At 49.0% G+C, this 126856-nt stretch overlaps 4 protein-coding genes across 4 annotated transcripts; all 4 read left to right on the top strand.

Moving 5' to 3' along the window:
* The first annotated feature begins 8945 nt into the window (after nucleotides 1–8945).
* On the top strand, nucleotides 8946–13115 carry LOC119564219 (IgGFc-binding protein-like). Its single transcript, XM_037883492.2, has 6 exons — nucleotides 8946–8988; nucleotides 9165–9343; nucleotides 11216–11789; nucleotides 12043–12236; nucleotides 12840–12981; nucleotides 13096–13115. Exons 1-6 carry the CDS (start codon nucleotides 8946–8948, stop codon nucleotides 13113–13115), a joined length of 1152 nt encoding a protein of 383 aa, XP_037739420.2.
* Nucleotides 13116–25213: 12098 nt separating this feature from the next.
* Nucleotides 25214–32795, top strand: LOC122463788 (IgGFc-binding protein-like). Its single transcript, XM_043535586.1, has 6 exons — nucleotides 25214–25232; nucleotides 26964–27559; nucleotides 29436–30009; nucleotides 30262–30455; nucleotides 31576–31717; nucleotides 32392–32795. The coding sequence occupies exons 1-6, from the start codon at nucleotides 25214–25216 to the stop codon at nucleotides 32793–32795; spliced, it is 1929 nt and encodes a 642-aa protein (XP_043391521.1).
* Nucleotides 32796–34897: 2102 nt separating this feature from the next.
* LOC119564218 (IgGFc-binding protein-like) lies at nucleotides 34898–48678 on the top strand. The gene is made up of 8 exons (XM_037883491.2): nucleotides 34898–35366; nucleotides 40442–41019; nucleotides 41512–42082; nucleotides 42805–43400; nucleotides 45219–45792; nucleotides 46019–46212; nucleotides 47460–47601; nucleotides 48275–48678. The coding sequence occupies exons 1-8, from the start codon at nucleotides 34898–34900 to the stop codon at nucleotides 48676–48678; spliced, it is 3528 nt and encodes a 1175-aa protein (XP_037739419.2).
* A 1479-nt stretch (nucleotides 48679–50157) lies between these two features.
* Nucleotides 50158–125000, top strand: LOC102946739 (IgGFc-binding protein). Its single transcript, XM_043535585.1, has 31 exons — nucleotides 50158–50731; nucleotides 51623–51676; nucleotides 54585–55162; nucleotides 55655–56225; nucleotides 56948–57543; nucleotides 59363–59936; nucleotides 60164–60357; nucleotides 61605–61746; nucleotides 62420–62760; nucleotides 64306–64879; nucleotides 65791–65844; nucleotides 69264–69841; nucleotides 70334–70904; nucleotides 71631–72226; nucleotides 76907–77480; nucleotides 77716–77909; nucleotides 78352–78493; nucleotides 80381–80709; nucleotides 81446–82022; nucleotides 100799–101127; nucleotides 102324–102978; nucleotides 104102–104430; nucleotides 110221–110794; nucleotides 111912–112510; nucleotides 114553–115117; nucleotides 116201–116796; nucleotides 117357–117927; nucleotides 118121–118320; nucleotides 120067–120441; nucleotides 122732–123018; nucleotides 124699–125000. The coding sequence occupies exons 1-30, from the start codon at nucleotides 50158–50160 to the stop codon at nucleotides 123002–123004; spliced, it is 12879 nt and encodes a 4292-aa protein (XP_043391520.1). The 3' UTR covers nucleotides 123005–123018; nucleotides 124699–125000.
* The last annotated feature ends 1856 nt before the right edge of the window (nucleotides 125001–126856 follow it).

The raw sequence follows: 126856 nt of genomic DNA, 5'->3' as shown, positions 1-126856 counted from the left end.
TCTTGTGTCTTACTTACAACACTCCTGCTAATGCATCCCAGAATGGTGTTAGCTCATTTTGCTACAGTGGAGCAGTTTGCAGTTGTCCTTATTGAATTTCATCCTATTTACCTCATACCATACCAGTTTGTCCAGATCATTTTGAATTATAATCCTATCCTCCAAAGCATTTTCAACCCCTCCCAGCCTGGTATTGTCCGTAAACTTTATAAGTGTACTCTCTATGCCATTATCTAAATCATTGATGAAGATATTGAACAGAACTGGACCCAGAACTGATCCCTGTGGGACCCCACTCGTTATGCCCTTCCAGCATGACTGTGAACCATTGATAATTACACTCTGGGAATGGTTTTCTGACCAGTAATGCACCCTCCTTATCGTAGCTCCATCTAGGTTGTGTTTCCCTAGTTTGTCTATGAGAAGATCATGCTAGACAGTATCAAAAGCCTTACTAAAGTCAAGATATACCACATCTGCTGCTTCCCGGCTATCCACAAGGCTTGTTATCCTGTCAAAGAAAGCAATCAGACAGCCTTTAGACAGCGAAATAATGTTATGACACAATATGCACATTCACACACCTCACCACACAGCTCTGGGTTTAGCACTGCCAGAAATATTATAAATAGTTGTTTTCAGTTCCATTGCAATATTTCCCTTTTTCCAAACATCCCCTTAGCCCAGTGAGGTGGTCCTGATGAACGACTGCCAGCAAAGCTGCACCTGCATTCCCACCCGAGGGGTGACCTGCGAAGCCCATAGCTGCTCCATAGGAAAAACCTGCCAGATCAGAGGCGGTGTCATGGACTGCATCAGCCAAGGTAAAGGACAGTCACTGATTACAACATGCCTGAGGGGTGATTGCACAAGCAGTGAGTAAAGTAGTTGTGATTATGTCTTCTCACCCTTTTCACTTTCTCTTCCCCTTTATTTAACAATGAACCCTGAGCCATAATATTACACAATTTCGACTTGAAAGATGAAAAGCCTTGTGGGGTCAGAGTGTCTGCTGTGTCCTGCTTCTGGCATACACAGCAGCAGTAGGGTGGGCAACTGTCAGGGAGCTGATTAAAACCTGGGGGCTGCTCAAAATGGAGCCTATTGACTATAGCACCACAGGGCCATCAGTCAGCTGGGCACTGTCAGAGCCCATCACATCCCAAGCACTCTCCTTTGCTTGCTCAGTGCTGCCCACAACAAGCCTCTCTGAATTGCACCACCTCTGCTGGGCATTGCTGGGAGGGAGACACAGGAGACCACTTTGCTGGCTCTACACCAGGAAAGGTCACACCCACACAGGGATTTCCCCAGCAGGGGACTTCTGAGAGATTTGTGAAGGGTGCATGGGAGTAAACAGATAGAAAGATAGATAGACCAATCGATCATTCGGTTCATTTCACAAACAGGCTATACTAAGAAGTAGGATTCCAAGAACACTAAATTTCATCTAAAGCCCCCTTTCTGCTTTCATATATAACTGGTTAGTCTGGTGTTTCTTGTCTTTCTATTGTCTTTCCCCACTAGATATTCCAAAGCCATCCTGCAGTGTGATCCGCTGCAGAGAAGGAACTATTTGCAAGATGATAAATGGGCAGCCAGAGTGTGTGCCAGTCTCTCGGGGCACATGCTGGGCCGGAGGACACTTTCATTACCACACCTTCGATGGACGGGTGTATGATTTCCACGGCACCTGCAACTACATGGTGGCTAAGACCTGCAGGGATGACTCCGTCCTGTCCTCCTTCCATGTCTTCGCCAAAAGCGAGAACAGTGGGAACACACAGGTTTTCTACATTGCGTCGGTGACTGTCCAGGTGGATGGAGTCACTGTCACAGCAGCCAGGGCTGAGGTCGGCTTTGTGTGGGTGAGTGCTTGGCACACACGTCACCTTGCTCCTATGCTCACCCTGTAGGCTTTACTAAATAGAGGGCAGGAAACTGCACTCCCGACCTCCACGTAGAATTGCAAGCTAGACAAAATCTGGTGTGGTCAGTACATAGATAGGCTACCTTGAAAAAAAGACCCCAAGATGTTGCAGTGGGTATTATTATTGATTTAGTAGGAGCTCTGCCACTGTATCTGTGCTGTCACCCACATACCAGCACTTTGATAGGGGGCGCTGTACTATTTAGATGTGTAGGTGTCTCAGTAGCAGACCTTTCTCCTGAGTTAATATTAAGCCCAATGCCCAGCAGGGCACTGGTGAGAGTTCTGTGGTAGGGAGTGGTCTGGATACCAAGTACAGAGCACTCTCCCCTTGCAGTTAGTGCTGACCCCAATGTCCATCATGGCGCTAGCAGGTGCTGTGTGGCAGGGAGTGGTGTGGGGGGGTCAGTCGGGGGTGCTGTCCCGTCAGAGTCGCACTGATCCCAATCTGGCGCTAGAGGGTGCTGTGCTGAGGGGAGCAGGTTGGGTGGCTTAGTATAAGGAGCTGTCAGCTCTGTCACAAGCACATAGGATCTACACACCAGATAAAGTGTAGATGTGAACATTTGGTCATTACATATCCCACAGCATGTCATGCAGGAGCAGGGCAAATCCCAGCTCCACTGTGTCCATCCTTCCGCAAATTCCCCAGCAGTTTCTAATGTAACAGGGATTCCTCTGAGAGCCCACCTGAGGAGAATCCCCACTATTGGATCCAGGAGGACATGCCTGAGCTCTAACCTATGGGGAAACTCTGAGGCACATCTAGGCAGCTCAGGGCCTTTGAACTACAGAGCCATCTCCAACCTGAGGTACCTCAGGAGCCCCGGAACATTGTAGTCAGCTCCTAGAGACCTCTCGTCCCTCAGGTGATGCTGCTAACAGCTGTCACCAATGCAGCCCCCTCTTTCAGTGGAGCCGCTCCTTAACAGCTCTATCCAATGCAGTCCCTGTCATTTACAGCAGCTGCCAGCAATTCTTATTACCAGCCCTTTCATCTACAATGGGCTATACTGAAATCACGGGTCCAATACAGGAATTGTTTGGAAAAATTCCAGTCAATAGTAATGGAACCACCTCATAATTTTCAATGAATCTGGACCCAAATCTGAACCAAATTATAGCATCATACTAGATAGAGCTGGCTGAAAAAAGTTAATTCCATTTGGGAGAGGATTTCAGTCATTTGAAAATTAGCTTCATTCCAATATGGAATGAAAACCAAAAATTACTAAATTTTCTGGGAAAGGGAATGGAGTCCTGGCTCCAGATCAGTCTTTGAAATCTGTTTGGTTTCCATCAAAAAGTCATAGAAAAGGAACTATCTCCTGAAAATATATGGATTTTGAAGAATAGGCAAATACTAGTGAAAAACTGTGTCTGAGAAGAGGTCACTTTGTAAATGAAAGACCCTGTGCACTCGATTCTGACCTTTGCCCTTTCTTTCTCACTGGGAAGGTGAATAACACCAGGGCCCACTTACCCATCTCCCTGAACAATGGGACCCTTCGGCTCTATCAGAGCGGCACCTCCCTCGTCCTCCGCACCGACTTCAACCTCAGGGTGTCCTATGACTGGAACAACTACCTGAGGGTCACCGTCCCTAATGACTTCTCCGACAGCCTGTGCGGCCTGTGTGGCAACTATAATGGGGACCCCTCCGATGACTTCCAGACCCCAGACGGGGACCTGGCTCCCAGTGTCGCCGCCCTGGGGAAAAGCTGGGCAGTGGAAGATGAGGATCAGTTTTGCTGGCACGATTGCATTGGAGGTTGCAGGCCCTGTGCCGCCAGCATAGCCAGAAAGTACAAGGAAGAGGCCTCGTGCGGCCTGATAGCCAAGGTCTCAGATGGGCCCTTCAGCCAGTGCCACACCAAGGTGGATCCTACAGTCTACTTGGACAACTGCGTGTACGATCTGTGCCACAGCGACGGCTACAGGAAGGCCCTGTGTGAGGCCCTGAAGGCCTATGCGGACGCCTGCCAGCTGGAGGGGGTCAGGATTGGGGAATGGAGGCAGCTGGCCAGATGCCGTGAGTACAGATTTGTATGCCAAGGTCTATGGTCCGCTGGTTAGACCGGGGAGCCTGGGGCTCAGCACTCTTGAGTTCTAGCCCTGGTGTTGGGAGTAAGGTTGCCTACTTTCTAATCACAGAAAACTGAACACCCTTGCCCCGCCTCCTGCCCTGCCCCTTCTCCGAGGCCCCGCCCTCTGCTCACTCCATTCCCCCCACCAATGTCACTTGCTCTCCCCAACCCATGCTCACTCGCTCATTTTCACCAGCATGGGGCAGGGGTTTGGAGTGCAGGAAGGGGAGGGGGTAAGGGCTCCAGGGTGGAGCCAGAAATTAAGTTTTCAGGGTGCGGACGGGGGCTCTGGGCTGAGGCAGGGGGTTGGGGTGCAGGAGGGGGCTCGGGCTGGAGCAGGGAGTGTGGGTGTGGGATGGAGTGCAGGGTGCAGGCTCTGGGAGGGAGTTTGGGTGAGGGAGGGGGCTCAGGGCTGGGGCATGGGGTTGTGGCACGGGAGGGGATGCAGGGTGCAGGCTCTGGGTGGTGCTTACCTCAGGCAGCTACTTGAATCGAAAAGGGACCCTGGCAGCTCTGGTCAGCACCACTGACCGAACCGTTAAAATTCTGATTGGTGGCACAGTGGGGCTGGCAGGCTCTCTACCTGGCTCCATATGGCTCCTGGAAAGCAGCGATATGTCCCTCCTGCTCGGAGGCGGCCAGCTCTGCACGCTGCTCCTGTCCCCAGGTGCTGCCCCCATAGCTCCCATTTGCCATTCCTGGCTAGTGGGGGCTATGGAGCCGGCACTCAGGGTGGGGACATTGCATGGAGCCCCCATGGCCGCCCCTGAGCCAGAGGGACAGCTGCTTCCCAGGATCCGCATGGAGCCGGGTAGAGAGCCTGCCAGCCCCACTGTGCCAGCAATCGGAGTTTTAACGGGTCAGTCAGCGGTTTTGACTGGAGACACCAGGGTCCCTTTTCCACTGGGTGTTCTGGTCGAAAACCAGGCACCCGGAAACCCTATTTGGGAGGGAGTGTGATCAAGTGATTTGGGACTGAGCAGTGATTGGGAAATCAGAGCTCCTGGATTCTGTTGTACCTACAGTACTTGTCTGTCCATGGTATTGCTAAGGTGCCTGTCCAGTTTTGTGTGTAGATTTGCCCTAAGTTATGTGATGTACAGCCACAGCAGTAACTGCATCGGTTTTACATGTCCGCCCTCTGCTCCGTGTGTCGGCGGAGCACGTCCTCATCAGGAGCGCTTGCAGCAATTTAACTGTCAGTGTGGGGCATTGTGGGATGGCTTCTGAAAGGCAGCAACAGTCGACGTAATCACTGCACTGTCTACATCTACATCAACCTAACTAAATCGACCTAAGCGCTATGCGCTATGCCTTTTGCAGAGGTGGAGTTATTAAGTCAGTGTAGTAGGGGAGTTACAGAGGTGGGAGCTACATTTTAGTGTAGACTCCAACAGAATTAGGTTGACATAAGCTGCCCTTCATGCATCTAACTCGGTAGCGTAGACCAGGTCTCCATCTGAGCTCTTTGGTCAGACTCCAGGTGAGAGCCCCAACTCCTGCCAGCAGCCAACCCTTATTTCCCCACATCACATTTCCCAGTCCTTTCTTCTCGAGCTGGGGGATTTTTGCTCCACCTCCCTGCTGAGAGGCAGAGAAATCCATCCACCTCGGAGTCGTTTATTGCTAGGTGTCAATGTCCTTGTGACTGCATTTGCCATTATCTTCTGGATTCTCCACTGATATGGGGTCCCTCTCAGCCAGTCCTTTTTAACGACCCATCCAGCTGAGACAGCTCGGCGACATTCGTACCGATGTTTCTTACATGTCTACACTAGCAAGCTTAGAGCAGCACAGCTGCACCGATGCCCCTGTGCCGCTGTAAGATCGCTCGTGGAGCTGCGTTGTGCTGATGGGAGAGCTCTCCCACCAACGGAATAAAACCAGCTCAACGAGTGGCGGTAGCTTCGTTGGCAGGAGAGCATCACCCGCCAACATAGCGCTCTGCACACAAGTGCTTATGCCAGCAAAACTTGTGTTGCTCGGGGGGGGTGTTGTTTTTCACACCCCTGAGTGACAAAAGTTTTGCTGACATAAGTGCTCGTGTAGACATGGCCTTAGCGTGCCCTGGGAGCAAACAGTCATTTTGGACACACTGGGTAACACAGAAGGCATATGGGAAAACTGAGGCACACACAGAGGTTATAAAAATAGTACACACAATCCCCCCTTCATCACAGCCTGTCACTTTGAGTATCTAACGTCGACTGATAACACATGGATGGTTGAGGTGAAATGATGCCAGTTTTTAAGTGACTCTTCCTACTATGGGCCTGATCCTGTAAGGGGCTAAGCACCTTCTACAACATACTGAGCACCCTCAGTCAGTGTTGAGGTCACTGGGATTTGAGGGCTCTCAGAGCCCCACAAGATACGTCCCTTTCTGTCTATTTTGAATATTGCTTTTGCGTGGAGAGGGTTTGCTGCTAAATCTGTGGGTCCTTCACTCCCCAGCCATGGAGTGCCCGCTGGAGAACAGCCAGTACCAGCTCTGTGGAACAGCCTGCCCAGCCACGTGTGCGGACCAGTCAGCCCCCAGCAGCTGCCAAGACCCCTGTGTGGAAAGCTGCCAGTGCAAGGATGGTTTTGTGCTGAGCCAGGGCAAATGCATCCCCAAGGGCAGCTGTGGGTGCCTGTTTGAGGGGCGTCCCTATGCCCCCAATGAGAGTTTCTGGGTTGAGGAAGCATGTGGGACACGGTGCATGTGCAATGCAGCCACTAGACAGGTCGAATGCGCGGCCGCTACATGCAAACACTCGGAGAGGTGTGGGCTAGTGAACAGCGTACGGGGCTGTTACCCCTCCAGCTACGCCACCTGCTCTGTGACAAGGAATCTGCACTATTCCACCTTTGATGGACAGAGATATGACTTCCAAGGCACCTGCCGCTACCAGCTCACGGCCCTGTGCAAGAAGGCGGAGGGACTGGTGGACTTTGAAGTCTACTTCCAGGAAAGCAATACTGCTCCTGTGCAGATCAAGGTCTATGAGACCGACATCAGGGTCAGCAATCAATTCCCTGGGGAAATCATGGTGAGTTTCAGAAATCACATCTAGTCTCTAAAACATTTCTAGAAAGTCGCCTGTGAAATCAGAAGTCGGTTGCAGAAAGTGAATGGAAGGATTTTAGAAAACAGATAAAATATTAACTGGATTCTGATGTGAATGGACAGCGAGTGGAGAAGCTAGAGGGTTGGGGTGATGTGGTTACACTTCATCTGTGTGAGAAGGTGTCAATAGCACCCAGCATATGTGGAAATTTGGAGAGGTGGGGCTCACAGAGGAGGGAACAGCAATAGCCAATGTAAGAGAAAAGGAAAGTCTGGTTGGAGGATCCTTCCTAGTCTGTAGAGCAGGGATTCAGGCAGGCTGTAGAGGAGGGAGCAGGTCAACCTGGATGAAGATTTCAGCAGCAGTAGATGGGCCAGAGCTCTGTGCTGGAGCCAGAGGTTCCACCACGAGCGAGCAAAGTTTCATATCCCATATGTCTTGCTTTTACAGGTGAACAGTTTCCTGATTACCCTTCCCTTCAACCTCGATGATAACAAAATCACTATGTATAGAAAGGGCTGGGCCACAGTGATCCAGACAGACTTTGGTCTCACCGTTACCTATGCTGGGTGGTCAGGACGTACCACGATCACTCTGCCAGTCACCTACGCAGGAGCTGTGTGTGGTCTGTGTGGCAACTTCAACAGGGACAGGGAGGACGACATGCTTATGAGGGATGGCACACTGGCACCAAGCCCCATCAGCTTTGGCCAGAGCTGGAAGGTGAGAGACCTCCCAGGATGCTCTGCAGTAACGATACCCCCATGTGCAAGCGTAGAGGCTATTGAAAAACAACAACGAGGTAGCAGAGGACAGTGTGGGATGATCCTAGACAAGAGTGGCCCTTTCAGAGGATGTCACAGCAAAGTGGACCCCCATGGATACTTCGTAGACTGCGTGTACGGCTATTGCGTCCTCAGTGGGAGGGAGAGTAACGTCTGCCAGGCAGTTGCTGGCTATTCTGAGGCATGTCAGGAAGCTGGAGCTATGGTGCGTCCCTGGAGGACTACGAAATTCTGCTGTGAGTCCCCTGTGTTCACCGCTGCCTGCCCCTTGGGGGATCGTTAATTCTTGTTGGCTGGTAGATGTGGATCTAAACACTGCAGAACATTTTTAACAGACAATGGTTTCTCTCAGCAGGCAGCTGCACCCTAACCCAGGGTGCAGCTGCCAAGGCCACTACGAGTGCTGAACCCACAGCACTAGGGAAACACTGCTAGGAATGTAGTGTGCTCTCCATGGCCAGTCCAGTCCTTGCCTTCCCTTCTGAGATTGGGACATAATCAGAGCTGGGACTCAGGGTGGCTACTAACTGGGATGTTTGTCCATTAGAAACTGGGCTGGGAACCCACCAACTCATCTCACACAAGCCATCAGTTGGGCTTTTAACTGCTACTGACCCTGATTCAAAACAAAAAGCGAGTAGTGAAACCATGAAACAATAAACCAAATTAGAAGCTTCATCGTAGGAGAGAGATTGTCTGTATCCCATCTCCTGGCCTCTGTGAGGCAACCAGTTCATCAGACCTGGGAACCCATAACAGATGGTGCCTTTCGTTAATTAACCAAACAAAGGAAATAGAAAATTAGGAGCTTAAATGAAATTGCATCTTTTAGTAACAGTTCCTTTTTACACATTGCTAATGCACGATGTGAGCTAACTCTTTGTTCTAATTACAGCTCCGTCCTGTCCCCCGAACAGTCACTATGAATTCTGCAGCAGCAGCTGCGATCTGACATGCAGCAACCTCTATGCCCCGGTGCAATGCACGACCCAGTGTAAGGAAGGCTGCGTGTGTGACGAGGGCTTTGTTCTCAGTGGCGACAGCTGTGTCCCCATTTCCCAGTGCGGATGCCTCCACTGGGGACTTTACTACCATGCCGGGGAGACCTTCCACCCGAGTGGTTCATGCGAGGAGCAGTGCGTGTGTCTGGCTGGTGGGGAGGTTGTGTGTAAGGCATTCTCCTGCAGCACTGGTGAGCAATGCAGGGTGGTGAACGGTGTCCAGAAATGCCACCCATTTGGATCTGCGACCTGTTCTGCCTCTGGCCATCCCCACTACCTCTCTTTCGACGGGCTCCCCTTTGACTTCCAAGGCACCTGCACCTACATCCTGGCCAAGACCTGCACCGATGCCAGTCATCTTACACCATTCTCTATCAGCATAGAGAAAGAAGATTGGGGAACAAGGAACGTGTCTGTGGCCAAGCTGGTGTCCATTCAGGTGTATGGGATCACACTCACCCTGCTGCAGAACAAACAAGGGCTCATCATGGTAAGTCCTCCACATTCTCATGGACACAAATTTTATTCTATTCTACACAGGTTTGTTTGCAGTTTGGCCATCTCTCTAATGCCCCCTCGTGGCAAAGGTTGCACTGCAGGTAGTCTGCCTCAGCTTTCCCTCTTGGGCTCCTCAATAGCTCAGAAGACAAGCTGAATAACAACCGCCCTCCTTAAGGTCTGGATTATTAAATTATCAAACACGAAAAATAAAGTTTTCAAGTCCATCCATTTTTCTCCATACCAGGTCACTCTGAGTTCTTTCCTGTCTGCAGTCATGCTCCCCAAATTTCAGGTTTCCCTGCTGGAGTCTATTCACTCCCATCAGCCTCTTGATTCTCTTCTGTTCTCCCTGAGAACTCTCTCTGCAGGGCCAGCCTCCCATCTTCCTCCTGCTGCTCTTGTAGGGGAATCAGGTGATTCGTGCTCCTCAGGTGTGCCTCCTTAGTAATCAGGGTTGGCTGGCCCACTGGCCTTAAAGGACAAGCCACCCACTTACTAATTCTTATAACATGCACATCCATGTAGTATTTCAGCACTTTCCAGCAACACACTAAGTAACTTAACCAACTCTCTCATCCTATCTCCAGGAGGAGATGTGCGTGCAGGGGATAGTTTTGTATTGGATTTACTTTTAAAAGATATAAATGTGCATGCATATTGCCTTCTATATGTGTGTGTGTGTGTGTGTGTGTGTGTGTGTTTGAGACAACAGGTCAGAGAAATGCATCTTGCACTTGCGGCGGAAGTGGTGAGTTTTGTCAGGGTCCTTTGTTCCTGAGGATGTTAATTCCCGAGTCTCGAACTGGTCACCAGTAAAGCTCCATCTCCTGCACAGGTAAACTTTACCCTTATTTTCCCAGAAGAATGAAGTGGTCAGCTATGATCTTCATCTTGGAGGTTTAATTGATCTTTTAGGTACCCAGGGCCCAGGCCATTGAGCGCCTTGAAGATAAGGTCTGAGAACTTGAACTGGATTCAGTGTTCTCTTTGAAAGGCAGAAGAGGGAGCAGAGGACAGTTTTGATGTGTTCTATGTAGCCAGTGCTGGTGAGGAGACGCTTCTGTACCTGATAGAGATTCTGGAGTGCTGAAGGATTCATGGTATATCACATTACTGAAGTCCAGAAGAGAGGTGATGAAGGCATGAAATGATGCCAGATCATCATCCATCAGGATGGGACAAAGTCTCCTGGCCAACTGGAGATGGTAGGAAGTATTGCTCATGGATGCTGCTATGTCAGAGCTTCATTTGGGCAAACTGAGCATCTTCCTAGCTCAGCTCAATCTTCTTTGCCTCCCTTCTTGGTTTATACACCATGTTTCTCGGAATTAATGATTTGGGGAACTCTCTACACCTAATTCACATTTGTGCAAACATGGAATAAACGTCCTCCCCATTTTAACTCCATTGGCTCTGTGTTGAAGAATTTCTCCCATGATGCATTCCCCTGAGAAGTCTTCAGTCTAACTTGGGACAAATACAACATGTGGTAAATTGGTGGAGATAGGAGAAGAAGGCAAGGGGTGAAGGAATGAGGGTCTTTAGGGGAGAAGGGGAGATAGACAAGAAGTAGGAGAGTGTTCTATGTGCAGGAGCTTGCATGAAAAGGAGATGCAAGCCAAACATGGTTGGAGAAAACAGCAATGGTAAAGAGAGAGAACTGGGAGGGAGCTGAGGTGATGCAGAGAGGAGAGAAGAGATGTAGACTAGGGTGGCAATGTGAAGACCTTGGAAGGTGAGGACAAGTCATCCCAAAGTGAAATCTGGAGTCATTCTGATTTATGCCATGTGTCAGTGAAAGCAGAATCTTGTCTGTGTCCCTGCTTCCCCATGCTCACAGGGAATGTTCTCTCTCTTCCAGGTGAACGGGGTGTCCCACAACCTCCCAGTGATCGTGGCTGATGGGCAACTTAGAGCATATCAACATGGCACAAACATTCTGGTGCAAACCAACTTCGGCCTCACTGTGAGCTACGACCTGGTTTACCAGGCCAGGGTCACCATCCCAGGAAGCTATGAGGGCCAGACGTGCGGCCTGTGTGGGAACTACTATGGACGGGAAGACGAGGAGTTCCTGCTCCCCAGTGGCAGGACAGCCCCTGATGTGGTAGCATTTGGCTCTGCTTGGGAAGTCGAGATCCCAGGAGGATCCTGTACAGACAGATGTGCTGGAAACAGCTGTCCAGTTTGCGAAGAGAAGAAGAAGGACGTCTTCAAAGGGCGCAACTACTGTGGGCTGCTCACAGACCCTGACAGCCCCTTCGCGGCCTGCCACAGTGCGGTCAGCCCCAGCGTGTATCAGAACAACTGCCTGTATGATGTGTGCCTGGGAAACGGGGATGCACAGGTCCTGTGCCAGAGCATCCACAGCTACGTGACAGCCTGCCAAGAGGCTAAGGTCTTCATCCAGCCCTGGAGGAGCGCCTCCTTCTGCCGTAAGTGCACAGACAGTGTAGGAACTCTGGGACGCACTGGGGAAGGGAGGGGGTCAGTTTTACTGGGCATCTTGTTCCAGGCCTCTGGGCTTCTTCTGGAACTCTTCTGGGTGGGAGCCAACAATCTCATGTTCCCTTAGAAAGGTGCCCTGTACTTCTCCTCCCTGTCCTGCTCTCTTCTCTTTCATGTCTGTCCCTCTAGACCATGGTATGAGATCTTTCCATCCATCCTTTATTTCTCTCTCTATTTAAGCTGTGAGCTGCCCAGTCAACAGCCACTACGAGGTCTGCACTGACCTCTGCTCCACCACCTGCTCTGGAGACATCATGGACTGCCCAGAGACCTGTGCTGAAGGCTGCCAGTGTGACGAGGGCTTCTTCTTCGATGGCCAGGGCTGTGTGACTCCAGAGAGCTGTGGGTGCTTTGAGCGTGGAAGATACTACAAGGTACCGCCCCCTGCTGGAACATCTGGGTCTGATCTAATTTTTGCTCTGACCATATCTTAATCCCTACACTGGTCAAGAATATAGGATTTGCTATTCTGGATCAGAGCATTGGTCCATCCAGGCTGGCTTCCCTCTCTGCAAGTATCTAATGCTCAAAGTGCCAAAAAAGGCCAGAAGATTTATTACCCTGTGCCTGTGCCTGTTGTGGGGAAACTGAGGCACAGATAGGCACAGTGACTTGCTCAAGGCCACCTAGTGAGTGAGTAGAAGATGGGAGGTTAAAACCTAAGAATTGTTCCTGGCCTTAAGCCCAGTCCTCAGCCCATTAGACAGCCTTTCTCTCTAAAGGCAACAGGAAATAATATTATGACACAATGGACATTTTTATAGATACATAGATTCTAAGGCCAGAAGGGTCCATTGTGATCATCTAGTCTGCCCTCCTGTATAACACAGGCCAGAGAGCTGCCCCGATATCATTCTGAGAGCACATGTGTTAGAAAAAGACATCCACAGCTCTGGGTTTAGCGCTGTCAAAAATTATTTTAAATAATCATTTCCAGTTACATTCTGCTATTTTCTGTTTTCCAAACGTTCCATCAGCCCAATGAGACGGTCCTGATGAACGAGTGCCAGCAAAGCTGCACGTGTGTTCCTGCCCGAGGGGTGACCTGTAAAGCCCATGGCTGCTCCCGAGAAGAAATCTGCCAGATTAGAGATGGCGTCAGGGCCTGCGTCAGCAAAGGTACAGGACAGTCATTGTTTGAAACGTACCCTGAAGGGTTATTGTACAGGCAGCGAGTAAGTAGCTGTGGTTAAGTCTCCTCACCCTTCTCACTCTCTCTCCCCCTTCATTTAGCCTGGAACTTTGACCCATAATATTGCAGAATTTCGGCCGGAAAGATGGAAAGACTTGTTGGGTCTCTCCAGCAGAGCCGGGTGGGCAGCTGTCAGGGATCTGTGCACATTCCATGATTCTCTCTCTGGGAGCAGGCTGGGGGCTGCTATAAACAGAACACCCTGGCTACAGACCCATAGGGACCATCAGTCATCTGGGCAGTCTCAGAGCCCATCACCTCTCAGCCACTCTCCTTGTCTGCTCCACGCTAGAGGTCTGCTTGGGCCTAATTTTTGAGGAGCCCAAGCCCGAGAAGGTCAGGTCATTTCCCGACCCAGCCTGACTCTTCCAATGAAAGTGAATGTGCCATGGCCACCTCCCGCCCATGGGGTTGGCACAGCGGTGGCTATGTACCTGTTCCTGCCATCCGCCATCCCTGGCTGCAGTGTGTGCGCTCTGGGGCAGCTCCCTCACTCCACAGTATGCATAATGCAGCCAGGTGGCAGTGCTAGTAGGAGCTGGGCTTGCACCTACCTCCGCGCTCACCCCACAGGTAGGGTGGCCAACTGTCTCGTTTGTGAAAACTGGACACTGAGCATCGGAACCTCCCCTGCTCCACCTCTTCCCACAAGGCCCTTCCCCTTGCTCCACCTCTTTTCCCTCAAGGCCCTGTCCCCGTTCCTCTTTCCCCACCCACTGTCGCTCACTGCTCTCTCCACCCACAGGCAGAAGGAGAACGGCTAACTTGACCCAAGCCCAAGAGGGTCCCGTTGATTTCCTACTCAGCCTGACCCAGACCTGACACTTGTAGTCGGCTCCCATCAGGTTTGGGTTGCATTGCAGGGCTCTGCTCCATACTGCCTGTCACATGGCTCTCTGTGTTAACCACCAACATGAGAGGCTGTGGGGAGGGTGATATAGGAGGTGGCTCTGCTGGCTCAAAGACTGCTGTGGTCTCACCCATGCAGAGAGATTTCCCAGCAGAGGACTTGTGGGAATGTTTGGGAACTGTCCAAGGGAAATATGTATGGGGATGGATGGCTAGATAGATATATAGATAGATAGATCATTTGCTCCATTTCACAAACAGGCTAGATTAAGAAGTAGGATTACAATGACACTAAATATCATCCCAATTTTCACACCACCCTCAGCCCCCTCTCCGCTCTCATATATAACTGATTAGTCTGGTGTCTCTTGTCTTTCTATTGTCTTTCCCCACTAGTCATTCCAAAGCCATCCTGCAGTGTGGTCCGCTGCAGAGAAGGAACTATTTGCAAGATGATAAATAGGCAGCCAGAGTGTGTGCCAGTCTCTCAGGCCACATGCTGGGCTGGGGGTTACTTGCATTACCACACCTTCGATGGACGGGTGTATGATTTCCACGGCACCTGCAACTACACGGTGGCCAAGACCTGCAGGGATGACTCCATCCTGCCCTCCTTCCACGTCATAGCCGAGAGCGAGAACAGTGGGAACACACAGATCTTCTACATTGGGTCGGTGACTGTCCAGGTGGATGGAGTCACCATTACAGCAGCCAGGGCTGAGGTCGGCTTTGTGGGGGTAAGTGCTGGGCGTGGTCAGTACTTTGATAGGAAGCCTTTAAAACATTTACCCAAGCTGTTGCAGGGGGTAGAATTGTTTAAGTAGTAGATGGTGCTCTCCTCCTGAATTGGTGCTGTCCCTGAAGCCATGGCACTGTACTAGGGGGTGCTGTACTACGTTCAGATGTACAGGTATCCCAGTAGGGTGCACTCTCCCCTTGGAGTCAGTGCCGACCCCAGTTCCCATCATGGCAATACCAGGTGCTGTGTGTCATAGAATGGGGCAGGTGGCCAGCAGGGGGCACTGACTCAATTCCAAAGCTCTGTGCTTGGGGCTACTGTCAGCAACTGGGACGTGGGCGGTCAGACCTCCTGGCTGAAGCAGTGGCAGTCAGGGCTAGTAGGCAGATCTGGAGTCAGGAACCAGGAATCAGAGACAAGGGTCAAAACAACCTCCCCAGGAATTGCGTCACTCGCCAATGGCTCTATCTGACGCGGGCCCCGCCCTCGCAGGAGCCGCTCCCTAATGGCTCTATCCGATGCGGGCCGCTCTCCCACAGGAGCCACTCCCTAATGCGGCCCCCTCCCGGAGCTGCTCCTGAACAGCTCTAACCAATGCAGCCCTCTTCTCCGCAGGCGCTGCTCCCTGACAGCTCTAACTGACGCGCTCGGGTTGCCAGGCGTCCGGTTTTCAGTCTGAACACCTGGTCAAAAAGGGACCCTGGCGGCTCTGGTCAGCACAGCTGACTGGACTGCTAAAAGTCTGGTTGGCCGCAGAGGGGCAGGCAGGCACCGTGCCCAGGTCAGCACAGCTCCCGAGAAGCAGCTGGCATGTCCCTCCGGCTCCTACATGGAGGGACAGCTGGGGGGGGGTTCCGCGCACTGCCCCCGCCTGCAGGCGCTGCCCCGAGCACCAGCTCTGCAGCTCCCATTGGCCAGGAATCGTGGCCAATGGGAGCTGCAGGGGCAGCGCCTGTGGGTGGAGTCAGTGCATGGAGCCCCCTGGCCTGCAGGCAGGGGCAGCACACAGAGACCTGTGACATGCCTCCACTTCCCGGGTGTCACACAGAATTCCTCCATCCCTGGGAAATGCCAGGGCTGCCTGAGGTCAGCGCCGCCCAGAGCCTACACCCTGCAACCCCTCCTGCATCCCAAATCCCTAACCCAGGCCTGAGCCCCCCTCCCACACCCTGAACCCCTCATTTCTGGCCCCAGCCCAGAGCCCGTACCTCCTCCCACACTCCAACCTTCTGTCCCAGCCCAGAGCCCCCTCCCACATTCCAAACCCCTGGGCCCCGGCCTGGAGTCCCCTCCTGCACCACAAATCCCTCATCCCTGGTGTTACATTCTATACCTTGGGGGAGCGTCTTGTAACTCCCATATTCCTCATTTTCATATAATCGTGATCTTACATATAAAGCACGCCTTGTAAGGTGTCGAGGGAAAAGTTATGATCTGTTGAAAGTCATTTCTCTATCCACATATGTGTGTCATCAATACATGTGAACTTATGAGAATTGTGTTGTATGGTGGTCACTAAAACATGTTGTAAGTTGGGGAATCAGCCAGATATTAGCTCCCCAGAGACAACAGCAAGGAAAGTAACCAACATCCAGGCAGGGTGTCAAACAATCAACAGCCATTGTCCAGCAAGGGAGCTACACTGCAATGACTCACCTGCATGAGGCCACACCAGGGGAATTGCTCAGCCTTGCTTGGAGAGACTCAGCAATGCCCCCCAAACATGCCTGGACTTGTGCTCCCCAAACACATGGACTGAGGGTATAAAACAGAGTGGGCACACACTGGGCCCTTCTCCTGCCCCCACCTAGGCTGCATTCAGCTAAGACACTGAGAAGAAGACAAGACTCCAACAGAAGAGATTGGCCCAGGTTTAAGGAAAAACCTCTATATTAAGGACTGCAATGTGCAGTGGGATGAGAAAAACTGCTTAATCTAGATGTTGCCCAGTCTAATAGGGCTGAGAGTTTAGACTGCGTGCTTATATTTTATTTTATTTTGGTAACCACTCTGACTTTTTGCCGATCACTTTATATCACTTAAAATCTATCTTTGTAGTTAATAAATTTGTTTGTTTATTCTATCTGAAGCAGTGCATTTGGTTTGAAGCGTGTCAGAGACTCCCCTTGGGATAACAAGCCTGGTACATATCGATTTTTTTGTTAAATTGACGAACTCATATAAGCTTGCAGTGTCCAGTGGGCATAACTGGACACTGCAAGACGGAGGTTCCTAGGGTTGTGTCTGGGACCGGAGATATTGGCTAGTGTCATTCAGTTGCACAATCCAAGGAGCAGCTTGCATGCCAGAGGCTGTGCGTGAACAGCCCAGGAGTGGGGATTCTCACAGCAGAGCAGGGTAAGGCTGGCTCCCAGAGTCAAGGATTGGAGTGACCTAGGAGATCACTGGTCCGGATAACACCAGGGGAACGTCACACCTGAACCAACCCCAGAGCCCACACCCCCAGCCACAGCCTTCACCCGCTCCTGCACCCCAACCCCCGGTCCCAGTCTGATGAAAATGAGTCAGTGAGCAAGGATGGGAGAGAGCGAGCGACAGAGGGAGGGGGGATGGAGTGAGTGGGGGTGGGGCTTCTGAGGAGGGGTGAGGCCTCAGGGCAGGGAGCAGAACAAGGGTGTTCAGTTTTCTGCAATTAGAAAGTTGGCAACCCTAGACATGGCCCTCTCCCCTGCAGGAGCCTCTCCCTAATGGCTCTAGGTGACATAGCTCCCTCCCTGTAGCCACTTCCTAATGGCTCTAATTGATGCAGCCCCCTCGCCCTCAAAATTCCAACTTTTGAACTGTTTGCTCTGTCGTGGTCGTCATGCTGGTCCCAGTGTGTTAGAGAGACAAGGTGGGAGAGGTAATGTCTTTTATTGGTCCAACTTCTGTTGGTGAAAGGGACAAGTCATCCAGCTACCCAGAGCTCTTCTTCAGGTCTGGAAAGGGTACTCAGGGCTGGTCTATGCTAGAGAATTAGATCGACCCAGATATGTTGCTCAGGGGCACACAGGCACCAAATTTTGGTTCCCAGGGGTGCCCCAACCCCTCTACACCCCTTCCCCAAGCCCCCACCCCTGCCCTGCCTCTTCCTTCCCCCCTCTCCACCACTTTCCCCAAGCCCCTGCGCCCTCTGCACCCCTTCCCACCCCCATTGCTCCCCTTCCCCTCCCAGCACCTCCTGCACACCACGGAACAGCTGATGGCACCTGGCAGGAGGCGCTGGGAGGGAGGGGGAGGAGCTGATCCAAAGGGCTGCCAGTGCGTGCCCAGCCCACACTATTTGTTTTTCATGTGTGCTTCAGCCCTGGAGCACCCATGGAGTCGGCGCCTATTCGGGGGCGTGAAAAATCCATACTCCAAGCAATGTAATTAAGTCATCGTAAGGGCTTGTCTACACTTACAGAGCTGCACCAGTGCAGCTGCACAGCTGTAGCACCTAGTGAAGATGCTACCTAGGCCAACAGGACAGCTTCTCTTGTTGGCGTAGGTACTCCACGCAGTCTGCACGACAGTGCTAGGTCAGTGCAAAGCAGTTCACCTCGACCTAACTATGTAAGTGTCTACAGTAAAATTTCGCTCCTGCTACATCGACTTAACCTCCATGAGAGGTGTAGAGTCAATGTCGATGCAGTTAGGTCGACGCCATGTCAATGTAGATACTGCGTGGATTACATGGACTGTTACTGGCTTTCAGAAGCCATCTCACAATGCCCCACACTGACAGTACCATCGGTACAAGTGCTCCTGGTGAGGTTGCATATTGCACAGACGCAGGAGCAAAGAGTAGACATGCACAAGCGATGCAATCACTGAGGTGGCTTTATGCTGACGTAAATCAGGTCAACTTAATTTTGTAGTGTGGCCATGCCCTGACGGGTGGTGCCTATGTCAACAGGTGATGCCCGCCTGTCAACACAGCGCTCCCTGCACCAGGGGATAGGTCAGTATAACTGCGTTGCTCAGGGGTGTGGATTTTCCACAGCTGCAGCGTTCCAAATGTAGACGAGCCCAGAGTGTCATAGCTAAATACAAGGTGGAACAGATTGTTTAGCATAAGTGGTTAAACCCACTGGCATCATAGGACAAAAAGGGTGGGTTATTGAGTTACAGATTGCTGTAATAATCTATAACTCGTGTCTTTATTAAAACCATGACTTTTACTGTGCAGCAAAGTTAAGAATTTAGGATCCTAGTCTCGACTTTTGAAAGTGTGGTTCCATTATTAAACAACTTTCAAAATATTGAAATCCTCCAAAAAGAATTACATTTCTCCACCCAGCTCTATTTAATATGATGTTTTAAAGTAATTCTGGTTCAGATTTGGGTCAAGGTTCATTGAGAGGGGAGGGATAGCTCAGATGTTTGAGCATTGGCCGGCTAAACCCAAGGTTGTGAGTTCAATCCTTGAGGGGGCCATTTAGGGATCTGGGGCAGAAATTGGGAATTGGTCCTGCTTTGAGCAGGGTGTTGGACTAGATGACCTCCTGAGATCCCTTCCATCCCTGATATTCTATGATTCTATGAGAGATTTGGCTCCAGGTTGCAATACTTGCTAATCTGAGTAGGGGCCACTTTGCAAATGACAGACTAGTGCACTCAATTGTGACCTTTGCCCTTTCTTTCTCAATGTGAAGCTGAATAACACCAGGGCCCACTTACCCATCTCCCTGAACAATGGGACCCTTCGGCTCTATCAGAGTGGCACCTCCCTCGTCCTCCGCACCGATTTCAACCTCAGCGTGTCCTATGACTGGAACAACCACCTGAGGGTCACTGTTCCCAGGGTCTTCTTGGACAGCCTGTGTGGCCTGTGTGGCAACTATAATGGGGACCCCTCCGATGACTTCCGGACCTCAGAAGGGGACCTGGCTCCCAGTGTCGCCGTCCTGGGGAAAAGCTGGGCAGTGGAAGATGAGGATCAGTTTTGCTGGCACGATTGCATTGGAGGTTGCAGGCCCTGTGCCACCAGCATAGCCAGAAAGTACAAGGAAGAGGCCTCGTGCGGCCTGATAACCAAGGTCTCAGATGGGCCCTTCAGCCAGTGCCACACCAAGGTGGATCCTACAGTCTACTTGGACAACTGCGTGTACGATCTGTGCCACAGCGACGGCTACAGGAAGGCCCTGTGTGAGGCCCTGAAGGCCTATGCGGATGCCTGCCAGCTGGAGGGGGTCAGGATTGGGGAATGGAGGCAGCTGGCCAGATGCCGTGAGTACAGATTTGTATGCCAAGGTCTATGGTCTGCTGGTTAGACCGGGGAGCCTGGGTTCTCAGCACTCTTGAGTTCTAGCCCTGGTGTTGGGAGGGGGCGTGATCGAGTGGTTTGGGATTGAGCAGTGATTGGGAAATCAGGACTCCTGGGTTCTGTTGTACCCACAGTACTTGTTTGTCCTTGGAATTGCTAAGGCGCCTGTCACTTGGAGTATCTAACGTCCACTGATAACACATGGATGGTTGGGGTAAAATGATGCCAGTTTTTAAGTCACTCTTCCTACCATGAACCTGATCCTGTAAGGTGCTAATCACCTCCGGCGGTGTGCTGAGCACCCTAACCTCCAGTTCAGGTCACTGGGATTTGAGGGCTCTCAGACCCCACAAGATACATTCCCCTCTGTCTATTTGAAATATTGCTTTTGCGTGGAGAGGGTTTGCTGCTAAATCTGTGGGTCCTTCACTCTCCAGCCATGGAGTGCCCCCTGGAGAACAGCCAGTACCAGCTCTGTGGAACAGCCTGCCCAGCCACATGTGTAGATCAGTCAGCCCCAAGCAGCTGCCAAGACCGCTGCGTGGAAAGCTGCCAGTGCAAGGATGGTTTTGTGCTGAGCCAGGGCAAATGCATCCCCAAGGGCGGCTGTGGGTGCCAGTTTGAGGGGCGCCCCTATGCCCCCAATGAGAGTTTCTGGGTCGATGAGGCATGTGGGACATGGTGCATGTGCAACGCAGCCACTAGAGAAGTCGAATGCGAGGCCGCTATATGCAAACACTCAGAGAGGTGCGGGCTAGTGAACGGCATACGAGGCTGTTACCCCTCCAGCTACGCCACCTGCTCTGTGACAAGGAATCTGCACTACACCACCTTTGATGGACAGAGATACGACTTCAAAGGCACTTGCTGGTACCAGCTCACAGCCCTGTGCAAGAAGGCGGAGGGACTGGTGGACTTTGAAATCTACTTCCGGGAGAACAGTACTACTTCTGTACAGATCAAGGTGTATCAGACCAACCTCAGGATCAGCAATCAATTCCCTGGGAAAGTGCTGGTGAGTTTCTTAAATTGTCTCTAATCTCTCTAAAACATTTGGGGAAAGTCACCTGTGTGATCCAGAAAAGTTGCAGACGGTGCATGGAAGGATTTTGAAATATAGGGTGAATTCTAACCACATTCTTCCATAAACACGGAGCCAATAGAGATATTTAAGGATTGGGGTGATGTGGTTACACTTCGGATGTGTGAGAAGGTGTCTGAATCATAGAATTCTAGGGCTGGAAAGTACCTCGAGAGGTCGTCTAGTGAAGTCCCCTGCACTTATGGCAGGATTAAGTGTTACTTAGACCATCCCTGACAGGTGTTTGTCTAACCTGCTCTTAAAAATCTCCAATGATGGAGATTCCACAACCTCCCGAGGCAATTTATTCCAGTGATTAATTACCCTGACAGTAAGGAAGTTTTTCTTAATGTCCAACCTAAACCTCCCTTGCTGCAGTTTAAGCCCATTGCTTTTTGTCCTATCCTCAGAGGTTAAGGAGAAATTTTTTTCACCCTCCTCCTTGTAACAACCTTTTATATACTTGAAAACTGTCATCATGTCCCCTCTCAGTCTTCTCTTCTCCAGACTAAAAGAACCCATTTTTTCAATCTTTCCTCATAGGTCATGTTTTCTAGACCTTTAATCATGTTTGTTGCTCTTCTCTGGACTTTCTCCAATTTGACCACATCTTTCCTGAAATGTGGCACCCAGAACTGGACAAAATACTCCAACTGAGTCCTAATCAGCACAGAGAAGAGCAGAAGAATTACTTCTTGTGCCTTGCTTACAACACTCCTGATAATACATCCCAGAGTGATGTTTGCTTTTTTTGCAACAGTGTTACACTGTTCAGTCATATTTAGCTTGTGATCCATTATGACCCCCAAATCCCTTTGTACAGTACTCCTTCCTAGGCAGTCATTTCCCATTTTCTATGTGTGCAACTGATTGTTCTTTCCTAGGTGGAACACTTTGCATTTGTTACTCCTGGGGAAATACTGCACATCTGCAGATGTGCAGAATTCATCTGTCTCACATAATTTTGTGTTTTCCCACATAAAAAACATTTTGCCACAGAAGTGCTGCACTTCTGCCTTTTGCCCACCAGAGGATGCTGTGGCACCAAAACAAATGTATTTTATGCGGGAAAATACTAAATTCTAAGCCCAGTGCTTCAGAATTGCCCCATGAGCAGCACCTTGCCCGTGGAGCCAATTTAGGACAGAGTGGGGCACACAGGGCTGCTGGGGCAGGTCACAGACTGGGGTTCAGAATGGGGGGGGGGAGAGATAGCTCAGTGGCTTGAGCATTGGTCTGCTAAACCCAGGGTCATGAGTTCAATCCTTGAGGGGGCGTTTTAGGGATCTGGGGCAAAAATTGGGGATTGGTCCTGCTTTGAGCAGGGGGTTGGACTAGATGACCTCCTGAGGTCCCTTCCAACCCTGATATTCTATGATTGTATGACTTGTGGGGGAGACAGACTGGAGCATGGGCTCAGGAGCTAGTTGAGTGACAGTGTTGAGCCTGGGGATGTGGGAGGAGGGCTGCAGAGACTCATGGGGATGAGGAGTGTGGGGACAGGGGCAGACGTGCCTGACTGAATGGGAGAGGCTTGGGGTCATCCAGGGTCTTCATGGGGGAGGCTTCCTAACAATCTCACCCCCCACAAAGAAAAACCTCCCACCAACACCCTCCCAGTTCACTCCTAGGCTCCTTCTCTCTCCCTGAGGTCCTCCGTTACCCCTGACTCCCCCAAGCCTTTGCATTGCTTCTGACAGGTACAGAAAATACAGTTCTGTATTGTAATTTAAGTGAATTACATAAAGTTCTGTATGAATATGCCTAGTAAGGAATCTATTTGTGAAAAAACAATTTACCAGAATCTTTTTTTTTGGTCTGTATTGCTACAGACGTACTTACTGTCAGATATTTTTAAATAAATTACCAAAATAATTGACAGAGTAGCAGCCGTGTTAGTCTGTATTCGCAAAAAGAAAAGGAGTACTTGTGGCACCTTAGAGACTAACAAATTTATTTGAACATAAGCTTTCGTGAGCTACAGCTCACTTCAAATAAATTTGTTAGTCTCTAAGGTGCCACAAGTACTCCTTTTCTTTTTGCAAAATAATTGAAACTGGCATGATTATATTGTATTATTTTGACAAATAAGATATGCAGAATTTTGCAGAATTTTCAACCATTGTGTGCAGAATTTTTAATTTTTTGGTGCACAGAATTCTCCCAGGAGTAATTTGTCCTTATTGAATTTCATCCTATTTACTTCAAACCATTTCTCCAGTTTGTCCAGATCATTTTGAATTTTAATCCTATCCTCCAAGGCACTTTCAATCCCTCCCAGCTTGGTATTGTCCACAAACTTTATAAGTGTACGTTCTATGCCATTATCTAAACCACTCATGAAGATATTGAGTAGAACCAGACCCAAAACTGATCCTTGCAGGATCTCTCTTGATATGCCCTTCCAGCTTGACTGTGATCCACTGATAACTATTCTCTGGGAACGGTTTTCCAATCAGTTATGCACCCACCTTATAGTAGCTCAATCTAGGCTGTATTTCCCTAGTTTTTTTTTATGAGAAGGTCATGTGAGACAGTATCAAAAGCCTTACTAAATTCAAGATATACCACATCTACCTCTTCCTTCCCATCCACAAGTGTCCACACTTTCACAGAGTGCTCTCATCCCCAATGGGGCACCTCCTTGTGGCCGCAACTTGGAATTAGCTCTGCCTTTCTGAAGCCCCTTCCTGTGAGTGCTCACTCTATGACACTCTCTCTCTACCCAGACACGATGATTCTCTCCTTGTGGCTTGGCCCTCCGGCTAGGTCACGGTAGTTTCTCCTTTCTGGGAGGTTTGTGTACCAAGTGTCACCAACTGTCCCAGGCAGTCTTCCAATTCACTGCCCCTCAATGGTGCCACATCCCCAGTGGCTGGTAAGGGAACATGGGCTCACCCTCATCTTTGGGTTCCAGCCCAGGGACCCTAAAACCAGCAGCTAAAGTCTACCCTGTCCCGTGCCTTGTTTCTGTTTCCTTGGATTGCTTCCTACATTGCCTCTATCAGTCTCCTTCTCTACCCTTCTCCGGGTATACCCTTCCCTCCTGGCCAAGTCCCCTCTCTCCCTAGCCTCAGAGAGTGACTGAAGACCTCCTCCCTGCAGTCCCCTTCTGCCCTCAGCTACCTTGTTTGTACCAGCCCACCTGTTCCTGTTCAGGTGAGCTTCAGCCTTTAGTTAGTTCTCATTGCTCCCTGGCTCCTCCTCCAGGTGCATCTTAGATGCTTAATTGGCCTGTCTAGCCACCTTAACCCTTTCAAGGGCAGGTGTGGGGTGAGCACTCCTTCACAGTGTCAATAGCATCCACCAGAGGTGTGAACCTGGAGCACTGGGGGACAGAGAGGAGGGAACTGCAATAGCTAATGCCAGGGGAAATACAAGTCTGTTAGAGCTTGGATTCAGGCAAGCTGTAGGGAAGGAAGCGGGCCGGACTGGATGAAGATTTGAACAGAGGTGGATTATTATTGTAATCATGGGCCAGAGCTCTGTGCTGGGGTGTGCTGGGGTGAGAGGTTCCACCACAGGCGAGCAATGTTTCATATCTCATGTGTCTTGCTTTAACAGGTGAACAGTTTTCTGACGAATCTTCCCTTCAACCTCATTGATAAGAAAATCACTGTGTATAGAAAGGGCTGGGCCACAGTGATCCAGACAGACTTTGGTCTCACTGTTACCTATGCCGGCTGGTCAGGACGCACCACGGTCACTCTGCCAGTCACCTACGCGGGAGCCGTGTGTGGTCTGTGTGGCAACTTCAACAGTGACAGGGAGGATGACATGCTCATGAGGGATGGCACGCTGGCACCAAGCCTAGTCAGCTTTGGCCAGAGCTGGAAGGTGGGCGACCTCCGGGGATGCTCTGCAGTAACGATACCCCCATGCGCAAGTGTAGAGGCTATTGAAAAACAACAACGAGGTAGCAGAGGGCAGTGTGGGCTCATCCTCCACAAGAGTGGCCCTTTCAGAGGATGTCACAGCAAAGTGGACCCCCATGGATACTTCGTAGATTGCGTGTACGGCTATTGCGTCCTCAGTGGGCGGGAGAGTAACGTCTGCCAGGCCCTTGCTGGCTATTCCGAGGCATGTCAGGAAGCTGGAGCTGTGGTGCATGCCTGGAGGACGACGAAATTCTGCTGTGAGTCCCCCGTGCTCATCGCTGCCCCTTGGGGATCCCTGTTCCAAGTTGGCTGGTAGACGTTGGTTTAAATGCTGAGCTCATCAAGTGACGTAGAACATTTCTTCATGGTCACAGGAGCCCAAAGTATGGGCACAGCACAGGCACTGGCCCTAGGAGCTGCCCCCTCACCGCGCCCCTATCCATGTGCTGCACCCCAGGCCAGAGAGGCGCTGTCCAGAGATAGAATCATAGAAGATCAGGGTTGGAAGAGACCTCAGGAGGTCATCTAGTCCAACCCCCGGCTCAAAGCAGGACCAACCCCAACTAAATCATCCCAGTCAGGGCTTTGTCAAGCTGGGCCTTAAAAACCTCTAAGGATGGAGATTCCACCACCTCCCTAGGAACCCATTCCAGTGCTTCACCACCCTCCTAGTGAAATAGTGTTTCCTAATATCCAACCTGTACCTCCCCCACTGCAACTTGAGACCTTGTTCTGTCATCTGCCACCACTGAGAACAGTCTAACTCCATCCTCTTTGAAACCCCCCTTCAGGAAGTTGAGGGCTGCTATCCAATCCCCCCAACTCTTCTCTTCTGCAGACTAAACAAGCCCAGTTCCCTCAGCCTCTTCTCGTAAGTCATGTGCCCAGCGTCCTAATCATTTTAGTTCAGCTGAACTTACTCCAATTTGTCCACATCTTCTCTGTAGTGGGGGGCCCAAACTGGATGCAATACTCCAGATGTGGCCTCACCAGTGCCAAATACAGGGGAATAATCACTTCCCTCGATCTGCTGGCAATGCTCCTACTAATGCAGCCCTGTATGCCGTTAGTCTTCTTGGCAACAAGCGCACACTGCTGACTCATATCCAGCTTCTCATCCACTGTAATCCCCAGGTCCTTTTCTGCAGAACTGCTGCTTAGCCAGTCGGTCCACCCTGTAACAGTGCATGGGATTATTCCATCCTAAGTGCAGGACTCTGCACTTGTCCTTGTTGGACCTCATCAGATTTCTTTTGGCCCAATCCTCCAATTTGTCTAGGTCACTCTGGATCCTTTCCCTACCCTCCAGCGTATCTATCTCTCCCCACAGCTTAGTGTCATCTGCGAACTTGCTGAGGGTGCAATTCATCCCATCATCCAGATCATTAATAAAGATGTTGTACAAAACTGGCCCCAGGACTGACCCCTGGGGCACTCAGCTTGATGCCGGCTGCCAACTAGACATGGAGCCATTGATCACTACCTGTTAAGCCCAACAATCTAGCCAGCTTTCTATCCACCTTATCGTCCATTCATCCAATCCATACTTTTTTTAACTTCCTTGCAAGACTACTGTGGGAGACCATATCAAAAGTTTTGCTAAAGATGTAGTGGTGCCCTTCATAACCCATCTAGTCCTTGGTTTATCTGCTGAGACTGGGATATAATTAGAGCTGGGACATGGTGGTGACTCACTAATTGAGATGTCTGTCCACTAGGAACAGGTCTGGAAACCCACCAACTCATCTCCCATAAACCGTCATCTGGGAATGAGTTTTAGGCACTACTGACCTGTATTCAAAACAAAAATCTAGTGGTGAAAATGTCTGCAGAACACTCCCAGGTCCATGGGCCCTCCACTCCCTACACCTTGACCTTGGTCCAAATTGGAAGGCTAGCTTTAGGAAAGAGATTACCTGTATCACACTGCCTGGTTTCTTTGGAGCAACCAGTTATCCAGACCTGGAACTGGATTACAGGTGGTGCCTTTTATTATTTAACCAAACCAAGGAAATAGAAAATTAGGAGCTTAAATGAAATTGCCTCTTCTAGTAACGTTCCTTTTTACACATTGCTAACACACTATGTGAGCTAACTCTTTGTTCTAATTACAGCTCCATCCTGTCCCCCGAACAGTCACTACGAATTCTGCAGCAGCAGCTGCGATCTGACATGCAGCAACCTCTATGCCCCGGTGCAATGCACGACCCAGTGTAAGGAAGGCTGCGTGTGTGACGAGGGCTTTGTTCTCAGTGGTGACCACTGCGTCCCCTTTTCCCAGTGTGGATGCCTCCACTGGGGACTTTACTACCAGGCCGGGGAGACCTTCCACCCAAGCGGTTCATGCGAGGAGCAGTGCGTGTGTCAGGCTGGTGGGGAAGTTGTATGTAAGGCTTTCTTCTGCGGCAATGGTGAGAAATGCGGGGTGGTGGACGGCATCCAGAAATGCCACCCATTTGGATTTGCAACCTGTTCTGCCTCTGGCCATCCCCACTACCTCTCTTTCGACGGGGTCCCCTTTGACTTCCAAGGCACCTGCACCTACATCCTGGCCAAGACCTGCGCTGATGCCAATCACCTCACACCATTCACTGTCAGTGTAGAGAAAGAAGACTGGGGCAGCGGAAACGTCTCCATGGCCAAGCTGGTATCCATCCAGGTGTATGGGATCACACTCACCCTGCTGCAGAACAAACAAGGGCTCATCATGGTAAGTCCTTCTCCAGATCTTCATTTAGATTGTTCTGAGTGTCCCTTTGTGGCCCGAGGTTTCTGCATGTGGCCTGCCTCAGCTTCCCCTCTTGGATTCCTCAACAACTCACAAAAGGCTTTTACAAGTCCAATAGCAACAGCCCTCCCAAGGGTCTCATTCAAATAGGAGTTTTCACATACAGCCAGTCACCGCCTTATCTGGTCATTCCCAGGCATTGCCTGACTGCCGTGTCACTCCCCTACTTTCAGGTTTCTCTGTGGGAGCCTACTCACTGCCAGCAGCCTCTCTATTCCCCTCTTTCTCTCTGACAATTCTCTCTGCTGGACCAGGAGCCTGGCTTCTTCCTGCTTCTCTTATATGGGATGCATATGATTCCTGCTCAGATGTGCCTACTTAGTAATAAGGGTTGGCTGGCCCCAGGCCCACTGAGGGGCAGGACTCCCTGCTACAAGGTTCATAAACCAGGGTCATCCACATGGTATTTAAGCCCCTCCCAGAAATACATTAAGCAACGTGACTAACATCTACCACGTTTGTTCTCTCGTCCTCTCCCCAGGAAAGATGTGTGTGCAGTGGGGTGTTTTGTTGTGGATTTTTTTATAATGATAAATGTATACGCATGTTGCCATATATATATGTTGGAGAAAGGTGGTCTAAGAACGTACCTTGCACTCGGAAAGGAGGGTGGCCAGGTTAGTGAGGGTCCTTACTTCCTGAGCGGGTTCATTCCCCAGACTTGGACCAAACTCCTAATAAAGCTTTGTCTCTGGCAGAGACAAAGGTTATCCTTATTGATGTGATTTCCATTGTGCCAATGGAAGAAAGATGTCAACCACAGTCTTCAACCTGGGGGTTTAATTCATCTTTTAGATAGCCTGGGCCCAGGTCATTGAGAGCCTTGGGATAAGGACTGAGAACTTGAACTGGATTCCTTGTTCTGTGGGAAGCCAGGGTAGGGAGTGGAGGACAGGTTTGATGTGTACAGCAGCCAGTGTTGCTGAGGAGGCATGCTGCAGAGTTGTGTAGCACTTGAATATTCCTAAGTGCTGAATGCTTCATGCCCGGGTATACCACCTTGCAATATAGTCCAGCAGGGAAGCGACAAAGCCGTGAATGGTTGAAGCCAGGTCATCTTCTGTTAGAATGGGATGGAGTCTCCTACCCAGCTAGAAATGGTAGAAAGTGCTACTCATGGATGGTGCTATGTCAAAGTTTCTCTTGGGTGAGATGAGCATCCTCCAGCTCAGCTCCATCTTTGCCTCCCTTGTTGGTTATACCCCTATTTATGAGTATTAATTATTTGGTGAACCCCATCCACATACCTCACATTTTGCAAACATGGGGTAAAATTCCTCCCCATTATATCTCTATTGGCCTCTGTGTTGAAGAATCTGTCCTATGGCATAGTCCCTGTGAAGCCTGCAGTCTAATTTGGGGCAAACTGAACACAATGCATAGGAAATTGTTTGAGATAGGAGAGGGAGGGGAAGGAAGGAGGTGTCACCAGGGAAGTGGGTTTTTAGGGGCCGGGGGTGGGAGATGGAGAAGAAGTAGGAGACTGTTCTGAGTCCAGCAGTTGGCATGAGAAGGAGCAGGCCAAACATGGGTTGAGGAGTTGGGGAAGATAGAGAGAGAGGATCAGGAGGGAGGGAGGTGCCTGGGAGATGAGATCAGAAATGTAGGCCAGGGTGACAATGTCAAGAGCTTGGAAGGTGAGGACAAACTATTGCAAAGTGAAAACGGGAGTCATGAGTCATTCTGGATTTAACCCATGGCGTCAGTGAGAACTGAATCTCAAAACTTGTCCAGAGCCCCTACCCACGATGCAGTGTCCATCCTACCTGCTCATAGGGGAATGTGCTGTCTTTTCCAGGTGGACGGGGTATCCCACAATCTCCCTGTGATAATGGTCAATGGGCAGCTCCGAGCATATCAACACGGCACTAATGTTCTGGTGGAAACTGACTTTGGCCTCACTGTGAGCTACGACCTGGTTTACCAGGCCAGAGTCACCATCCCAGGGACCTACCAGGGCCAGACGTGTGGCCTGTGTGGGAACTACAATGGACAGCAGGACGAGGAGTTCCTGCTCCCCAGTGGCAGGACAGCCCCTGATGTGGCAGCGTTTGGCTCTGCTTGGGAAGTCGAGATCCCAGGAGCATCCTGTACAGACAGATGTGCTGGAAACAGCTGTCCAGTTTGCGAAGAGAAGAAGAAGGATGTCTTCAAAGGGCGCAACTACTGTGGGCTGCTCACAGACCCCGACGGCCCCTTCGCGGCCTGCCATGGCGCGGTCAGCCCCAGCGTGTATCAGAGCAACTGTCTGTATGATGTGTGCCTGGGAAACGGGGATGCACAGGTCCTGTGCCAGAGCATCCACAGCTACGTGACAGCCTGCCAAGAGGCTAAGGTCTTCATCCAGCCCTGGAGGAGCACCTCCTTCTGCGGTAAATGCACTGACAGTGTAGGAGCTCTGGGACGCACTGGGGAAGGGAGGGGGTCAGTGTTACTGGGCATCTTGTTCCAGGCCTCTAGGCTTCTTCTGGAACTCTTCTGGGTGGGAGCCAACAATCTCATGTTCCCTTAGAAAGTGCCCTGTTCCTCTCCTCCCTGTCCTGCTGTCCTCTCCTTCATGTCTGTCCCTCTAGACCATGGTGTGAGATCTTTCCATCCATCCTTTATTTCTCTCTCTATTTAAGCTGTGAGCTGCCCGGTTAACAGCCACTACGAGGTCTGCGCTGACCTCTGTACCACCACCTGCTCTGGAGACATCCTAGACTGCCCAGAGACCTGTGCTGAAGGCTGCCAGTGTGACGAGGGCTTCCTCTTCGATGGCCAGGGCTGTGTGACTCTGCAGAGCTGTGGGTGCTTCGAGCATGGGAGATATTACAAGGTACCACTTCAAGCAGTCTGGGTCTGATCTAAATTGAAAAGCAAGAAGATTTGATTCCCTTTGTTTGTTGTGGGGAAACTGAGGCACAGAGAGGGGCTGCTCATTAGACAGCCTCTCTTTTTAATGTTAAGAGAAATAATATTATGAAACAATAGTTTTTCACACTCCTCACCACACAGCTCTGAGTTTAGCACTGCCAGAAATTATTATAAATAACCATTTCCAGTTATATTTCCAGTCAGCCTCACCTCAGTCCCTGGAAAAATCATGGAGCAGGTCCTCAAGGATTCAATTTTGAAGCACTTAGAGGAGAGGAAAGTGATCAGGAACAGTCAGCATGGATTCACCAAGGGGAAGTCATGCCTGACTAACCTAATTGACTTCTATGATGAGATAACTGGCTCTGTGGATAAGGGGAAAGCAGTGGACATGTTATTCCTTGACTTTAGCAAAGCTTTTGATACGGTCTCCCAGAGTATTCTTGCCAGCAAGTTAAAGAAGTATGGGCTGGAAGAATGGACTATTAGGTGGATAGAAAGCTGGCTAGATCATCAGGCTCAATGGGTAGTGATCAATGACTCCATGTCTAGTTGGCAGCCGGAATAAAGCGGAGTGTCCCAAGGGTTAGTCCTGGGGCTGGTTTTCTTCAGTATCTTCATTAATGATCTGAAGGATGGTGTGGATTGCACCCTCAGCAAGTTTGCAGATCACACTAAACTGGGAGGAGAGGTAGATATGCCGGAGGGTAGGGATAGGATACAGATTAGGGGGTTCCAAAGAGGATGGATCTAGACTGTTCTCAGTGGTAGCAGATTACAGAATGAGGAGTAATGGTCTTAAGTTGCAGTGGGGGAGGTTTAGTTTGGATATTAGGAAAAACTTTTTCACTAGGAGGGTGGTGAAGCACTGGAATTGGTTCCCTAGGGAGGTGGTGGAATCTCCTTCCTTTGAGGTTTTTAAGGTCAGGCTTGACAAAGACCTGACTGGGATGATTTAGTTGGGGATTAGGTCCTGCTTTGAGCAGGTGGTTGGACTAGATGACCTCCTGAGGTCCCTTCCAACCCTGATATTCTATCATTCTATGATTGCGTTATTTCCTCCTTCCCAAACATCCCATCAGCCCAGTGAGACAGTCCTGAGAAATGAGTGCCAGCAAAACTGCACTTGCGTTCCTGCCCGAGGGGTGACTTGCAAAGCTCACAGCTGCACCAGTGGAGAAAAATGCCAGATCAGAGACGGCGTCATGGACTGCATCAGCCAAGGTAAAGGAGAGTCACTGATTGAAACATGACCCGAGGGGTTATTGCACAAGGGGTGAGTAAAGTCATTTCAAATATGTCTCCTCACCCTTCTCACTTACTCTCTCTCTCCCCTTTTATTTAGCCTGGAACCCTGACCCGTAATATTACAGAATTTTGACTTGAAAGATGGAAACACTTGTTGGAAACACTCGTCTCTGCTGCATCCATCTTCTGATGTGCACAGCAGAGCCAAGTGGGCAGCTGTCAGGGAGCTGATCACACTCGTAGATCATCTCCCTGGCTGTAACCTAGGAGCTGCTCTTAATTGGAGCCCACTGGCTGTGGGGGCCATCAGTCAGCTGGGCACTGTCAGTGCCCATCACATCCCAGCCACAATCCTTTGCCTGATCGATGCTGGCAACATGCCCACAGGTGTTGAACCACCTGTGCCGCACATTGCGGGGAAGGAGACACAGGATCTGGTTTTGCTGTTGTCACACACATGCAGAGATTTCCTCAGCATGGGACTCGTGGGAGGTTTGTGAATGATGCAAAGGAAGTGTGTATGGGGATAGAGGAAGAGAGACAGAGGAGTGCATGGTGATAGATAGATATAACAATGTGTGTCGGGGGAGAGATAGACAGATATTACTGATAAGTCTGCTGTTTGTCTTTCTATTGTCTTTCCCCACTAGTTATTCCAAAGCCATCGTGCAGTGTGGTCCGCTGTAGGGAAGGAACTATTTGCAAGATGACAAATGAGCAGCCAAAGTGTGTGCCAGTCTCTCGGGGCACGTGCAGGGCCGGGGGATACTTTCATTACCGCACCTTCGATGGACGGGCGTATGATTTCCATGGCAACTGCACCTACACGGTGGCCAAGACCTGCAGGGATGCTTCCGGCCTGCCCTCCTTCCATGTCATGGCCAAGAGTGAGAACAGTGGGAACACACAGGTTTTCTACGTTGGGTCGGTGACTGTCCAGGTGGATGGAGTCACCGTCATAGCAGCCAGGGCTGAAGCCGGCTTTGTGTGGGTGAGTGCTGGGCGCGCACGTCCACCCTACTCCTATATCCACCCTGTAGGCTTTGCTAAATAGAGGGCAGGAAACTGCAGCCCCCATCACGGATGGGGCATGTTGTGCGTAGGACAGAGCAGGCAAAGGAGAGTGGCTGGGAGGTGATGGGCTCGGACAGTGCCCAGCTGGGCAATGCCCCCTATGGGTCCACAGCCAATGGGCTCCATTTAAAGCAGCCCCCAGGCTACGCCCAACATAGACAAGGCCCAGTGTGGTCAGTAGTTAGATAGGCTGCCTTTCCAATGAAGTAATCCAAGGCATTGCAGTGGGGAGTCTCGTTGACACCAACAGCCAGCAGGCACTGTGGTGAGCTGCAGGGAGCGGGGTGGGCGACCTGAAAGGGAACATTCTCCTAGCAAGTCATTGCTGACCCCAATGCCTATCTAGCAGGTGCTGTGTGGCAGGGAGTGATGTGGGGGGTCAGTCGAGGGCGCCCTCCCTCAGGGGCACAGCATGGCGCTACAGGGTGCTGTACTGAAGGGTTTGGGGTGCATGACTCGGTGTGGGGAGCTGTCAGCTCTGTCTCAAGCACATGGGACCTGCATGCCAGATAAAGTGTAGACCTGAGCATTTTGTCATTATCTATCCCCGGCGTATCATGCAGGATCAGGGCCAGTATTCCAGCTATTGTGGGCAAATCCCAGCTTTGCTAAGTCCATCCTACCACAAATTCCCCAGCAGTTTCTAATGTAACAGCGATACCTCTGAGACCCGACCTGAGGAGAATCCCCACTCCTGGATCTGGGAGGACGTTGCCTGAACTCTAAGATACGGGGAAAGTGAGGCACATATAGGCAGCTCAGGGCTCTGCCTACAGAGCCTGCTCCAACCTGACATACCTCAGGGGCCCTGGAACATTGCAGACAGCTCCTTGAGACCTCTTGCTCCTCAAGTGCTCCTCCTGAGGGCTCTCACCCATGCAGCACTGTCCCCACAAGAGCCGCTCCCTAATGGTTCTAACCAATGCAGCCCCCATCCCCGAGAGTAGCTCCCACTCATTCTTGTCCTCAGTTCTTTTGTCTAAAACAGGCTACACCACAATCATGGATATAATATTGGACCTGGTTGGAAAAATCCTATGAATAGCAATGGGGCCTGTCATAAACATAGAGATAAGGGTAACATAAAATCCCTCCTGGGAAGGTGTACTAAATCGCTTTACCTGTAAGGAGTTAAAAAGCTCAAATAACCTGGTTGGCAGCTGACCAAAAGGACCAATAAGGAAAGAAGGTACTTTCAAATCTGGGAGTGGGGGGAGGTTGTTTGTGCTCTCTTTTTTTGTTCCCTCTCCGGACGGAGAGAGAGACCGGGCACATAAAACATCTCCTGAAAAAGTACCTAAAATGATTCATCTAAGATTACAAAAATTGTAAGTAAGACAAGGAAATGCATTAAATTATCTTTTGTTTTAGCTTGTGAATTTTCCCTATGCTAAGAGGTAGTTTCATTCCTGTTTTGTAACTGTGAAGCAGAGTCAGAGGGGAATCCTCTGTATTTTAAATCTTTTTATTTACCCTGTAAAGTTACCTTCCATCCTGATTTTGCAGATGTGATTCTTTTACTTTTTTTTTTTATATATATAAATAAAATTCTTCTTCTAAGAAACTGATTGATTTCAGTGTCCTGGAGTCAAGGGGTCTGGTCTGTGCTCACATTACTAAGGCAACAGGTTGGTATTTATTTCTCAGTCCTCCCCAGGAAAGGGGCTGAAGGGGCTTGGGGGGATATTTTGGGGGGATAGGGATTCCAAGTGACCCTTTCCTGACTCCTTTGAACTCCTTGGAAAAGGAACAATCTTCTCAAACCCCTTTTGATGTTGATGAATTGGAAAATACTAGTGAAAAACTATATAAAACTCCTTGGAACTCCTTGGAAAAGGAACAATCTTCTCAAACCCCTTTTGATGTTGATGAATTGGAAAATACTAGTGAAAAACTATATCAGAGTAGAGCTCAGTAGATAAGTGACAGACCTGTGCACTCGATTGTGACCTTTGCCCTTTCTTTCTCACTGCAAAGGTGAATAACACCAGGGCCCACTTACCCATCTCCCTGAACAATGGGACCCTTTGGCTCTATCAGAGCGGCACCTCCCTCGTCCTCCGCACTGACTTCAACCTCAGCATGTCCTATGACTGGAACAACCACCTGAGGGTCACCGTCCCTAATGACTTCTCCGACAGCCTGTGCGGCCTGTGTGGCAACTATAATGGGGACCCCTCCGATGACTTCCGGACCTCAGAAGGGGACCTGGCTCCCAGTGTCGCCGTCCTGGGGAAAAGCTGGGCAGTGGAAGATGAGGATCAGTTTTGCTGGCACGATTGCATTGGAGGTTGCAGGCCCTGTGCCGCCAGCATAGCCAGAAAGTACAAGGAAGAGGCCTCGTGCGGCCTGATAGCCAAGGTCTCAGATGGGCCCTTCAGCCAGTGCCACACCAAGGTGGATCCTACAGTCTACTTGGACAACTGCGTGTATGATCTGTGCCACAACGACGGCTACAGGAAGGCCCTGTGTGAGGCCCTGAAGGCCTATGCGGACGCCTGCCAGCTGGAGGGGGTCAGGATTGGGGAATGGAGGCAGCTGGCCAGATGCCGTGAGTACAGATTTGTATGCCAAGGTCTATGGTCTGCTGGTTAGACCGGGAAGCCTGGGGCTCAGCACTCTTGAGTTCTAGCCCTGGTGTTGGGAGGGGGTGTGATCGAGTGGTTTGGGATTGAGCAGTGATTGGGAAATCAGGACTCTGGGTTCTATTGTACCCACAGTACTTGTTTGTCCTTGGAATTGCTAAGGTGCCTGTCACTTGGAGTGTCTAACGTCCACTGATAAAACATGGGAGCGGTGGTAGAATGGTTACAGTTTAAGTCACTGATAAAATCATAGATTCTAAGACAGTGGTTCTCAACCTATTTACCATTGTGGGCCGCATATGCAGCTCTCTCGGTGTTATATGTGCTGCATCCACACAATCTATATACTACCTGTATGGCTGAGAGGATGTCACATGGGCCACAGCGACCTGTGGACCTTGAGTTGAGAACCACTGTTCTAAGGTCCGAAGGGGCCATCATGTTAATCTAATCTGACCTCTTGCACGTTGCAGCCCACAGAACCTCGCCCACCCACTCCTGTAACCGACCCCTAACCTCTGGCTGAGTTACTGACATCCTCAAAACTTGATTTAAAGACTTCAAGTTACAGAATCTGCCATTTACACTGGTTTAAATCACCAAGTGACCTGTGGCTCAAGATGCAGCAGAAGGCAAATAATCCCTAGGGTCTCTGCAGTCTGACTGGGGGTGGAAATTCCTTCCTGACCTCAAATATGGCAATCAGCTGGACCCTGATCATGTGGGTGAGACACCTGGGAAAGAATTGTCTGTTGTAACTCAGAACCCTGCCCATCTAGTGTCCCATCCCTGGCTGTTGGAGATATTGCTGCTACCACTCACAGATCAGCTACATGCCATTGTGGGCAATCTCATCACACCATCGCTCCATAAACTTATCAAGCTCAGTCTGGAAGCCAGTAAGGTGTTTTGTCCTTATTGCTCCCCTTGGAATGCTGTTCCAGAACTTCACTCCTGTGATGGGAATCATCTAATTTCAAGGCTAAACTTGTTGATGACCAGTTGATGTCCATTTGTTTTTGTGTCAACATTGGCACTTAATTTAAGTAACTCCTCTCCCTCTCTGGTGTTTATCCCTTTTGTGTATTTATAGAGAGCAATCATATCTCCCTTCAGCCTTCTTTTGGTTAGGCAAAACAAGCCAAGCTCTTTGAGTCTTGTCTCATAAGGTAGGTTTTCCATTCCTTGGATCATCCTAGTCGCCCTTCTCTGCATGTGTTCTAGTTTGTATTAATTTTTCTTAAACATGGGAGACCAGAATGGCACACAGTATTCCAGATGAGGTCTCACCGGTGCCTTGTATAATGGTACTAACACTTCCCTGTCTCTACTGGCAATACCTCTCCTGATGCATCCTAGGACTGCATTAGCCTTTTTTTCCCCACAGCTGCATCACAGTGGTAGCTCTTAGCCATCCTGTGATCAACCAATACACCCAGGTCTTTCTCCTCTTCTGTCACTGCCAACTGATAGATCCCCAGCTTATAACAAAAGTTCTTGTTGTTAGTTCCTAAATGCATGACCGTGCACTTTGCACTATTAAATTTCATCCCATTTCTATTACTCCAGTTTTCAAGGTCATCCAGATCTTCTCGTATGATATTCCGGTCCTCCTCTGTATTGGTAATACCTCCCAACTCTTTGTCATCTGCAAATTTTGTTAGCACACTCCTACTTTTTATGCCAATGTCACTAATAAAAATGTTAAATAAGATTGATTCCAAGACCAATCCCTGAGGAACTCCACTATTAACCTTCCTCCAGCCTGACAATTCACTTTTCAATATGGCCTGTTGTAGTCTCTCCTTTAACCAGTTGCTTATCCACCTTAGAATTCTCATATTAATCCCCATCTTCTCCAATTTAACTAATAATTTCCCATGTGGACCTGTATCAAATGCCTTACTGAAATTCAGGTACGTAAGATCTACTGCATTTCCTTTATCTAAAAAATCAGTTATCTCCTCAAAGAAGGAGATCAGGTTGGTCGGGCATGATCTACATTTTGTAAAACCATGTATTTATCCCAATTACCATTTACCTCTGTTTCCTTAACTGCTTTCTCTTTCAAAGACCTGCATACAACTGAGGTCAAACTAACAGGCCTGTAGTTTCCTGGATCACTTTTCTCCCTTTCTTAAAAATAGGACCAATATTAGAAATTCTCCCCCAAGTTTACAGATTCATTAAAAATCCTTGCTATTGGGCTTGCAATTTCATGTGCCAGTTGCCTTAATATTCTTGGATGGAGATTATCCAGGCCCCATGATTTAGTCCCATTAAGCTCTTTGAGTTTGATTTCCACCTCAGATACCATAATTTCTACTGCCATATACTTGTTCACATTAGCTACCCTGCCACTACCCCTAAACTCGTCATTACTCTTACTAAAAACTGAGGCAAAGTATTCTTTTAGGTGTTGGGCCATACCTGGATTATCTTTAATCTCCACCCCATCCTCAGTGCTTAGTGGTCCCACTTTTGTGTCCAACTTTGGGCCCCCCAGTACAGACAGGATGTGGACAAATTGGAGAGAGTCCAGCAGAGGGCAATGAAAATGATCAGGGAGCTGGGGCACATGACTTACGAGGAGAGGCTGAGGGAAGTGAGCTTGTTTAGTCTGCAGAAGAGAACAGTGAGGGGGGATTTGATAGCAGCCTTTAACTACCTGAAGGGGGGTCCTAAAAAGGACGGAGCTCGGCTGTTCTCGGTGGTGGCAGATGACAGAACAGGGAGCAATGGTCTCAAGTTGCAGTGCGGGAGGTCTAGGTTGGATATTAGGAAACACTATTTCACTAGGAGGGTGGTGAAGCACTGGAATGGGTTCCTAGGGAGGTGGTGGAATCTCCATCCTTAGAGGTTTTTAAGGCCCGGCTTGACAAAGTCCTGGCTGGGATGATTTAGTTGGTGTTGGTCCTGCGTGGTGCAGGGCATTAGACTACATGACCTCCTGAGGTCTCTTTCAATCCTAATCTTCTATGATTCTATTATTCTTCTTTCCTTTTTATTTATATGGCTATAGAAAATTTTACTCTTGATTTTAATTTCCTTTGCAAGGTCCAACTTTGCTTGGCTTTTGGCAACTCTCACTTTATCCCTACACCTTCTGACCTTCAAGAGGTAGCTTTCCTTCCTGATCCTTCTTCCATTCCTTGTTGGCTTTCTGCTTTCTCTTAATCACCTGTTTGAGATGTTTACTCATCCAGCTTGGTCTGCAACCCTTCCCTATGGATTTTTCCCCCTTGCTTGGAATGCAGGCTTCAGATTGTTTCTGAAACTCCACATTCAATCCTTGAGGTCTTAAGTCCAGTCTACTTCCTGGATCCTAACTGATTCCCTTATTTTTTTTTTTTAAAGTTTGCCCTTTTGAAATCAAGGATCCTAGTTGCAGATCTATTTTTGTTTAAACTGAATTAGTTCATGATCACTTGAACCCAGGTTGTCCCCTACCACCAGTTCTTCTACAAGGTCCACACTATTCGCCAAATCTAAAATGCCATCACATCTTGTTGGTTCAGTGAGTATTTGGTGAAGAAATCTGTCAGCTATCCCATCCAGGAAAATCTGGGCCATACTGTTTTTGGTAGCATTTTTCCTCCAATCTATATCTGGGAAGTTAAAATCTCCTATAATCACACAATTCCCAATAGTATTTGTGACAAGTTTAGTCACAGAGATCACCTTGGGACTGTCACCTGATGTGCTGAAATTACTTCTGAGCCCATTTTCACTACCAGCTTGGGACTCCGTAACCCTGCCTTGTTGAGCCAGACACACTAGCCTGCTGCAACACAGACCCAGGGTCTGGGCCACGCCCCCAAAGCTGCACACTTTAACTAAAAACAGCTCAACAGGTTACCTGTCTCCAGCTCCCAATGGGATCCAAACCCCAAATAAATCTGTTTTACTCTGTATACAGCTTATACGGGGTAAATTTGTAAATTGGTCACCCTCTATATCACTGATAGAGAGATGCACAGCTGTTTGCTCCCCCGGGTATTAATCACTCACTCTGGGTTTATTAATAAACAAAAATGATTTTTATTAGGAATAAAAAGTAGGATTTAAGTGGTTTCAAGTAATAGACAGAACAAAGTAAGTGAAAAAGCGAAATAAAACAAAAAACGCAAGTCTAAGCCTAATACATTAAGAAACTGATTATCGGTAATATCTCACCCTCAAAGATGTTCCAGTAAGCTTCTTTCACTGACTACACTCCTTCCTAGTCTAGGCCCAATCCTTTCCACTGGTACAGTCTTTGTTAGATCCAGCAGACATCTCAGGTGGTAAGCAGGGGTTTTCTCATGACTGGTCCCCTTTATCCTGCTCCACCCCCGTTTATAGCTTTGGCACAAGGTGGGAATCTTTTGTCTCTCTGGGTCCCCACCCCTCCTTCTAAATGGAAAAGTCCAGATTTAAGATGGATTGCATTATCAGGTGACATGGTCACAAGTCACTGTAAGACCCCTAGTATCCATTCCCCATGGGCTGGCTCACAGGTACACAAGAAGGCTTTCAAGTAACTAAGTCCATTTACAACTGATTGTTTCTGGAGCACCCTTAATGGCCTCCACTTAATATATTTACCTCAGTGATACAAGTTTATAATTTTATTCTCCTAACTCCAGATATAGAAATAATACAGGCAAACAATTAGGATGAACATACTTAGTAGATTACAAGGTTATATTACAACCTAATGACACCATACAAAGGGCATTGAGCATATAGCCTATTCCAGATATGTCATATTCTTAAGCACACTTCCATAAAGCATATGGAGTGCAACATCACAGTGTTTATTTAATTAAACACATTAAAGAGATATCTATCCAATATCCACTCTTCTTAAAAATGGACGTGACCCTGCAAGGTGCTAAGCACCTCCTGCAACGTGCTGAGCGCCCTCTGTTCCTGTTGAGGTCACCAGAATTCAAGGGCTCTCAGAGCCCCACAAGATGCATCCCCCTCTGTCTATTTTAAATACTGTTTTTGCTTGGAGAGAATTTGCTGCTAAATCTGTGGGTCCTTCACTCCCCAGCCATGGAGTGCCCGCTGGAGAACAGCCAGTACCAGCTCTGTGGAACAGCCTGCCCAGCCACGTGTGTGGACCAGTCAGCCCCTAGCAGCTGCCAAGACCCCTGTGTGGAAAGCTGCCAGTGCAAGGACGGTTTTGTGCTGAGCCAGGGCAAATGCATCCCCAAGAGCAGCTGTGGGTGCCAGTTTGAAGGGCGCCCCTATGCCCCCAATGTGAGTTTCTGGGTCGATGAGGTATGTGGGATACGGTGCATGTGCAATGCAGCCACTAGACAAGTCGAATGCGTGGCCTCTACGTGCAAACACTCAGAGAGGTGCGGGCTAGTGAACGGCGTACGGGGCTGTTACCCCTCCAGCTACGCCACCTGCTCTGTGACAAGGAATCTGCACTACACCACCTTTGATGGACAGAGATACGACTTCCAAGGCACCTGCCGCTACCAGCTCACGGCCCTGTGCAAGAAGGCGGAGGGACTAGTGGACTTTGGAGTCTACTTCCAGGAGAACAATACCGCTCCTCTACAGATCAAGGTTTATCAGACCAACCTCAGGCTCAGCAATCAATTCCCTGGGAAAGTCCTGGTGAGTGTCTCAAATTATCTCTGGTCTCTCTAAAATATTTCTAGAAAGTCACCTGTGTCATCAACACAGGTTACAGACAGTGCATGGAAGGACTGTGAAATATAGAATGAATGGGAACTGGATTCTTCTATGAACAGGGAGCCGATGGAGATATTTAAGGATCGGGGTGCTGCCATTTCACTTGAGATGGGTCAGAAAGTGTCAGTAGCATCCAGCGTTTGTGGGAACCTGGGGAGCTGGGGCTCAGGTAGCACAGAGAGGAGGGAACTGCAATAGCCAAAGCCAGAAGTAATGAAAGTTTGGTTGGAGGATCCTGCCCAGTCTGGAGAGCTGAGACTGAGGCAGGTTGTAGGGAAGGGAGCAAGGCAGACTGGACAAAAGTTAAACAGAAGTGGATTTTTATTATAATTATGGGCTGGAGCTCTGTTCTGGAGTGAGAGGTTCCACCGTGAGCGAGCTATGTTTCATATATTGAATGATTTGCACTTACAGATGAATGGTTTCCTGATTAACCTTCCCTTCAACCTCAATGATAAGAAAACCACTGTGTATAGAAAGGGCTGGGCCACAGTGATCCAGACAGACTTTGGTCTCACCGTTACCTATGCTGGGTGGTCAGGACGCATCACGGTCACTCTGCCAGTCACCTACACGGGAGCCGTGTGTGGTCTGTGTGGCAACTTCAACAGGGACAGGGAGGAGAACTTGCTCATGAGGGATGGCACGCTGGCACCAAGCCCAGTCAGCTTTGGCCAGAGCTGGAAGGTGGGCGACCTCCGGGGATGCTCTGCAGTAACGATACCCCCATGCGCAAGTGTAGAGGCTATTGAAAAACAACAACGAGGTAGCAGAGGACAGTGTGGGATCATCCTAGACAAGAGTGGCCCCTTCAGAGGATGTCACAGCAAAGTGGACCCCCATGGATTCTTCATAGACTGCGTGTACGGCTATTGCATCCTCAGTGGGCAGGAGAGTAACGTCTGCCAGGCCGTTGCTGGCTATTCCGAGGCATGTCAGGAAGCTGGAGCTGTGGTGCATCCCTGGAGGACGACAAAGTTCTGCTGTGAGTCGCCTCTGTCCACTACTGATTGCCCCATGGGGCTTGTTAGTTTTTGTTGGCTGGTAGTTGTTGATCTAAATGCTCAGCTTATCCTGTTCTGCAGAATGTTTCAGTGACAAGGAAGCCCTCTCTCCAAACGATGGGTACAGTCATAGGAGCTGCCCCTCACCATGCCCTATCAATGTGCTGCACCCCAAGCCAGAGAGGCACTGTCTGGGGATGTAGTAGTTCCCTGCATGGTCCATCCAGTCCTTGGCTTCCCTGCTGAGACTGGAAATAATCAGAGCTGGGAGTCAGTGGAGTCTTAGTAATTGAGATGTCGGTCCATTAGGAACTGGTGTGGGAAGCCACCAACTCATCTCCCATAAGCCATCACCTGGGAAGGAGTTTTAGGCACTAGTGCCCTGGACTCAAAGCAAAAATCTAGTGGTGAAAAGTTCTACAGAACAATTCCAGGCCCATGAGCCCTCCACTCCCTACACCCTGATCTTGGACCAGATTAGAAGCCTAACCCTTGGAGAGAGATTGTCTATATCCCATTACCTGGTGTCTCTGGGGCACCCAGTCCCCAGACCTGGGACCGAATTAGAGAGGTTGCCTTTTATTAATTAACCAAACTGAGGAAATAGAAAATTAGGCACTTGAATGAAATTGCATGTTCTGTGATGGTTCATTGCACACATTGCTTAGGCACGATGTGAGCTAACTCTTTGTTCTAATTACAGCTCCATCCTGTCCCCCAAACAGTCACTACGAATTCTGCAGCAGCAGCTGCGATCTGACATGCAGCAACCTCTATGCCCCGGTGCAATGCACGACCCAGTGTAAGGAAGGCTGCGTGTGTGACGAGGGCTTTGTTCTCAGTGGTGACCACTGCGTCCCCTTTTCCCAGTGCGGATGCCTCCACTGGGGACTTTACTACCATGCCGGGGAGACCTTCCACCCGAGCGGTTCATGCGAGGAGCAGTGCGTGTGTCTGGCTGGTGGGGAGGTTGTGTGTAAGGCATTCTCCTGCGGCACTGGTGAGCAATGCAGGGTGGTGGACGGAGTCCAGAAATGCCACCCATTTGGATCTGCAACCTGTTCTGCCTCTGGCCATTCCCACTACCTCTCTTTCGATGGGGTCCCCTTTGACTTTCAAGGCACCTGCACCTACATCCTGGCCAAGACCTGCGCCGATGCCAGTCACCTTACACCATTCACTATCAGTGTAGAGAAAGAAGACTGGGGCAGCGGGAACATCTCCATGGCCAAGCTGGTATCCATCCAGGTGTATGGGATCACACTCACCCTGCTGCAGAACAAACAGGGGCTCATCATGGTAAGTCCTTCTCCAGATCTTCATTTAGATTGTTCTGTGTGTCCCTTGGTGGCCCGAGGTTTCTGCATGTGGCCTGCCACAGCTTCCCCTCTTGGACTCCTCAACAACTCACAAAAGGCTTTTACAAGTCCAATAGCAACAGCCCGCCCAAGGGTCTCATTCAAATTGGAGTTTTCACATACAGCCAGTCACTTCCTTATCTGGCCATTCCCAGGCATTGCCTGACTGCCGTCTCACTCCCCTACTTTCAGGTTTCTCTGTGGGAGCCTACTCACTGCCAGCAGCCTCTCTCTTCCCCTCTTTCTCTGTGACAACTCTCTCTGCTGGACCAGGAGCCTGGCTTCTTCCTGCTTCTCTTATATGGGATGCATATGATTCCTGCTCAGATGTGCCTACTTAGTAATAAGGGTTGGCTGGCCCCAGGCCCACTGAGGGGCAGGACACCCTGCTACAAGGTTCATATACCAGGCTCATCCACATGGTATTTAAGCCCCTCCCAGAAACACATTAAGCAACGTGACTAACATCTACCACATGTTTGTTCTCTCCTCCTCTCCCCAGGAAAGATGTGTGTGCAGTGGGGTGTTTTGTTGTGGATTTTTTTATAATGATAAATGTATACGCATGTTGCCATATATATATGTTGGAGAAAGGTGGTCTAAGAACGTACCTTGCACTTGGAAAGGAGGGTGGCCAGGTTAGTGAGGGTCCTTACTTCCTGAGCGGGTTCATTCCCCAGACTTGGACCAAACTCCTAATAAAGCTTTGTCTCTGGCAGAGACAAAGGTTATCCTTATTGATGTGATTTCCATTGTGCCAATGGAAGAAAGTTGTCAACCACAGTCTTCAACCTGGGGGTTTAATTCATCTTTTAGATAGCCTGGGCCCAGGCCATTGAGCGCTTGGGATAAGGACAGAGAACTTGAACTGGATTCCTTGTTCTATGGGAAGCCAGGGTAGGGAGTGGAGGACAGGTTTAATGTGTACAGCAGCCAGTGTTGCTGAGGAGGCATGCTGCAGAGTTGTGTAGCACTTGAATATTCCTAAGTGCTGAATGCTTCATGCCCGGGTATACCACCTTGCAATATAGTCCAGCAGGGAAGCGACAAAGCCGTGAACGGTTGAAGCCAGGTCATCTTCTGTTAGAATGGGATGGAGTCTCCTACCCAGCTAGAAATGGTAGAAAGTGCTACTCATGGATGGTGCTATGTCAAAGTTTCTCTCGGGTGAGATGAGCATCCTCCAGCTCAGCTCCATCTTTGCCTCCCTTGTTGGTTATACCCCTATTTATGAGTATTAATTATTTGGTGAACCCCATCCACATATCTGAAGAATCTGTCCCATGGCATAGTGTCCTGTGAAGCCTGCGGTCTAATTTGGGGCAAATTGAACACAATGCATAGGAAATTGTTTGAGATAGGAGAGGGAGGGGAAGGAAGGAGGCGTCACCAGGGAAGTGGGTTTTTAGGGGCCGAGGGTGGGAGATGGAGAAGAAGTAGGAGACTGTTCTGAGTCCAGCAGTTGGCATGAGAAGGAGCAGGCCAAACATGGGTTGAGGAGTTGGGGAAGATAGAGAGAGAGGATCAGGAGGGAGGGAGGTGCCTGGGAGATGAGATCAGAAATGTAGGCCAGGGTGACAATGTCAAGAGCTTGGAAGGTGAGGACAAACCATTGCAAAGTGAAATCGGGAGTCATGAGTCATTCTGGATTTAACCCATGGCGTCAGTGAGAACTGAATCTCAAAACTTGTCCATAGCCCCTACCCACGATGCAGTGTCCATCCTACCTGCTCATAGGGGAATGTGCTGTCTTTTCCAGGTGGACGGGGTATCCCACGATCTCCCCGTGATAATGGTCAATGGGCAGCTCCGAGCATATCAACACGGCACTAATGTCCTGGTGCAAACTGACTTTGGCCTCAGTGTGAGCTACGACTTGGTTTACCAGGCCAGAGTCACCATCCCAGGGACCTACCAGGGCCAGACGTGTGGCCTGTGCGGGAACTACAATGGACAGCAGGACGAGGAGTTCCTGCTCCCCAGTGGTAGGACAGTCCCTGATGTGGCAGCATTTGGCTCTGCTTGGGAAGTCGAGATCCCAGGAGCATCCTGTACAGACAGATGTCCTGGAAACAGCTGTCCAGTTTGCGAAGAGAAGAAGAAGGAGGTCTTCAAAGGGCGCAACTACTGTGAGCTGCTCACAGACCCCAACGGCCCCTTCGCGGCCTGCCACAGCGTGGTCAGCCCCAGCGTGTATCAGAGCAACTGTCTGTACGATGTGTGCCTGGGAAACGGGGATGCACAGGTCCTGTGCCAGAGCATCCACAGCTACGTGACGGCCTGCCAAGAGGCTAAGGTGTTCATCCAGCCCTGGAGGAGCGCCTCCTTCTGCGGTAAATGCATGGACAGTGTAGGAGCTCTGGATGCACTAAGCATCTTGTTCCAAGCCTCTGGGCTTCTTCTGGAACTCTTCTGGGTGGGAGCCAACAATCTCATGTTCCCTTAGAAAGGTGCCCTGTTCCTCTCCTCCCTGTCCTGCTGTCCTCTCCTTCATGTCTGTCCCTCTAGACCATGGTGTGAGATCTTTCCATCCATCCTTTATTTCTCTCTCTATTTAAGCTGTGAGCTGCCCGGTTAACAGCCACTACAAGGTCTGCGCTGACCTCTGTACCACCACCTGCTCTGGAGACATCCTAGACTGCCCAGAGACCTGTGCTGAAGGCTGCCAGTGTGACGAGGGCTTCCTCTTCGATGGCCAGGGCTGTGTGACTCTGCAGAGCTGTGGGTGCTTCGAGCATGGGAGATATTACAAGGTACCACCTCAAGCAGTCTGGGTCTGATCTAAATTTTTTTCTCACATATCTTAATCCCTACACTAGACAGGAATAGGGTTTGCTATAGTGGATCAGAGTATTGGCCTATCCAGGCTGGCATCCCTGCTCTGTTAATGCCGAAAGCACCAAGAAAATCAAGAAAATGTGATTCCCTTTGTCTGTTGTGGGGAAACTGAGGCACAGAGAGGGACTGCTCATTAGACAGCCTCTCTTTTTAATGTTAAGAGAAATAATATTATGAAACAATAGTTTTTCACACACCTCACCACACAGCTCTGAGTTTAGCACTGCCAGAAATTATTATAAATAACCATTTCCAGTTATATTTCCAGTCAGCCTCACCTCAGTCCCTGGAAAAAATATGGAGCAGGTCCTCAAGGATTCAATTTTGAAGCACTTAGAGGAGAGGAAAATGATCAGGAACAGGCCGCATGGATTCACCAAGGGGAAGTCATGCCTGACTAACCTAATTGCCTTCTATGATGATATAACTGGCTCTGTGGATAAGGGGAAAACAGTGGACATGTTATTCCTTGACTTTAGCAAAGCTTTTGATACGGTCTCCCAGAGTAGTCTTGCCAGCAAGTTAAAGAAGTATGGGCTGGATGAATGGACAATAAGGTGGATAGAAAGCTCGCTAGATCATCAGGCTCAATGGGTAGATCAATGACTCCATGTCTAGTTGGCAGCCGGAATAAAGCAGAGTGTCCCAAGGGTTAGTCCTGGGGCTGGTTTTCTTCAGTATCTTCATTAATGATCTGAAGGATGGTGTGGATTGCACCCTCAGCAAGTTTGCAGATGACACAAAACTGGAAGGAGAGGTAGATATGCTGGAGGGTAGGGATAGGATACAGAGGGCCCTAGACAAATTAGGGGGTTCCGAAGAGGATGGATCTAGACTGTTCTCAGTGGTAGCAGATGACAGAATGAGGAGTAATGGTCTCAAGTTGCAGTGGGGAAGGTTTAGTTTGGATATTAGGAAAAACTTTTTCACTAGGAGGGTGGTGAAGCACTGGAATGGATTCCCTAGGGAGGTGGTGGAATCTCCTTCCTTTGAGATTTTTAAGGTCCAGCTTGACAAAGCCCTGACTGGGATGCTTTAGTTGGGGATTAGGTCCTGCTTTGAGCAGGTGGTTGGACTAGATGACCTCCTGAGGTCCCTTCCAACTCTGATATTCTATCATTCTATGATTGCATTATTTCCTCCTTCCCAAACATCCCGTCAGCCCAGTGAGACAGTCCTGAGAAATGAGTGCCAGCAAAACTGCACTTGCGTTCCTGCCCGAGGGGTGACTTGCAAAGCTCACAGCTGCACCAGTGGAGAAAAATGCCAGATCAGAGACGGCGTCATGGACTGCATCAGCCAAGGTAAAGGAGAGTCACTGATTGAAACATGACCCGAGGGGTTATTGCACAAGGGGTGAGTAAAGTCATTTCAATTATGTCTCCTCACCCTTCTCATTCACTCTCTCTCTCCCCTTTTATTTAGCCTGGAACCCTGACCCGTAATATTACAGAATTTTGACTTGAAAGATGGAAACACTTGTTGGAAACACTCGTCTCTGCTGCATCCATCTTCTGATGTGCACAGCAGAGCCAAGTGGGCAGCTGTCAGGGAGCTGATCACACTCGTAGATCTTCTCCCTGGCTGTAGCCTAGGAGCTGCTCTTAATTGGAGCCCACTGGCTGTGGGGGCCATCAGTCAGCTGGACACTGTCAGTGCCCATCACATCCCAGCCACAATCCTTTGCCTGATCGATGCTGGCAACATGCCCATAGGTGTTGAACCACCTGTGCCGCACATTGCGGGGAAGGAGACACAGGATCTGGTTTTGCTGTTGTCACACACATGCAGAGATTTCCTCAGCATGGGACTCGTGGGAGGTTTGTGAATGATTCAAAGGAAGTGTGTAGAGGATAGATAGAGGAATAGAGACAGAGGAGTGCATGGTGATAGATATAACAATGTGTGTCGGGGGAGAGATAGACAGATACTACTGATTAGTCTGCTGTTTGTCTTTCTATTGTCTTTCCCCACTAGATATTCCAAAGCCATCGTGCAGTGTGGTCCGCTGTAGGGAAGGAACTATTTGCAAGATGATAAATGAGCAGCCAAAGTGTGTGCCAGTCTCTCGGGGCACGTGCAGGGCCGGGGGATACTTTCATTACCACACCTTCGATGGATGGGCGTATGATTTCCATGGCAACTGCACCTACACGGTGGCCAAGACCTGCAGGGATGCTTCCGGCCTGCCCTCCTTCCATGTCATGGTCAAGAGTGAGAACAGTGGGAACACACAGGTTTTCTACGTTGGGTCGGTGACTGTCCAGGTGGATGGAGTCACCGTCACAGCAGCCAGGGCTGAAGCCGGCTTTGTGTGGGTGAGTGCTGGGTGCGCACGTCCACCCTACTCCTATATCCACCCTGTAGGCTTTGCTAAATAGAGGGCAGGAAACTGCAGCTCCCACCACGGATGGGGCATGTTGTGCGTAGGACAGGCAAAGGAGAGTGGCTGGGAGGTGATGGGCTCGGACAGTGCCCAGCTGGGCAATGCCCCCTATGGGTCCACAGCCAGTGGGCTCCATTTAAAGCAGCCCCCAGGCTACGCCCAACATAGACAAGGCCCAGTGTGGTCAGTAGTTAGATAGGCTGCCTTTCCAATGAAGTAATCCAAGGCATTGCAGTGGGGAGTCTCGTTGACACCAATAGCCAGCAGGCACTGTGGTGAGCTGCAGGGAGCGGGGTGGGCGACCTAAAAGGGAACATTCTCCTAGCAAGTCAGGGCTGACCCCAATGCCTGTCATGGGGGGAGGTTGTTTGTGCTCTCTTTTTTGTTCCCTCTCCGGACGGAGAGAGAGACCGGGCACGTAAAACATCTCCTGAAAATGTACCTAAAATGATTCACCTAAGATTACAAAAATTGTAAGTAAGACAAGGAAATGCGTTAAATTATCTTTTGTTTTAGCTTGTGAATTTTCCCTATGCTAAGAGGTAGTTTCATTCCTGTTTTGTAACTGTAAAGCAGAGTCAGAGGAGAATCCTCTGTATTTTAAATCTTTTTATTTACCCTGTAAAGTTACCTTCCATCCTGATTTTGCAGGTGTGATTCTTTTACTTTTTTTTTATATATATATATAAATAAAATTCTTCTTCTAAGAACCTGATTGATTTCAGTGTCCTGAAGTCAAGGGATCGGGTCTATGCTCACATTACTAAGGCAACTGGTTGGTATTTATTTCTCAGTCCTTCCCAGGAAAGGGGGTGAAGGGGCTTGGGGGGATATTTTGGGGGGATAGGGCCCTTTCCTGACTTTTTGGGGAAATCACTTGGTGGTGGCAGCAATACCATCCAAGGACCAGGAAAGGAATTTGTGCCTTGGGGAAGTTTTTAACCTAAGATGGTAGCATATAAGCTTAGAGGGTCTTTCATGCGGGTCCCCACTTCTGTATCCCAGAGTTTAGAGAGGGGAGGGAACCCTGACAGGGCGAAATCACAATTTCCAGTGAATCTGGACACAAACTTTATCCAAATTTGGATTAAAACATCACATTAGATAGAGCTGGCCTGAGAAAGCTAATTCCACTGGCAGAAAGATTTCAATAGTTTGAAAATTAGCTTAATTCCAATATGGAACGAAACTCATAAATTACTACATTTTCTATGAAGACGAATGGAGCCCCAGCTCCAGGTCAGTCCGCCCGGCAGGCTGCCAAGGAGCCGGTGACAGGAAAAAGAGACAGGTTTTGAAATTGGCCTTGTTTCCATCAGAACTCCTTGGATAAGGAACAATCTTCTCAAACCCCTTTTGATGTTGATGAATTGGAAAATACTAGTGAAAAACTATATCAGAGTAGAGCTCAGTAGATAAGTGACAGACCTGTGCACTTGATTGTGACCTTTGCCCTTTCTTTCTCACTGCAAAGATGAATAACACCAGGGCCCACTTACCCATCTCCCTGAACAATGGGACCCTTTGGCTCTATCAGAGCGGCACCTCCCTCGTCCTCCGCACTGACTTCAACCTCAGCATGTCCTATGACTGGAACAACCACCTGAGGATCACCGTCCCCAATGACTTCTCCGACAGCCTGTGCGGCCTGTGTGGCAACTATAATGGGGACCCCTCCGATGACTTCCAGACCCCAGACGGGGACCTGGCTCCCAGTGTCGCCGCCCTGGGGAAAAGCTGGGCAGTGGAAGATGAGGATCAGTTTTGCTGGCACGATTGCATTGGAGGTTGCAGGCCCTGTGCCGCCAGCATAGCCAGAAAGTACAAGGAAGAGGCCTCGTGCGGCCTGATAGCCAAGGTCTCAGATGGGCCCTTCAGCCAGTGCCACACCAAGGTGGATCCTACAGTCTACTTGGACAACTGCGTGTACGATCTGTGCCACAGCGACGGCTACAGGAAGGCCCTGTGTGAGGCCCTGAAGGCCTATGTGGATGCCTGCCAGCTGGAGGGGGTCAGGATTGGGGAATGGAGGCAGCTGGCCAGATGCCGTGAGTACAGATTTGTATGCCACGGTCTATGGTCTGCTGGTTAGACCGGGAAGCCTGGGTTCTCAGCACTCTTGAGTTCTAGCCCTGGTGTTGGGAGGGGGCGTGATCGAGTGGTTTGGGACTGAGCAGTGATTGGGAAATCAGGACTCTGGGTTCTATTGTACCCACAGTACTTGTTTGTCCTTGGAATTGCTAAGGTGCCTGTCACCTGGAGTATATAACGTCCACTGATAACACATGGGAGCGGTGGTAGAATGGTTACAGTTTAAGTCACTGATAGAATCATAGATTCTAAGGCAGTGGTTCTCAACCTATTTACCATTGTGGGCCGCATATGCAGCTCTCTCGCTGTTATCTATATACTACCTGTATGGCTGAGAGGATGTCACATGGGCCACAGCGACCTGTGGACCTTGAGTTGAGAACCACTGCTCTAAGGTCCGAAGGTGCCATCATGTTAATCTAGTCTGACCTCTTGCACGTCTCATAAGGTAGGTTTTCCATTCCTTGGATCATCCTAGTCGCCCTTCTCTGCACCTGTTCTAGTTTGTATTAATTTTTCTTAAACATGGGAGACCCGAATGGCACACAGTATTCCAGATGAGGTCTCACCGGTGCCTTGTATAATGGTACTAACACTTCCCTGTCTCTACTGGCAATACCTCTCCTAATGCATCCTAGGACTGCATTAGCCGTTTTTTCCCCACAGCTGCATCACACTGGTGGCTCTTAGCCATCCTGTGATCAACCAATACACCCAGGTGTTTCTCCTCTTCTGTCACTTCCAACTGATAGATCCCCAGCTTATAACAAAAATCCTTGTTGTTAGTTCCTAAATGCATGACCGTGCACTTTGCACTATTAAATTTCATCCCATTTCTATTACTCCAGTTTTCAAGTTCATCCAGATCTTCTCGTATGACATTCCGGTCTTCCTCCGTATTGGTAATACCTCCCAACTCTGTGTCATCTGCAAATTTTGTTAGCACACTCCTACTTTTTGTGCCAATGTCACTAATAAAAATGTTAAATAAGATTGATCCCAAGACCAATCCCTGAGGAACTCCACTATTAACCTTCCTCCAGCCTGACAATTCACTTTTCAATATGGCCTGTTGTAGTCTCTCCTTTAACCAGTTGCTTATCCACCTTAGAATTCTCATATTAATCCCCATCTTCTCCAATTTAACTAATAATTTCCCATGTGGACCTGTATCAAATGCCTTACTGAAATTCAGGTACGTAAGATCTACTGCATTTCCTTTATCTAAAAAATCAGTTATCTCCTCAAAGAAGGAGATCAGGTTGGTCGGGCATGATCTACATTTTGTAAAACCATGTATTTATCCCAATTACCATTTACCTCTGTTTCCTTAACTGCTTTCTCTTTCAAAGACCTGCATACAACTGAGGTCAAACTAACAGGCCTGTAGTTTCCTGGATCACTTTTCTCCCTTTCTTAAAAATAGGACCAATATTAGAAATTCTCCCCCAAGTTTACAGATTCATTAAAAATCCTTGCTATTGGGCTTGCAATTTCATGTGCCAGTTGCCTTAATATTCTTGGATGGAGATTATCCAGGCCCCATGATTTAGTCCCATTAAGCTCTTTGAGTTTGATTTCCACCTCAGATACCATAATTTCTACTGCCATATACTTGTTCACATTAGCTACCCTGCCACTACCCCTAAACTCGTCATTACTCTTACTAAAAACTGAGGCAAAGTATTCTTTTAGGTGTTGGGCCATACCTGGATTATCTTTAATCTCCACCCCATCCTCAGTGCTTAGTGGTCCCACTTTTGTGTCCAACTTTGGGCCCCCCAGTACAGACAGGATGTGGACAAATTGGAGAGAGTCCAGCAGAGGGCAATGAAAATGATCAGGGAGCTGGGGCACATGACTTACGAGGAGAGGCTGAGGGAAGTGAGCTTGTTTAGTCTGCAGAAGAGAACAGTGAGGGGGGATTTGATAGCAGCCTTTAACTACCTGAAGGGGGGTCCTAAAAAGGACGGAGCTCGGCTGTTCTCGGTGGTGGCAGATGACAGAACAGGGAGCAATGGTCTCAAGTTGCAGTGCGGGAGGTCTAGGTTGGATATTAGGAAACACTATTTCACTAGGAGGGTGGTGAAGCACTGGAATGGGTTCCTAGGGAGGTGGTGGAATCTCCATCCTTAGAGGTTTTTAAGGCCCGGCTTGACAAAGTCCTGGCTGGGATGATTTAGTTGATGTTGGTCCTGCGTGGTGCAGGGCATTAGACTACATGACCTCCTGAGGTCTCTTTCAATCCTAATCTTCTATGATTCTATTATTCTTCTTTCCTTTTTATTTATATGGCTATAGAAAATTTTACTCTTGATTTTAATTTCCTTTGCAAGGTCCAACTTTGCTTGGCTTTTGGCAACTCTCACTTTATCCCTACACCTTCTGACCTTCAAGAGGTAGCTTTCCTTCCAATAGTATTTGTGACAAGTTTAGTCACAGAGATCACCTTGGGACTGTCACCTGATGTGCTGAAATTACTTCTGAGCCCATTTTCCCTACCAGCTTGGGACTCAGTAACCCTGCCTTGTTGAGCCGGACACACTAGCCTGCTGCAACACAGACCCAGGGTCTGGGCCACGCCCCCAAAGCTGCACACTTTAACTAAAAACAGCTCAACAGGTTACCTGTCTCCAGCTCCCAATGGGATCCAAACCCCAAATAAATCTCTTTTACTCTGTATACAGCTTATACGGGGTAAATTTGTAAATTGGTCACCCTCCATATCACTGATAGAGAGATATGCACAGCTGTTTGCTCCCCCGGGTATTAATCACTCACTCTGGGTTTATTAATAAACAAAAATGATTTTTATTAGGAATAAAAAGTAGGATTTAAGTGGTTTCAAGTAATAGACAGAACAAAGTAAGTGAAAAAGCGAAATAAAACAAAAAACGCAAGTCTAAGCCTAATACATTAAGAAACTGATTATCGGTAATATCTCACCCTCAAAGATGTTCCAGTAAGCTTCTTTCACTGACTACACTCCTTCCTAGTCTAGGCCCAATCCTTTCCACTGGTACAGTCTTTGTTAGATCCAGCAGACATCTCAGGTGGTAAGCAGGGGTTTTCTCATGACTGGTCCCCTTTATCCTGCTCCACCCCCGTTTATAGCTTTGGCACAAGGTGGGAATCTTTTGTCTCTCTGGGTCCCCACCCCTCCTTCTAAATGGAAAAGTCCAGATTTAAGATGGATTGCATTTTCAGGTGACATGGTCACAAGTCACTGTAAGACCCCTAGTATCCATTCCCCATGGGCTGGCTCACAGGTACACAAGAAGGCTTTCAAGTAACTAAGTCCATTTACAACTGATTGTTTCTGGAGCACCCTTAATGGCCTCCACTTAATATATTTACCTCAGGGATACAAGTTTATATTTTATTCTCCTAACTCCAGATATAGAAATAATACAGGCAAACAATTAGGATGAACATACTTAGTAGATTACAAGGTTATATTACAACCTAATGACACCATACAAGGGGCATTGAGCATATAGCCTATTCCAGATATGTCATATTCTTAAGCACACTTCCATAAAGCATATGGAGTGCAACGTCACAGTCTTTATTTAATTAAACACATTAAAGAGATATCTATCCAATATCCACTCTTCTTAAAAATGGACGTGACCCTGCAAGGTGCTAAGCACCTCCTGCAACGTGCTGAGCGCCCTCTGTTCCTGTTGAGGTCACCAGAATTCAAGGGCTCTCATAGTCCCACAAGATGCATCCCCCTCTGTCTATTTTAAATACTGTTTTTGCTTGGAGAGAATTTGCTGCTAAATCTGTGGGTCCTTCACTCCCCAGCCATGGAGTGCCCGCTGGAGAACAGCCAGTACCAGCTCTGTGGAACAGCCTGCCCAGCCACGTGTGTGGATCAGTCAGCCCCTAGCAGCTGCCAAGACCCCTGTGTGGAAAGCTGCCAGTGCAAGGACGGTTTTGTGCTGAGCCAGGGCAAATGCATCCCCAAGAGCAGCTGTGGGTGCCAGTTTGAAGGGCGCCCCTATGACCCCAATGTGAGTTTCTGGGTCGATGAGGTATGTGGGATACGGTGCATGTGCAATGCAGCCACTAGACAAGTCGAATGCGTGGCCTCTACATGCAAACACTCAGAGAGGTGCGGGCTAGTGAACGGCGTACGGGGCTGTTACCCCTCCAGCTACGCCACCTGCTCTGTGACAAGGAATCTGCACTACACCACCTTTGATGGACAGAGATACGACTTCCAAGGCACCTGCCGCTACCAGCTCGCGGCCCTGTGCAAGAAGGCGGAGGGACTAGTGGACTTTGGAGTCTACTTCCAGGAGAACAATACCGCTCCTCTACAGATCAAGGTTTATCAGACCAACCTCAGGCTCAGCAATCAATTCCCTGGGAAAGTCCTGGTGAGTGTCTCAAATTATCTCTGGTCTCTCTAAAATATTTCTAGAAAGTCACCTGTGTCATCAACACAGGTTACAGACAGTGCATGGAAGGACTGTGAAATATAGAATGAATGGGAACTGGATTCTTCTATGAACAGGGAGCCGATGGAGATATTTAAGGATCGGGGTGCTGCCATTTCACTTGAGATGGGTCAGAAAGTGTCAGTAGCATCCAGCGTTTGTGGGAACCTGGGGAGCTGGGGCTCAGGTAGCACAGAGAGGAGGGAACTGCAATAGCCAAAGCCAGAAGTAATGAAAGTTTGGTTAGAGGATCCTGCCCAGTCTGGAGAGCTGAGACTGAGGCAGGTTGTCGGGAAGGGAGCAAGGCAGACTGGACAAAAGTTAAACAGAAGTGGATTTTTGTTATAATTATGGGCTGGAGCTCTGTTCTGGAGTGAGAGGTTCCACCGTGAGCGAGCTATGTTTCATATATTGAATGATTTGCACTTACAGATGAATGGTTTCCTGATTAACCTTCCCTTCAACCTCAATGATAAGAAAACCACTGTGTATAGAAAGGGCTGGGCCACAGTGATCCAGACAGACTTTGGTCTCACCGTTACCTATGCCGGGTGGTCAGGACGCATCACGGTCACTCTGCCAGTCACCTACACGGGAGCCGTGTGTGGTCTGTGTGGCAACTTCAACAGGGACAGGGAGGAGAACTTGCTCATGAGGGATGGCACGCTGGCACCAAGCCCAGTCAGCTTTGGCCAGAGCTGGAAGGTGGGCGACCTCCGGGGATGCTCTGCAGTAACGATACCCCCATGCGCAAGTGTAGAGGCTATTGAAAAACAACAACGAGGTAGCAGAGGACAGTGTGGGATCATCCTAGACAAGAATGGCCCCTTCAGAGGATGTCACAGCAAAGTGGACCCCCATGGATTCTTCATAGACTGCGTGTACGGCTATTGCATCCTCAGTGGGCAGGAGAGTAACGTCTGCCAGGCCGTTGCTGGCTATTCCGAGGCATGTCAGGAAGCTGGAGCTGTGGTGCATCCCTGGAGGACGACAAAGTTCTGCTGTGAGTCGCCTCTGTCCACTACTGATTGCCCCATGGGGCTTGTTAGTTTTTGTTGGCTGGTAGTTGTTGATCTAAATGCTCAGCTTATCCTGTTCTGCAGAATGTTTCAGTGACAAGGAAGCCCTCTCTCCAAACGATGGGTACAGTCATAGGAGCTGCCCCTCACCATGCCCTATCAATGTGCTGCACCCCAAGCCAGAGAGGCACTGTCTGGGGATGTAGTAGTTCCCTGCATGGTCCATCCAGTCCTTGGCTTCCCTGCTGAGACTGGAAATAATCAGAGCTGGGAGTCAGTGGAGTCTTAGTAATTGAGATGTCGGTCCATTAGGAACTGGTGTGGGAAGCCACCAACTCATCTCCCATAAGCCATCACCTGGGAAGGAGTTTTAGGCACTAGTGCCCTGGACTCAAAGCAAAAATCTAGTGGTGAAAAGTTCTACAGAACAATTCCAGGCCCATGAGCCCTCCACTCCCTACACCCTGATCTTGGACCAGATTAGAAGCCTAACCCTTGGAGAGAGATTGTCTATATCCCATTACCTGGTGTCTCTGGGGCACCCAGTCCCCAGACCTGGGACCGAATTAGAGAGGTTGCCTTTTATTAATTAACCAAACTAAGGAAATAGAAAATTAGGAGCTTGAATGAAATTGCATGTTCTGTGATGGTTCATTGCGCATATTGCTTAGGCACGATGTGAGCTAACTCTTTGTTCTAATTACAGCTCCGTCCTGTCCCCTGAACAGTCACTACGAATTCTGCAGCAGCAGCTGCGATCTGACATGCAGCAACCTCTATGCCCCGGTGCAATGCACGACCCAGTGTAAGGAAGGCTGCGTGTGTGACGAGGGCTTTGTTCTCAGTGGTGACCACTGCGTCCCCTTTTCCCAGTGCGGATGCCTCCACTGGGGACTTTACTACCATGCCGGGGAGACCTTCCACCCGAGCGGTTCATGCGAGGAGCAGTGCGTGTGTCTGGCTGGTGGGGAGGTTGTGTGTAAGGCATTCTCCTGCGGCACTGGTGAGCAATGCAGGGTGGTGGACGGCGTCCAGAAATGCCACCCATTTGGATCTGCGACCTGTTCTGCCTCTGGCCATTCCCACTACCTCTCTTTCGATGGGGTCCCCTTTGACTTTCAAGGCACCTGCACCTACATCCTGGCCAAGACCTGCGCCGATGCCAGTCACCTTACACCATTCACTATCAGTGTAGAGAAAGAAGACTGGGGCAGCGGGAACATCTCCATGGCCAAGCTGGTATCCATCCAGGTGTATGGGATCACACTCACCCTGCTGCAGAACAAACAGGGGCTCATCATGGTAAGTCCTTCTCCAGATCTTCATTTAGATTGTTCTGTGTGTCCCTTGGTGGCCCGAGGTTTCTGCATGTGGCCTGCCACAGCTTCCCCTCTTGGACTCCTCAACAACTCACAAAAGGCTTTTACAAGTCCAATAGCAACAGCCCGCCCAAGGGTCTCATTCAAATAGGAGTTTTCACATACAGCCAGTCACTTCCTTATCTGGCCATTCCCAGGCATTGCCTGACTGCCGTCTCACTCCCCTACTTTCAGGTTTCTCTGTGGGAGCCTACTCACTGCCAGCAGCCTCTCTCTTCCCCTCTTTCTCTGTGACAACTCTCTCTGCTGGACCAGGAGCCTGGCTTCTTCCTGCTTCTCTTATATGGGATGCATATGATTCCTGCTCAGATGTGCCTACTTAGTAATAAGGGTTGGCTGGCCCCAGGCCCACTGAGGGGCAGGACACCCTGCTACAAGGTTCATATACCAGGCTCATCCACATGGTATTTAAGCCCCTCCCAGAAACACATTAAGCAACGTGACTAACATCTACCACATGTTTGTTCTCTCCTCCTCTCCCCAGGAAAGATGTGTGTGCAGTGGGGTGTTTTTGTTGTGGATTTTTTTATAATGATAAATGTATACGCATGTTGCCATATATATATGTTGGAGAAAGGTGGTCTAAGAACGTACCTTGCACTTGGAAAGGAGGGTGGCCAGGTTAGTGAGGGTCCTTACTTCCTGAGCGGGTTCATTCCCCAGACTTGGACCAAACTCCTAATAAAGCTTTGTCTCTGGCAGAGACAAAGGTTATCCTTATTGATGTGATTTCCATTGTGCCAATGGAAGAAAGTTGTCAACCACAGTCTTCAACCTGGGGGTTTAATTCATCTTTTAGATAGCCTGGGCCCAGGCCATTGAGCGCTTGGGATAAGGACAGAGAACTTGAACTGGATTCCTTGTTCTATGGGAAGCCAGGGTAGGGAGTGGAGGACAGGTTTAATGTGTACAGCAGCCAGTGTTGCTGAGGAGGCATGCTGCAGAGTTGTGTAGCACTTGAATATTCCTAAGTGCTGAATGCTTCATGCCCGGGTATACCACCTTGCAATATAGTCCAGCAGGGAAGCGACAAAGCCGTGAATGGTTGAAGCCAGGCCATCTTCTGTCAGAATGGGATGGAGTCTCCTACCCAGCTAGAAATAGTAGAAAGTGCTACTCATGGATGGTGCTATGTCAAAGTTTCTCTCGGGTGAGATGAGCATCCTCCAGCTCAGCTCCATCTTTGCCTCCCTTGTTGGTTATACCCCTATTTATGAGTATTAATTATTTGGTGAACCCCATCCACATATCTGAAGAATCTGTCCCATGGCATAGTGCCCTGTGAAGCCTGCAGTCTAATTTGGGGCAAATTGAACACAATGCATAGGAAATTGTTTGAGATAGGAGAGGGAGGGGAAGGAAGGAGGCGTCACCAGGGAAGTGGGTTTTTAGGGGCCAAGGGTGGGAGATGGAGAAGAAGTAGGAGACTGTTCTGAGTCCAGCAGTTGGCATGAGAAGGAGCAGGCCAAACATGGGTTGAGGAGTTGGGGAAGATAGAGAGAGAGGATCAGGAGGGAGGGAGGTGCCTGGGAGATGAGATCAGAAATGTAGGCCAGGGTGACAATGTCAAGAGCTTGGAAGGTGAGGACAAACCATTGCAAAGTGAAATCGGGAGTCATGAGTCATTCTGGATTTCACCCATGGCGTCAGTGAGAACTGAATCTCAAAACTTGTCCATAGCCCCTACCCACGATGCAGTGTCCATCCTACCTGCTCATAGGGGAATGTGCTGTCTTTTCCAGGTGGACGGGGTATCCCACAATCTCCCCGTGATAATGGTCAATGGGCAGCTCCGAGCATATCAACACGGCACTAATGTCCTGGTGCAAACTGACTTTGGCCTCACTGTGAGCTACGACTTGGTTTACCAGGCCAGAGTCACCATCCCAGGGACCTACCAGGGCCAGACGTGTGGCCTGTGCGGGAACTACAATGGACAGCAGGACGAGGAGTTCCTGCTCCCCAGTGGTAGGACAGTCCCTGATGTGGCAGCATTTGGCTCTGCTTGGGAAGTCGAGATCCCAGGAGCATCCTGTACAGACAGATGTGCTGGAAACAGCTGTCCAGTTTGCGAAGAGAAGAAGAAGGAGGTCTTCAAAGGGCGCAACTACTGTGAGCAGCTCACAGACCCCAACGGCCCCTTCGCGGCCTGCCACAGCGTGGTCAGCCCCAGCGTGTATCAGAGCAACTGTCTGTACGATGTGTGCCTGGGAAACGGGGATGCACAGGTCCTGTGCCAGAGCATCCACAGCTACGTGACGGCCTGCCAAGAGGCTAAGGTCACCATCCAGCCCTGGAGGAGCGCCTCCTTCTGCGGTAAATGCACGGACAGTGTAGGAGCCCTGGGATGCACTAAGCATCTTGTTCCAAGCCTCTGGGCTTCTTCTGGAACTCTTCTGGGTGGGAGCCAACAATCTCATGTTCCCTTAGAAAGGTGCCCTGTTCCTCTCCTCCCTGTCCTGCTGTCCTCTCCTTCATGTCTGTCCCTCTAGACCATGGTGTGAGATCTTTCCATCCAGCCTTTATTTCTCTCTCTATTTAAGCTGTGAGCTGCCCGGTTAACAGCCACTACGAGGTCTGCGCTGACCTCTGTACCACCACCTGCTCTGGAGACATCCTAGACTGCCCAGAGACCTGTGCTGAAGGCTGCCAGTGTGACGAGGGCTTCCTCTTCGATGGCCAGGGCTGTGTGACTCTGCAGAGCTGTGGGTGCTTCGAGCATGGGAGATATTACAAGGTACCACCTCAAGCAGTCTGGGTCTGATCTAAATTTTTTTCTCACATATCTTAATCCCTACACTAGACAGGAATAGGGTTTGCTATAGTGGATCAGAGTATTGGCCTATCCAGGCTGGCATCCCTGCTCTGTTAATGCCGAAAGCACCAAGAAAATCAAGAAAATGTGATTCCCTTTGTCTGTTGTGGGGAAACTGAGGCACAGAGAGGGACTGCTCATTAGACAGCCTCTCTTTTTAATGTTAAGAGAAATAATATTATGAAACAATAGTTTTTCACACACCTCACCACACAGCTCTGAGTTTAGCACTGCCAGAAATTATTATAAATAACCATTTCCAGTTATATTTCCAGTCAGCCTCACCTCAGTCCGTGGAAAAAATATGGAGCAGGTCCTCAAGGATTCAATTTTGAAGCACTTAGAGGAGTGGAAAATGATCAGGAACAGGCAGCATGGATTCACCAAGGGGAAGTCATGCCTGACTAACCTAATTGCCTTCTATGATGATATAACTGGCTCTGTGGATAAGGGGAAAACAGTGGACATGTTATTCCTTGACTTTAGCAAAGCTTTTGATACGGTCTCCCAGAGTAGTCTTGCCAGCAAGTTAAAGAAGTATGGGCTGGATGAATGGACAATAAGGTGGATGGAAAGCTCGCTAGATCATCAGGCTCAATGGGTAGATCAATGACTCCATGTCTAGTTGGCAACCGGAATAAAGCGGAGTGTCCCAAGGGTTAGTCCTGGGGCTGGTTTTCTTCAGTATCTTCATTAATGATCTGAAGGATGGTGTGGATTGCACCCTCAGCAAGTTTGCAGATGACACAAAACTGGAAGGAGAGGTAGATATGCTGGAGGGGAGGGATAGGATACAGAGGGCCCTAGACAAATTAGGGGGTTCCGAAGAGGATGGATCTAGACTGTTCTCAGTGGTAGCAGATGACAGAATGAGGAGTAATGGTCTTAAGTTGCAGCGGGGAAGGTTTAGTTTGGATATTAGGAAAAACTTTTTCACTAGGAGGGTGGTGAAGCACTGGAATGGATTCCCTAGGGAGGTGGTGGAATCTCCTTCCTTTGAGATTTTTAAGGTCCAGCTTGACAAAGCCCTGACTGGGATGCTTTAGTTGGGGATTAGGTCCTGCTTTGAGCAGGTGGTTGGACTAGATGACCTCCTGAGGTCCCTTCCAACTCTGATATTCTATCATTCTATGATTGCATTATTTCCTCCTTCCCAAACATCCCGTCAGCCCAGTGAGACAGTCCTGAGAAATGAGTGCCAGCAAAACTGCACTTGCGTTCCTGCCCGAGGGGTGACTTGCAAAGCTCACAGCTGCACCAGTGGAGAAAAATGCCAGATCAGAGACGGCGTCATGGACTGCATCAGCCAAGGTAAAGGAGAGTCACTGATTGAAACATGACCCGAGGGGTTATTGCACAAGGGGTGAGTAAAGTCATTTCAATTATGTCTCCTCACCCTTCTCATTCACTCTCTCTCTCCCCTTTTATTTAGCCTGGAACCCTGACCCGTAATATTACAGAATTTTGACTTGAAAGATGGAAACACTTGTTGGAAACACTCGTCTCTGCTGCATCCATCTTCTGATGTGCACAGCAGAGCCAAGTGGGCAGCTGTCAGGGAGCTGATCACACTCGTAGATCTTCTCCCTGGCTGTAGCCTAGGAGCTGCTCTTAATTGGAGCCCACTGGCTGTGGGGGCCATCAGTCAGCTGGACACTGTCAGTGCCCATCACATCCCAGCCACAATCCTTTGCCTGATCGATGCTGGCAACATGCCCATAGGTGTTGAAACACCTCTGCCGCACATTACGGGGAAGGAGACACAGGATCTGGTTTTGCTGTTGTCACACACATGCAGAGATTTCCTCAGCATGGGACTCGTGGGAGGTTTGTGAATGATGCAAAGGAAGTGTGTAGAGGATAGATAGAGGAATAGAGACAGAGGAGTGCATGGTGATAGATATAACAATGTGTGTCGGGGGAGAGATAGACAGATACTACTGATTAGTCTGCTGTTTGTCTTTCTATTGTCTTTCCCCACTAGATATTCCAAAGCCATCGTGCAGTGTGGTCCGCTGTAGGGAAGGAACTATTTGCAAGATGATAAATGAGCAGCCAAAGTGTGTGCCAGTCTCTCGGGGCAAGTGCAGGGCCAGGGGATACTTTCATTACCACACCTTCGATGGATGGGCGTATGATTTCCATGGCAACTGCACCTACACGGTGGCCAAGACCTGCAGGGATGCTTCCGGCCTGCCCTCCTTCCATGTCATGGCCAAGAGTGAGAACAGTGGGAACACACAGGTTTTCTACGTTGGGTCGGTGACTGTCCAGGTGGATGGAGTCACCGTCACAGCAGCCAGGGCTGAAGCCGGCTTTGTGTGGGTGAGTGCTGGGTGCGCACGTCCACCCTACTCCTATATCCACCCTGTAGGCTTTGCTAAATAGAGGGCAGGAAACTGCAGCTCCCACCACGGATGGGGCATGTTGTGCGTAGGACAGGCAAAGGAGAGTGGCTGGGAGGTGATGGGCTCGGACAGTGCCCAGCTGGGCAATGCCCCCTATGGGTCCACAGCCAGTGGGCTCCATTTAAAGCAGCCCCCAGGCTACGCCCAACATAGACAAGGCCCAGTGTGGTCAGTAGTTAGATAGGCTGCCTTTCCAATGAAGTAATCCAAGGCATTGCAGTGGGGAGTCTCGTTGACACCAATAGCCAGCAGGCACTGTGGTGAGCTGCAGGGAGCGGGGTGGGCGACCTAAAAGGGAACATTCTCCTAGCAAGTCAGGGCTGACCCCAATGCCTGTCATGGGGGGAGGTTGTTTGTGCTCTCTTTTTTTGTTCCCTCTCCGGACGGAGAGAGAGACCGGGCACGTAAAACATCTCCTGAAAATGTACCTAAAATGATTCACCTAAGATTACAAAAATTGTAAGTAAGACAAGGAAATGCGTTAAATTATCTTTTGTTTTAGCTTGTGAATTTTCCCTATGCTAAGAGGTAGTTTCATTCCTGTTTTGTAACTGTGAAGCAGAGTCAGAGGAGAATCCTCTGTATTTTAAATCTTTTTATTTACCCTGTAAAGTTACCTTCCATCCTGATTTTGCAGGTGTGATTCTTTTACTTTTTATATATATATATATATATAAATAAAATTCTTCTTCTAAGAACCTGATTGATTTCAGTGTCCTGAAGTCAAGGGATCGGGTCTATGCTCACATTACTAAGGCAACTGGTTGGTATTTATTTCTCAGTCCTTCCCAGGAAAGGGGGTGAAGGGGCTTGGGGGGATATTTTGGGGGGATAGGGCCCTTTCCTGACTTTTTGGGGAAATCACTTGGTGGTGGCAGCAATACCATCCAAGGACCAGGAAAGGAATTTGTGCCTTGGGGAAGTTTTTAACCTAAGATGGTAGCATATAAGCTTAGAGGGTCTTTCATGCGGGTCCCCACTTCTGTATCCCAGAGTTTAGAGAGGGGAGGGAACCCTGACAGGGCGAAATCACAATTTCCAGTGAATCTGGACACAAACTTTATCCAAATTTGGATTAAAACATCACATTAGATAGAGCTGGCCTGAGAAAGCTAATTCCACTGGCAGAAAGATTTCAATAGTTTGAAAATTAGCTTAATTCCAATATGGAACGAAACTCATAAATTACTACATTTTCTATGAAGACGAATGGAGCCCCAGCTCCAGGTCAGTCCGCCCGGCAGGCTGCCGAGGAGCCGGTGACAGGAAAAAGAGACAGGTTTTGAAATTGGCCTTGTTTCCATCAGAACTCCTTGGATAAGGAACAATCTTCTCAAACCCCTTTTGATGTTGATGAATTGGAAAATACTAGTGAAAAACTATATCAGAGTAGAGCTCAGTAGATAAGTGACAGACCTGTGCACTCGATTGTGACCTTTGCCCTTTCTTTCTCACTGCAAAGGTGAATAACACCAGGGCCCACTTACCCATCTCCCTGAACAATGGGACCCTTTGGCTCTATCAGAGCGGCACCTCCCTCGTCCTCCGCACTGACTTCAACCTCAGCATGTCCTATGACTGGAACAACCACCTGAGGGTCACCGTCCCCAATGACTTCTCCGACAGCCTGTGCGGCCTGTGTGGCAACTATAATGGGGACCCCTCCGATGACTTCCAGACCCCAGACGGGGACCTGGCTCCCAGTGTCGCCGCCCTGGGGAAAAGCTGGGCAGTGGAAGATGAGGATCAGTTTTGCTGGCACGATTGCATTGGAGGTTGCAGGCCCTGTGCCGCCAGCATAGCCAGAAAGTACAAGGAAGAGGCCTCGTGCGGCCTGATAACCAAGGTCTCAGATGGGCCCTTCAGCCAGTGCCACACCAAGGTGGATCCTACAGTCTACTTGGACAACTGCGTGTACGATCTGTGCCACAGCGACGGCTACAGGAAGGCCCTGTGTGAGGCCCTGAAGGCCTACGCGGACGCCTGTCAGCTGGAGGGGGTCAGGATTGGGGAATGGAGGCAGCTGGCCAGATGCCGTGAGTACAGATTTGTATGCCAAGGTCTATGGTCTGCTGGTTAGACCGGGAAGCCTGGGTTCTCAGCACTCTTGAGTTCTAGCCCTGGTGTTGGGAGGGGGCGTGATCGAGTGGTTTGGGATTGAGCAGTGATTGGGAAATCAGGACCCTGGGTTCTATTGTACCCACAGTACTTGTTTGTCCTTGGAATTGCTAAGGTGCCTGTCACTTGGAGTATCTAACGTCCACTGATAAAACATGGGAGCGGTGGTAAAATGGTGACAGTTTAAGTCACTGATAAAATCATAGATTCTAAGGCAGTGGTTCTCAACCTATTTACCATTGTGGGCCGCATATGCAGCTCTCTCGGTGTTATATGTGCTGCATCCACACAATCTATATACTACCTGTATGGCTGAGAGGATGTCACATGGGCCACAGCGACCTGTGGACCTTGAGTTGAGAACCACTGCTCTAAGGTCCGAAGGTGCCATCATGTTAATCTAGTCTGACCTCTTGCACGTCTCATAAGGTAGGTTTTCCATTCCTTGGATCATCCTAGTCGCCCTTCTCTGCACCTGTTCTAGTTTGTATTAATTTTTCTTAAACATGGGAGACCCGAATGGCACACAGTATTCCAGATGAGGTCTCACCGGTGCCTTGTATAACGGTACTAACACTTCCCTGTCTCTACTGGCAATACCTCTCCTGATGCATCCTAGGACTGCATTAGCCGTTTTTTCCCCACAGCTGCATCACACTGGTGGCTCTTAGCCATCCTGTGATCAACCAATACACCCAGGTCTTTCTCCTCTTCTGTCACTGCCAACTGATAGATCCCCAGCTTATAACAAAAATCCTTGTTGTTAGTTCCTAAATGCATGACCGTGCACTTTGCACTATTAAATTTCATCCCATTTCTATTACTCCAGTTTTCAAGTTCATCCAGATCTTCTCGTATGACATTCCGGTCTTCCTCCGTATTGGTAATACCTCCCAACTCTGTGTCATCTGCAAATTTTGTTAGCACACTCCTACTTTTTGTGCCAATGTCACTAATAAAAATGTTAAATAAGATTGATCCCAAGACCAATCCCTGAGGAACTCCACTATTAACCTTCCTCCAGCCTGACAATTCACTTTTCAATATGGCCTGTTGTAGTCTCTCCTTTAACCAGTTGCTTATCCACCTTAGAATTCTCATATTAATCCCCATCTTCTCCAATTTAACTAATAATTTCCCATGTGGACCTGTATCAAATGCCTTACTGAAATTCAGGTACGTAAGATCTACTGCATTTCCTTTATCTAAAAAATCAGTTATCTCCTCAAAGAAGGAGATCAGGTTGGTCGGGCATGATCTACATTTTGTAAAACCATGTATTTATCCCAATTACCATTTACCTCTGTTTTCTTAACTGCTTTCTCTTTCAAAGACCTGCATACAACTGAGGTCAAACTAACAGGCCTGTAGTTTCCTGGATCACTTTTCTCCCTTTCTTAAAAATAGGACCAATATTAGAAATTCTCCCCCAAGTTTACAGATTCATTAAAAATCCTTGCTATTGGGCTTGCAATTTCATGTGCCAGTTGCCTTAATATTCTTGGATGGAGATTATCCAGGCCCCATGATTTAGTCCCATTAAGCTCTTTGAGTTTGATTTCCACCTCAGATACCATAATTTCTACTGCCATATACTTGTTCACATTAGCTACCCTGCCACTACCCCTAAACTCGTCATTACTCTTACTAAAAACTGAGGCAAAGTATTCTTTTAGGTGTTGGGCCATACCTGGATTATCTTTAATCTCCACCCCATCCTCAGTGCTTAGTGGTCCCACTTTTGTGTCCAACTTTGGGCCCCCCAGTACAGACAGGATGTGGACAAATTGGAGAGAGTCCAGCAGAGGGCAATGAAAATGATCAGGGAGCTGGGGCACATGACTTACGAGGAGAGGCTGAGGGAAGTGAGCTTGTTTAGTCTGCAGAAGAGAACAGTGCGGGGGGATTTGATAGCAGCCTTTAACTACCTGAAGGGGGGTCCTAAAAAGGACGGAGCTCGGCTGTTCTCGGTGGTGGCAGATGACAGAACAGGGAGCAATGGTCTCAAGTTGCAGTGCGGGAGGTCTAGGTTGGATATTAGGAAACACTATTTCACTAGGAGGGTGGTGAAGCACTGGAATGGGTTCCTAGGGAGGTGGTGGAATCTCCATCCTTAGAGGTTTTTAAGGCCCGGCTTCACAAAGTCCTGGCTGGGATGATTTAGTTGGTGTTGGTCCTGCGTGGTGCAGGGCATTAGACTACATGACCTCCTGAGGTCTCTTTCAATCCTAATCTTCTATGATTCTATTCTTCTTCTTTCCTTTTTATTTATATGGCTATAGAAAATTTTACTCTTGATTTTAATTTCCTTTGCAAGGTCCAACTTTGCTTGGCTTTTGGCAACTCTCACTTTATCCCTACACCTTCTGACCTTCAAGAGGTAGCTTTCCTTCCTGATCCTTCTTCCATTCCTTGTTGGCTTTCTGCTTTCTCTTAATCACCTGTTTGAGATGTTTACTCATCCAGCTTGGTCTGCAACCCTTCCCTATGGATTTTTCCCCCTTGCTTGGAATGCAGGCTTCAGATTGTTTCTGAAACTCCACATTCAATCCTTGAGGTCTTAAGTCCAGTCTACTTCCTGGATCCTAACTGATTCCCTTATTTTTTTTTTTTAAAGTTTGCCCTTTTGAAATCAAGGATCCTAGTTGCAGATCTATTTTTGTTTAAACTGAATTAGTTCATGATCACTTGAACCCAGGTTGTCCCCTACCACCAGTTCTTCTACAAGGTCCACACTATTCGCCAAATCTAAAATGCCATCACATCTTGTTGGTTCAGTGAGTATTTGGTGAAGAAATCTGTCAGCTATCCCATCCAGGAAAATCTGGGCCATACTGTTTTTGGTAGCATTTTTCCTCCAATCTATATCTGGGAAGTTAAAATCTCCTATAATCACACAATTCCCAATAGTATTTGTGACAAGTTTAGTCACAGAGATCACCTTGGGACTGTCACCTGATGTGCTGAAATTACTTCTGAGCCCATTTTCACTACCAGCTTGGGACTCCGTAACCCTGCCTTGTTGAGCCAGACACACTAGCCTGCTGCAACACAGACCCAGGGTCTGGGCCACGCCCCCAAAGCTGCACACTTTAACTAAAAACAGCTCAACAGGTTACCTGTCTCCAGCTCCCAATGGGATCCAAACCCCAAATAAATCTGTTTTACTCTGTATACAGCTTATACGGGGTAAATTTGTAAATTGGTCACCCTCTATATCACTGATAGAGAGATGCACAGCTGTTTGCTCCCCCGGGTATTAATCACTCACTCTGGGTTTATTAATAAACAAAAATGATTTTTATTAGGAATAAAAAGTAGGATTTAAGTGGTTTCAAGTAATAGACAGAACAAAGTAAGTGAAAAAGCGAAATAAAACAAAAAACGCAAGTCTAAGCCTAATACATTAAGAAACTGATTATCGGTAATATCTCACCCTCAAAGATGTTCCAGTAAGCTTCTTTCACTGACTACACTCCTTCCTAGTCTAGGCCCAATCCTTTCCACTGGTACAGTCTTTGTTAGATCCAGCAGACATCTCAGGTGGTAAGCAGGGGTTTTCTCATGACTGGTCCCCTTTATCCTGCTCCACCCCCCGTTTACAGCTTTGGCACAAGGCGGGAATCTTTTGTCTCTCTGGGTCCCCACCCCTCCTTCTAAATGGAAAAGTCCAGATTTAAGATGGATTTCATTATCAGTTGACATGGTCACAAGTCACTGTAAGACCCCTAGTATCCATTCCCCATGGGCTGGCTCACAGGTACACAAGAAGGCTTTCAAGTAACTAAGTCCATTTACAACTGATTGTTTCTGGAGCACCCTTAATGGCCTCCACTTAATATATTTACCTCAGTGATACAAGTTTATAATTTTATTCTCCTAACTCCAGATATAGAAATAATACAGGCAAACAATTAGGATGAACATACTTAGTAGATTACAAGGTTATATTACAACCTAATGACACCATACAAGGGGCATTGAGCATATAGCCTATTCCAGATATGTCATATTCTTAAGCACACTTCCATAAAGCATATGGAGTGCAACGTCACAGTGTTTATTTAATTAAACGCATTAAAGAGATATCTATCCAATATCCACTCTTCTTAAAAATGGACGTGACCCTGCAAGGTGCTAAGCACCTCCTGCAACGTGCTGAGCGCCCTCTGTTCCTGTTGAGGTCACCAGAATTTAAGGGCTCTCAGAGCCCCACAAGATGCATCCCCCTCTGTCTATTTTAAATACTGTTTTTGCTTGGAGAGAATTTGCTGCTAAATCTGTGGGTCCTTCACTCCCCAGCCATGGAGTGCCCGCTGGAGAACAGCCAGTACCAGCTCTGTGGAACAGCCTGCCCAGCCACGTGTGTGGACCAGTCAGCCCCTAGCAGCTGCCAAGACCCCTGTGTGGAAAGCTGCCAGTGCAAGGACGGTTTTGTGCTGAGCCAGGGCAAATGCATCCCCAAGAGCAGCTGTGGGTGCCAGTTTGAAGGGCGCCCCTATGCCCCCAATGTGAGTTTCTGGGTCGATGAGGTATGTGGGATACGGTGCATGTGCAATGCAGCCACTAGACAAGTCGAATGCGTGGCCTCTACGTGCAAACACTCAGAGAGGTGCGGGCTAGTGAATGGCGTACGGGGCTGTTACCCCTCCAGCTACGCCACCTGCTCTGTGACAAGGAATCTACACTACACCACCTTTGATGGACAGAGATACGACTTCCAAGGCACCTGCCGCTACCAGCTCACGGCCCTGTGCAAGAAGGCGGAGGGACTAGTGGACTTTGGAGTCTACTTCCAGGAGAACAATACCGCTCCTCTACAGATCAAGGTTTATCAGACCAACCTCAGGCTCAGCAATCAATTCCCTGGGAAAGTCCTGGTGAGTGTCTCAAATTATCTCTGGTCTCTCTAAAATATTTCTAGAAAGTCACCTGTGTCATCAACACAGGTTACAGACAGTGCATGGAAGGACTGTGAAATATAGAATGAATGGGAACTGGATTCTTCTATGAACAGGGAGCCGATGGAGATATTTAAGGATCGGGGTACTGCCATTTCACTTGAGATGGGTCAGAAAGTGTCAGTAGCATCCAGCATTTGTGGGAACCTGGGGAGCTGGGGCTCAGGTAGCACAGAGAGGAGGGAACTGCAATAGCCAAAGCCAGAAGTAATGAAAGTTTGGTTGGAGGATCCTGCCCAGTCTGGAGAGCTGAGACTGAGGCAGGTTGTAGGGAAGAGAGCAAGGCAGACTGGACAAAAGTTAAACAGAAGTGGATTTTTATTATAATTATGGGCTGGAGCTCTGTTCTGGAGTGAGAGGTTCCACCGTGAGCGAGCTATGTTTCATATATTGAATGATTTGCACTTACAGATGAATGGTTTCCTGATTAACCTTCCCTTCAACCTCAATGATAAGAAAACCACTGTGTATAGAAAGGGCTGGGCCACAGTGATCCAGACAGACTTTGGTCTCACCGTTACCTATGCCGGGTGGTCAGGACGCATCACGGTCACTCTGCCAGTCACCTACACGGGAGCCGTGTGTGGTCTGTGTGGCAACTTCAACAGGGACAGGGAGGACAACTTGCTCATGAGGGATGGCACGCTGGCACCAAGCCCAGTCAGCTTTGGCCAGAGCTGGAAGGTGGGTGACCTCCGGGGATGCTCTGCAGTAACGATACCCCCATGCGCAAGTGTAGAGGCTATTGAAAAACAACAACGAGGTAGCAGAGGACAGTGTGGGATCATCCTAGACAAGAGTGGCCCCTTCAGAGGATGTCACAGCAAAGTGGACCCCCATGGATTCTTCATAGACTGCGTGTACGGCTATTGCATCCTCAGTGGGCAGGAGAGTAACGTCTGCCAGGCCGTTGCTGGCTATTCCGAGGCATGTCAGGAAGCTGGAGCTGTGGTGCATCCCTGGAGGACGACAAAGTTCTGCTGTGAGTCGCCTCTGTCCACTACTGATTGCCCCATGGGGCTTGTTAGTTTTTGTTGGCTGGTAGTTGTTGATCTAAATGCTCAGCTTATCCTGTTCTGCAGAATGTTTCTTAAGTGACAAAGAAGCCCTCTCTCCAAACGATGGGTACAGTCATAGGAGCTGCCCCTCACCATGCCCTATCAATGTGCTGCACCCCAAGCCAGAGAGGCACTGTCTGGGGATGTAGTAGTTCCCTGCATGGTCCATCCAGTCCTTGGCTTCCCTGCTGAGACTGGACATAATCAGAGCTGAGAGTCAGTGGAGTCTTAGTAATTGAGATGTCGGTCCATTAGGAACTGGTGTGGGAAGCCACCAACTCATCTCCCATAAGCCATCACCTGGGAAGGAGTTTTAGGCACTAGTGCCCTGGACTCAAAGCAAAAATCTAGTGGTGAAAAGCTCTACAGAATAATTCCAGGCCCATGATCCCTCCACTCCCTACACCCTGATCTTGGACCAGATTAGAAGCCTAACCCTTGGAGAGAGATTGTCTATATCCCATTACCTGGTGTCTCTGGGGCACCCAGTCCCCAGACCTGGGACCGAATTAGAGAGGTTGCCCTTTTATTAATTAACCAAACTAAGGAAATAGAAAATTAGGAGCTTGAATGAAATTGCATGTTCTGTGATGATTCGTTGTGCACATTGCTTAGGCACGATGTGAGCTAACTCTTTGTTCTAATTACAGCTCCGTCCTGTCCCCCGAACAGTCACTACGAATTCTGCAGCAGCAGCTGCGATCTGACATGCAGCAACCTCTATGCCCCGGTGCAATGCACGACCCAGTGTAAGGAAGGCTGCGTGTGTGACGAGGGCTTTGTTCTCAGTGGTGACCACTGCGTCCCCTTTTCCCAGTGCGGATGCCTCCACTGGGGACTTTACTACCATGCCGGGGAGACCTTCCACCCAAGCGGTTCATGCGAGGAGCAGTGCGTGTGTCTGGCTGCTGGGGAGGTTGTGTGTAAGGCATTCTCCTGCAGGTCTGGTGAGGAATGCGGGGTGGTGGACGGCATCCAGAAATGCCACCCATTTGGATCTGTGACCTGTTCTGCCTTTGGCCATCCCCACTACCTCTCTTTCGACGGGGTCCCCTTTGACTTCCAAGGCACCTGCACCTACATCCTGGCCAAGACCTGCACTGATGCCAGTCACCTTACACCATTCACTATCAGTGTAGAGAAAGAAGATTGGGTCACTAGGAATGTGTCCATGGCCAAGCTGGTGTCCATCCAGGTGTATGGCATCACACTCACCCTGCTGCAGAGCAAACAGGGGCTCATCATGGTAAGTCCTTCTCCAGATCCTCATTTAGATCATTTTTTATTCCTTTTAACCAGGAGAGAGTCTCTTCAGTTCTATACTAGTTTGTCCCCTCATGGCCAGAGGTCACTTTACAGGTGAGCTGCCTCAATTTACCCTCTTGGGCCTCTGAATGTATCTTACAAATTCTAATAATAGCAGCCCTCCTAGGGGTCTGGTTTGTTAAATTAACACAGATTATGAATAAAGTTTTCACATGCACCCATTTACCTCTTTATCTGGTCACTCCCAGGCTTTTCCTGCCTGTCTTCTCACTTCCCAAGTTGCAGGTTTCCCTGCTGGAGCGTACTGGTCTGCAGCAGCCTCTGCACTCTCTTCTCTTTTCCCTGAGAACTCTTTGTGCTGGGCCATCAGCCTGGCTTCCACCATCTGCTCTTATAGGGGAATCGTGTGATTGGTGCTCAGGTGTGCGTACTTAGTAATAAGGGTTGGCTGGCCTCAAGCTGCTAGCCCTTAAGGGGCAAGCTACCCTGTTACAAGGTTCTTATTCCATGCTCATCACTGGAGTATTTGAGCCTCTTCCAGTCATACACTAAGCAATGTGACTCACTTCTGTCTCCTATTTCTTCTCTCCTCCTCTCCCCAGGGGAAGTTCTGTGTTCAGTGGGGTGTTTTGTTCTGGATTTTTCTTAATAATGTTAAATATACACGTATGTTGCTATATATACATGTTGGAGAAGGGAGGACAAAGAAATGCAACTGGCACTTGGAGCAGAAGGTGGGGAGATTTACAATGGTTCTTAGTTCCAGGTGCAGTTCATTCCCCAGTCTTGGACCAGTGCCAAATAATGCTCTGTCATTTGCAGAGACAAAGTTTAACCTTGTTGCAGAGATTTCCATTGTCCCTTAGGAACGAAGTTGTCAGCCATATTTAGCCCTTCTGCCAGATGGCGTGGGCAGCAGTAAGAGCCAGGTTCAATATCTAGGGGTTTCTCCTCACAAAACAGAACCAGCTTGAGCCCCTGCCCAGTAACCAGGGAAAATTAAACACCACCCCTGAGTACCTCTAAGAGGCAATACTTCCCCTCTGACAAATAAAAAGGGAAAAGGACCCAGCATGAGTGTGGATTGCACTCTCAGCAAATTTGCGGATGATACTAAACTGGGAGGAGTGGTAGATACGCTGGAGGGGAGGGATAGGATACAGAGGGACCTAGACAAATTGGAGGATTGGGCCAAAAGAAATCTGATGAGGTTCAACAAGGACAAGTGCAGAGTCCTGCACTTAGGACGGAAGAACCCAATACACCGCTACAGACTAGGGACCGAATGGCTAGGCAGCAGTTCTGCGGAAAAGGACCTAGGGGTTACAGTGGACGAGAAGCTGGATATGAGTCAGCAGTGTGCCCTTGTTGCCAAGAAGGCCAATGGCATTTTGGGATGTATAAGTAGGGGCATAGCGAGCAGATCGAGAGACATGATCGTTCCTCTCTATTCGACATTGGTGAGGCCTCATCTGGAGTACTGTGTCCAGTTTTGGGCCCCACACTACAAGAAGGATGTGGATAAATTGGAAAGAGTCCAGCGAAGAGCAACAAAAATGATTAGGGGTCTGGAACACATGACTTATGAGGAGAGGCTGAGGGAACTGGGATTGTTTAGTCTGCAGAAGAGAAGAATGAGGGGGGATTTGATAGCTGCTTTCAACTACCTGAGAGGTGGTTCCAGAGAGGATGGTTCTAGACTATTCTCAGTGGTAGAAGAGGACAGGACAAGGAGTAATGGTCTCAAGTTGCAGTGGGGGAGGTTTAGGTTGGATATTAGGAAAAACTTTTTCACCAGGAGGGTGGTGAAACACTGGAATGCGTTACCTAGGGAGGTGGTAGAATCTCCTTCCTTAGAAGTTTTTAAGGTCAGGCTTGACAAACCCCTGGCTGGGATGATTTAGTTGGGGATTGGTCCTGCTTTGAGCAGGGGGTTGGACTAGATGACCTCCTGAGGTCCCTTCCAACCCTGATATTCTATGATTCTGTGATTCTATGATTCTATGAATTTGGAAAACACACAAGCATGATTTGAAAACATGTGACCATGAGCAAACACCCAACCCAAAGTACATTGGGCAGTGCATTTTGCCTCCCTTTTTCACCTTTTAGTGTTTAAGTAAGACAACAAATGTTCCTTTTTTAACACATCACGCCCCTGTCCCTCCACTGTGCCCCACTCACAGTTGCTGTCCTTGGTCAGTGGAGACCCAGAGTTCAGAGGTGTGTTCACATGAGTGCACCTCCCACCCCCAGGGGGGAAGTGTCCATCAATACCTCCACTGCTGCAGCCGCGGAGGCTCACGGTTGCTGCCATTCACTCTGCCACCACTGGCTCCTATGCCATCAGCCGCTGCCCCGCTGGTTACTCTGCCACCCTGCTGCCACCGCACCCCGCTCCCCGTTGCCATCGCACATTCTGAGGTCCCACCGCTTGAGCCAGCTCTCAGTGATTCCAGAGGGTACCAGGGAACCTCACTGCTCGGGCAGGATGTACAGCCTCTTACACTGCACCCCTGTCTGACACACCGGCGCCAGCTTTTCAAAGTGCCCCAGGCTCCGCCCTTACTCCACCTCTTCCCCAAGGGCCCCCCCACCCCACCTCTTCCCACCCAGTTCCACTCCCTCCCCCCAGCATTCTGCATCCTCGCTCCTCCCTCCCAGCCTCCTGCAAACCACACAACAGCTGTTCGCGGCGGGCAGGTGGCGTGGGGAGAGAGGGGGAGGCACTGATCTGCGGGGCCTGCCAATGGAAGGGAGGCAGTGGGGGAGGGAGGGAATTTGGCTGCCAGTGGGTGCTAAGCACTCACCATTTTTTCCCCATGGGCACTCCAGCCTCGGAGCACCCACGGAGTCGGCACCTATGGTCCCACACCAGATCTAAGGCTCAGTGTCTGGTTACCAGTGATTTCAGCTCTAGAGATGATTGAACAATACAGCGGAGAGTCAAATGCTGTCTAGGACTCTCACCGTTCTTTCACTGGGATCTGACCTCTCTACCCCCTGCTTAGCAAGTGAGCTTCAGTTTAGGGGAAACTCCTCAGTCAGTCAGGCCTGGGTAAGTACCGTTCTGCTCATACAATCAGGATAACATTTCATTACCCCTCCACTCAAATTAAAAAATATTATTAAAGCAAATGTTAAAAAAAATTATATAATACACAGGTTAAGAAAAGAGTGTCTGTACAAGTGATTTGTAACCCAACACCAGCCAAAATTGAGCACTTTGGCAAAGCAGCCCCCTTTACTGAATACCTAGATGGAGTAGGTGTGTTTATGCAAATACCATGTGTTCCTGGAGTCCTTTCCCAAAGCTCATTAAGACCCTGCTTACACATGATTTTCATCCCCAAAGTGTAGCTGATCTTTTAGATACCCTGGGCTCAGGCCATTGAGTACCTTGAAGACAAGGACAGAGAACTTCAGTGCTCTCTGGAAAGCTAGCGTAGGGACAGGTTTGATGTCTTCACAGCAGCCGGTGTTGCTGAGGAGATGTGTTGCAGAGGAGTGTACCAGCAGAAGTTTTCTAAGTGCCAAGGGCTTCATGTCTGGTTATAGCCCACTGCTGTAATCCTGTCAAGAGTTGACAAAAGCATGAGTAACTGAGGACAGGTCATCATCCAGGCAGATGGGACTGAGTCTCATAGCCAACAGGAGATGGTGGAGAGCATTACTCATGGATGCTGCTATGTGAGAGCTTCTCGTGGGCACAGGGAGCATCCTCCAGCTCAGCTCCATCTTCTCTGCTTGCATTCCTGGTTCATAACTCATGGGCTTTTAGGGGAGGGAGGACCTAGACAAGAAGTAGGAGATAGTTCTGAGTGTAGGTGTGGGCATAAAGCAGAGCTGCAGGCCAAATGTGGGTGAAGGAGATGGGGATGGTAAAGAGAGAGGATCAGGGAGGAGGTGGGTGGTTAGCAAAAGGGGAGCAGAGAGGTAGGCCAGGGTGACGAGCTTGGAACATATGGACAAGAAGTTTCCCCTTGAAGATTTGTCTCCATTTTTTCTAACCTGGGTATTGACTTTGAACCTGAACTCTCCTTCTCCTCCTAAACCTCCTCTTGCTGCAAATCTGCCTGTCGGCAATGGCATCATTATCCTTCTCTGCCACTGTTTGTACCCAGCCTGTGCTGAAACACTCCCTCGGGCCTCCATCTCCTCTCCCCTTGACTCTGTGGGTCTCATCAGCGCAGCAGGATGGGAACAGATCGGTGGGGAGTGATTCGAGTGGGAATAGCGGTGCTGATGATCTCTGAGGACCTAACAAAAATCACATTACGCTTGCACAAGGGGAACAGCTGAGATGCGGTGAAGTCAGCTCCCAAACAGGTGCATGTGAAGAGCAGGGTAAGGAGATGGAGGGAGTGGGAAAGAGAAAGATCAGGAGTGAGGTGAGGGGCAGAGAGAGATGTGGGCCAGAGTGATCATGTGATACAGTGATCAAGGCTTTTACTGCCTAATTTATTGCAGGCCTGGAACCAGATTCTGATCTCAGTGGCACTGGCGTAAATCTGGAGTTATTCTAAAGTGAGATCTGGAGTCATACTGGATTTACGCTACAAGTGTCAGTGAGAACAGAATCTCAAAACTCACTGCCCATAACCCAAACCCTACAGTATCCACTCCCCACAGCTCACACAGGATGCTCTGTCTCTCCCAGGTGGACGGGGTGTCCCACAACCTGCCTGTGATTGTGGCCGATGGGCAGCTCCGGGCATATCAGCATGGCGGGAACGTACTGGTGCAAACTGACTTTGGCCTCACTGTGAGCTACGACCTGGTTTACCAGGCCAGAGTCACAGTCCCGGGGAGCTACCATGGCCGGATGTGCGGCCTGTGTGGGAACTACAAAGGGCAGCATGATGATGAGTTCCTGCTCCCTGATGGCAGGGTGGCCCCTGACACTGCATCCTTCGGGTCTGCCTGGGAAGTTCAGATCCCAGAGGCATCCTGTACAGACAGATGTGCTGGGAACAGCTGTCCGGTCTGTGAGGAGGAGAGGAAAGATGTCTTCAAAGAGCACAACAACTGCGGGCTGCTCACAGCCCCTGACGGCCCCTTCACCGCCTGCCATGGCATGGTCAGCCCCAGCGTGTATTTCAGCAACTGCCTGTATGATGTGTGCCTGGGCAACGGGGACTCCCAGGTCCTGTGCCAGAGCATCCACAGCTACGTGACGGCCTGCCAAGAGGCCGGGGCCCCCATCCAGCCCTGGAGGAGCGCCTCCTTCTGCCGTAAGTGCCGCGATGCTGATGGAGCTCTGGGACACACTGGGGAGGGTCATAATTTCAAGGCATCTCATTCCAAACCTCTGGGTTTCTTCAGAAACTCTTCTGGATGGAAACCAACCTTAAATAAGTTTCCTTGTCCTCTCCTCCCAGCCCAGCTCTCTTCCCCTTCATGTCTCTGTACCTCTGGTTCATGGTGTGAGATCTTTCCTGCCCTAAATTAATTCTCTCTCTATTTAAGCTCTGACCTGCCCAGCCAACAGCCACTATGAGGTCTGTGCCGACCTCTGCACCACCACCTGCACTGGAGACATCATGGACTGCCCGGAGACCTGTGCTGAAGGCTGCCAGTGTGACAAGGGCTTCTTCTTCAACGGCCAGGGCTGTGTGACTCTGGAGAGCTGTGGGTGCTTCGAGCGTGGGAGATACTACAAGGTACTGCCACATCTTAATCCCTACACGAGCCAGGAATAGGGTTAGCTATAGTGGATCAGAACTTTGGCCCATCCGCCTTGGCATCCCCACTCTGCTAGTACCCAATGCCCAAAGCTCCAAGAAAGGCAAGATTATTTAATTCCCTTTGTCCGTTGTAGGGAAACTGAGGCACAGAAAGGGGCAATGACTTGCTCACGGACCCATAGTGAGTCAGGAGCAGATGGGAGGTTAAAACCTAGATGCTATTTCTGGCCCTTGACCCAGTGCTGAGCCCACAAGACAGCCTTTCTCTTTAACATTAGGAGCAAATAATATGATAACAGAACAGATATTTTCACACACATCACCCCACATCTCTGGGCTAAGCACTGACAGAAATTATTATAAATAATATTTTCCCCATTACATTGTGTTATTTCCCCTTTTCTAAACATCCCCTCAGCCCAGAGAGATCATCCTGATGAACAAGTGCCAGCAGAGCTGCACCTGCGTTCCTGCCCGAGGGGTGACCTGCAAAGCCCACAACTGTACCAGAGAAGAAACCTGCCAGATCAGAGCCGGTATCATGGGCTGCATCAGCAAAGGTGAAGGAGAATCACTGATTGAAATATGCCCCGAGGGGTTACTGTGGGTGGAATAACTGAGGTAGGGATGGGAGAAACCAGTTTACCACAGATTATTTATTAAGCTTATTTTTCCTCAAGAAATACCCTTCTGCTAACTAACCAGCCTGATCCTGCTTAGCTAATCATAGACAGAGATAGCCAGTTTGCAATTCAGCAAGAAGTATGATTGTTACAGAGGTTCCCAGGGTGCAACCTGGACTGTGGGACTGCTGAGCCCTCTGTCCAACCTGGGGTATCCCTCTCACTGTGTTGCTGTTGGCAAGCTACAAACCTCTGGCGGGTACTACACTTACACAGACATCCACAGGCCGGGGCACACCTAACCGAGTTACATAAATGCTTCTCCTAGCCATTCATGAACCAACAATAGGGAGGCTCCAGCCTATTCCCCCCGGATCCCCAGAACTGTGCCATCTTGCCTTGGTCAGAAGCCTGATCAGTGTAAGTTCATTACCCTGTCTGCCCCTCCTTTGATGTGGAGAGGACACACACTAGCCTTTATAAACTGAGCTGGTGGACTTCAGAGTGAAGCAGCACAAGAACTGAATTGTGGGGAGTTAGGAGGGGAGGGATATCTCTGAGATGAACTTTTCCTCCCACGGGAGTCACAGGCGCTTAGCACCTCTTAGCATTTGACCATTAGCACCTGCAGCTCTCATTGATTTATGGACTGAATTCCCTCTCCCAATGGAATCACTGGGAGTTAGCCAATGACAGGGGTGCTGGAACAGTTTTTACAGTGGGGATGCTGAGAGCCATTGAACCAAACTGTAAACCCTACATACACTGGAATCCACTTCAAGCCAGGAGGTGCAGCAGCACCCCCAGCACTCCTAGTTCCAGCACCTATGGCTAATGACTTCCGTGCCATAGCAATGCGTTATTGAGGGTGTGCCGCACTTTGCTGGATCAGAGCCATAGGCATTTGTGCATATGCATAACTTTAAGCATGTGTGTAGCCTCACTGATTTCAACTGAACTCACTTGATTAAGTGTTTTGATAGAGTGGAACCAGAGCTTCCAGCAAATCAAGTGCCGTTGAGTATCCCGGGCTTCCCAACTTCTCAATGTCCTCTGGCTAGTGTGACAAAGTTCCTCCTCTACCTTGGTGGGTCTTGCGCTTATTGGCAGATGTGCTCACCTTGGAGCTTCACGGCTGTCCTTAGTTTGGCCGTTTTCGTGAACCCCCAGTCCAGGTCAACTCCTCCTGTGTCTGACCAGGAGTTGGGAGGTTTGGGGGAACCCGGGCCCACCCTCTACTCTGGGTTCCAGCCCAGGGCCCTGTGGAATGCAGCTGTCCAGAGTGCCTCCTGGAACAGCTGTGTGATAGCTACAACTCCCTGGGCTACTTCCCCATGGCCTCCTCCCAACACCTTCTTTATCCTCACCTTCCTTCAGGTGTCTGATAATGCTTGTACTCCTCCGACCTCCAACAGTATGCGTTCTCACTCTCAGCTCCTAGCGCCTCTTGCTCCCAGCTCCTTACAGAAACTGAAGTGAGCTCCTGTTTAAACCCAGGTGGCCTGATTAGCTGCCTTAATTGATTCTAGCAGCTTCTTGATTGGCTGCAGGTGTTCTAATCAGCCTGTCTTAATTGTCTCCAGAAGGTTCCTGATTGTTCTGGAACCTTCCCTGTTACCTTACCCAGGGAAAAGGGACCTACTTAACCTGGGGCTAATATATCTGCCTTCTATTACTCTCCTGTAGACATCTGGCCCAACCCTGTCACACTAGCTCAGCTGGTTCTGCATGAATGCTGTGCCCATGATGAGGCTGGATCTCCCAGCCTAGACACTGGACTTGAGTTCCCTACCCTGTTGATATGACTGGGTTTTCTCCTTTCAGATCCCTGCAAAGCCTTGAAATGCCGGATCAAGGAGACATGCAAAATTGAAGATGGCCAAGAGGCATGTGTTCCTGCCTACACTGGAATCTGCCTGGGCTCAGGGGATGCACAGTACCAAACTTTTGATGGCCTGAAGTTTGACTTGCAGGGCACCTGTAAGTACACCATCACTAAATACTGTGGCAGTGACCCTACCCTGGAGTCCTTCACCGTTGATGAGAAGAATGACAAAAGGGGGAACCAGGATATCTCCTTTTGGCAGGTGACCAATATCTACGTCTATGGGTACAACATCTCCATCTACAAGAGGGAAGTTGGCAAAGTCCGGGTGAGTTTCCCAGCTCAGGGCTCTGTGCCTTTTCTACTTATAACAAACAGATTTTTTTGTCACGTATCAGTGGGTAGCCGTGTTAGTCTGTATCCACAAAAGCAATGAGGAGTGTAGTGTCTCTCACACAAATGGAATCCTAGATACAGGCAACATAAGCTGAATATATCATATGGGCAATACAAGTACATAAATTACAGGGCAGATTGGAAGAGGCCCTGGAGGTTTTTCGCCTTCCTCTGTAGCATGGGGCACGGGTCACTTGCTGGAGGATTCTCTGCTCCTTGAAGTCTTTAAACTACGATTTGAGGACTTCAATAGCACAGATATAGGTGTGAGGGTTTTTTTTGTAGGAGTGGTGGGTGAAATTCTGTGGCCTGCGTTGTGCAGGAGGTCAGACTAGATGATCATAATGGTCCTTTCTGACCTAAATATCTATGAATCTATGAATCTATAAATGCAACTCGTCTTGTGTGTTTAACATGGTTGTGATAGATAGATAGATAGATAGAGAATTATGCAGACAAATAGAAACTGGTAGATAGCATAGCTAGATAAATACTGTGCTTAATCAGGGAAAGTCACATTGATTTCAGTGATTCTTTTACATGCCACTGGTTAAAGTGACAATGATTTACAGCTGAAATGAGTGGCAAGGTGACAGTTGCAATAAGAACAAGTGAGGATGAAAGAGCAATAACACCTATCATACCTCCCCCATCCTCTCTGTCTCTAGCTGAACAGTGTGATCACCAGTCTCCCAGTGATGCTGAAAGACGGTAAAATCAGACTGTACCAGAAAGACCTCAGCACCGTCCTGCAGACGGACTTCGGCCTCCAGATCACATATGACAAAAATTGGCATGTAGTGATCACCCTCCCCAGCAGCTATTATGGGGCCACGTGTGGCCTATGTGGGAACTTCAACCAGAATCCAGAAGACGACATGACATCATCCAATGGCACCAGAGTCTCCTCCATCGTAGGCTGGGCTGCCAGTTGGAAAGTCCAAGACCGGGATCCCATTTGCTGGGATTATTGCCAAGACAACACTTGTCCAATGTGTGATGAGAACAAGAGAGATCTGTATGGGGATGACAGTCACTGTGGGGTGATCAGTAAAGCACTGGGAGGGCCCTTCAGAGAGTGTCACTCCAGGGTGAGCGCCGATGACTTCTTTGACAGCTGCATCTATGATATGTGTCTGAATGAGGGGGACAAGAGCATTCTGTGTGAGGCGCTGGAGGCCTACGCGAATGCCTGCAGGAAGCATGGGGTCACTGTCGATGACTGGAGGACGTCGACCAGTTGTGGTGAGTCTGGAAGCTTGGTTTCTTATTGACCACGGTAGCGGTAGTCAATCTGTTTATCTTGTTGATGAGCATGGGGATGGAAATATCCAGGATCCCTCAGGTACTGGGGTCAGCACTGACTCTTAAGGTAGAGCTCCCTCTAGCATTCATTCAGCCAAGAGCTAACCTGCCTGGCCCTGTTAGTTAGTGAGATCTAAAACAATCACTGATTCAGGTGGCTAGTGTACATATACACAGCAGCTGGGAGGCATAATTCTCAGCCCAGGTGGACATTCACACACTCACTCGGCTTGAGATAGATATCTAAAAATATCAGTGTGGATGCAATGTCACAGGTGACAGTGTAGACGAGCTGCCCAAGTCTCCTATGTATATATACCCTATAAGTGTGATGTGTCTGGCAAGCCGACTGTGACGGGTTGGGTCACAGAGATCCCTTGGGGCTGCCACCTGATGTGCTGAGACTAGCTCTGAGCCTGTTTTTCCTGCCAGCTTGGGACTTCAGTACCCTGTCTTGTTGAGCCAGACATGCTAGCCTGCTGCAAATACAGACCCAGGTCTCAAACACATCGCCCAAAAGCTGCAGGCTTAGCTGAAAACAGCTTAAGACGTGCTCCTGTCTCTAGCACCCAGACACCCAGTTCCCAGTGGGATCCAAACCCCAAATAAATCCGTTTTACTCTGTATAAAGCTTTTACGGGGTAAACTCATAAATTGTCTGCCCTCTATAACACTGATAGAGAGAGATGCACAGCTGTTTGCTTCCCCAGGAATTAATTACTTCTCTGGGTTAATGAATAAGCAGAAGTGATTTTATTAAGTACAAAAAGTAGGATTTAAATGGTTCCAAGTAATAACAGACAGAACAAAGTAAATTACCTAGCAAAATAAAACAAAAACACACAAATCTAAGCCTAATACAGTAAGAAACTGAATGCAGGTAAATCTCACCCTCAGAGATGTTTCAATAAGCTTCTTTCACAGACTAGACTCCTTTCTAAATTTGGCCCAATCCTTTCCCCTGGTACAGTCCTTGTTCCAGCTCAGGTGGTAGCTAAGGGATTTCTCATGACTGCAGCCTCCTTTGTTCTATTCCACCCCCTTATATACCTTTGGCACAAGGCGGAAATCTTTTGTCTATTTGGGTCCCCACCCCACCTTGTAAATGGAAAAGCACCAGGTTTAAGATGGATTCCGGTACCAGGTGACATGGTCACATGTCCTGTGAGACCCCCCCCCCCAAGCCTTCATTCTTCCCGGCCTGACTCACAGGAAGGCTCGCAAGTAAACAGAGCCATCTACAGTCAATTGTCCTAGCTGATGGGAGCCATCAAGATTCTAGACCACCATTAATGGCGTACACTTTACATAACTACAATAGGACCTCAGAGTTATATTCTATATTCCTAGTTTCAGATACAAGAATGATATATTCATACAAATAGGATGACCACACTCAGTAGATTATAAACTTAGTAATGATACCTTACAAGAGACCTTTTGCATGAAGCATATTCCAGTTACATTATATTCACATTCATTAGCATATTTTCATAAAATAATATGGAGTGCAATGTCACATAGACAGTGGTGGAGTTCAGTGTTTCTCAGTGTCCATGGAGCATAGGGGGCTGTGGAACCTTTTTGGTGGTCTTCAGAGTGAAGCAGGTATAGACAATTGTGGAGTTAAGAGGGGAGGCAGCTCCATGAGATGTTCTTCTCCAATTGAAATGCATGAGATCTGAAGGTTCTTAAGCCTCTCAGAATTTGACTCTTAGCACCCAAAGCCTTTGCTGACTTATGGACTGAAATCCTATTCCCACTGGAGTCAATGGGGATTCGCCAATGAATTCAGTGCCACAGAAACAGCTAATTGAGGGTGCTCAGCATGTTGCTGGATCAGAAACTTAATCATAGAATAGAATCATAGAATATTAGGGTTGGAAGAGACCTCAGGAGGTCATCTAGTCCAATCCCCTGCTCAAAGCAGGACCAACACCAACTAAATCATCCCAGCCAAGGCTTTGTCAATCCAGGCCTTAGAAACCTCTAAGAATGGAGATTACACTACCTCCCTAGGTAACACATTCCAGTGCTTCACCCACCTCCTAGTGAAAAAGTTTTTCCTAATATCCAACCTAGACCTCCCGCACTGCAACTTGAGACCATTGCTCCTTGTTCTGTCATCTGCCACCACTGAGAACAGCATAGCTCCATCCTATTTGGAACCCCCCTTCATGTAGTTGAAGGCTGCTATCAAATCCCCTCTCACTCTTCTCTTCTGCAGACTGAGGGTATGTCTACATTACGAAATTAGGTTGAATTTATAGAAGTTAGTTTTGTAGAAAGCATTTTTGTACAGTCGATTGTGTGTGTCCCCACACAAATGCTCTAAGTGCATGTAGTCGGCGGAGTGTGTCCACAGTACCGAGGCAACCATCAACTTCCGGAGCGTTGCACTGTGGGTAGCTATCCCACAGTTCCCACAGTCTCCGCCGCCCATTTGAATTCTGGGTAGAAATCCCAGTGCCTGATGGGGCTAAAACATTGTTGTGGGTGGTTCTGGGTACATATCGTCAGGCCCCCCTTCCCTCCATCCATCCATGAAAGCAAGGGCAGACAATCATTTTGCGCCTTTTTTCTTGAGTTACCTGTGCAGACACCATATCACGGCAAGCATGGAGCCCGCTCAGCTAGCCATCACCGTATGTCTCCCGGGTGCTGGCAGACGTACTACTGCATTGCTACACAGCAGCAGTTTATTGCCTTTTGGCAGCAGGCAGTGCAGTATGACTGGTAGCCATCGTCGACGTAGTCCAGGGTGCTCTTTTAACCGACCTCGATGAGGTCAGGGGCGCCTGGGCAAACATGGGAGTGACTCAACCAGTCATTTCCCTTGTTTCGTCTCATGGCGATTGAGTCCTACCGGCAGTGCACTGTCTTTTAATCTGCAGCCAGCAGAAGACGATGTCCAGCAGTCATACTGCACCGTCTGCTGCCGAGCACCCAGGAGATGACGATGGCCAGCGGTCGTACCGCACAGTCTGCTGCCAGCAAGATGTATAAAGATAGATGAAGTGGATCAAAACAAGAAATAGACCAGATTTGTTTTGTTTTCATTTTCTCCTCCCTCCCTCCGTGAAATTAACGGCCTGCTAAACCCAGTTTTGAGTTCTATCCTTGAGGTTTTGAGTTCTATCCTTGAGGGAGCCATTCTGTTTCTTGCAAAGCCACCCTCTCTGTTGATTTTAATTCCCTGTAAGCCAACCCTGTAAGCCATGTCGTCAGTCGCCCCTCCCTCTGTCAGGGCAATGGCAGACAATCGTTCCGCGCCTTTTTTCTGTGCAGACGCCATACCATGGCAACCATGGAGCCCGCTCAGATCACTTTGGCAATTAGGAGCACATTAAACACCACGCGCATTATCCAGCAGTATATGCAGCACTGGAACCTGGCAAAGCGATACCAGGCGAGTAGGTGACGTCAGCGCGGTGACAAGAGTGATGAGGACATGGACACAGACTTCTCTCAAAGCACGGGCCCTGGCAATGTGGGCATCATAGATTCATAGATACTAAGGTCAGAAGGGACCATTATGATGATCTAGTCCAATCTCCTGCACAACGCAGGCCACAGAATCTCACCCACCCACTCCTGCGAAAAACCTCTCATCTATGTCTGAGCTATTGAACTCCTCAAATCGTGGTTTAAAGACTTCAAGGAGCAGAGAATCCTCCAGCAAGTGACCCGTGCCCCATGCTACAGAGGAAGGCATGTTAGGACGGAAGAATCCCATGCACCTCTACACACTAGGGACCGAATAGCTCGGCAGCAGTTCTGCAGAAAAGGACCTAGGGGTTACAGTGGACGAGAAGCTGGATATGAGTCAACAGTGTGCCCTTGTTGCCAAGAAGGCCAATGGCATTTTGGGCTGTATATGTAGGGGCATTGCCAGCAGATCGAGGGACGTGATTGTTCCCCTCTATTCGACATTGGTGAGGCCTCATCTGGAGTACTGTGTCCAGTTTTGGGCCCCACACTACAAGAAGGATGTGGAAAAATTGGAAAGAGTCCAGCGGAGGGCAACAAAAATGATTAGGGGACTGGAACACATGACTTATGAGGGGAGGCTGAGGGAACTGGGATTGTTTAGTCTGCGGAAGAGAAGAATGAGGGGGGATTTGATAGCTGCTTTCAACTACCTGAAAGGGGGTTCCAAAGAGGATGGCTCTAGACTGTTCTCATTGGTAGCTGATGACAGAACAAGGAGTAATGGTCTCAAGTTGCAGTGGGGAAGGTTTAGGTTGCATATTAGGAAAAACTTTTTCACTAGGAGGGTGGTGAAACACTGGAATGCATTACCTAGAGAGGTGGTGGAATCTCCTTCCTTAGAAGTTTTTGAGGTCAGGCTTGACAAAGCTCTGGCTGGGATGATTTAGTTGGGGATTGGTCCTGCTTTGAGCAGGGGGTTGGACTAGATGACCTCCAGAGGTCCCTTCTAACCCTGATATTGTATGATTCTGTGATTCTATGATTCTAAGGCAAAAAACTTCCAGGCCTCTTCCAATCTGCCCTGGAGGAAAATTTGTTCCCGATCCCAAATATGGCGATCAGCTAAACCCTGAGCATGGTGCTAATGGGGCAGGTTCATGCGGTGGAACGCTGATTCTGGGCTCGGGAAACAAGCACAGACTGGTGGGACCGCATAGTGTTGCAGGTCTGGGATGATTCCCAGTGGCTGCAAAACTTTCGCATGCGTAAGGGCACTTTCATGGAACTTTGTGACTTGCTTTCCCCTGCCCTGAGGCACAAGAATACCAAGATGAGAGCAGCCCTCACAGTTGAGAAGTGAGTGGCAATAGCTCTGTGGAAGCTTGCAATGCCAGACAGCTACCAGTCAGCTGGGAATCAATTTGGAGTGGGCAAATCTACTGTGGGGGCTGCTGTGATGCAAGTAGCCAACGCAATCAAAGATCTGCTGATATCAAGGGTAGTGACCCTAGGAAATGTGCAGGTCATAGTGGATGGCTTTGCTGCAATAGGATTCCCTAACTATGGTGGGGCGATAGACGGAACCCATATCCCTATCTTGGCACCGGAGCACCAAGCCGTCGAGTACATAAACCGCAAGGGGTACTTTTCAATAGTGCTGCAAGCATTGGTGGATCACAAGGGACGTTTCACCAACATCAACGTGGGATGGCTGGGAAAGGTACATGACGCTCGCATCTTCAGGAACTCTTGTCTGTTTCAAAAGCTGCAGGAAGGGACTTTATTCCCAGACCAGAAAATAACCATTGGGGATGTTGAAATGCCTATATGTATCCTTGGGGACCCAGCCTACCCCTTAATGCCATGGCTCATGAAGCCGTACACAGGCAGCCTGGACAGTAGTCAGGAGCTGTTCAACTACAGGCTGAGCAAGTGCAGAAAGGTGATAGAATGTGCATTTGGATGTTTAAAGGGTCGCTGGCTCAGTTTACTGACTCGGTTAGACCTCAGTGAAACCAATATTCCCACTGTTATTACTGCTTGCTGTGCGCTACACAATATCTGTGAGAGTAAGGGGGAGACGTTTATGGCAGGGTGGGAGGTTGAGGCAAATCACCTGGCCGCTGGTTACGCACAGCCAGACACCAGGGTGGTTAGAAGAGCACAGGAGGGCGTGGTGCGCATCAGAGAAGCTTTGAAAACCAGTTTCATGACTGTCCAGGCTACGGTGTGAAAGTTCTGTTTGTTCCTCCTTGATGAAATCCCCCGCCCCTTGGTTCACTCTACTTCCCTGTAAGCTAACCACCCTCCCCTCCTCCCTTCAATCACTGCTTGCAGAAGCAATAAAGTCATTGTTGCTTCACATTCATGCATTCTTTATTAATTCATCACACAAACAGGGGGTTAGCTACCAAGGTAGCACAGGAGGGGTGTGGAGGAGAGAAGCACCAGAAGGGGTGGTGGAGGAGGGAAGGACAAGGCCATACAGCACTTTAAAAGTTTAAAACTTTAAAACTTATTGAATGCCAGCCTTCTGTTGCTTGGGCAATCTTCTGGGGTGGAGTGGGTGAAGAGGCTATGGAACTTGGGAAGGAGGGTGGTTGGTTACACAGGGGCTGTAGCGGCAGTCTGTGCTCCAGTTGCCTTTCCTGCAGCTCAACCATATGCTGGAGCATATTAGTTTGATCCTCCAGGAGCCTCAGCATTGAATCCTGCCTCCTGTCATCATGCTGCCACCACCTTTCAGCTTCAGCCCTCTCTTCAGCCTGCCTGGTCTCCTCCCAGTCATTTTGTGCTTTCCTGTACTCTGACATTGTCTGCCTCCACGCATTCATCTGTGCTCTGTCAGTGTGGGAGGACAGCATGAGCTCAGAGAACATTTCATCACGAGTGGTTTTTTTTCAGAGCCCCAAACAGGCCGCTTCTACGATGAGCTGCATGCCATTTTAGGGGGTTCAGCCACCACTACCCCAGCCGTGTTATTTGACTCCTTCAATGGAGATGGAGGCAACACGGAAGCAGGTTTTGGGGATGAGGAAGATGATGATGATGAAGTTGTAGATAGCTCACAGCAAGCAAGCGGAGAAACCGGTTTTCCCGACAGCCAGGAACTGTTTCTCACCCTGGACCTGGAGCCAGTACCCTCCGAACCCACCCAAGGCTGCCTCCTGGACCCGCCAGGTGGAGAAGGGACCTCTGGTGAGTGTACCTTTTAAAATACTATACATGGTTTAAAAGCAAGCATGTTTAATGATTAATTTGCTCTGGCATTCGCGGCTCTCCTGGATGTACTCCCAAAGCCTTTGCAAAAGGTTGCTGGGGAGGACAGCCTTATTCCGTCCACCATGGTAGAACACTTTACCACTCCAGGCCAGTAGCACGTACTCAGGAATCATTGTAAGACAAAGCATTGCAGTGTATGTTTGCTGGCATTCAAACATCATCCGTTCTTTATCTCTCTGTGTTATCCTCAGGAGAGTGATATCATTCATGGTCACCTGGTTGAAATAGGGTGCTTTTCTTAAGGGGACATTCAGAGGTGCCCGTTTCTGCTGTGCTCTTTGCCTGTAGCTGAACAGAAATGTTCCCCGCTGTTAGCCATGGGGAGGGCGGCGGGATGAGGGGATAGCCACGCGGTGGGGGGACGCAAAATGCGACCTTGGAATGAAAGCACATGTGCTATGTATGTAATGTTAACAGCAAGGTTTACCGTGAAAGAGTGTAGCCATTGTTCTATAAAATATGTCTTTTTAAATACCACTGTCCCTTTTTTTTCTCCACCAGCTGCATGTGTTTCAAGGCTCACAGGATCTTCTCCTTCCCAGAGGCTAGCGTAGGTTAGAAGGCGAAAAAATACACTGCCAGCAAACATACTGCAATGCTTTGTCATACTGCCGCGAATGCCAGAGCAAATTAATCATTAAACATGCTTGCTTTTAAACCATGTATAGTATTTTAAAAGGTACACTCACCAGAGGTCCCTTCTCCACCTGGCGGGTCCAGGAGGCAGCCTTGGGTGGGTTCGGAGGGTACTGGCTCCAGGTCCAGGGTGAGAAACAGTTCCTGGCTGTCGGGAAAACCGGTTTCTCCGCTTGCTTGCTGTGAGCTATCTACAACTTCATCATCATCATCTTCCTCATCCCCAAAACCTGCTTCCGTGTTGCCTCCATCTCCATTGAAGGAGTCAAATAACACGGCTGGGGTAGTGGTGGCTGAACCCCCTAAAATGGCATGCAGCTCATCGTAGAAGCGGCCTGTTTGGGGCTCTGACCCGGAGCGGCCGTTTGCCTCTCTGGTTTTCTGCTAGGCTTGCCTCAGCTCCTTAAGTTTCACGCGGCACTGCTTCGGGTTCCTGTTATGGCCTCTGTCCTTCATGCCCTGGGAGATTTTGACAAATGTTTTGGCATTTCGAAAACTGGAACGTAGTTCTGATAGCACGGATTCCTCTCCCCATACAGCGATCAGATCCCATACCTCCCATTCGGTCCATGCTGGAGCTCTTTTGTGATTCTGGGACTCCATCATGGTCACCTCGGCTGATGAGCTCTGCACTCACCTGCAGCTTGCCACGCTGGCCAAACAGGAAATTGAAATTCCAAAAGTTCGCGGGCCTTTTCCTGTCTATCTGGCCAGTGCATCTGAGTTGAGAGTGCTGTCCAGAGCGGTCACAATGGAGCATTCTGGGATAGCTCCCAGAGGCCAATACCGTCTAATTGTGTCCATAGTACCCCAAATTCGACCCGGCAAGGCCAATTTCAGCACTAATCCCCTTGTCGGGGGTGGAGTAAGGAAATCGATTTTAAGAGCCCTTTAAGTTGAAAAAAAGGGCTTCGTCGTGTGGAAGGGTGCAGGGTTAAATTGATTTAATGCTGCTAAATTCAACCTCAACTCCTAGTGTAGACCAAGGCTAAATTACGCCAGTTCCCTCAGCCTCTCCTCATAAGGCATGTGCCCCAACCCCCTGATCATTTTCATTGCCTTCCACTGGACTCTCTCCAATTTGTCCACATCCTTTCTGTAGTTGGGGGCCCAAAACTGGACGCAATACTTGAGATGTGGCATCATCAGTGCCAAACAGAGGGTACATATGCACTTAAGCACATGAATAACTTTAAGCATTTGAGTAGCCTCATTAATTTCAATGGAACTACTCACATGGCTAAATTCTTTGCTGGATTGGGACTATAATTTGCAGCAAACCAAGTTCTGTTGACTATCATGGACTTGCCGTCTGCTCAGCATGCAATGGGCAGCTAAGCTGGTTCTGCATGAAGGTTGTGCTCATGACCAGTCTGGCTCTCCCATGCTATCATCATTGTTATTAATTGGGCTGGGTTTGCTCTGTGGATGAGGGGAAAGCAGTGGACATGTTATTCCTTGACTTTAGCAAAGCTTTTGACACGGTCTCCCACAGTATTCTTGCCAGCAAGTTAAAAAGAAGTATGGGCTGGATGAATGGACTATAAGGTGGATAGAAAACTGGCTAGATCATCGGGCTCAACAGGTAGTGATCAATGGCTCCATGTCTAGTTGGCAGCCGGTATCAAGTGGAGTGCCCCAAGGGTTGGTCCTCGGGCCGGTCTTGTTCAATATCTTCATTAATGATCCGGAAGATGGCATGGATTGCACCCTCAGCAAGTTTGCAGATGACACTAAACTGGGAGGAGTGGTAGATATGCTGTAGGGTAGGGATAGGATTCAGAGGGACATAGACAAATTAGAGGATTGGGCCAAAAGAAATCTGAGGAGGTTCAACAAGGACAAGTACAGAGTCCTGCACTTAGACGGAAGAATCCCATGCACCGCTACAGACTAGGGACCGAATGGCTAGACAGCAGTTCTACAGAAAAGGACCTAGGGGTCACAGTGGACAAGAAGCTGGATATGAGTCAACAGTGTGCCCTTGTTGCCAAGAAGGCTAACAGCATTTTGGGCTGTATAAGTAGGAGCATTGCCAGCAGATTGAGGGACGTGATCATTCCCCTCTATTTAGCATGGGGGAGGGATAGCTCAGTGGTTTGAGCATTGGCCTGCTAAACCCAGGGTTGTGAGTTCAATCCTTGAGGGGGCCATTTAGGGATCTGGGGCAAAAATTGGGGATTGGTCCTGCTTTGAGCAGGGGGTTGGACTAGATGACCTCCTGAGGTCCCTTCCAACCCTGATATTCTATGATTCATCTGGAGTTCTGCATCCAGTTTTGGGCCCCATACTACAAGTAGGATGTGGAAAAATTGGAAAACATCCAGCGGAGGGCAACAAAAATGTTTAGGGGGCTGGAGCACATGACTTATGCGGAGAGGCTGAGGAAACTCAGATTATTAAGCCCTGGTCTATACTAGGACTTTAGGTCGAATTTAGCAGCATTAAATCGATGTAAACCTGCACCCGTCCACACGATGAAGCCCTTTATTTCGACTTAAAGGGCTCTTAAAATCGATTTCCTTACTCCACCCCTGACAAGTGGATTAGCGCTTAAATCGGCCTTGCTGGGTCAAATTTGGGGTACTGTGGACACAATTCGACGGTATTGGCCTCCGGGAGCTATCCCACAGTGCTCCATTGTGACTGCTCTGGACAGCACTCTCAACTCAGATGCACGATTGCTTGCCATTGCTCTGACGCAGGGAGGGGCGACTGACGACACGGCTTACAGGGTTGGCTTCAGGGAGCTAAAATCAACAAAGGGGGTGGCTTTACATCAAGGAGTATTTCAGGCAGGACTTCACGGAGGGTTCCAATAAGAAATGGTGCACCTAAGTTATTGTTCTAATTGGAACAAGGAGGTTAGTCTGGCCTCTGATTGATACATGGCTAGATTTACCTCGCTGCACCTTCCCTGTGAGTGACTGCAGTGTGACCTAGAGGAATGAGTCCCCTAGACAGGGGAGGGGGGGAAGCAAATGAGTACAAAACAAATCTGGTCTATTTCTTGTTTTGATCCACTCCATCTATCTTTTATATCTTTGGCTGGCAGCAGATGGTGCAGAAGGACTGCATGCCATCCACATCTCATGGCTGCTCGGCAGAAGATGGTACAATACGACTGCTAGCCATCCTCATCTCTTGCCTGCCTGGCAGAAGATGGTACAGTACGACTGCTAGCAATCCGTATCGCCTGCCTGCTCACCATAAGACGGTTCAATAGGACTGACTGCAGGACTAAAGAGAATGACCTGGTCAAGTCACTCCAAATTTAGTCCCTGCGCCCATGTCTGTCCAGGCGCTCCCGGCCGACGTGGCCAGGAGCACCTCGGACATGACGATGACGGCTACCAGTCGTATTGCACCGTCTGCTGCCACAAGGCAATGGGTTGCTGCTACTGTGTAGCAATGCAGTACCACGTCTGCCAGCACCCAGGAGACATACGGTGACGGTTACCTGAGCGGGCTCCATGCTTGCCGTGTTATGGTGTCTGCACAGGTAACTCAGGAAAAAAGGCGCGAAACGATTGTCTGCCCTTCCTTTCATGGAGGAAGGGAGGGAACGGGGGCCTGACGATATGTACCCAGAACCACCCGCGACAATGTTTTAGCGCCATCAGGCATTGGGATCTCAACCCAGAATTCCAATGGGCAGCGGAGACTGCGGGAACTGTGGGATAGTTACCCACAGTGCAACGCTCCGGAAGTCGACTCTAGCCTCAGTACTGTGGAAGCACTCCGCCGAGTTAATGCACTTAATGCACTTAGAGCATTTTCTGTGGGGACGCACACACTCGAATATATAAAACCGATTTCTAAAAACCCGACTTCTATAAATTCGACCTAATTCCGTAGTGTAGACATACCCTAAAGTCTGCAGAAGAGAAGAATGAGGGGGGATTTGATAGCTGCTTTCAACTGCCTGAAAGGGAGTTCCAAAGAGGATGGCTCTAGACTGTTCTCAGTGGTAGCAGATGACAGAACAAGGAGTAATGGTCTCAAGTTGCAGTGGGGGTGGTTTAGGTTGGATATTAGGAAAAACTTTTTCACTAGGAGGGTGGTGAAGCACTGGAATGCGTTACCTAGGGAGGTGGTGGAATCTCCTTCCCTAGAAGTTTTTAAGGTCAGGCTTAACAAAGCCCTGGCTGGGATGATTTAATTGGGGATTGGTCCTGCTTTGAGGAAGGGGTTGGACTAGAGATCTCCTGAGGTCCCTTCCAACCCTCATATTCTATGATTCTATGTCCCATACCTGCCCTCATGAGGTGTGAACTGCCCCTCTGTTCCTAAGAGTTTTACCTGGGCTTGTTTTAAGTCATGAGACACATTTTCAACCTCAAAACTATATACATGAAATTACAACCTATAACATTACCATAACAACAATTCTCAGTGCATCATGAGCCTTCCGAAGAGACCCGACATGACAAACTATGCATTGGATATCACACAATCATATTATAAGGATGAACATGAGGGTGTGGGGTGTTTCCCCGAGATACATACCTGCCCCCTTAGTTTACTGCAAGAGGGTTAGTCACTGGCTATCTCAAAGGCAGTTTGTGTTACAGTTCCCTTGGCATCCAGCCATTAAGGCCATGAGGCAGCGTGCCTCAGTTTTCCCATCACCCAGCAAACCAGGTTTTTATGGTTTCTCCGCTGTGGTAAGCTTCAAGTCTGTTTACAAGTATTAATTGAAAAGTAGCATTATCATAAGGTTTAACATCCATGTCAAAATTCTTATCCCGAAAACTTAACATTAATACCAAAAGTGTTATCACAGATGTACAATTACAAGTATCTTTATGATACCATGCCCTCTGTTCAGATATTCTAGTTTGAGGTTAGTTTGTTCATTATCCCTGGTGTCCTTTGACTCTCTCCCAAGTAATCAGTAACTGGCTTTTCTTTCCCTCCAGTGTTCCACTCTGTGTGGGCTCTTAATTTAATCATGTTTCTGGAATTTTGGTGCCTCTGGGTCTGGCAGGTTAGGTGTCCAGGGGTATCTTGCACATTGACTGGCCCTTTGGGGAGCGGTCTCCCAACCCCAGGACTGTACATATGCAGAAAATCCAGCTCCCCTTTTGGAGTTACCCTGTGTTTCCCCCTCCCAGCACTGAGTCCTTCCCTGCCCCCTAGAGGTCTGTGATCTGTGCTCCCTGGGCTAGGTGTGTTTACCCTTTGATCAGATTTTCCTTTTCCCAGCAGCTTTCCCATAACTGCTCTCTGTGTCTCACCAGCCTGGGGGAAAACACGCCCCTCTCTGCCAGTTGGGTCATTTGTGTTCTCACAAACTGCCACCTGGCAATTTCCTGGTCTCAACAATTCTGCTGTCACAGGCATTGGAGCTGCATCTTGATGTAAAGAGACAGAGTTACTTTCCAAAAACGTATCAGAAATAGCATCCTGAAAAACTGGGACCTGGATTGGGGTACCCTCTGCCACCCCTTTCTCTGTCTCTGAGAAGTTAGCTGTGTGACTGCTCCCCTCCAGGAGGTCAGTTACACAGTCCCTTCTCAAACTCTGGGTCACAGGCTGAGTGTCTGGGTGCACAGATGCTGACCCAGCCATCCTCCTAGTGTCCCAGGCATCCTGCCCCAAGTGACTAGTGAGGAGACATTCCTGTACCCCCACTATTCCTTCCCCAGTTTCCTCCTCTGGGCCCCCTCCTAAGACACATTTCTCTGTGCTCCCTCGGAAGGGTTCTATCCCTTGTTCATCTGCAAAACTCTGCCAGCTAATAACTGGGACAGTTTCCTTAATCACTGACAACACCTCTCCTGCCCCTGCACCTGAGGGCATGTTGCCTTTCTGCTGGAAAGGAGCTAGTCTCAGCCCCTCCCATACTTGGAAGCACACTGCTTCCCTGTGTTACAGAGTCACAGGAATCTTCACCCAACTCAGTGGTTTCTAAGGAGGTGGTGTAATCTCCATTCTTAGAGGTTTTTAAGGCCCGGCTTGACAAGGCCCTGGCTGGGATGATTTAGTTGGGGTTGGTTCTGCTTTGAGCAGGGGGTGGGACTAGATGACCTCCTGAGGTCTCTTCCAACCCTCATAGTCTATGATTCTATGATTCTCTGGGCTCTTCTCTGGGAAACATTTCTCTATGCTCCCTAGAGCCGGGTTTATCTCTGGTTCTGCTGGCAGCTAACAACCTGGACAATTCTCTCCCTGTCAGTCATTACACCCCCATCCCTTCCTGATGTGGTGTTGCCTCCAGCTGCAGTGCAGGAGTTGGTCTCAACCACCCTCCCACCTGGAAGCATGTGGCTTCCCCCAGCAGCAGAAGAATCAAGGAGACTCTCTCCCATTCTCTCAGCAGTTCCTGAGACCTTACCCTTTCCCTCAGGGGTCCCAGCATAAAACTCCTTCCTGCTGCAGGCAAGTACTTTAACCTGAGCTACATGGAAAAAATCATTACCAAGGAGCAGGTCGACTAGCAGGTGTTCTATTACCCCCACAGTCAAAACACTTTCCTAACCTCGCCAAACCACATGGATTTTAGCTAGTGGTACGAGAAATCTGCTTTTGCCCACCCCCACAATCTTTGCCATTTGGCCAGGCAACATACTGGCCTTTGGGACCACACACTGTTTAACCAGAGAGATCTGGGCCCCTGTATCCTTCTGTTCCAAGTATTCCCTGCCATCAGTTTGGACAGCCTTAACAAGCTCCATATCTGGTTCTGCAGAGGCTAATCTCACAAAACCAATATGATAGGTTTCCATTGCTTGGGGGTTTCTGTGCTGAGGACAGCAGAACGAACATGAGCTACTGGTTGCCTGCTTCCTCGTAGCACAGGGCATTTATTCCTCAGGTGATCAGTGGAATTACACTGATAGACCTTTTGGGCTCTTCTGCTTTTACAGGAGATTTGGGATGAGGGTTAGCAGTAGAGGGATGTTTTGGGTAAGAGAATGTTTAGGCTCCCAGCCCCCTTCTCTCTTCACAGAGGCAAAATGGGATCCTCCCTCCCCACAAGTTTTAAACCCCTCTTTCTGGGGCCTGTCCTCAATAGATGCCTGAGTCTGCTCAAAGGCATCAGCTAAAAGAGCCACCTCATCCACAGACTTGACATCTTTGTCCCACAGACACTGCTTCATGTCAGCCTGACACGTGCCTAGGAAATGCCCTTGAGCAACAGGATCCAACATTCCCTCAGAACTTGCCACCTCCTTACCCCTCACCCATTTTCTCAACAAATCTTTCATTTTATTTACATACTCCCCATTACTCATACCAATATCCCTTTTAAGATTCCTAAATTTCACTCTATATGTTTCAGGGGTAATCTGAAAACTTCGCAAAACAGTATCTTTAAATTTACAATAGTCTAAAGCATTTTCAATAGGCGTTCCATTGAAAACATTTTGAGCTTTACCAGTTAATTTCGCAATCAGGGTAGGAACTCTCTTATCACCAGGGATTTCATGTATTACACACAACCTTTCAAAGGTAGTCAGATATTCAGCAATATCATTGTCCTCACTGTATGCAGGACATAAGTGTTCCCACTTGTGGATTTTTGGAGTGATGGGAGCCGTTGGGGTCGGGGGCGTTGGTTCTGCTTCTCTAGCAAGTCCAGCTGGTGTTTTCTCTCTCTCTCTTTTTTTCTTCTCTCTCTCTTTCTTTTTCTTTTATCTCCAGTCGTTTCAGTTGCAATAATCTCTGGTGCTCCCTCTCCTTTTCTGCAACCTGCAGCCTAAAAAGATCCAACTTCTCAATCGCTTCACTGCTTTCACTCATTTTCCTCCTTTTTTGTTTCGACTTCCCTTTCCCGAAATAAGCAAACAGAAAATAACGAAACTGTGACCTCCTCCTGAGTGTTCTTAGCCACTGCTCTTAAGACTCACTTAAAATCACAAATACCAGTGCTTCAAGTGTGAACTTCACTTGGAGTAACCAGCTGCACATACACCCTGCTCTGCTGTGCCACTGTGAGGTTCCCCTGGTGTTATCTGGACCAGTGATCTGGTAGGTCACTCCAATCTTGGACTCTGGGAGCCAGCCTTACCCTGCTCTGCTGTGAGAATCCCCACTCCTGGGCTGTTCACACACAGCTGCTGGCATGTAAGCTGCTCCTTGGATTGTGCAACCGAATGACACTAGCCAATATCTCCGGTCCCAGACACAACCCTAGGAACCTCGGTCTTGCAGTGCCCAGTTATGCCCGCCGGACACCGCAAGCTAAAATGAGTTCATCAATTTAACAAAGAAATTGATATGTACCAGGCTTGTTATCCCAATGGGATTCTCTGACAGGCTTCAACCCAAATGCACTGCTTCAGGTAGAATAAACAAACAAATTTATTAACTACAAAAGATAGATTTTAAGTGATTATAAGTCAAAGCATAACCAGTCAGATTTGGTCAAATGAAATAAAAGCAAAATGCATTCTAAGCTGATCTTAACATTTTTCAGTGCCCTTACAAACTTAGATGCTTAGTTGCACTTCAGCCTGGCTCTGCCCTTTGATCCGCACTTCAGTTGTTTGGTGGTGATGCCTGTAGATGGAGGTGGAAGAGAAAGGAAGAGCATGGCAAACGTCTCTCCCTTTTATCATGTTCTTTCTTCCCTCTTGGCTTTACCCTGCCCCCCTTCAGGGTCAGGTGAGCATTACCTCATCATAGTCCCTGACTGACCAAGGGAAGGGGGATGACTTACTTGAGAGTCCAACAGATCTTTTGTTGTTGCCTAGGCCAGTGTCCTTTGTCCCTGTGAGGCTGGGCTGGGTTTGTCCCATACATGCTCTGCTGAGGTGTGAACTGCCCCTTTGTTCCTGGAGAGTTTTGCCTGGGCTTGTTTTAAGCCATGAGGACACATTTTCAGCCTCATAACTATATACATGAAATTACAACCTATAACATTACTATAACAACAATGCTAAAAGAAAAGGAGGACTTGTGGCACCTTAGAGACTAACAAATTTATTTGAGCATAAGCTTTCATGAGCTACAGCTCCCTTCATCGGAGGCATTCAGTGGAAAATACAGTGGGGAGATTTATATACATAGAGAACATGAAACAATGGGTGTTACCATACACACTGTAACCAGAGTGATCACTTAAGGTGAGCTATTACCAGCAGGAGAGCGGGGTGGGGGGGAACCTTTTGTAGTGATAATCAAGGTGGACCATTTCCAGCAGTTGACAAGAACATCTGAGGAACGGTGGGGGGTGGAATAAACATGGGGAAATAGTTTTACTTTGTGTAATGACCCATCCACTCCCAGTCTCTATTCAAGCCTAAGTTAATTGTATCCAGTTTGCAAATTAATTCCAATTCAGCAGTCTCTCATTGGAGTCTGTTTTTGAAGTTTTTTTGTTGAAGAATTGCAACTTTTAGGTCTGTAATCGAGTGACCAAATAGATTGAAGTGTTCTCCAACTGGTTTTTGAATGTTATAATTCTTGACGTCTGATTTGTGTCCACTTATTCTTTTATGTAGAGATTGTCCAGTTTGACCAATGTACATGGCAGAGGGGCATTGCTGGTACATGATGGCATATATCACATTGGTAGATGTGCAGGTGAACGAGCCTCTGATAGTGTGGCTGATGTGATTAGGCCCTATGATGGTGTCCCCTGAATAGATATGTGGACACAGCTGGCAACGGGTTTTGTTGCAAGGATAGGTTCCTGGGTTAGTGGTTCTGTGGTGTGGTGCGTGGTTGCTGGTGAGTATTTGCTTCAGGTTGGGGGGTGTCTGTAAGCAAGGACTGGCCTGTCTCCCAAGATCTGTGAGAGTGATGGGTCGTCCTTCAGGATAGGTTGTTGCTCCTCGATGATGCGTTGGAGAGGTTTTAGTTGGGGGCTGAAGGTGATGGCTAGTGGCGTTCTGTTATTTTCTTTGTTGGGCCTGTCCTGTAGTAGGTGACTTCTGGGTACTCTTCTGGCTCTGTCAATCTGTTTCTTCACTTCAGCAGGTGGGTATTGTAGTTGTAAGAATGCTTGATAGAGATCTTATAGGTGTTTGTCTCTGTCTGAGGGGTTGGAGCAAATGCGGTTATATCGTAGAGCTTGGCTGTAGACAATGGATCGTGTGGTGTGGTCTGGATGAAAGCTGGAGGCATGTAGGTAGGAATAGCAGTCAATAGGTTTCCAGTATAGGGTGGTGTTTATGTGACCATCGCTTATTAGCACCGTAGTGTCCAGGAAGTGGATCTCTTGTGTGGACTGGTCCAGGCTGAGGTTGATGGTGGGATGGAAATTGTTGAAATCATGGTGGAATTCCTCAAGGGCTTCTTTTCCATGGGTCCAGATGATGAAGATGTCATCAGTGTAGCGCAAGTAGAGTAGGGGCATTAGGGGATGAGAGCTGAGGAAGCGTTGTTCTAAGTCAGCCATAAAAATGTTGGCATACTGTGGGGCGGAAGGAGAGACCCCGAGATAGAACAGATTCTTCTGCTGGGGTAAGAGTATAGTTGGATAGATTAACAATATTGCTGGGTGGGTTAAGGGATCACTCTCGTTACAGTGTGTATGGTAACACCCATTGTTTCATGTTCTCTATGTATATAAATCTCCCCACTGTATTTTCTACTGAATGCATCTAATGAAGTGAGCTGTAGCTCACGAAAGCTTATGCTCAAATAAATTTGATAGTCTCTAAGGTGCCACAAGTACCCCTTTTCTTTTTGCGAATACAGACTAACACGGCTGCTACTCTGAAACCTAACAATGCTCAGTGCATCATGAGCCTTCCGAAGACACCCGACATGACAAACTTTGCCTTGGATACCACACAATCATATTATAAGGATGAACATGGGGGTGCAGAGTGTTCCCCCGAGATACAGAGTGTCACGGTTGTGTTGAGAAATTTTGGAAGGTGGTAAAAGAGGAGCGTGTGCTGTGATGAGGAGCTGTGTGTTTGGGGTTATCATGTATTGGCTGTGTTGTCATGTTAGTGGTTGTGTTAATTTGTATCAGGGGGACTGGACTGAAGAATTTTGTGTTGAATTGTGTGGGTGACAAATGGGGGTGTGTGTCTGAGGGATCAAGCTTGGGGACTTTGTGTTGATTTGTTTGGGCATGTGGACTGCATTGGAAAGTTTGTGTTAAGTTGCATGAGTGGTGAATCAATCTTTAAAGAACTGTGGAGCAGTCTCCCTTATATCGCTGACTCATTACAACCAATGAAATTGTTGAAGACAAACTAGGTGTAGAGTAAGGGTGGTGGTTGGTTGAGATACATCTAAATCACACGGGTCTAGGACTTTTGGCATGGCATAGCTACATGCCTTACTGCTTTATTATATATAAATTATTATTATTATTTATACTACTGTAGCACTTAAGAGCTTAGATACTGGACTTGAGTTCCCTGCCATGTTGATATGACCAAGAGTTTTTCTTTCAGATGTCTGCGAAGCTCTGAAATGCCGGACCAAAGAGACATGCCGGACTGAGGATGGCCACACAGCGTGTATTCCTGACTACAAGGGAACCTGCTTGGGCTCAGGGGACATGCACTACCAAACTTTTGATGGTCTGAAGTTTGACTTCCAGGGCACCTGCACCTACACCCTGGCCAAATACTGTGGGAGCGACGCCACCCTGGAGCCTTTCACCATTGATGAGAAGAATGACAATAGGGGGAGCCAGGATATCTCCTTTCTGCGGGTGACCAACATCTACATCTATGGGTACAACATCTCCATCTACAAGAGGGAAGTTGGCAAAGTCCGGGTGAGTCTCCCAGCTCAGGGCTCTGGCACTTTTTGACTTACAAGGCACAGTACTTTTGTGTAGTGTCTCACACAAACAGAATCCCAGACAGATGCCGTCAGCTGAATATGTCATGTGGGCAATACAAGTACATAAATACGTCTGATCTGTATGATCTGTATGTTTGAAAAACTTATGATAGATAGATAGATAGATAGCAAAAAACAAGACTTTGTGGCTAGATCTGAGGTGGGCAAACTATGGCCCGTGGCCACATCTGGCCCGCAGGACCGTCCTGCCCAGCCCTTGAGCTCCCGGCTGGGGAGGCTAGTCCCTGGCCCCTCCACCTCTGTTCCCCCTCCCCCGCAGTTATGCCACCGTCCGGGCAGTGGGGCTGTGAGTTCCTGCCTCTCTGAGCAGTGTGGTAAGGGGGCAGTGGTGGCACGTGCTTGTGCAGCAGTGGGGGGGTTGGGTAGGGGGTCCCGGGGGGCAGTCAGGGGACAGGGAGCAATTGGATGGGGCGGAGGTTCTAGGGCAGTCAGGGGTCGGGGAACAGGGGGGGTTGGATAGGGCGTGGGAGTCCCAGGGGGCCTGTTGGGGGGGGGTGGATAGGGGCCGGGGGGCAGTCAGGGGACAGGGAGAAGGGGGGCTTGGATTGGGGATGGGATCCCAGGGGGGCGGTTTGCGGCAAGAGGTCCTGGGAGGGGGCTGTCAGGGGAGAAGGAGCAGGGGGGTTGGATGGGTCAGGGGTTCTGAGGGGGGCAGTCAGGGGGCAGGAAGTGGGCAAATAGGGGGCAGGGTCCAGGCTGTTTGGGAGGCACAGCCTTCCCTACCCGGCCTTCCATACAGTTTCGCACCCCGATGTGGCCCTCGGGCCAAAAAGTTTGACCACCCTAGGGATAGATCGATAGATATTTCAGATAGGTAGAATCTATATAGAGATATAGGGAATTCTGGAAACAGATACCTTAGGTAGATAGTGAAGCTAGATAAATACTGTGTTTATTCCGGGACTTTGGATTGATTTCAGTTGTTCTTCTTGAGTTAGGAATGGGTAAACAGTGATTTAGGATTTGACCATTATTTTACTTGCTGCTGGTTAGAGTGACAATGAATAACAGCCAAAATGAATGGTGAGGCTACATTTGGAGTAAGAGCAAGTGAGGATGAAAGAAGAATAATGCCCATCGTGTTCCTCCCCTCCTGTCTGTCACTAGCTAAACGGTGTGATCACCAGTCTCCCGGTGATGCTGAAAGATGGTAAAATCAGACTGTACCAGAAAGGCCTCAGCACCGTTATGCAGACGGACGTTGGTCTCCGGGTGGGGTACAACAAGAACTGGCATCTGGAAATCACCCTCCCCAGCAGCTATTATGGTGCCATGTGCGGTCTTTGTGGGAACTTCAACCAGAACCCAGAAGACGACATGATGTCCTCCAACGGCATCAAAGTCTCCTCCATCGTGGGCTGGGCTGCCAAGTGGAAAGTCCAAGACCGGGACCCCTTTTGCTGGGATTATTGCCAAGAGACTTGCCCAATGTGTGATGAGAACAAGAGAGATCTGTATGGGGATGACAGTCATTGTGGGGTGATCCGTAAAGCACCGGGAGGGCCCTTCAGAGAGTGTCACTCCAGGGTGAGCCCTGACGACGTATTTGACAACTGTATTTATGACGTGTGTCTGAATGAGGGGAACAAGACCATTCTGTGTGAGGCGCTGGAGAGCTACGAGGACTCCTGCAGGGACCATGGAGTCACTGTCTATGACTGGAGGACTCCATCCAGCTGTGATGAATTTGGAGATTGGAATTCTGTCAAAACAGGTGGCAATGGGACTAATTCTACAGTTTACCCTGTTGATGGAGGGGATGGTGAGTGACCTGAGCATGGGGATGGGAATATCCAGGTTCCTGGGGCATTGGGATGTGCATTGAGTCTTAGGGTAGAGCTCCCCCTATTCTGAAGAATTTCCTGTGTTTGGTTAGGTGTACCCTAGTAGTCTCCCCTTGAAGAACTCGCAAGCCTGAAAGAATGACAGACACGGGTAGCTTATCTGCAATTTGTTGAGTGTAACCTTGTGCAAGTTACACGGGTAGCTTATCTGTCAGTGCAATGTATCTAGCAAGCAGGCAATGGTGTAGTTCAGTGTCTATGGGCCATAGGAGTCTGTGGAACATTTCTAGTTGTCTTCAGAGTGAAACAGCATAAGAACAAAGCAGTGGGCGATCCAGGAGTTAGGAAGGGAGATCCAAGAGATGAACTTTTTCTCCCATTGAAATACGTGGGCATCAAAGGTGATTACAACTCTCAGAATTTAGCCCCTAACATGTGTGGCTCTCACTGACAGGCCCACCGACAGCAATTCTGGGACCCAGGGCAGCTGCGTTGCTGGGTACATTCTTCCGGCACAGCCAGGGCTTCCACATGCCCGCCTGGCTGCCTTTGCTGCCGCCGGTACCACCCCCCTCGAGCCTAGGAGCCCTGCGGCCCACCTGGACGATTTAAAAGAGCCTGGGACTCCTTGCTGCTACCATGGCAGTGATGGCGGCCGGTGGCTCCCGGGCGATTTTAAATTGCCTGGGCCCTGGGCAATGCCCCCTTCCCCCCCACGCTGTCAGTGGGCCTGCTCACTGATGTATGGACTGAAATGCCACTCCCAAAGGAGTCAGTGGGAATTAGCCAATCACTTCAGTGCCACAGCAATGGGTTATTGAGGGTGTGCTGGATCACAATCAGGGGCATTTAAGAACATGCATAACTTTAAATGTGTGAGTAACTTCATTGATTTCAATGGAACTGCTCACATGGTTGCATGTTTAGCTGGACTGGAACCAGAGCTTGCAGCAAGCCAAGTTCTGTTAAGTATCCTCAGCACACCTTGGGTGGTTCAGTTGGTTCTGCATGAATGCTGTGCTCATGGCAGATTTTTTGCTTCCCCAGCCTAGGCACTTGAGTCCCCCACTCTGTTGATGTGACTGTGCTTTCTCCTTTCAGAAATCTGCAAAGCCCTGAAATGCCAGACCAAGGAGTTATGCAAGACAGAGGATGGCCACGCGACATGTGTTCCCGACTACGTGGGAACTTGCTGGGGCTGGGGGGACCCACATTATCACACCTTTGATGGCCTGAAGTTTGACTTCCAGGGCACCTGCACCTACACCATTGCCAAGTACTGTGGCCATGACCCCTTCCTGGAGCCCTTTACCATCGATGAGAAGAATGATAACAGGGGGAGCCAGGCCATCTCCTTTCTACGTGTGACCAACATCTATGTCTATGGATACAACATCTCCATCTACAAGAGGGAAGTTGGCAAAGTCCGGGTAAGTTGGCAAAGTCTAGATTTCAGGACTGCACCTTTTGGACTTATAACACACAGTGATTTGGCATAGTGTCTATCCCACAGAAATGGTATCCTAGAATCAGGAGATGTGAGAGAGAAAGACACAGGCAACTGGGAAGAAAGGTGTTTTCAGGTGACGTTTCTAACCTTGACAAGGTGGGGCTGTTGTTTCAGGTGTTAGAAGATGCATGGGAGAAGGCTCTCCCTCCTATAGAAGGGACAGAGAAAGAAAGGAGTGTTCGATAGGTAGATACTGGAGGTGAAATGATGACTCCATTGAAATCAATGGGAGTAGGTGGCATAGATCACACGTCTCAGTAGAGGACTGAATTCTACATTTAGTTATGGTGCATGTGTCAAGTGTACATTCAGGACTATATGCTCCCCAATATGCACAGCAGAATGGCCTGTCAGAAGTTTGCACAGAGATCAAAGGGAGAATATAGTCTCCACACCTGGAATACTGTGTGCAGTTCTGAATGCCCCATCTCAAAGAGTTATATTAGAATTGGAAAAGGTACAGAGAAGGGCAACAAAAATTATTAGAAATATGGAACAGCTTCCAAATGAGGAGCGATTAAAAAAACTGGGACTTTTCATCTTGGAAAAGAGACGACTAAGGGGGGATATTATGGAGGTCTATAAAATCATGACTGGTATGGAGAAAGTGAATAAGGAAATGTTATTTATTCCTTCACATAACACAAGTACCAGAGGTCACTCAATGAAATTAATAGGCAGCAGGTTTAAAACAAACAAAAGGAAATACTTCTTCACACAGCACAGAGTAAACCTGTAGAACTCATTGCCAGAGGATGTTGTGATGGCCAAAACTATAATGGGGTTCAAAAACGAGATAGAAAAGTTCCTGGAATATAGGTCCATCAATGACTATTGGCCAAGATGATCAGGAATGCAACCCCATGCTCTGGGTATCCCTAGCCTCTGACTACCAGAAACTGGGAGTGGACAATGGGATGGATCGCTAAATGATTGCCCTTTTCTTTTCATTCACTCTGAAGCACCTGGCATTGGCCACTGTGGGAAGACAGGATATCTGGCTAGATGGACCATTGATCTGACTGAGTATGTCTGTTCTGTTCTTAACCAGAGCTGGACAAAATTTTTCATCCAAAACATTTGTTTGGTGAAAAATGCAGATTCTGTGCACTGAAACCTTTCATGAATTTGCATCTGTTTCGACGACTTATTTTGGCTGAGAAAAAAAAATCTAAAAAAACTGAAAGGTTTTGTTTCAACATTTTGAAATAAAATGTTTCAATTTTTTAATTTGAAATGACGTATTGGTTCAAAGCTTCCTTTAATTTTTTTTTTTTTTTCAAATTTCAAATGTTTTAAAGAATGCTTGAAATTGGACTGAAACTGTTTCACCTGAAACAATCTTCTTTCCACTTTTCACCAAAAAAATTGATTTTTTTTCAGTTCCACTGAAACAATTTTTTCCCAATTTTTTCATAATTACTAATCTATTATTTGCACATCTCTAGAAGGAACTAAATTTTTATTTATGTATTTATTATTCATTTCCTTCTTGTTCCATTCATTGTACAGTGAGAAAGTCTGCGCTATTTGAGGCTCAGATATATTTCTGCCCTTTTTTCCTCTATTTTCAGCATTTCCCTTTTTTGATTCTCTTTTCCTGACCTGTCTGTGTGAATATCCTTCATCCTTTTCTTTGTATCTCATTCCCTGTAGCAACCCCTAATTCTCTACACAAGATGCTTCGGCCCCAGTCCTTGCCCAGTCCTTCTGCCTTTAACAATAACATCTTCTGCCAAGATGCTTCTGCCCCACAAGATGCTTCTGCCCCAGTCCTTCTGCCTTTAAAATGACCAGGGTGTGATGGGACGCTTATCCCACACATAGAATCAGAACCATAGAGTTAGAAGGGACCTCAAGGGTCATCTAGTCTAACCCCCTGCCATGATGCAGGATTTGTTGCGTCTAAACCATCAAGCCAGAGGAAAACTTCCTATGAAGATGTTTCCACAACCTTTGCTAAATAGTCTGTTCCATTGTCCTGCTCTTCTTTTGGTTAGGGAGTTCTTCCTGATTTAAATTAAATCTGCTCTGCTGTAGTTTGAACCCATTGCCTCTTGTCCTGCTCTCTATCGCAAGAACAACTTTTCTCCATCTTTTTTATGGCAGCTTTTCAAGTATTTGAAGACCGCTATGATATCCCCCCTTATCTCCTCTTTTGCAAACTAAATATACCCAGTTCCTTCAGTCTTTGCTCATATGTAAGGCTGCGAATCATTCACAGAGGTCATGGAAGTCATGGCTTTCCATGACCTCCCTGAATTTTGCAGCACTAATGCAGCTGATCCCAGGACCACCCAGCAGCTAGGGAAGCTCTGGGGCCAGCCGCACTGGGCGCTGCTCTGGCAGCCCCAGGCAGCTGGTCCCCAGGCCGCCCCTGCCTGGACCAGCAGCAGTGTGGCCACGGGCCATCCCCCACCTGGACCAGTGGTGGTGGCTGGGGGGCCCTGGGCTACCCCCATCCGGGAGCGGCAGCGGGGCTACGGGCCGCCTCCCACCTGGACCAGCGGTGGCGGCAGCCCTGGACACCTTCCACCCAGAGAGGCAGCTCCCAGGGCCCCCTGCTGCCGTCCCCTCCAGCGTCAGAGGGCAATGGGCCGCCCCTAGCTGCAGCAGGGCCTGGGCTGCCCCACCCCAGCCAAAAGCAGTCTTCAGGAGCGTCCCCCTCCCAGCAGGTAAGATTTAGTCACAGGTATTTTTAGTAAAAGTCATGGACAGGTCAGGAGGCCATGACTTTTTGTTTATTGCCCGTGACCTGTCCGTGACTTTTACTAAAAATACCCGAGACTAAAACGTAGCCTTACTCATATGAGTTGCATTCCATCCCTTTGATTATCTTTGTCGCTCTGGATCTGGATCCTTTCCAGTTTCTCTACATCCTTCCTATACAGCGGTGACCAAAATTGGATGCAGTGCTCCAGGTGAGGCCTAACCAGTGCCAAGTAGAGCGATACTATCCCCGCCCGTGACTTGCATGCTATGCCTCTGTTAATGCAACCCAAAATTGCATTTGTACATGCCACGATTCACTGCTGCAAAAAAAGCAAACATTCTAGGATGTATTAGCAGAAGCATTGTAAGCAAGACACAAGAAGTAATTATTTGGCCTTGTCTACAGTGGCAAGTTACTGCGCAGTAAAGCAGCTTTCTGCGATGTAACTCCCAAGCTGTACACACGGCGAAGCCACTTAGTGCGCAGAAACTCCTCAGCTGCAGCATTGCAAAAAAACCGCCTCCACGAGAGTCGTAAGCCTTAAATACAGCAGCTCCAGCCCTGTATTGGCAGTGTAAACACATTACAGCGCAGAAAACAATCGTTTGGCCTCTGGAAGTGTCCCATAATCCCTCAAGGGGCCGCTCTCCTCATTGATTTGAACTCGGCTGCCCTGGAGACATGCACCCCTCCCCTTACAAAGCTCCATTTCTGACAGCCCTTGCGTGCTGTGCTGAGCAAACCATTAATGTGGAATGCTCCTGCTGTTGAAGACAGAGGCAGGTGTGTGTGTGTGCGTGTGTATGTGTGTGTGTGAGAGAGACAGACAGACAGACAGATTGCTGTGCAGAGAGCTGGGGAGGGAGGCGGGGCTGATGTCGGGGTTTCCCCCTCCCCCTGCCTCAGGACTGGTTGCTTCCAGCTGCTGTCTGAACTTACAAGACAGCATGCTGACACACTCTCTGTCCCCCAAAACACACTGTCCCGCCTCCACACACACGCACACACACACTCCCTGTCACACACTCTGCCCCGCCCCCCTTCAGTTGAAAAGCTGCTGGCAGTGTAGTAGGATGCCCATGGAACAATGGGATTGGGAAACCGGCATCATGTGACGCTGTGCCAGCTGCATGAGGCATTGCAAACCCTTCCCAAAGCACCCTCTGGCCAGTTGCACAGTGGGATACGGAGCTGCTAATGTGGATGCACTCCAACGTCACAAAGAGCACAGTGTGGACACGCAACAGTGGTTTAATTCCAGCACTTTAATAAAAGTGGTATAACTTGTTGCGCAGAAACTTACCAGTGTAGACATTCCCTTACACTCTACTCCGCACTGATTAGGCCTCAACTGGAGTATTGTGTCCAGTTCTGGGCCCACCACATTTCAGGAAAGATGTGGACAAATTGGAGAAAGTCTAGAGAAGAGCAACAAACATGATTAAAGGTCTAGAAAACATGACCTATGAGGGAAGATTAAAAAAATTGGATTTGTTTAGTCTGGAGAAGAGAAGAGTTGGGGGCAGTGGGCGGGGCAGCATGGTAACAGTTTTCAAGTACATAAAAGGTTGTTAGAAGGAGGAGGGAGATAAATTGTTCTCATCAACATCTGAAGACAGGACAAGAAGCAATGGGTTTAAACAAGGGTGGTTTAGGTTGGACATTAGGAAAAACTTCCTAACTGTCAGGGTGGTTAAGTACCAGAATAAATTGCCTAGGGAGGTTGTGGAATCTTGTCATGAGAGATTTTTAAGAGCAGGTTAGACAAACACCTCTCAGGGATGATCTAGATAATACTTAGTCCTGCCATGAGTGCAGGGTACGGGATTAGATGACCTTTGAGGTCCCTTCTAGTCCTGTGATTCTATAATTCTGTGGGGGAAGCACTTTTGCCACATAGGACTTAAATAGCTAGTGTTGTCTCTGAAGTGTTATCCATGGGGTTTACAGCTGATGCTCTGATCCGTTTAGTAGGGGCAGTGGAGTTTACACCATTGGGGGTCATCGTTTCAGGCTCTCTGCAGACTCAGGCAGATGTTGCCGAACTACTCACACTTGGGGCACATTTGGAAGGTTTTCCTTGCAGCCATAAAGGCCAAAAAATATTTTAAACAAACAAACAATTCAATAAATAAATAAAATTAAATGAAATTGAAAGCTTAGATTCTGGAGATTCCCAATGTGTCATACAAATATATCAGATGGGTTGTATATTAGACACCTCTAGCTAATCAGATATTGTAGGTAGATCCTGTGGGTGGGTAAATAATAGAGCTAGATAATGTGGACAGAGAGATCGGTGGGTGGGTCGATTCATTGATGGATGAATGGATGGTTAGATTCTTTGCGTGACTAGTCATGTAGCTAGGTAGTGTGGATGGGTAGATAGACATAGAGAATTCTGCAGACAGACAGATACTGTAGGTAGATATTGTAGATAGATAAGTGCTCTATACAGAATTCTAAAAATGGAGGGCCAGAAGGCACCTCCAGAGGTCATCTAAGTCCATCTCCCTGGGCTGAGGCAATATTAAGTATAGCGAGACCATCCTTGACAGGTGTTTGTCGAACCTGTTCTTAATATATTCAGGCCAACTCGCATTGATTTCACTGGTTCTTTCTGAGTAAGGAATGGGTAAAAAGTATGGCTATCAGTCAGGATGAACAGGGAAGGTGTCCCTAGCCTCTGTTTGCCAGAAGCTGGGAATGGGCGACAGGGGCGACAGACTTGATGATTCCCTGTTCTGTTCATTCCCGCTGGGGCGCCTGGCATTGGCCACTGTCGGAAGACAGGATACTGGGCTATATGGGCCTTTGGTCTGACCCAGTATGGCCATTCTTATGTTCTTATGATGAAGGATGTGGCTCCCCGTATTGTATATGCCACTGGTTAGAGTGACAATGAGGTACAGTCGAAATGAGTGGTGAGGCGACATATGCAATAAGAACAAGTTAGGATGAAAGAGCAGTAACACCCCATCCTGTCCTTGTCTCTAGCTAAATGGCGTGATCACCAATCTCCCAGTGACACTGTCAGAAGGTAAAATCAGAGTGTACCAGAGCGGCTTCCGCGCCGTCCTGCAGACGGACTTTGGTCTCCGGGTGGCATACAACTGGGACTGGCATCTGGTGATCACCCTCCCCAGCAGTTATTATGGGGCCACGTGTGGCCTATGTGGGAACTTCAACCAGAACCCTGAAGATGACATGACGTCAGCCAGCGGCACCAGAGTCTCCTCCATCGTGGGCTGGGTTGCCAGTTGGAAAGTCCAAGACCAGGATACCTTTTGCTGGGATTCCTGCCAAGAGAACTGCCTGACATGTGATGAGAGCACAAGGGAGCTGTACGGGAGCGACAGTCACTGTGGGTTGATCAGCAAAGCACCGGGAGGGCCCTTCAGAGAGTGTCACTCCAGAGTAAACTCCACTGAGTTCTTTGATAGCTGCATCTATGACGTGTGTCTGAACAGGGGCGCTACAAAAATCTTGTGCCAGGCGCTGGAGGCCTACGCAGCAACCTGCAGAGACCACGGGGTCACCGTCTATGACTGGAGGATGCCATCTGGCTGTGGTGAGTCTGACAGTCCTTACTGTCAAGGGCATAATCGGGCTAGTCAGTAGAGAAGCCTGGATGATTTTCATTCCACCAGAGTTTTGAGGAAAAATGCCATTCTTGTCAAATTCCAAATGTTTAGAAAAAAGTTCAGATTCTGAAAAAATGTAATTTCAAAAAGTGAGACAAAGCGTGTCAACAACATTTTAGGATGGAGCATTTTGATTTTTCATTTTGAAACGACTTTTGACAACAAAATTAATTATTTTTAGATATATAAAACATTTTTTAAGTTTTATAAGGTTGAAATCAGACATTAGTGTTTTGATTTTGTCAAAATAAAACACTTTGATTGACCTCCAATAACGTCTGGGACAGGAATTTCATTTCCGTTCCCTTTTGGAACAGAAGAAAATCCAAAATCTTGGTATTTCCAATGAAATGGTAAATCTGGTTTCAGCTCGGTTCCAGTAGCCCATCTGATCACTCTGTCGGTGGAGGGGATGGTGAATGACCTGAGCACAGAGTTGTGAATGACTGGGTTTCTTGGGCATAGGGATCAACACTGACTCTGAGCACCATCTATTGAGCTCCCTACTCTGCTCCTTGCAGTACAACACCCCCTAGTGTCACCCTTGGGAATTGGGGTCAGCACTGATTCCAAGGATGAGCATCCCCTACTGAGCCTTCCACCCCACTCCCTGAAGCACAGTGCCCCCTAGTGCAACACTGGAGCATTGGAGTCAGCATGGACTCAAGTGGAGAGCACCTCCTAATCAGACCCGGCTCCTTTGTTTGCAGAACAGTGCCCCCTCGCTCCACACTGTGCCATTAAGGTCAGCACTACCTCAAGGGAGAGTACTCTTACTGAGCACTCCCTGCAGACCCTAAGTGTTCTTTATACCCAAGAGCTGACCCTGATGATTCACTCATGGCCTGTGAGATTTGGCTGCAGACATATATGGCCTTTTGGTTTCTGAATGCAGAGGTTAATTCCACCTCACTTATGGTTGTTTCATGCTGGGTGGATAATGCACTGCGTGTAAGAATTTGTCTGTAGCTCTCACTGCATCTAGGCAGGTTGTTTCATTCATTTCCTGTATTTTTAAATCTCCCCTTTCCAAACTTGTCCCAGCCCTGCCCTGCCCTGAGAACAGCCACTATGAGGCCTGTGGGAATGCCTGCCCCGCCAGCTGCTCTGACCGAACTGCCTACTCCTCCTGCCGGGAGCCCTGCGTGGAGACCTGCCAGTGTAATGACGGTTACGTCCTCAGTGCTGACAAGTGCGTCCCCCTGGGGAGCTGCGGCTGTGACTACAACGGCCACTACTACAAACCCAGTGAGGAGTTCTGGGACGATGAGAACTGCCACTCTCGGTGCAGTTGTGACTCCAGCCTGGGCACAGTGGTTTGCAGAAAGACCAGTTGCAAGGCCAAAGAAAGATGCTCCGTGGTCAATGGGGTCCGTGGCTGCCATACGATCAGCTACTCCACCTGCATAGGTACTGGAGACCCTCACTACACCACCTTTGATGGGAAAAAGTATGATTTCATGGGCACCTGCATCTACCAGTTTGCGGCTCTCTGCTCTGAGGACCCCACACTCACCCCGTTCAATGTCAAAGTGGAGAACAACAACCGAGGCAGTAAGGCTGTGTCCTTCACCAAAAGGGTGACCTTAGAGGTCTACAACGTGACCATCAGCTTGAGCCAGGAGCATCCACGCAAGATCCAGGTAGGGATGCAGGATCACTGGGGAACACAGGAAGTCATTTCAATGATCTCTTGTCTGGGCTCTTTGTTGTCTTCTTAGCTCTGGGAGGGAGCTGGGGTCTAGTGGTTGGAGTAGGGGGTGGGAACCAGGACTCCTGGATTCCATCCCTGGCTCTGTGAGGGAAGTGGGGTCCAGTGGTTGGTGCGGGGGGCTGGGAGCCAGGACTCCGAGGTTCTATCACAGCTGTGGGGACTAGAAGGTTAGAGCAGATGGTGCTAAGAACTAGAGCTCCAGCATTCTGCTCCTGGGAAGTAGGAGAAGTGGTTTGAGCTGGGATTCAGACATTTAGGATTTTATTCCTCTCTCTGCCCCTGACTGGCTTAATAACCTAGGGCAAGTCGCTTCCTATCTTTGTACCTCTGTGAGCAGGTCTACACTTAAAACACTTAAAACACTGCACCGATGCAGCTGCACCACTGTAGCGCTTCGTGAAGACGCTACTACGTTGATGGGAGGGCTTCTCCTGTCGGCGTAGTTAATCTACCTCCGCAAGAGGCAGTGGCTATGTTGACAGGAGAAGTCCTCCCATTGCCAGAGCAATGTCTACTCCGGGGGTTAGGTCAGTGTAATAGGGGGTGGATTTTTCACACACCAGAGCAAAGTAGTTATACTGATGTAAGATTACAGGGTAGACATGGCCTATTTTCCCATCTCTAAAGGGGGTAATAAGACCTTTTCACTTCACAGGGCTGTTGTGAGGAGAGCTAGGCAAATAACTGGTTCTTTGACACACTTCAAGTTCCGTAAATATTGACAAAAATTCTGTTCAACCTGAAACAAAACTTTTTGTTTTGTTTCTGGGCAACAAAAAGCCAAGGAAATGATGGGCTAGGTTCATGCAGTCGCCAGCGGTGATAATGACTCCCTTTAGCACTCACCTGGAATGTGGAAGACCTGGATTCCATTCCTCCTTCTGCCTGATGGGGAGAAGGAATTCGAATTTGCTGGAGAGTCCCCTAGCTACTGGACTATGGGATATTCTGGGGGAGGGCTACCCTTAAAATTTAGATCAATCTAAGCTATATCTTTCAGGGATGTGAAAAATCCACCCCCCCGCCCCCCGCCCCGAGCACTGTAGTTAAGCCAACCTAACCCCTGGTGTAGACACAGCTAGGTTGACAGAAGAATTCTTCCATCAGCGTAGCTACCGCTGCCCAGGGAGGTGGATTACCTACCTCCAATGGAAAACTCCCTTCCATCAACGTAGGACGTGTTTGGACCTTCACACGACAGCAGCACATAGCATCCGTAGTGTAGATATGTCCTCAGTCTCTCCTCTTGAAGCTGTTCCACTTTGTACAAAATACTTGACTAGTCCCTGGCCCAGAGAGGAAGAAAAGGAAGGTTCTAAACCTGGCTGTTAAGCACTCGGCTGGGGCAGGAGGAGACCCACATTCAAATTCCTGCTCCATTGACTAGTTAGTTATACAAAGTAGAACAGCTTCAGCAGGAGAGACTGAGAATACCATTTCCCTAGAGTGGCCTAGTAGGCTAAATGTGAGACCAAAATTCAATCCTGCTCTGTATCAGGCAGTGGGGGAATTGAACCCTGGTCTACCACATCCTGGGTGAGTGCCCTAAAGACTGGGCTAACGGTTATAAAGGAAACTGCTCGTGCACATACAGTGCCTTGTGCATCCAGCCTGAAATTGTTTTTGCACCACAGCTATCCCTCCAACTTTTATCAAATATGGAAATAGTTTCTGGTCAACGAAAGCTGCATTTATGAGCAAGTACATTATTTGTGTGAGATTTTTCACCCAGCTCTAGTCTTTAATGCTTCAACTGCATCGCACTTCTTGGCTAGAAGGAGCTTTAGAAAAGGAAAGGGCAATAGTAAGGGGCAACGGGATGACATATTAATGCACTGGGTTACCCTCCACCCAATTCAGAAATAGAAATTCTGGAGCCAGACCATCCATGGCAGCTCCGTGGAAATGGAATTATTTCATGTTGAGTGCACTGCGTGAAATCCTTGACAATCTCTACTGTATGTTTTCCAGGTCAATGGTGTCTTTGTGGACCTGCCCTTTTCCCACCAGCACAAGTTCAAGGCCTACATCAGTGGAGTCCACGGCTTTATCCAGACTGACTTCGACCTGAGAGTGAGCTTTGACTGGTACAGCTACGCCAGGATCATCCTACCCAATACGTACGCCAACGCCGTCTGCGGCCTCTGTGGCAATGCCAACCAGGACCCCAGCGATGATCTGACCATGAAGGATGGAACTCAGACATCTGATGAGATTCAGTTCGCAGAGAGCTGGAAGGTGGGGGAGGTCCCAGGGTGCTCGTCTAGCTGCACCGGGGACTGCTTAGTCTGCAGTGAGGCTCAGAAACAAACCTACAAGGGAGACCAGTACTGCGGGATCCTCACCCGAGGGGACGGGCCATTCAGGCAGTGCCACGGGGCCATCGACCCAGCTCCCTTCTTCAATGATTGTCTCTATGACACGTGCCAGTACAAGGGTCACCAGGACACTCTGTGCAGCGCCATCAGCGCCTACGTCACATCCTGCCAGGCCAGGGGCATCCGGATAGGGCAGTGGAGATCGGCCTCATTCTGCCGTGAGTGTTGCCGCGGGACTCTGCTTTAGGGACTGGCGACTGCCCATGTGCACCAACGCCCTCTGCAGGGTGGGGTCAGAATTGTTCACCCACCCAGTTCTGAGTTTTAATTTACAGTGCGACATCTTTGTTACAGATTCTAGACCTAGACATTTCCACCATGCAATTAAAATTGCAGTCCCTGAAATATTTTTTTCATTCTGTGTCATGTTACTTAATGTCTAGATGTCCTGTAAACTTTCTCTCAGAGCTCATCTTTTCTGTTCCTGGTGTTTTCATGGCTTGTCTACACTTACAGAGCTGCAGCTTCACAGATGCAGCTGTGCCGCTGTAGCACTTAGTGAAGACGCTACCTATTCCGATAGGAGAGCTTCTCCCATTGGCGCAGTTCGTCCACCTCCTTAATAGATGGTAGCTGTGGCAACGGGAGAAGCCCTCCTGTCGCCATAGCACTGTCTACACCAGGAGTTCCATCAGTATAACTGTGTGGGTGTGGATTTTCCTCAACCCTGAGCGATGTTCTTACACTGACATAAGTCTGTAGTGTAGACCAAGCCGTACACTTTGCCTTTCCAGAGTAAATTGAATTAATACTTTGGCATTTAGAGAAGTAGAAACATTTTATAACATTCATTAAGTCTTGTAAGTCACTTGGAGGTAGGTAAGTATTGTTATCCCCATTTGATTGGTTGGGAAAATTAGGAAAAGAGCTGTCAAATTATTTGGCCAAAGGTGTCCTCCATAAATAAGTAGCAGAGCTAGGAAAAGAACCCAGGAGTTCTGAGCCCCCCTGCTTGCAACATAATGCAGGAATGCCGACTCCCGCTATTCTAGTCAAGAGGTGACCCTTCATCCCACAGATGGGAATAGAACCCAAGAGTCCTGATGGCCACTCCCCTAATTTAATCGCTAGACTATACTTTTCCCAGAGATGAAGCTAGGACCAGGAGTCCTGATTCCCAGTCCCCTGCTCTAACCATATCCGAACGGATGTGAAAAGAACATTGACCAAGATGATCTGTTAGTTCAACCACATTTCTCCTCACACACAAATTCAAATTCTCTCTGATCTTTTTTCTTCAGGACCCACCTGCCCCCTTAACTCTCACTATGAACTCTGTGGAATCAGCTGCCCTTCCAACTGCAACGACCTGTGGGCTCTAGAGCAGTGTGAGAAGCCCTGTGCTGAAGGGTGTTTCTGTGATGCTGGATTCACCCTGAGTGGTGAGAAGTGCATCCCTGTCGCACAGTGCGGCTGTGTGCACAAGGCCGTGTATTACAGCAAGGGAGAGGAGTTCTACCCCAGCGCCTCCTGCCAGGAGCGCTGCCTATGCAAAGACAATGGGGTCGTCGAGTGCCAGGAGGCCTCCTGTGGAGCCAACGAGGAGTGCAGGGTGGAGAACGGAGTCCTGGGCTGCCACGCCACGGGATATGGAACATGCGTCGCATCTGGTGGACCTCACTACATCTCCTTTGACGGACGGGCCTTTGACTTCCAGGGCTCCTGCACTTACACCTTAGCCAAAGTCTGCAGCAGAGACTCTGGACTGGGGAACTTCTCTGTGGTGGTGGAGAATGAGAGCCCTGGTGGTGGCCACATGGCTGTGACGAGGACAGTGGTGGTGTCGCTGCATGGTTACACCATCGCCATGGAGAGGGGGAGGAAGTGGAAGATTGCGGTAAGTCAGTGGCGGATTAATGATTTTGCCACCCCGAGGCCCTGAAATAATTGCCCCCCCAAGCAGCTCCTGGCCCCCCCGCCGCAGCTCACCTGCGCCCCGACTCCGCCTCCTCCCCTGACTGCACCGCCGGGTCCTGCTTCTCCCCGCTCCCTGCCAGTGCTTGTCCGCAAAACAGCTTCGCGAAGGAGGGGGGAAGAGAGGGGAACACGGTGTGCTCAGGAGAGGATGCGGGGTCGGGGCGAGGATTTGGGGAAGAGAACCAATTGGGGGCAGGGAGGGGGTGGGGAATGGGGGCGGGGAAGGGGTGGAGTTGGGGCAGGACCGGGGCGGAGGGCGCGAACTGGCGCCAGGGGAAGCAGCCTCTGGCTGCTATTATAAATTTGCCGCCCTAGGCCTCAGCCTTGTCAGCCTAGGCGTTAATACGCCACTGTGGTAAGTCCCTCTTTGTGATTAGTCTTACATAGCACTGATGGGGTGTGGGTGTGGGTGTGTGTGAAACACCAGGACACTGCTGAGTCTCCACCAGTGATGGGTGAATTTCTCTCTCCTTGGCACAGGTGGGTGGTGAGCTCTACACCCTCCCACTGGCTATGGATGATGGGAAACTTTGGATTGACCAAAAGGGGAACAACATCATTGTCCAATCAGCCTCTGGCCTCAAAATCTTTTACGACACTGCCTCCTACCTCCTAGTGTCCGTCCCCAGCACTTATAAGGGACATGTGTGCGGCTTGTGTGGCAACTTTAACGATGACAAGAACGATGATCTCCTGCTGCCCAGTGTGAAGAGTACCCAGAATGTGGATGAATTTGTCACCTCCTGGAAGGTGCCTGTTGATGCTGCCACATGCTCTGATGGCTGTGGTGAGAAGTGCCCCGTCTGTGATGCAGCCCAGACAGCGCCGTACCAGACTGAGAGCTCCTGTGGGTTGATCACAGCCACCTCAGGTCCCTTCAGACACTGTCACTCAATAATCAGTCCTGTTGAGTACTTCAACCACTGTCTCTATGACTTGTGTGCCACCAACGGAAGGGGAGAGACCCTCTGCCAGAGCCTGCAGGCCTATGTGGCTGCATGCCAAGCAGCTGGGGCCAAGATGGAGACCTGGAGAACGGCCTCCTTCTGCCGTAAGTCTACAGGACAATCTACAATCTGTACTTCATTAACCCATAGCTGCTGTAGTTTTTTGTGCTATCGAACCTCCACAATACCCCTCAGACTTCTAGGCTAAGTAGGAGCCTCTGTTTATTTAGGTGGGAGACCTCAGCTTATCGTGGCTTTCTGTCTGTGATGGTCCTAATTTTTCTTCTGTCCCTCCAGCACTCGCCTGCCCGGCGAACAGCCACTACGAGCTGTGTACCAGATCCTGCAATTTCACCTGTGCCAGCTTGTTTGCCCCTGCCCAATGCACCGGGAAGTGCTTTGAAGGCTGCTGGTGTGATCCAGAATACGTGTCCGATGGAGAGGCCTGCGTCTCCATGGACAGGTGTGGGTGTGTGCACAACGGACGCTACATCAAGGTGGGTGCTGGGTTATTGGTCCATCTGTTCTCCCCGATTCTGCCATTCTCCTCTGGCAATGGGATTCGCAATGGGAGTTAGAGTGACTGTAGAATGGCATGTCCTGTATCCTACTATGCGGATATACCTAAAACCTAGAGCCAAATCCTGCCCTCAGGGTCACCCATGTGGCTTCCACTGCAGTCAATGGCAGTTGTGCTACAAAACGTGGGGCCCATCATTCCTATTACAGGGATCATAGAATCATAGAAGATCAGGGTTGGAAGAGACCTCAGGAGGTCATCTAGTCCAACCCCCTGCTCAAAGCAGGACCAATCCCCAACTAAATCATCCCAGTCAGGGCTTTGTCAAGCGGGGCCTTAAAAACCTCTAAGGAAGGAGATTCTACCACCTCCCTAGGTAACCCATTCCAGGGCTTCACCACCCTCCTAGTGAAATAGTTTTTCCTAATATCCAACCTAAACCTCCCCCACTGCAATTTGAGACCATTGCTCCTTATTCTGTCATCTGCCACCACTGAGAACAGGGATGGTCTTCTGTATTCCAGAACAGGCCTTTGGAATAACCAAAGCAAAGGCTGCTCCCAGAAGATCCTTTCCCAGTTTTACACTGAGCTCAGAGCATCCCATGGGGGTGTCAGGTCTTTGGGAGTTTCATTGGTTCTGTGTAATTGCCCATGCAGGGCAGACTTGATCAACCATGCTCACCGGTTATGGACCTCACTAAGCAGCCTCGGTGGCTTGATATAAAGAATTTACCAGTAACCTGGGATTTAATGTGACTCCCAGGAGGTTCTGAGCATGGGCTCAAATCAGACAGGTATCCAGATAGGCAAGTATTGAGATGAAGCTTCTTTGCAGGAGATTGTAAAACAGAGCTGGAAGGAAATACCACGAGGGAATGAAACTGTTCAGCAGGTTGGAGTCTGAACAAGTGTAAAGTGAGGAAATCTCTAGGGAATGGGAAACGGGCCTTTCCCCTCCAGGGGGTCTAACTCTGTTCCAGACTCAGGCTAGGGGGACTGGCTGGCTTAGAGGGACAGGGGATGGGACACAGGGCCTCGCTCTTCTAGGGGTGCCAGCTCTGAGCCAGCCCCAGGTCAGAGGGACTGCCTGGCTTAGTGGGTTGGGGAAATGGGACACAGGGCCTTTCTCCTCTAGGGGCCTCTGACTCTGATCCAGCCCAGGGTGGGGGGATTGGTTGGCTTAGGTGGCTGGGCAATGCGAGATGGGACCTTTCCCCTCCAGGGAACCAGCTCCGATCCAGCCTTAGTTCAGGGGGGCAGCGAGTGAATATGAGGCTCTTCCCCTCCAGTCTGGCTCCTGGGAAACAAGAGCATTGATTGTGTGTAAAGAAGAGTGTTCGTGGGACTCGGCCTAATTTCTGGTTGGCAAATCTGCCTTTCACATGAAAATCAACACTGCAGCCGCCCCTCTTGTTGTCAGACCTTGGGCAGGGGATGTTGGTAGGTGTTGGGTCTTGATGTTATTAGACCTCAGTGTGGAGACCGGTCAATCCCGCACCTTGCTTTCTTTCTCTCTGCTGTATCCACCTGCTCTTTCTCTCTGTCATCAGCCTTGCTAAGCTATTGCTTCTGAAAGGTCCTTGACGCCTTCTCTCTATTGATCCTCTCACGGCGGGGCTTTCCCATAGCTCTATATATTGCTGCTCCCAGTCCCTCCTGCCGAGGGGTGAGTCCCTTTGCATTCACTTAACAAAGTTGTTTGTCTGGGTATTTCCCTGCAGGCCAGGGAGAGCTTTGTCTCCAGCAACTGCTCTGAGAAATGCACCTGCCACGCTTCAGGCGAGGTCATCTGTGAGGAAACAAACTGTACCGAAGAGGAGAAATGCATGCTCAGGAATGGAGTGCGCAGCTGCGTGGAGCAGATGGGCCGGTGCACGCTGGCCCCAGGAATATGGTTCACCTCCTTTGATGGTGTCACAAGGGAAGTCCTCCTTGATGGGGCCTACGAGGTGACTTCCCTCTGCGAAGGGGTCAACCTCCCCTTGTTCCGGATGGTGGTCAGTGTGTTCAGAGAAGGTGGCTTGGCCGTTCCTGAAGGCATCTCTGTTTTCTTCGACGAGGGTCTTATCCATGTCAATAAGAAAAAGGAGATTTGGGTAAGAGGAAGCTGGGTTAGCACACCCTAAACCAAGGGGGAGGGGGTGAGTCACTATTAAGATCCCTGCTTTACTGAAGGGAAGTAATTTGCCCAAAGTCATATGGTGAGTCAGTGGCTGAGCTGGGAATAGAGTGCAGGACTCCTATTAGGACCCTGCTCTAACCACTAGACCCAGGGATAGAACCCAGGAGTCCTGGCTTCCAGCTAACCCCTATTAGACCCCACTTCTCTCTCAGAGCCACAGATAGAACCCAGGAGTCCTGGCTCCCAGCCCCCCACTCAAACCCACTAGACCCTATTCTCTCCCATGAGCAAGAACCCAGGAGTCTTGACTCCCATCTCACTCCGCTCTAATACCACTAGACCCCACTCCCCTCCCAGGGGTGGGACTAGAACCCATGAGTTCTGAATCTTAGCCCACGCATCTAACCAGTGAATTAAGCACCACATGGAGCTGGGAGTCCCTAACCTCCTCCTCTAATGGTGAGCTTACGCTGCTACCAATAGCAAGGCTGTTCCTGACATGCCAGCAGTCTCACCTGCAGTAGTTGTAGGAAGCTGTGGTGAGCAAAAGGCCTTCACCAGGGTATTTAACCACGCGACCACTGGGAAGAATGTAGACAGAGGAGACCACTCACCTTCGTAAAATGTGTGAGATCTGTGGATCAGGATGATGGTGATTTGAGTAGATCTAGTCCTGATCCCAGCCAGAAACAAGGATGAAAAATGCATATCTGTGCTATGGGCAGGATTTTTGACAAATTGTTTTTTGGACAAAAAATGCCTGTTCGTTGAACCCAAAACTTTTTGTGATACAGGCTTGGGTTTGACGGAGCTCCCAAGTGGAAAAAAACTCTGAAAAAGGAGTTCCAAAATGCTCAAAATGAAACATTTCCATATTTTCAAAATGAAAAATTCTGGTTTTCCATTTCAGAATAACTTTGTGTTTCAAATTTTAAATGAATTAGTCTAAAAATAAAGTTAAAAGGAAAAAAGTCAAATAGAAATGACCCAACTGTACTGAAACCAAACATTTCAATTGACCCAAAACAAACAAACAAAAATTCAGATTTTTGGTTTGCGAAGTTTTTGAAGACTTTCCATACTGATTCAGGATGAGAAAAAATTTCAAACTCTCAAAAACTTGTGGCAATACTGGAAAACCATTCCACCCCCCTCCAGCTCTAATCTGTGTATTTACAGACCTGAAAACAAACGTGGTTTGAGTTTGGTTCTAATGACTGAAGAAATATGTTCCGGGGGAGCTTTATATTCTCTGTACCAGTTATTATTATTATTTCTATTAAAGTACGGGGGTGGGAAACTAGGACTCAGGACACCCAAGTGTGGCAGCACAATGGGCCCCAACTGTGATCAGGGCCCCATTATGCCAGGCCTTGCACAGACACACAGTGAGAAACAGTCCCTGCCCCAGCTGAGATCAGGGCCCCATTGTTCTGGGCGCTGGCCAGACACACAGCGAGAGACAGTCCCTGCCCACCTGAGATCAGGAGCTCAGTGTGCCAGGCACTGCCCAGACACACAGCGAGAGACAGTCCCTACCCCCCTGAGATCAGGGTCTCTATCACACAGAGTACACAACTAAATAGACACAAAGGGAGATAGAAGATACATGGACCAATGTCACACAGGAAGTCAGTAGCAGAGCCATGGACAGAATCCAGGTTTCCTGAGTACCAGTCGAATACTTGTTCTGGGCTGGATCTCCCTGCCTCAGTTGACTGGTGACCCCCATTTATTGCCCTTCACAGTCAATATGATTAGATCTGACCACATTTCTTCTGGCTGAAAATGAAGCATTAGGCTGTAAGCTCGTTGGGGCAAAGACTGTGCTCTTGGTCTGTGTTTGTACAGCACTTGGCACAAAGAGTTCCCGAACCACCCCTGGGATTCCTGGGTGCTGTTGCAATCGAACTAATGCCACTAATTACGGAAACGTGAGCTAACGAAGACCATGTTAGCGTCAGAAAAAAAGGAGAACTGACTCCCTTAGTCACCCCATGCAATGAGGAGAAGAAGAACTGGAAAGTGATAAGCTCATCTCCCAGAGTGGAGGGGCAGATCCTGCTCTCAGTTACATCAGTCTCAGTGCAGAGTTACTCCCCTGACTGCAATGGATTTACTCGGTTTTACACTTGTTTGAGAGCAAGATCTGACCTAGCGTCTCCAGACCCCATTGCCTTGTACTGGGGTCCATAGACTAGCTCTGTCTCACTCCCGCCCAAGGTGCCCAGCTTTTCTCTGACCTCCTTGTCTGTGCCTTCCAGGTTGGAGGGCACCAAAGGCAGCTCCCAGTGAAGGTGTCCGAAACCTTGTCTGTAAGTGAGTCTCAGGGCACCATCATGATTGTCCAGGGCTCTAGAATAAAGATTCTGTTCAGCCTGAGCGGGGAGGTGACGGTGACAGTCAGCGAGAGCCTGGCTAACAATCTGTGTGCACCTTGCGGGAACTTCAACGGCGACATCTCCGATGAGCTGCAGCTGCCCAGCGGGCAGGTCGTGGGGAACATCACGGACGTGTTTGAAGCTTGGAGGGCATGAAACCTCTCAAGAAGGTAAGGGGCTCTTCAAAGGGCTGCTCCTTCTAAGACAGCATGGCCATTCACTCTCCACAGGTGTGATCCTGTGGTTGGCCTGGTTCATAGATTCCATACGTTCCAAGGCCAAGAGGGGCCATTGTGATCATCGAGTCCTGCCCCGTGTGTAGCACAGGCCAGAGACCTGCCTCAAAAGAATTCCTGTTAGAGCAGATTTTTTAGAAAAGCATCCAGGCTTGATTACAGAATGTTCAGTGCTGGAGGATCCACCATTGATTTTTGGATGAAAAAAATCAAAAATGTTCAAGGAAAGCTAATGCTTTTCCTTGACAGTGATCATTTAAAGTGAAAACCCGGTTAGTTGTCTGTTGGCATGTCAGCTTTGACGGCAAAATTTCAACCAGCCCTACAAAATTGCAGTTCCTCCTGTTGGCCCTGTAGATCCAGTGCGGCAGTGGAAGAGTGAGGTGGTCCTGTTCTTGTTCCAACCACTTATGCCTGTGCAACCCCCCTGTACCCAGTAGGGTTGAACAGGTTCCCCGAAGATGAAGCCAGCCTTGATGAACCTGTACTGCTGGTGTAACCCACACACTTCCTCGGTGTGGTGTTCTGTCCCATCTAGTGGCACCAAGACCACTTAGGGAGAGATTAATGAGCCTGCTCTACAGCCTTAGCTGAGGGCCATATGGCTTTTAGCTCATGCAGTAGAAGCTCATGCACTAAGCTCCAGAGATCCCAGGTTTGATCCCGCCCACCAAGAACAGGGGTCTGTCGGTGTTACACTGGCATTGGTGCCCAAGAAGGAAAGACCCCAGCTTGACTCTCAGGGTATGTCTACACTGCAGTCAGGCGTGATTGCAGCTCGTTTACATGTACCTGAGCTGGCTTGGATCGACCTAGCTTGCTAAAAAGAGCAGTGACTGTAAAAGTAGCCTGGGCTATCTGCTCGAGCACCTGTCTAGGGTCAGAGACAGGCTAATGGTCAGGCAGCTAGCCGGTGCCACCACCCCGATCAAAGCTAGCTCAGATAGCCCTAGCCATGCTGGAGTCACCTCTCCCGATTGCAGTGTAGATGTACCCTTGGATCCCAGAAGGAACTTTCAGGGCTGGCAGCTAGGAACCCCCCGCCCCCACCCAGCACCTGTGATATGGAAACCACTGGCCGTGGCTACCTGCAGTACCACTTTTGTTGGAGTAAAGACCATGGCTCTGATTCTGTGCCACCTTTGCTCTGCTTCTGCTTCAGCCCCTGGCATAAATTTGAGCAGCCACGGGCTGCTTTGGTTTATAACAGGGTTGCTTCACAGCCTGGATCCGCCCAGTATTGCTGCAGGGCTGCAGACTGTGAAGACTACCCCTCTTGCTCCATGACCCATACACTGGGGCTTATGAGGTGGACAGCACAGGTCTGCCCCTGCCAGCCCTACACTGCTCCTTCCCTGGGGTGATTCTTCTTATGTCACCTTTATGGCCCCAGAGCAAGGTACGGGGCTGGGGCAGACGCTCTCAGTCATTGTAAGGACTCTGGAGTTCTCGATTACCCCAGTGTCACATGGAGTTCACTGGATTTCATTCCAGTTTGCTGGAGGTAGCCTCATAAAATATTTTGAGGTGGTAGGATGAAAAGTGCTGTCAATCTCGATCTGCTCTGTGACCCAGCAGGAGGGACTAATTTTTGTCTTTCTCTTTCTCTCCTAGCGATGTTTAAAAGCCACCTGAGCTGCAATGGACCCCTGCCCCCTTTCCCTTCCCTGCATTGGACTGGGCTGGCTGGTTACTCAGTAACAGGTCATAGCTTAGCATACAAACGTGTGTTCCTTCACGTAGGGCGCTCCCTGCAGCACGGATGAGTTCAGTGGCGCCTGGTGCATGACAGAAAAATCTCATCTGGACTTGTCAATAGAGAAGTTTGCAAAGGAGTGTCTGAAGCAGCAGGCTCTGGCATGCCTCAGGAAATGGCTTTCGCATCCCACTTGGATCTGACTGTGCTAAGGACCCTTCACAACACTCTTTAAGGCCTCTTTATGCTGCCAAAGTGGAATAAAGGAGCCTCAGCATAATGCGACTCAGGCTATTTGTCTCTCTTCTCAGCACTAGAGTGGTGTAAAGAGGGCTGGGTAATTGGGAATTCAGGCCTAGGCCTAGTGCTGATACACTGCAGGGACTATGGGCAAAAGTGCCTAACCACAATCTCCCTCTACGTCAGCCCTGTGTGATAGGCGATGCCTTTCCTAACCTGCTCTTCCCCTGAGATCCACATGCGGGTCATGCCCACAAATCATCTCCATCACCTCTGGCTTTCCTCACCAGGGACTTAACAACACAGTCACAGAAAGGTCATCCCACGCCTTCTGATCGCTCACAGGGAGGCCAACTGGGTGCTCGTTTACACTGGCATAATTTCAGGGTCATTTCTGATTTACACAGTGGTGAAGAGTGGAGAATCAGGCCAATTTTCCCCATGAAGGAAGATACCAGGAAGTCTTAGCTGTTACCCAGCAAAGAAGTAGCCAGTTCACAAATTCAGCTCAATCTCTTGTCCAAGATAGTATCAGCTTGTTGAGCTATTGTTCATGTTTAGGGTTAATCTCCTGCTACATCTCCTTCAAAGATGCTGTCAAGGTTCCTCCCCCACTCTGAACTCTAGGGTACAGATGTGGGGACCTGCATGAAAACCTCCTAAGCTTACTTTCACCAGCTTAGGTTAAAACTTCCCCAAGGTACAAATTAATTTTATCCTTTGACCCTGGATCTCCACTGCCACCACCAAACTCTAACTGGGTTTACTGGGAAACGTAGTTTGGACACGTCTTTCCCCCCAAAATCCTCCCAACCCTTGCACCCCACTTCCTGGGAAAGGTGTGGTAAAAATCCTCACCAATTTGCATAGGTGACCACAGACCCAAACCCTTGGATCTGAGAACAATGAAAAAGCATTCAGTTTTCTTACAAGAAGACTTTTAATAAAAGTAAAGAAATCCCCTCTGTAAAATCAGGATGGTAGATACCTTACAGGGTAATTAGATTCAAAACATAGAGAATCCCTCTAGGCAAAACCTTAAATTACAAAAAAGACACACAGACAGGAATAGTCATTCTATTCAGCACAGTTCCGTTGGCAGCCATTTAAAGAAATCATAATCTAACACATACCTAGCTAGGTTACTTACTAAAAGTTCTAAGACTCCATTCCTGTTCTATCCCCAGCAAAAGCAGCATACAGACAGACACAGACCCTTTGTTTCTCTCCCTCCTCCCAGCTTTTGAAAGTATCTTGTCTCCTCATTGGTCATTTTGGTCAGGTGCCAGCGAGGTTACCTTTAGCTTCTTAACCCTTTACAGGTGAGAGGATTTTTCCTCTGGCCAGGAGGGATTTTAAAGGGGTTTACCCTTCCCTTTACATTTATGACAGATGCAGTGATACATTCTCCACTCTGCTAAGTCCACCTTGTGCTACGTGGCTGGCCAGAGGTAGCTAGTGGAGAACTCTCCCCGTCCAAGGGACCTATCCATGGGTTAATATCTAGCTACATCACTTCCTCCTCCAGCCACCCCCAGCCCCAACATATGGGCAAGTGGGGCTGGGCAAGGAGGTGGCATTGTGTGGGCCAGGGAGGGGAGCAGGTGTGATAGGGTGGAGCTCCACCACTGGATGAACTGTATAGTGCATTTGAGGAATGTTAGCAATAAATACTAGAAACCAGGGATATGGAGGAGCTAAAGAATGTGATCTTACTCACAAACACATGCTACACACTAAGAATTGCCACGCTGGATCTGATCAGTGATCCATCTAGTCTGATATCCCAGTCTCTGCCACCCTGGATCCAATCAATGGTCCATCTAACCTTATATC

The sequence above is a fragment of the Chelonia mydas genome, chromosome 24 (assembly GCF_015237465.2).
Source record: "Chelonia mydas isolate rCheMyd1 chromosome 24, rCheMyd1.pri.v2, whole genome shotgun sequence".
Lineage (NCBI taxonomy): Eukaryota > Metazoa > Chordata > Testudines > Cheloniidae > Chelonia > Chelonia mydas.
The sequence above is the reverse complement of the archived record's forward strand: the minus strand, read 5'-3'. Positions and strand labels throughout refer to the sequence as shown.

Excerpts from the sequence above, each read along its gene's own strand:
- LOC119564219 (XM_037883492.2), top strand. The coding sequence starts at position 8,946 with ATGCCGGGGAGACCTTCCACCCGAGTGGTTCATGCGAGGAGCA. Across the intron at positions 8,989-9,164 it reads AGTGGTTCATGCGAGGAGCA|GCACCTGCACCTACATCCTG; the intron begins GTGCGTGTGTCT and ends TTGACTTCCAAG. Across the intron at positions 12,237-12,839 it reads AGCGTGGAAGATACTACAAG|CCCAATGAGACGGTCCTGAT; the intron begins GTACCGCCCCCT and ends ACGTTCCATCAG.
- LOC122463788 (XM_043535586.1), top strand. Across the intron at positions 27,560-29,435 it reads ACAAACAAGGGCTCATCATG|GTGGACGGGGTATCCCACAA; the intron begins GTAAGTCCTTCT and ends TGTCTTTTCCAG. Across the intron at positions 30,456-31,575 it reads AGCATGGGAGATATTACAAG|CCCAGTGAGACAGTCCTGAG; the intron begins GTACCACTTCAA and ends ACATCCCATCAG.
- LOC119564218 (XM_037883491.2), top strand. The coding sequence starts at position 34,898 with ATGTCCTATGACTGGAACAACCACCTGAGGGTCACCGTCCCTAATGAC. Across the intron at positions 35,367-40,441 it reads GAGGCAGCTGGCCAGATGCC|CCATGGAGTGCCCGCTGGAG; the intron begins GTGAGTACAGAT and ends TTCACTCCCCAG. Across the intron at positions 46,213-47,459 it reads AGCATGGGAGATATTACAAG|CCCAGTGAGACAGTCCTGAG; the intron begins GTACCACCTCAA and ends ACATCCCGTCAG.
- LOC102946739 (XM_043535585.1), top strand. The coding sequence starts at position 50,158 with ATGAATAACACCAGGGCCCACTTACCCATCTCCCTGAACAATGGGACC. Across the intron at positions 104,431-110,220 it reads GGGAAGTTGGCAAAGTCCGG|CTAAATGGCGTGATCACCAA; the intron begins GTAAGTTGGCAA and ends CCTTGTCTCTAG. Across the intron at positions 115,118-116,200 it reads GAGATCGGCCTCATTCTGCC|GACCCACCTGCCCCCTTAAC; the intron begins GTGAGTGTTGCC and ends TTTTTTCTTCAG.